The following is a 144,179-nucleotide window of genomic DNA, read 5'->3' on the forward strand; positions in this document are numbered from 1 at the left end:
TGCCCATCTCTGCATGAATTGTTTCCTTGATATTTCAAATTTTCTTGATCTCCAGTCTTTCCATTCTATTGTTTCCCTCTAGATCTTTATTTCTATATGCACATAAACATATATAAAACATGGGTGAAGGGAGACTGTAAAACAGAGTATCTGATTACTTAAGAAGTCATGGTCTATCTTGAATATTTGAAATTGAGCTCAGCCCTATAATTTTTTCCACACAGCCTTAGCCTGAGCCATTTATTTTTTATTTCCAAGCAAAGAATAATGGCACTAGGAAATTTTTTATTGAGGTATAACTGACATGAATATTAGTTTCAGATGTACAACCGAATGACTCAGTATTCACAGACTGTGAAATGATTACCACGGATGAACTTAATTAACATCCGTCACCATACCTGGTCACACAAGTTTTGTACAGTGCTATACAGGACACCCCATGACTTATTTTTTTTGTAACTGGAAATTAGTACCTTTTGGATCCCTTCGCCTGTTTTGCCCAACCCTCACCTCCTACCTCTGGCAATCACCAGTCTGTTCTCTGAGCTCAGGTTTTTTCCATGTTTTTCTAAATTACATATAACAGTATATGCCTTTCCCATCTGACTCATTTCACTTAACATAATGCCCTCATGGTTTATCCATGTTGTTGCAATGGCAAGATTTCCTTCTTTTTTATGAGTGAATATTCCACTGTGTGTGTGTATGTGTGTGTATCACAGTTTCTTTATCCATCGGTGGACACTTAGTTTATTTCCTTACTTTCCCTATTGTAAATAATGCTGCGTATTTTCATTTTCTTCAGGTAAATACCCAGAAGCAGAGTTACTGGATCGTATGGTAACTTCTTAAATTTTTTGAGGAGCTTCCACACTGTTTTCCAGTGGCTGCACCAGTTTCTCTCATGCCAACAGCTCACAAGGGTTCCATCTCCACATTCTTGCCAAAATGTTTACTTGATAACAGCCATTCTAACAGGTGTAGGGTGATGTCTCATTATGATCTTGATTTTCATTTCCCTGATGATTAATAGTGTTGAGACCTGTTCATGGCCATCTGTTAAGTATTTTTTGAAAAAGTGTCTGTTCAGGTACTCTGCCTATTTTTTAATCTGTTTGTGTCTTCATGTTGCTGCTGAGTTGTATATTCTTCATACATTTGTTCTTTATACGTTTTGGCTATTATTCCCTTATCAGATATATAAGTTGAAAATATCTTCTCTAATTCAGTAGGCTGCCTTTTGACCTTGTTGGTTTCTCTGTGCAGAAGCTTTTTAGTCTGATGTAGTCGCACTTGTTTTTGCTTCCACCACCCTTGCTCCCAGTGACAAATCGAGAAAACCATCACCAAGGCCACCTACCACCTTTTTTTCCCCCCAATTTTATGGTTTCACACATTTCATTTAAATCTAATTCAGTCATTTTCTATATAAGACAGTAGTCGTTTCATTCTTACGCATATGCTGTCCAGTTTTCCCAACAACTTTTATCGTATGATTTTTGTTCCTCTGTCATAAATTAATTGGCCATATGTGTGTAGGTTTCTGTTTTGTTCCGTTCACCTATGTACCTACTTTTGATTGCTATAGCTTTAAAATCAGAAGTGTGGTGCCACCAGCTTAATATTGCTTTAGCTATTTGAGTTCTTTGTTGTTCCACTGAAATTTTAGGTTCTATTTTTGTGAAAAATGCCACGGAAATTTTGATAGGGATTGCATTGAATCTGTAGATACTTTGAGTAATGTGAACATTTTAACAATAATTCTTCCAATTCATGTGCACAAAATATTTTTTCACTTGTCTTCTTCAATTTCTTTCATCAACATTTTAGTTTTAACAGGCGTTTCACCTCCTTGGTTATATTTATCCTGAAGTATTTAATTCCTCTTGGTGCAACTATAAATGGGATTTCCTTAATTTCTCTGACAGTTCTTTATTAATGTGTAGAAGCACAACAGACTTTTATATGTTGATTTCTTACACTGCAAGTATACTAAATTCATTTATTCTAACAGCTTTTCAGTGGAGTCTTTAGTGTTTTCTGTAAATAATATCATGTTACCTGCAAATAGTGAAATTTTACTTTTTCCTTTCAAATTTCAGTGCCTTTTATTTATTTAGCCTAATTGCTCTAGGGCTTCCGAAACTCTGTTAAATACAAGTAGTGAAAATTGGCATCTTTGTTTTGTTCCTGATCTTAGAGGAAAAGCTTTTAGCCTTTCACTGTTGAGGTATGACACTGGCTGTGAGCTTCTCATATAGTACTTTTCCTCCAAACCCACTTTGTTGAGTCATCACAAATGAATGTTGGATTATGAAATGCTCTTTCTGCATCTACTGAGATGATGATTTTTATTCTGCACTTTGTGGTAGATCACATTGATTAGATGTTGAATCATCCTTGCATCCCTGAAATAAATTCCACCTCATCACAGTGAATGATCCTCTTCATGTATTTCTGAATTCAGTTTCATGTTTTGTCGAGGATTTTTGTCTTTATGTTCATCAGGGATATTGGCCTGTAGCTTCCTTTTACTGTGGCATCTTTGCTTGGTTTTACTGGCACACATCAGATTCACCTGGAGGCCTTGCTGAAGCACTGATGTGGGGATTCACTCTACACATTTTGGATTCCATAGAATTCGAGTGGAGCCCGATACTTTGCATTTCTCTTAAATTCCCAGTGATGCTGATGTTGCTGATGCGAAGACAATCTGAGAACCATTGATTAGAGATTATCCAGTTTCTTCCCTGCAGTTTAGGAGAAACAGATAGCACTTCTCTCCTTTCCCACAAGTTTTACTTTGTACTGCTGCTTCCATCTTCATCCCCATTCTGCAATTATGTCTTTTCCCAGCACCCTCTATAAGCACTGACTTCCCACCTCCTGTTGTCTGGATGCAGAGACTTCCATTTTTTAAAACACTAAACATGTGCCCTATCTAACCATTATTTCTGTGTCTCATGCATCTATCTATTCACTGCCAAGTTTCTAAATGATATCCTGGAATCAAAACCTCTACATTCTGTTACTTTTCTCCATTACTTGGATCATCTCTGAATTAGTTAAGAGTCCTAGCAAGAAACAGCACTCTCAACTTGGGAAACTACTGAAGGACTGTCTTATATGCAAGTGTGGTCACAATGGATACTAGCAGTAACCTGGGCTGGAAACAATGGGAGATCTTCTGCCAGTCCTAGAACGGAATGGGTGAAGGGAAACCAAATCTGGAGGGAAAATGCTGTGTGGAGTGAGCTACCTGAGGAGCTGTGACCTGCCTGAGAGACATACGGCCCATAGCAATACCGTGCAGGTAAAGGGCAGGGGAAGAAAAAGCTTTTCTTCCTGTCAATATGCCAGTATTTTGCTAGTGTTCCAAACTGGCTAATATAACCAGAGGTTGCCTAATGCTAGCTGGTAAAATCCTAGAGTTTAACCCTATTAAGACGGAGTAGAGGGGAGAACAGAGAATGGGTCTGAGGTACAAATAGAATACATCTAGAATCATCCACCCCTTTTGTTCTTCAGCTTATTCTTGTCCTTTATTTAGGCAACAAATTTATGTTCTCAATGTAAGAATCATACAGAGTCCTGAAGCTATCATCTCCTAAGAGGCTGATATCAATTTAGTCATACTCTTCTCATGAATACAATGGAACTTTCTCCAGGATAGATCATACATATGGTAAGACAGGTCTCAATAAATTTAAAAGACTGAAACAATACAAGATCCAAATTTAACAATTAAATTAAAAATCAACAATAAAAGGATATTGGGGGGAAATTCCCAAATATTTTGAAATTGAACAATACACTTTAAATAATCCTTGGTTCAAAAATGAAATCAAGAAGAAATCAGAAAATATTTTGAACTGAATGAAAATGAAAACACAGCATATAAAAAATTGTGGAATGCAGCTAGAGCAGTGTTCACTGGCAAATTTATAGCTTTAAATGCCTATGTTTTAGAAAGAAGAAAGACCTTAAATCAATAATCTAAGCTTAAACATCTAGAAAAAGAACAACAAATTAAACCTAAAGCAAGCAGAAAAAGGGAAATAATAAAGATCAGGGTTGAAACCAAGGATGATGCAGGCACAACAGGGAAAGATCTAAAGGAATCACAAAGTTGGTTCTTTGAACAAAACAATAAGATTAATATGATCAAGGAAAAAAAAGGAAAAACAGACTACCAAAATCAAGAAAGTGGGGACCTCACCACCAACTTTACATAAATTAAAAGGATTAGAAGTAAATGCTATCAACAACTTTATGCCAACAAACTAGACGATTTAGATGAATTAGAAAAATTCCTAAACATACAAATTATTTAAACTGACTCAAGATATAGAAAATCTCAATAGGTGTATAACATGTAAAGAGAAAGAAACTGAATTAATAATTTAAAACCTTTCCATAAAATCCATATCCAAATTCCAGGACACAGGAAAAAAGGACTATTTAGAACAATCTATGAGGCCATCATTACACTAATTCTAAAGGTAGAAAAAAGAGCAAAAGAAAACCACAGACCAATATCATGAATTACAGAAACAAAAATCCTCCATGAAATACTCGCAAATCAAATCCAGCACCTCTTTTCCAAGGGGCTGTTAATGGTTCATTTCTTGGTAAATCACTGAACTAAATATTTTTCTCTTGTGCACTTTTGTCTGTGTAATTGTTCAAGTTTAATGATTTAAATATACACAAGAATGAAGAGTGCCTATTTCTATGCGTTCAAACTATAAGTAAAAGATAAGGACTAACAGAAAAACAAAAATAATGGCAGAATATGACAAATTCCCTAAAAGGTATAAAGTTGTCAGAGGAAATGGGAACATAATTGATCCATGTATGCTCCTCTATTTTAATTTTTGAGGTGGTATGAGAAGGAAAACACAAAAACTTTATAAGAAAAATAGAACTGGGGTTGCATTTATCATGGATGGGTAGAATTTCAATAGGTGAAGAGAAAGAAAAATTTAGGTAGAAATATGCATGGGAAAACTTTAAGCCTGTCTGGAAGAAACACCAGGCCAGGTTTGGCTCTACCACTATATATACATATAGATTAAAAAAAAAAAAAAAAATCACTGGAAGCCCAAGGTGAGCAGAGTATAGAGGGAGTAACAAGTTTTCAGAGCAGGAAAATATGCTTTGGGGGGTATTATTTTGAAAGTTAAAGAGTTGAATGTCTTGGACCAGGAGAAAGAGAATAGGGTGGCAGTTAAGGGACTCTGGCAGTTAACTGGACCACTTTCTCAACCTTTCAGGAGTTGGCGAGGTCAAAACTATTCATGTTATTTGCCTTTTTCAATCTCAATCTTTCAAGTTTCCAGACACTATATGACTTTTGTTTTCATACCAGATTAAATGTGGAAACAGATATGAGAGTCTAGGGGTCCTCTATTAAACCAGGTGGTAAAGACCTAAACCTGAAATACTGAGTTACCTATTTTCACATATGAAAATATAGAACAAGCTTACTGGCATAATTTTTTGTAAAACAGTTACATTTTCATTAGAAATGTTATTTATGTTAGCATGTGTTGGTTTATGATTTTTTAATTAAAATTTTACAGTCTGTTGTAACTTGCAGTACATTTTATATGACAGATATGTAATCAATGTAAGTGAACGTTGTTTGGGGGTCCTCAAAAATTTTAATCGTTATAAAGGGGTCCTGACACCAAAAGGTTTCAGAACTCTCAGGAAGACTTAAGGACATACAACAGAGTGGTACTGGTAAGAATGAAGTGAAAAATATTAGATAAAAGATATTGCAGAGACAGAACTGACAGCAGTTGGACAGTAAATGTAGGGGCAAAATGGTGAGAAAAACAAAGAATTCAGAAGGTTCTGACTTAGGAGAATGACAGATTAAGAGAGAAGGAAATAAAAAAGATCAGAAAGTTTGGGAAAGGCAAAACTGATAAGAATTCAGCTTTGCCAAGCAATAACATGTAAGAAAATGAACTATGTATAGGGTCTAAGATATAGTTTGATGGTCATCAAGCAAAAGATACACATGAATATTACCATGAGTATCTTAGATCACTTGTCCCCAGTTCCTTGGTGGAAGGTTGTGGTAGCTTCTTCCGGAAGTAGCTCTTAAACTGATAATTCTGGAAGCTTCCAGATTATATTTATTTTTACTAAGTGTCTTTTAGTATTTTCTTAGTCCTGGCTAAATTACTATAGACAATTAGAAAGAGGCAGTCTGGTGTAGCTGTAGGTGGACCAGACTGAAAAGACAGAATTCTCACTATTCATTTTTTCTGGAGTTCACATTCTTTTAATTTATACAATAAAAAGATATATAGGGTTGATCTATTAGGCTTCTTCAAATCTAAAATTATATGAATCAGCTATCAATCCCCTTCTCATGAACTAAAACATATACCCCAGCTTCCAAGAGTTATAGAACAAACCCAGATGTTAGCTACTAAGTAGCAATACCTTTCTCAATTGACTGTTATCTACTATTATTCCTCTTTACAATAAGTCCTAAATCCTAGTATTTTGTCCAAAAATATGTCTTTCTCTAACTCGTAGACTTCTTGATTTTGCAAATTTTAAGCATATGCTGCTCTGACACTTCTATCCCCAGCAATTCTCTATCCAGGCAACACCTTTCCAGGCTGAGGAGTTCTACAAGTGTTGTCATCAATCTTAAAAACCTCTTCATCCCACCAATCCCTTAACTTGCCCACCTCTGGAGTTTTAGGACCTTCTCCAATTCATAAGGGTAAAGATGAATTAATTATTGTAGGCTGAATAATGTTAGGGGGAAAAACCAGTTACTTCCCTAGGCTTTTTGGTCACAATGTATCAGGTTGCTTTCATGCAATCATTTACGAATCAGTTTATAGCAGTGCTTACCTTTCATTTCAATAGCAAAAGAACTCTTTCCACTCCCGCCAAATGAAGTTTTATATAATACTCTACCATATAAAACAGGTCATAAAGTGCAATTACCCTCAATGAGGTTGGTAAAGACCTAAAACTCCACAGACTTGGTCAGCCCCTGCCCCTCCTTCATATCCCATCCACTAAAGGCTCTTAGGGTGCTTCCCAGGCAGCATGAAGCACGCCAGGAAAATCATCACTTTATGGAATCTTTAAAGATGCCACAATGTGTGGAAGAATCAGAGGTTCAAATGCGGTAAAATTATTTCAGAAAATCTCTTTACAGCAACATCAGTAACACATTACAAAAGTTGTTTTTCCTCAATTTACTCAAACGTATATAATATAAAACTTTTCACAGATGCATTTCAGGAAAACTGCCCTTTCGAGTAGTGGCTACAATACATGATATTAGGAAGAATCACTGGTAATTCCTCCTATAATAGATGTCAGTAGAGTACAAGATATCAAACACACATCAACAGTGAAATGGATCAAGATTATTTTTTATTGCACATTTGCTTACAAGTTTGTTGCTTTGGGCGGAGCTAAAAAGCTCAAGTGTTGTTAATTTCAGCCATATTTCATCAACCTAATTACAGCAGTGATTTGCCTGTATGTTCCCCGAGGCTTATTATTTCCCAGAAACATTAACCTTTGTAATTTGTCTAGGCGCCGGAGCAGATTTAACATTTGTTGTTTTAAAATTTTAACCACTCAAAAACAACCCAAACAGCACACTATAAAGAAAACAATGTTTCTGTCTGTTCATATAATCTAGGCTCAGAAAATCTGATTATGTAACATTGCAAAGGTAACTATAAGCCAAACTTCTTCCACACTATTCAATTCTTATATGTATAATTAAGCATTTATTTTAGAAAATTTTAACATCTTTAGGAACTGATTCTTTCACAATTAGGCTTTTTATAAGGTCTCCTCTCCCTATCAAAAAACAATCCCCACAATGACTCCTAATTTTATCTTAGACTAAGCTGCTCAGAATAGTTTTATTTCCTTTCCACCATACTCCAGATTAATGTAAAATGGAGAATGTGGTGTTCAAACTGAAATAATATGGCATTCAAACAGCTCAAGCTTTAAAAATCAGGCTAGAACCCAAAGCCTGATGAAAAAAGACACAAGAAAGGAGACATAAAACTACTATAGCAAACAGAAAATTTTGACCATTAACAGATCAGAAGTAATGGCTGATGCTCCTACTTGAAGCTCATCAATGTCACACTAAAAAAAAAAAAAAAAATTTGGCAAAACTCTTCTAAATTATTTATCCCAAATGAAAGTTATTTTTAATCCATCACTCTTATATTTTACACTTCAATCACTCATTTTTTCCTTTTAAGACTATTCAGAAGAAATAGTTCTACTTAAACTTAAGCTAATAAGTTTTTCCTCTCACACATTTTTACATAAAAGTTACTAAAATCACAATTCTGAAGAATTTCTTTTTTAATCATACAAACATTATATACTTAAAATTCAGTAAAGAAATTATATCCTTTCATATTCGATCCAGAATGATCAGTTACTAAATTTGTATGAACTCTTTTTCCACAGCATTTACTTATAACAATCACAATTTATGAAACTCGTCTCAACTCCACGGTGAACTAGCATCCATGCTTATTCCACATAGGTACTGCCAGTGGTCCCTGTGGTGTCCTTTCAACAATGACAAACTCATCAGGGTTGCCAAATGCTTCATAGAAAACCAACAAATCCTGTATTGCACGCTCCTCAATCTGAAAGGAGGAAGAGAAGAAAACTTGGTTTACTCTTTGAATTACCCCTTTCTATGCCTGCAATACAGCGCAACAGGTATTCTGCAAGGAGAAGGGCTGAGGCCTGAGCTAGAATAATCTGATACCCACCTTTCCTTGATTTTAATCTTGAGCAGAAGGAAAAAGAAACTGAAGATAGCTGATGGAATCCATTCATTGCAATCTCTCATCCTGTGAGATACTTCCTGTTATTGTACGGGTTGTCTAGCTCTTTGAACTCTTTAGGACAACGATGAGTCTTGTCAGCTTCCCAAACCTGGCTCTCTGGTTTTCAGCTAAGTCTATGGAATCTTAGTGTCTCTCAAATAAGTTCTGTTCTCCTTAAGTTAGCCTGGCTGGGTGTCTGTGGCTTACAACCTAAGAACTCTGACTGATACAGAAGCCAGGTGGAGAGCTAGGTAAGGCCAGTTCTCTACTGGTCACTTTCAAAAACTAAAGCAGTCCAAAGCATCACCAGTGCTAAAAATATTAGCTTTACATAACTTAATTCTAAATGTATTATCCTGAATACCTTCAATTAATACTTGCTGAATGCTTCAGTTTTGTTTTACATTGCATTTACATTTTAATGTGCTAAATAATGCACCTCTGCAAAGCAAATAGAGTTTTCTTAAGACCTAAGAATGAAATACAGTATCTAGTTCTTACCCTGAATTAAACCCAAAAAGGTATGTTACTTACTTGAATCAAAGCCAAGGGTTTCTCTCGGCTTCTGATAAGAGCTGCTTCCTGCTGTAACTCTTCTTCTACGATAGATGCAAAAGTGACTGGCGCTGCCACAGAAGGAGCGGTCAGTGAAGAAGACAGCCAGGGACTGACAGAACAGGAATAAAGAGCTTTCAGTCATCTTGCCAAATTTTTGCACATGAAATCTCCCCTGAAATACTCTTTACCAGTATGGCACTGTCTCCCTGTGACCTGTAACATAAGGGGGCCTGGAAGCTTCTGCATTCAAACTTAACAGAATGACAAGGTGAGAAAGAAAACAAGGAGAATTGATGTTTTATTTGAATCAGTGCTGTAAGGTTTGGAAACACCAAAAAGTGGGATAGAGCAAAGCAATATAACTGAAAGATGACTCAGATTGTAGAGCAGAGTATTCAGATAATACATTTCTATTTGATACTGTTCTCAATTCTTAGTGTGCTCTCCCAGTGCCAAACCAAGCCTAGCTTTGAGGTCCCAAAGCTGATCGCTTAACCTTACTTGGGACTGTCCGGAAGTGGCACATCTGAAACGTGGTTGCCTTCTCGTCCTGGGGAACCATGAGCAGAACACCTGCAAAACAAATGCCGAAACTGGAGGTTAAAACTTCCAGTAACATGAGTAAAGCTCCTTACTAACAGAAACACAGGGGAGGAATTGCAAGCCTCTGACTTGAGACAGAGTAATTTATGAAGTCAGACTTACCTTTGAAATTGTAAATAAAACAACAAAAAATCTCTAGATAATTATAAAATTCTGTGTATAAAATACCGTGGGGGAAGATCTTACAAGGTCTGTTCTTCAGAAACGGAGTTGCAGATGTAGAAAACAAACTTCATGGTGAGCAGGGGGAAATGGGTGGGCGAGGGACAACCTGGGAGACTGGGACTGATATCTACACTACTGTATGTAAGAGAGATAACCAAGCAGGACTTACTGTGTAGCCCAAGGAGCTTTACTCAATACTTTGCAATGACCTATACGGGAACAGAATCTAAAAGAGTGGGTATATGTGCAACTGCTTCACTTTGCTGTATACCTGAACTAACACAACACTAAGTCAACTACACTCCCCAAAAAAGGTCTGCTTCTAATAACATTCATATAGCCAATTTATTATAGAAAACCAAACATTAGGAAATAGACAACTCTATGAAGAATGTTTTACATTAATAACATTTTATGAATAAAAGTGACAGATTAGCACAAAGTTTCAAAACATATAAAAACATGATAGTCAGCAGCCAGTCTGTGAGTGACTATAATAGACAGTATAAATACTGTGAGCAACAAAAATACAGAAAATGCTTTGATACCCCAGAGATTATAGACAGGACAGAAATTTGTTTTGTTCAAGTACAGATGACATGCAATGCTAATTACTGCTTACTGCTGTTCAGCAAACTGATTCAGTTAGACGTATCTATACATTTCATTTTTTAAAAACATTGTTTTCCATTATGGCTTTTCATAGGACACTGAATAGTTTTCTCTACTATACAGCAGGCCCTTGTTTATCCATTTTATACGTAATAGCTTACACCTGCTAACCCCAACCTCCCACACCATCCTTCCCCCACCCCCCTTCTCCTTGGGAACCACAAGTTTGTTCTCTGTGTCTGAGAGTCTGTTTCTGTTTCGTGGATAGGTTTGTTTCTGTCACAGTTTAGATTCCACACATAAATGACACCATACGATATTTCTCCTCTGTCTGATCTACTTTGTGATAGTCTCTGGGTCCATCCATGTTGCCGCAAATGGCATTACTTCCTTCTTTTTTATGGCCGGGTAGAACTCGGTTGCATCGATGTACCTCATCTTCTTTACCCTCTCCCCTATGATGGACAATTAGGTTGCTTCCACGTCTCGGCTATTGTGAATAGTGCTGCTAGGAGCATAGGGGCGGCATGTATTTTTTTGAATTACAGTTTTGTTCAGATATATGCCCAGGAGTGGGGTTGCTGTGGTAATTCTACTTTCAGTTTGCTGAGGAACCTCGATACAGTGGCCACACCAACTTACACTCCCACCAAAAGTGTAGGAGGATTTCCTTTATTCCACACCCTCTCCAGCATTTGTTGTTTGTAGGCCTTTTAACGACGCCCATTCTGGGCTGGTATGAGGCGGCACCTCATTATAGTTTTTATTTGTAGTTCTCTAATGATCAGCAGTACTGAGCATCCTTCTGTGTGCCTACTGGCCATCTGTATGTCTTGCCCATTTTTATCTTGTTGAGTTTTATGAGTTATTTACATATTTTGGAAATTAAGCCCTTGTCAGTTGCATAGTTTGCAAATATTTTCTCCCATTTCATTGGTGATCTTTTCACTTTGTTTATGGTTTCCTTTGCTGTGCACGAGGTTTATTTTTGTTTTTATTTCTACTGCTTTGGGAGACTGACCTAAGAAAACATTGGTATGTTTATGTCAGAGAATGTCTTGCCTAAGTTCTCTTCTAGGAGTTTTATGGTATAATATCTTCTATTCAAGTCTTTAAGTCATTTTGAGTTTATTTTTGTGTATTTTTGTATATGGTGAGAGGGTGTGTTCTAACTTCACTGATTCACATGTGGCTGATAGAACAGAAATTTAAAACACACTAAGAACTCACAAACTAGATGAGGAACCAAGATATAAAATGACATAACAGAGAAGAATTTAAGAAAACAAACTTAAAGGTCTACTGACTGTAAAGACTAAAACAACCAAATAGATTTGGTCGTCTGAGAAGGCCTCACAGAGAAGACAATAAAAAGAGTATAGAATGAGGGAGGTAAGAAGCATTCCTGTGAGGAGAAAAATGAACAAAGGAACTCTGAGAGAGCCCTAGTTGTGGAATTTTATGCTTAGAAAGATACCTAGAGATTACTTAGATTAATCGATTGCCCTCTTTCAGCAATAAGCACATTTAGGTCTAGATGGGCTTTACAACAGGAAGCCAAACAGAGCAAGAATAAATGGGGCCTAAAATACTGACTTTCTGATTCATTTATGCACATTTATTGGGTATATGTCAGTACTGTGGTACTGAAAATCAGGTTATAACCCAGTTCTCTTCACTCTGGTAGAACATTTTTTTAAAGGTATTTAAGTAATGATAAAGCAATGTGAGAGTAGATAATTGAAATTTATATCAATATGTACCAAGCACTATGGATTCACGGGAGAAATTACGTAATATGGAGAAGGGTATATACACTACTGGCTTCACTGAGGACATGACGTTAAAGCTGAGGAGGGTGGCACCGAGATGGGGCTTGATTGTACAAATACAGGGAACAGTTCAAGACTGTTGGCTTAAGTAAAGATAGGTTGTTCTCTTCAATGAACTGAATGACTGGGTTAAGAGATTAAGAGGGAAATAAAGTTAAAATGAAACAGGAGGGTCAGAGTACAAATGCACTAAGAATTAAAATGTTTAAACTTGATGTGTGTGTGGGCAAACAAATTTACTGAGTCTATTTTCATAAACATTATCTCACTTAATCTTTTTAATACTCTGAAGAAAGCACCTATTGGTCCTATTATATTGATTAGGAAACTATTAAAAATACTCAAAGAATATTCAATAATTTGCCTGATTAGCAAGCTGGGTAAATGGTAAAGACAGAACTCAAATCCAGGATTTTTCACTCAAAATACAGAGTATTTTCCATACACTGTAGCACAGTCCATTACAAGGATCTTCTAATTCTTTAAGGACTGGTTCAAATATCACCTTTTCTCTCTGTGAACAGAACTGAATATAAGGACTAAAGTATCTTGTATAGGTCTTGTTAAAGCCAAGCAATCAGAACTTACTTAACATTATATAATTTATAAAGTACTATCATGTGAATTACCTGATATAATCCTTGTAACAAACCCATATGATAGGCATTACTGTTCTCATTTCAGAAAGGTTCACAGTGGACTGCTGTAAGAATTATACCCAACTCAAATCTGTTTTGTAAGATGTTAGAATTGTTTTCATTAATGATTTTCCAATGGATAACGTCATTAGTTATAAGTTTACTCAAACATCTTTATCAAAATTTCATCTTAGAATGAAGTAAAATTGCTAAATAGAGCTATGACTAAACAAATACAAAGAGAGTATAAGCTTTCCAATAATAAATAACCGCATTATTAAGCCTCAGGTATTTGTAGCATAGAAACAGACATCCCAACAGATAATCTTATAAAATTTAGCCTTCTGGAAATAAAAGCAACATAAAAGGGCTGGCTAAAATCTTTCAAAGATTTTTGTTCAAAGTGAAGAACATTAATCTTGCCAAATTTAGACTTCAAGAGAAAAACTTTTTGCTCACATGGTTGACAATTATTAAAAATAACTTTGTATTATCACAAAGATTTTATATAAAATTAGAGCTGATATAATGATTTTATCTCACATGTAGTTTTCCTTACTAAGTAGAAATGCAAGATCACATTTTCTGCCTAGAAGCGCATAAGGGGGTATTTAAGTGAAAGGAAAATGAAGGAAAACACATTAAAATGAAAAAGAACACGGAAGTAACAATAAACAAACAAAAAGTGCATAAACCTCTCTTTTCACATCAGTAAGTAACCTTGCCATTCTTTCATTAGCTCCCTAGCCTGGACGATTGCATTTTCTACAATTAAGACAAGAATGTATTATTTGTGGAATGTCCTGAGATGAGCCCTCCATCCCTGCCACCGAGTCCCTAAAGTACTCCTGTCTTCTTGTGCTAATTCCCACTATTTCCTCTGTTTATACTGCCCTTTCTCCTCTCTTCTTTTGAAAATCCCATAGATATATGGCCGTTTGATCATTATGTTACGTTAATATAAATAATCATTTAAATATATAGCCATAAATATAATGATCAAAAGTTAATTGAGATCAAAAGTTCAACTTGAGATTGAACAGGAAAAGTGTTTATGAACTACTGTTCAAACTTTTCCTCTTCAACAAAGTTTTTCTGGACAGCTCTAGCCCATGGTGATTTTCCCTTCTCTGAACCACTCATACAGCATATAGTCATATATTGCTGTGTGACTTCTTTAACACTGTTATATTACACTGTATTTTTGTTCTGTCAGTTAACTTCCATGTATGCATATTTAGACTTACCAGCCAGATTTCAAACATATTTCAGGCTGGGTCTGTGTATGATATTTTTATATATACACCCAAGAGACGCCAGCAGAATATGTATATCAAGTGTCCCATAATCTGGTGAATTAATAAATATTCTACTTTATCTGTTATATTTTATTATTTCCTTAAATACAGCTCTCTTATAGTAACATATTTTCTATGATGAAATTAAAAATGAAATCAAAGCTGTTTTCTTTCTCAGTGACCAGAAGACAAAATACTATTTAAAACATTAACTTCCGCTTGCCAAACACCCAAGCTATGGATAGCAAGATACTATATCAAACACTCCTCTAACTAAAATGCCTAAAGCACTATAACATCACACACCACTTTTCACAATTAATAGCCTGATGTTATAGCACACCCTAGCGATCAACTATGAAACCACACATCCTTAATATTTTAAAAGATAAACAGAGAAAATTAGAAAATGTTTAAAATACATTCGATACTTAAAATGTAACAATGTTACAAAACAATCTTAACATTCACACCTTGACATTTATACATCCAAGGCAAACAATATAGCTCATTACATTAAAAACAAATACTACTTGAAATAAGAGCTACAGCTTTGTTTCATTTATTCTTCCCCTCATTCACCAGATGCTCACTGTAGGAAACATTCTAATCAGTGACAAGCAAAGGTCAGTCTTCCTTGCTCTCACTGAACATACAGCTGAACACAGACATTAAAAAAGACTAGTATTTGAAAACACTGGGCTTCCCTGGTAGCTCATAAAGAATCCGGACAGGAAACATAAGAGACACAGTTCCATCCCTGGCCCAGGAAGATCCCCTGGAAGAGGAAATGGCAACCCACTTCAATATTCTTGCCCGGGAAATCCCATGGACACAGGAGCCTGGTGGGCTACAATCCATGGAGTCACAAAAGAGTCGGACACAATTTAGCGACTAAACAACAATTCAAAAACAGTTAACAAAGAATCACACCAACAGTAAGTTTACAATAGTTCCCATGTTATCCATAGGAATACATTCCTAGTGCCCTCGTGGATGCCTGAAACTGCGGATAGTACTGAACCTTATGCACACGATTGTTTTTCCCTATACATACATACCTATGGTTAAGTTTAATTTCTGAATTAGGCAAAGTAAGAAACTTACAACAATAAAAAAACAATTACATAACAATATAGTGTAATAAAAATTATGTGAATGTGGTCTCTGGCTCTTTCAAAATATCTTATAGAAACATGCCTTTTACTTCTATGTTCTAAAGTATGATAGCGAAACTAGCATAAATGTTTCCTTCTTCATAATTTCATGGGTAGAAGATTCATTTATAACATAATCTTAGCACCCTAAAGATACAATTATTTCCCCCCCCCCCATTAGCTTGAGAACTTTCCACTTTTTTTTTTTCACTTGAAGCTTTCATTTAAATGGCTTCTCTTTGGCATATTTGCATTGTCAACATCACTACTCCTGTGCTGTGGGGCTGTTATTAAGTAAAGATTACTTGAACATAAGCATCGTGAAACCCTAACAACTGATCTGATAACTGAGACAGCTACTGAATGACTAGCGGGCAGGGTACACTGGACAAAGGGACAATTCATGTCCTAGGTAAAATGGTAAAATGGATCAGGTAAAACGGTCAGGATGGGGAGAGATTTCATCACGCTACTCAGAACAGTGCAGAATTTAAAACTAAAAATATTGTTTATTTCTGAAATTTTCCATTTAATATTTTCACACTACAGCTCACAGCAAGTAACCAAAACCATGTAAAGGAAAACCACAGACAAGGGGATACTACTCAAACTGTGGTAAATGTGATAAGTGAGAAGAGCTATGAAGGCATGTAACAGGAAACTGACCCAGTAAGAGAAGTCAGGCTTCTTCAAAGAATTTGACTGAACAGAGACTGGAAGAAGCAAGTCAACAAGTCAAAAGGCAGTTAAGTGGGAAGTAGTAACTGGTATTTGAGAAACTACAAGGTCAAGGCTAAAACACAGAGATCATGTTAAAAGCTAAAGAGGTTGACAGGAGCTAGACTGTAACAAGCCTTGAAGGCCATATAAGATTTCTAGCTTTTATCCTACGAGGTAAGATTTGCATTTAAAAATACACAAACACTAGCCAGATATGCTATAGAGAAGGATAAAAGGCTATGGCAAGACTTGTTAGCAGTCTTACTCCGACGGCCCAGGTAAAAGATTAAAGTAGTCTAAATGGGGGTGGCGGCAGTGGAGACAGTTTAATACACAAATGGGTATAATACTGAAGAGACATAACTGGCATTGTCCTGACAGGCTGGATACTGCTGAGGAAGACGGTCATGTAAAGCTTGCGAATGACATTTGCTGAGGAAACCAAGAATAGACTGGGTTTGTGTTTTGCCTGTATTTTTGCTTTTACGAGAAGGCTATGAGGAAAATGTTCAATTTGGTTTGCGACATAAGAGTTTAAGGTATTTCTGAACATTCAAATAGGATGGCAGCATCAGAGAAGGCAGATGGAGACCTAAGTCTGAAGCGCAGATGACAGATGCGGACAGGCAATGTGAGTCTTTCATGTGTAGCTGATAACTGAGCAGTGAAACTCACGAAACAACACAGAACATAAGCAAAATGAGAAGACAACCTATACGTGAGCTTCAAGGATGATGAGTCATATAAGAAGCCCATGGTGCTGGCAATATGGAGGCTACTTCTGAATTTAGCCTGAACGGTTTCAGTTTAGTTGTGGGATTGGAATCCAAAATAAAAAGAAGCGGGCAATGACAGCTCTTTTGAGAAACCTGGCTGTGAAGGAAGCAGGGAATTGGGAACAACAGGACAATTCTAGAAGAAAGTGAGGAGACTGAGTGAGGTATTGACTTCCCTCGCCGACCCCCACCCCCTGCCACTCCACATGTGAGACACCTGTGCATATTCAAAACCAAATGGGAAGAATCTACTTAAAAGGAAAACACTGAACATCCATAAGAAAAAGAGAGACAGTAAATAATTTAAGCCTTCATTAGTGGAACTGGGTTAAGATACAAGTACAGGTATAAATCGAACCCACGTCTCTTATGTCTCCCACACTAGCAGGCAGATTCTTTACCGCTGAGCCACCAGGGAAGCCCATAATGGCTTATTTAGAAGATCCCAACTGAAATAAAAGGGCTTCCCTGGTGGCTCAGCGGTGAAGAATCTGCCTGCCAATGCAAGAGACGTGGACTCAATCCCTGGGTCGGGAAGGTCCTCTGGAGGAGAGCATGGCAATCCATTCCAGTATTCTTGCCTGGAGAATCCCATGGACAGAGAAGCCTGGCAGACTACATACAGTCCATGGGGTTGCAAGAGTTGCGAGACAGCAAAAGAGACACAGATGTATAGAACAGTCTTTTGGACTCTGCGGGAAAGGGAGAGGGTAGGATGATTTGGGAGAATGGCACTGAAACATGTATAATATCATATATGAAATGAATCGCCAGTCCAGGATGGATGCAGGATACAGGATGCTCGGGGCTGGTGCACTGAGATGACCCAGAGGGATGGTATGGGGAGGGAGGTGGTAGGGGGGTTCAGGATGGGGAACACGTGTATAGCTGTGGTGGATTCATGTTGATGTATGGCAAAACCAATACAATATTGTAAAGCAATTAACCTCCAATTAAAAAAAATTTATATTAAAAAAAATAAAAGCAGTTACTCAGCCATAAGAAAAAAGTCAGACATGCTTTAGGAACCGAACAACAGTGAAAATAAATACTATACAATTAAAACATGAGAAATAAATTGAGTATCGAGGCTGATAAACTTCCTCTTCATAATGTGCTGTCACTTTTGTGTAAGGTTGGTCTTCTCTTCTGTATGAGCAGGGACTATGTTAATTTTGTTCACCATACTAATCTACTATAATGTCTAATACACATCAGCTAATATTTGTTAATATTAAGACATCTTACATCGCACCCAATTTGTATTTATGAGCCTATCACAATAGCTTTAATATTCTCCCTTAATCATAGGTAAACATTATATAAAAAGGTATATCTATTTTACACATTAGAGTTCGATTTAAGATTTTTGTTTTAAAATAACATTACACTGCCAAAAACATTTGAAAAGTCAGAGACAGATCACGACTTCTTTAGATCCTTTCTAATCTGATTTTCTGCACTGTAAGTAAAAGGCTCAAAAACTACAGTCATAAATATACATATCTGTAACAAGAAAGCTAGTTACAAAAACAACAGAACTATGTTTAAACAGCTCATCTAAACCTGCACTTTGCAGTGCTGTTAGAAGACTCTGACACTCCTCAGGAGCTGCTCACAGGACAGGGAAGGTGACAGTGAAGTAGTATGGTTCTAGACTCCTCTCTTCGCTCCAGCAGAGAAGCTTATATTACCTGTTTGATATGTTAGAATTGGACGAAAGATTTGATTTTTAAAAAGTAGAGGGGGTGGGGATCTGACAGTGGAAAGCTGCTTAATCATTATGAAAAACAAAATTACTAATCTGGTCACAACTAATATTTTTAATTACATTTTTACTTTGTCTAAAACATTCTAGGGAGTATAATATATAGGAGATGTCATATTAGCAGAAATACGGGAAAAAAGAAAACTCCATTTAGTCAACCTACTTGAAACCGTTTTTCCTTCCAACTTTGACCTATCTAATGCCCCAAGAATGTTTGTTCCCTTTTGAACAATAATTAGAAGAGAATTTAATCATGGTGGGGAAACTTTTTAAAAATACCACTTTTAATCTATGTTTAGGTTTTCATGTAGGCATTTATAATATGAAACATCTTTTCAAAATACATTGGACTTTGACAACAAGTATCAAAAACAGCTAGAGAAAAAGATGGAAATACCTAAACAGGCTGAAAAAACCTTGAATGCATCTCAAAATGTATGCTAAGTGAAAGAGATTTTTAAAAAAGCATGTGCTGAATGATTCCACTAATATAATAAAACAACAGAATATAAAAGTTAATCCATAATGACAGAATCAGGTTAGAGCTGCAAGAAGACAGGATGGGGAAGGACTGTAAAGGGGCATGGAGAAACTTCTGAGAATGGTGGTTAATAGTCACCAACCCGAAGAGCTGGTGATAATGGTTTCACGAAGGTATATATATATGCCAAACTTCAAATTGTATACTTTAAATATAGTTTACTGTAAGCCAACTATCAAAATATATCTTAAACACGTTAATTTTGAATGTAAAAAGAATGTATAAAAACCTGCCTCATAAATTTTTAAAGATTATTTCAGAACATAGAACCACTATAAGAATATTTCAAGGTAGGAAAATTTATTACCTTACAACTTTTGGAGACTGGGAACTTTCAATCCCTTTAAAACAAACTTTTTTGACATGATCTCCTGAGCTCTGGCCAATAACAGATTTCTTTTCTTCTACTGAGAAATCCCGGAATGACTTGGAGGAAACTGAATGTTGAGAAGAGGCCCTGTAGAAAGACAACAAAGTTCATGGAAAAATACTCATTTTTCTTAAAAGGCTGATGCTGGAAGTGACAAAGGGACAATGAAGTGAATATATACCAAAAATTTTAGTGATATAATTACAGTTTTCAAAGTGATGTTGGATTTTTGCTGTCAATTACAGACTAATCAAAACTGTGATAAGAAAAAACAATCAATGGGGATCATGGGTGATAGCCCAGATATTGAAATTAGCAATGCTTTTAAAAACAGCATTATAACTATGCCTCAGGTAACAACAAAAAATATGGTTAGAATAAATAAGTAAGCTCAGCAGAGGAAAAGTGTCTATGAAAAAGAAGAAAGCAGAAATTCAAAGACTTTAATATTCAACAACAAAATTTACTGGAGGGGTGAAACAGCAAGATTGGAAAAGTCTAAAGTTGAAGATAAATGTTTTCAATCTTTTCTTCTGATTAAAACAGTTTTACTGATTTAAGTCAGCCATGGTGACTTATGGTAATATTAAATGTAACTGGACACCCAAAAGGATAGGAGATAGGGCAGATAAAAATATCTAAAGAAACGATGGCCATCTCCAAGTCTGGTAAAATCCATACTGTGAAAGACTCAAGAATTTTAGCCAACCCCAAAGAAGAAAAACGTAAAAAAGAACATACTTATACACATAGCAGGCAAACTGCTAAAAACCAGAGAGCAAAAAAGAAATCTTTAAAGCAGCCACAGAAACCCAGCACAGTATGAACACACCTGGCTCATTTACCAGAAATTAAAGTCAAAGAGAGATGTCTTTAATGTGATGGCGGGGCAGGGTGGGGGAAGGAAGGTCCCCCTACTTAATTACATTAAAAAAAGCATTAACCAAGCTAAGCCATAATGGATGCCTGACCCAAAGGACCATAAACACTGGTTGTTTTAAGCTACTGTTTAAGGTAATTGGTTACAAAGCAATAGATAATACAAGATAACAATTTCAAAGGACAATAAAGAAATATAACTATGCAAATAAATTTGACAATTTATAAGAAATGGACATACCTTACTCAAAGATAACAAAAAATAAAATAGAATATCTGTATAAACCTGTATCTAAAAAACTGAATTAATCCCACCAGCTTTTTATTGTAGAAACTAACAAATTGATTCTAAAATTTATATGAGAATACAAAAACCTAGATTAGCCAACGCTATCTTAAAAAAGAAATACAAAACTGGAAAAAGATAAAACAAGTTACTGTAATCAAGACAGTGTGGTACTGACATAATTATTAACAGATCAATGGAACAGATTAGAGAACTCAGTAACAGACCCTCATGTGATAGTTACTTTACTTTCAATAATGGAATTGCTAAAGCAAACAAGTGGGAAAAGTGTTTTTTATAGAAGAAAATAAAAAGACCTTTATTTCACACCATACCCCCCAAATTATTTCAAGATGAATTACAGACCTAATGTAAAAGCTAAGTGTCTTGGAAGAAAATTGAATTACAGACTTAACGTAAAAGCTAAATGTCCCAAAAGAAAACAGATTATCTTCATGACTTGGTGGCAAGCAAAGGTTTCTTTGGACATAGCCAGCAATGACCATCAAATGAAGGAATGATAAATTAGAGTTAACCAAATCAAAAACTTCTGCTCATTAGAAGATATCATTAAGAAAATAAAAAATATCTGTAAAACATACATCTGACAAATAACTTTTTTTTGGACAAGCCAAATCTAAGATTTATATAAATGTGGTCAAAATTAAAAATAGAAAAAATAATTCTGAATAAAAAACAAAATCAGAGAAACTGCACTATCTGATTTTAATATTTATAAAAAGTTACCATCAACAAGTCAGTCTATATGGGCATAAACACATGCATGTAAGTCATATGGAACTGAGTAGAGTCCAGAATTAGACCCACACATATATGGTCAACTGAGTTCTACCAAAACTGCCAAGTGATAAAATAGAGCAAGGGCAATCTTTTCAGTAAGTTCTGTTGGAACAGCTAGATATCTGCATGAGGAAATAAACAAAAACCTTGCCCTGTACCTTACCCACATACAAAGAGACACTTAATCACAAAAGCTAAACTAAGGAAACATCTACATCAAAACAAAACATGTTTGTAACCTTAGTCAAAGACATGGAGATACTAATACCATCTCCTTCCTTATAAAGGTTGCTATGTGGATTGAATGTTAACTCATGGTAAAATATTTAACAGTACCTGATACAAAGAAATGCTATGTAAGTCTGTTACTACCCACATTTTCATGGCATTTAACAAAGTCTGCTTAAAGAAAAAAAGACAATGAGAACACAAATTCTGATATGAAGAAATATAGTCAATTAACAGGCATAATATCTTTCCTTCCTAAAGCCTGACTTAGAAAAAAATCCAGAAATGTAACTTTTTCACTATTCATCCTAAGCATCATTTTCAGAATCCTTAATAAGTCAATATTATAAATAACAATATAAAAAATTTCCTAGTCAGATATTAATTTCATGTTTTATTTCCTCAGAAAACAAAGTGAACACAAATGCTAACCAGTTAATTGCTCCCAAAACTAAATTCATACTTTGAAGAAACCATAAAATCCACACCAGATTAAATTCATAAACTATTTGGGGTTCTCCATAAAAGATTAGCAAAGCCTTCTAAAATCCTATTATCTTATCTGAATTCAGGGACTCAGTTCAGTCGCTCAGTCATGTCCGACTCTTTGCAACCCCACGGACTGTAGCACGCCAGGCTTCCCTGTCCATCACCAACTACCGGAGCTTACTCAAACTCATGTTTATTGAGTCAGTGATATCATCCAACCATCTCATCCTCTGTCGTTCCCTTCTCCTCCTGCCTTCAGTCCTTCCCAGCATCAGGGTATTTTCAAATGAGTCAGTTCTTCACATCAGGTGGCCAAAGTACTGGAGTTTCAGCTTCAACATCAGTCTTTCCAATGACTATTCAAGACTGATTTCCTTTAGGATGGACTGGCTGGATCTCCTTGCTGTCCAAGGGACTCAAGAGTCTTCTCCAACACCACACTTCAAAAGCATCAATTCTTCAGCACTCAGCTTTCTTTATGAACTCCAACTCTCACATCCATACATGACCACTGGAAAAACCATAGCTCTGACTAGACAGATCTGAGTCGGCAAAGTAATGTCTCTGCTTTTTAATATGCTGTCTAGGTTGGTCATAGCTTTTCTTCCAAGGAGCAAGCATCTTTTAATTTCATGGCTGCAGTGACCACCTGCAGTGACTTTGGAGCCCAAGAAAATCAAGTCTCTGTTTCCATTGTTTCCCCATGAAGGGATGGGACCAGATGCCATGATTTAGTTTTCTGAATGTTGAGTTTTAAGCCAGCTTTTTCACTCTCCTCTTTCACTTTCAAGAGGCTCTTCCATTCCTCTTCACTTTCTGCCATAAGGGTGGTGTCATCTGCGTATCTGAGGTTATTGATATTTCTCTCAGCAATCTTGATTCCAGCTTGTACTTCATCCAGCCTGGCATTTCGCATGATGTACTCTGCATATAAGTTAAATAAGCAGGGTGACAATATACAGCCTTGACATACTCCTTTCCCAATTTGGAACCAGTCTGTTGTTCCATGTCTGGTTCTAAATGTTGCTTCTTGACCTGCGTACAGATTTCTCAGGAGGCAGGTCAGGTAGTCTGGTATTCCCATCTCTTTCAGAATTTTCCACAGTTTGTTGTGATCTACACAAATGCTTTGGCATAGTCAATAAAGCAGAAGTAGATGTTTTTCTGGAACTCTCTTGCTTTTTTGATGATTCAACGGATGTTGGCAATTTGATCTCTGGTTCCTCTGCCTTTTCTAAATCCATCTTGAACATCTGGAAGTTCATGGTTCACGTACTTTTGAAGCCTGGCTTGGAGAATTTTGAGCATTACTTTGCTAGCATGTGAAATGACTGCAATTATGTGGTAGTTTGAACATTCTTTGGCATTGCCTTTCTTTGGGATTGGAATGAAAACTGAACTTTTCCAGTACTGTAGCCACGGCTGAATTTTCCAAATTTCCTGGCATATTGAGTGCAACACTTTCACAGCATCATCTTTTAGGATTTGAAATAGCTGAACTGGAATTCCATCACCTCCACTAGCTTTGTTCATAGTGATGCTTCCTAAGGTCCACTTGACTTCACATTCCAGGATGTCTGGCTCTAGGTGAGTGATCACACCATCGTGGTTATCTGGATCATGAAGATCTTTTTTCTATAGTTCCTCTGTGTCTTCTTGCCACCTCTTCTTGTATCTTCTGCTTCTCTTAGGCCCATACCATATCTGTCCTTTATTATGCTCATCTTTGCATGAAACATTCTTATCTGAATAACTGATATATATCTGATAACTAATACATATCTGATTCTGGCCTAACCACCAAAACACTTTTATATGCATCACTTTATGTAATCTTTACAACAATACTCCTTTACATATTTTCATCACATCCTAAATTTAAAAGAGCACAACCAAAGCTGAGGCATTTGAATGACCCTCAGATCACCAGAGATAAGCAGAACTGGGATCCAACCCCAGTTCTTAATGATCACAAAATTCATGCTTCGCCATCTAGTCTAACACTGGCTTCAATAAGAATCAAAATAATACTCCTTATAAAGTGCCAAAGATGGAAGGAAAATGATGATTCACACTTAGTTTTGTTATTATGAGCTAATAAGCATCTATTCATAATAAAATCAGCTGAAACCTTCTATCAAATTTCTACCTGCTCAATAATTAAATACAACTGCCTCACATAAGGTTTTTCTAAGGAAAAAACTCACTAATAACTCAATACATGCTAAAGAAATCAATCATGTGAACATATTACAAAAAAGTTACATTTTATTTATAAACTAATGGTTAATATTTATATTACACAATGCTTAAGGTGCTGTTCTAAATGTGTTTCATTAACTCTGTTTACTCTTCACAATATCCTTGTGAAATAGGTCCTGTTTTTAGCCTATTTATGACAAGAAAACAGAGAAAGATTAAATAATTGATCTGACAGAGAAAGAATGAAAAGTCAGATTAAACACTTAATCTGAATTCACACTGCTACTAGGCAATAGATCCACATTTTAAAGTTCAGGCAAGGTTGACTCCTGATTACCAGGCTTAATCACCATACTACTGTGTTCACAGAAACCCTATGCAAAATTCTTAAATCATATGAGAGAGATTTTCTTTACAGATTTATCAGAAATATGATCTACCAAGGCATTCATATTAAAGATATTTCTTCAACAGGAACTTACCTGACTTTGACTTTATCAGAAAATTTTCTTCAAAGCACATACATCGGCAGAACATTAAAAAATTAAACACAAAGAACCACACCCCATTTCCTTACCAACTCTCTTTTCCTCCCCAAAATACACATACCTGAAAGTTTCTACTGGCAAACAACACACTATGCTATAAAGTACTTTGTATTATTAGTCACTGGGAACACTGTTGGCAAACACTCTGCCAAAAAAATCTGATGAATGTCTTTTGTAAGTAATTCATGTCTCTAGATACAGAAACTTCACAATCATCTGTATAAAAACCACAAGATGTCAGATTCACCTTAGTGGTAATTTGCAAACTTCTAGATGTGGTAAATAGTGTACACCCTAAAAAAAATTATTTCTTTCATAGCTATTTTATGATAACAACTCCTTAAGAATAAATGTAGGTAATAATGCTTACTTACAAGATATCTTATATTCACGTTTATTAATCATGCATAGTGGTTACTTATAAAATGTCTTATGCAGACTTCTTTAAATGAATTCTATTATTCTTTCCACTGATCATGCCATAATTTGAAACAGTGTCTGATGTCTGATTTCCCACAATTTTACTTTCCTAACTCAAAGGCTCTGGCTCTTTTCCATTTTAGCAGCCAGAGAAACTTAAGAAGCATTTGCAGACATTTGTAGCCACATAAAAAATTAATCAACATTTTTTTCTCAACTAAGGAAGCTCTAAAAATTGTGCTTTTAATAAGCAAAATTTCTAGCTAAAAAGTTAAGCAACTGAACTTAGTTTATAGGTTAGCTCAAAATGGAATTTGGAAGAAGTTACATTCATACAGCCAGGCCACAAAGATCATGCATTCTTCCACTCAAGATGGCTGGTGAGAAATGTAGTTTTATTTCTCCAAGTAAAATAAAGGATAATGAAAAGTGATCAATTCCCATACGCACTTGGTGTTTTCACAACAGATTTAAAAGTCAACTGGTTAGAATTTCATTGTAACGCAAAAACCAGTTATTTTTCATATTTAACACTGTCACACCTAACTGCACGCAGCAGGAGTACTGTTACATACTGGAAGTCGTCACACAGACTAGGTGCATGAATGGGTGCACAAACTAAGTAAATTCCCTACCACAAGCAGCAGACTTAAGGGCTAATCTGTGATTTGCTAATGAACCGCACATTAAGCTTATTATGAAGAAGTTGTTGTTTAGTTGCTAAGTTGTGTCTGACTCTTTCACAACCCCATGGACTGTATGTAGCCTGCCAAGCTCCTCTGTTCTTGGGATCTCCCAGGCAAGAATATGGGAGTGGGTTGCAATTTCCTCCTCCAGGGGATTTTCCCAACCCAGGGGTCAAAAACTACACCTCCTATATTGGAGGTGGATTCTTTACTGCTGAGTTACCAGAGAAGCCCGTTACTAAGATAAAAAAAGAATAAAAACATCCTTTAATAATTAAGAAAAATCACATTAGATGATTCATCAGGAGATGAAGACGTCCCTTTGAGAAGTAGTTGAAAAAAATCACTATAGCAATGAATATATTCCATATATACAATCTGTAAATCAAATCAAATTAAAATGCTAATTTCATATTAATTTTCTACTTTTTTCAAAGCTGAGCAAATTTTAAGTTCTACCAACTTTATTTAGACCAACATTTACAAGAGAGATCCTCAGAAAAACAAATCTATTCCTTTTTTTTCTAATATGATTTCTAGAGAAAATAGTAAGGAAGAAAGTATCAAATAGTATACAAGTTGTTCCTAGACTTGGATTGCGGTTTTCACAATTAATAAAAGAGCCCACCAAGTAGCCCTTATAATGTATCAAAAAAGAACCCCACATCAAGGCACTTCACTATGAAATTTAAGAACACCAGAGATAAAAAGGGGGAAGGGGGGAAAGAAACTGGTAACATATTAAGAGTTAGGAATTGGAATGGCATTAGACTTCCCAACAGAAATAAGAAAAAGGAACTCTACGAATGATTTCCAACTCAGAATTCTGTTCCCATCTATCAGTCAAAGGTGGCGAGAATAAAAACATTTTCAAAGTTATAAGAGCTCCAAAAATGTACATCCTATACACTCTTTATCAGAAAACTACTGGTTTTGATGTGGAGTTTGCTACCTCAAATCAAAGAGTAAGCCAAGAAATCAAAATACACAGCCTCTAAGAAACTGGGGATCAAACACTGGAAGGAAGCAAAGGAAATCCCCAGGATGACAATTAAGAGAAGTCTCAAGATCATGGTATTATTAAGCATGCCTGAAAAAGGCCTAGTTCAGACCAGAGAACTCAAGAGTTCTAAATGAAAATGTTTCCAATAAAAAACAAAAGTCATAAGTAATCTGGGATGTTTCCCAGTAAGGGAATTAGTTATTCCAGGGAAAAATAAAAGCGTAAAAAAGGAACTAAATCATACAATGGTTCTGTTGTGAACCTTAACCAGTCAAAAGAGAATTTCTTCATTGGGGTTGGAATAAACTCTGGTGTTTGAAATAGATTCTAAACCAAGAGTTGGATTAAGTCTATTAGTTGGATTTCCCAACTTGAGTGATCATTGTTTTGTTCCCCCTGTTCATTTACTTTTTGTTTTTTAATAAGGAAACTGGTTGATGGCATGGCTGAAATTGTCTTTACTAAGCCCAAAGCTTCCTCGGGCTTCCTAGGTGGCACTAGTTGTAAAGAACCTGCCTGCCAATGCAGGAAACATAAGAGACACAGGTTTGATCCCTGGGTTGGGAAGATCCCCTGCAAAGAGAATGGCAACCCACTCCAGTATTCTTGCCTGGAGAATCTCACGGCCAGAGGAGCCTGGTGGGCTTTGGTCCGTGGGGTGGCAGAATCAGATATGACTGACATGACAGCAGAAAGCTTCCTCATGTGCTTAGTTAACTGGCTCAAACTGCAATATGTTTAGTATCTTGAGAACTAATTTAAGGTGTTTTTTTTTTGTCTTTTCCATACTTTTGTTTAGGAAAAACATTAACTCTATTTTAACAGCTACTCCATAAACCTAATAGAGGCAGTGATCAAATCACTTTTGTATATTGCCTTATCAGAAACTAGAATGTGCCTTGCATGTAGAAGCTACACAACAAATACCAATGAATTGAAACATTCTACTAAACCCATTCCCTCGAGTTTTACTCTTTTCTTTTTCACTTGGGTTTTCTCATGTCTTCTTTTTTCTGTGATCAAGTTTTAGATTTACTAGTGGTTCTGACATTTAGTCTTCCTGATGACAATCAAAATAAAATGACTTGCCATTATCTTCAAAATAATTTGCATTTTAATTGGGAAAAAATATTCCTTCTTACAAATAGGAAAAAAGTGGCATTAGAAGCAATGCAAGGATCTCCCCACAACCCCTCCTCCCCAATTAAGGGTAATCTCTAGTACCCTCTTCTGTGCTTGGGACAGCAACAGGGTTTTTTCCTGCCCTTCGTATTTCCATGTATTTTTCCTCTAAAATTCGTTTCCACATATTCTATTAGTGGACTTCCCTGGTGGTAATGGAGGCTACCAATCCAGGGGACATAGATTCAATCCTTGGTCCAGGAAGATTCCACATGCCATAGAGCAGCTGGGCCCAAGCACCACAACTACTGAGCCCACATGCCACAACCAGAGAACGTCCAAGCATACTGATGAGGACCCAGTGCAGCCAAAAATAAATAAAAATTTTTTTAAGCCTGTTATGATATTAGTTACCAAAAAAGGAGGATGCAAGGGAAGCAGGAAGTACAATCTATTTTACATATCTCAAAACTGCCATCTGAACTCTTTGGAAATGATTCCTATTAATGCTGCATTTATGGTTAAATTCTAATGGAGAAAACTATATAACATATTGTTAACTAAACAACCCTGCTTAAAAGTGACAATGACAAGCTATGATAACATGATACATACAGGGAATGTGCAAAGAAATTAGGGTGCTAGAAGAGATTTATCAAACTTCTCCATGATATATATTATTTTTATAAAACAATGAAAAAACAATGCTCTCAAATTACTTTAGCAATAAACATTAAAATACCAAGAATAAATTTTATCTACACATACAAAAAAATTTGAAAATCATGATATACTTGTCAAAACAAACAAAAAAATAAAGCATTTCCCAAGGTCTGATTCAAAACATAAAAGCAAAGGGGGAACAAAATATTTGAAAAATCAGGAGGGGGAAAAAAAAAAAACACAAAAACCAAAGCCAAGAACCACCTTAAAAGCTAATGTACAAAGCTTATTTTAATAAAAATTAGAGCATACCATGCATTTGCTGGCTTGGGGCTTTTTGAAGGAGCACTTAAAGCTGTTTCCATGTTATTCATTCCTGAATTATTATCTTTGGTAGTCATTGCAATCATTTTTCGTTGCTTCTGAGAAAGTTTAACTCCATGAGAAATCATTTTTCTAGAAATTAAATTAAACCAATCAGTTTTACTGCTTCTGAGAAAGTTTAATTCCATAAAAACTACTTTTGCTAGAAATTCCTGCTTAAGAATACAAGTAATTATATTGCTTTGTGTTTATTTGTTGACATTTTACTATTACTAGATCAACATGACCACAAGTTTCAACAGTGACCATATATATGTGTGTGTGTGTGTGTGTGTGTGTGTGTGTATATATATATAATCAGTTTATACTACCAAGGATAAAGTAATAGCTACAATGAGCCCTTGTAATAGTGTGCATCACACTTGTATCAGAAATAGCCTATACTGATTATTTTAGAGGCCAATTCCTGGCATATAATATTGTATTCCACAAGAGCTAGACTATCAACCCAACTCAATCTTTAGCACATACTTAAGAAATAATGTTATGGAGGCTAAATTACCTATTTAGAAAAGAGCTTAGAACTAACTTTAACATCAAATGCAGAAAAATAACAGGAAAGATCCAGTAGGTCTTTCTAATTCTTTAGGGCAAAACTATAATACAACATGTTCTTTCCTTTTTATGATTTTGTAACCAACCCCAAATTTGTCTTTGGTGTAGTTCCACACTTTTGTCTGCTTTCTTCAATTTGCATGATGGTTCTGAGATCCATGACAGGAGGGCTGACAGGACTAAAAGACATATAAAAGTTACTTTACAACCCATTCGTTACTTTATACCCAAATATTACTGAAACTGTAAATTATATATAACATCATTAATGAGAGGACAATTTAGGTCCATTTTGTCAGCTGTGGTCAACTTCAAAAAGGATAAATGAAAGCTACTTTTATATATACATACATAAGTAATAATTAAAATGTATCTAAAGTCAAATGTTAAGTGATACATTTTAATAAAGCAGTCTAACATTAATGATTAGAAGATGCTTCCAAGTGTTCCCACAAGTATGTTTACTTAGGCAAAAAAATTTGTAACTACTTTCTGACTATCTTTAGATCATGAACCATCATAAACCAGGACATCATAATCTTTATTCCAACTGTGCAATAGAGCATATTTCAAAATATTTACACAAATGTTCCAGATGATAGTATAACTAGTAAGGCAACTAACAGTTTTAAGCCTATAATAAACCATACTAGGTAATAAAGATGAAGAACAACCTCAATAAAGCATTTTGAAAGAATACTGTATTTTAATTATATTTACTCCTTCAGTTTTAAAAACTAGATTTTCTAAATAAAAAAAATTATGGATATAGGTAAGTTAAAACTACAGTATAACATTAAATGAGTATCTTCTGACAGTAACTGTGAATAACAACACATTTTATGAGATCTTAAATACCCTTTAATGTGCTAAAGAAAAGATAAAGTAAGCCTATAAAAGACAAAATGGTCTTCCTGAGTGGGTGTTTTTACTAATATACACTATTCATTAGAAAAAAAATGGTGGTATCAAGGCACTGTGTGCATATATGTGTTTGCTACAGAGGATTTACTAGTATTCATTAATGACACCACAAAGGCAACTATATTTTGTCTGGAAAAAGAGCCTATTTTAGCTGCTTAGTAATTTGTATGCACTTTAGCTGGTAATTTGTATGCAGTTAGATAAGTTTCTCTATATTAGAAATTTATATTAATATTTTTAAATGTGCTCCATTAAAATTTTCATTTGACTAAAAATGAATGATATTTTGCTGACAAGTACAGTACAGAACAAAATAAAAATCCTACCTGAAAGAGCCAGAAACCCAACTGGAAGAGCTTGTAGTATCAATTCTGCTACTGGGAATGGGCTGTGGAGCAGTTATTTTAAGTACTGGTGATTTTTCCCATGGTTTTAAATCTTCCCTAAAATATGCAGGAGGTGTACCATTAACATATGATTTAATTTTCCCCTGGAGGTAAAAAAAAAAAAAAAATTTTTAATTGAGTAATAGCAGGCACCCCTAGCATAGCAGTTTACACACAGTTGGTACTCAGTAAATACTGGTTAAACTATATTAAAGAATAAAATTTTATGACAATAATCGTCTAGCACTTTTAATTCACTTCTTCTATAGGTTAGTCTCTTGATCAGTTTCAAATCCTCAGTGGCTATGACCTAATTACTGGAAGCTTTGGGAATAATTTTTAGGGAAATAAATCTGCATATGAAATCCCTATTTACATGAGCATTAAAGAAAAATGTTAATAAATATAAGTGGTTCAAATAAGATATGAAGCAGTAACCAAAATTAATGTCCATGATTTGAAGATGAAAAAAAATTAAAGTTTTGTATAAATGTCACACAATTTACTCTGAATATACTTAAAGGACTCTGAATAAAATGAAAGCCAAACAATATTGTCACTTCAAAAGGGATGCTAAAACTATTGCTATTAAAAGAGGTCAAGGAAGTTATTGAAATAGTTATTTCCATTGCCAGGATAGATTCTTCTACTACTGCTAGAAAGGCACTTCAACCTTCATTTAAACCTCAACTGTCTTCCAGACCAACCTTAGTGTAATATGAATTGCCCCCAAACTTCTACTCTACATAAAAAAATTTAATAAAAATTTGTTTTGTATCAATGCTTGAGGCCTAAAAGACTCTTAATAAAGGGTACATTTTCTGAGGTCTCACAAATTTCTAGATATTCTAATATGTTTTGTGAATGCACAGAGGTTAGAAAAAAATATCTGGTAAGTTAGATGTTTTAATTCCCTACAGATTAACAACTATGGAGTAAAATGTTAAGAGATGTCTAAAATATGGCCTCCCAGAGTTGGCCAGACTAGGAGTTCAGCAGCGTGGTGTCAATTATGCTAGACTGGAAGAGCTCTAATCCTAGGGCTTCCCTGTGTCTCAGCTGGTAAAGAATCCGCCTGCACTGCGGGAGACCTGGGTTCAAGGCCTGGGTTGAGAAAATCTCCTGGAGAAGGGAAAGGCTACCCACTCCAGTATTCTGGCCTGGAGAATTCCATGGACTCTGTAGTCCATGGGGTCGCAAAGAGTCGGACACAACTGAGTGACTTTATTTCAGATTGCATTGTTCTTAAATACCATGGAGAAAAGATACTAAACAGATTTTGCAATTCAGCTCATTTTCAAAATCACTTTCCCTAGTTTTTACTACTACTGCTACTACTACTCAGTCGCTTCAGTCGTGTCCGACTCTGTGCGACCCCACAGATGGCAGCCCACCAGGCTCCCCCGTCCCTGGGATTCTCCAGGCAAGAACACTGGAGTGGGTTGCCATTTCCTTCTCCAGTTTTCCTTTAAAATTGGAGGAAGTTACAGTTCAGTACACACAGGCAAAGTCGTATCCGACTCTTTGTGACCCCATGGACTGTAGCCCACCAGGCTCCTCTGTCCATGGAATTCTCTAGGCAAGAATACTGGAGTAGGTTGTCATTGCCTTCTCCATCCTTAGTTTTTAGCTGGTGTTAACTGACATTCCACAAAATAAATTTTAAGTAATCTAGCCATGAATATAGGTGGTGCTACTGGCAAGGAATCTGCAGGAGACACAAGAGACATGGGTTCAATTCCTGCATCAGGAAGATGTCTGGAGTAGGAAATGACAACCCACTCCAGTATTCTTACCTGGAAAATTCCATGAACAAAGGAGCCTGGTGGGCTACAGTCTATGGGGTTGCAAAGAGTCAGACACGACTGAGCAACTACACATACACGTATATTTCAACTGCCTATACAGTATTGTTATACTTTACATCAATATTATATTTAATGTAGAAAGATTAGAAATATAACATCATAAAGAGCTCAACACTGTCATTAAGAGGAAAACATTAGGCAAATTTGAGAAAATTAATACTACAGGTATTATGTCACTAATTTTATATCTATATATATAATAAACCCGTTAGGAGTGTTTTAGAGTAAAACACTTGTAAAAAAAGCCCAGTAAAAAAAGCTAGGTTCTTAGTAGCTCAGCTGGTAAAGAATCTGCCAGCAATGCAGGAGACCCCAGTTCAATTCCTGGGTCAGGAAGATCTCCTGGAGAAGGGATAGGTTACCCACTCCAGTATTCTTGGGCTTCCCTGGTGGCTCAGCTGGTAAAGAATCTGCCTGCAATGTGGGAGATCTGGGTTCAATCCCTGGGTTGGAAGATCCTCTGGAGAAGGGAACAGTTACCCACTCCAGTATTCTGGCCTGCAGAATTCCATGGACTGTATAGCCCATGGAGTTGCAGAGTCGGACACAACTGAGCGACTTTCACTTTAGAGCAAAGACAATGAAAGACTAAACTGTCTCTAGATTAGAACTTGAACAAAACAGTGCATTAAAAAACAAAGACACACCTCAGACTTATCTGAATGAAATCCTGTTGTGAAGTCAGGAGACTGCAAATCTCTAGGACTACCCACTCCTGCATAGCTTCCTTCAGAGTCCGATGTCAACAGTTCTGGAAGAGACTCCACAGAATTGGTCTTACCAGACTTTAACAATCCTAAAAGGTAAAAAGTTTTTAAACATGTAAACACATATACATTAAACATACATGAATTACATTTAAAGAACCAAGTAATTTAATGAAGTAAAAAAACTGAAATGGAGGTTTAAAAACAAGTGTTATTCATTTCAATTACATATCAATTATAAGGAAGATTGTTATTTGGTATCTAATTTAAGAAGTGACTCAGAATATTTTCCCCCATAAAGATAAAAAAGGAAGACAAAAATAAGTAAACTCTATTCTTTTTATAAGAAAGAGTATATTTACTAGTGGAATGTTCCCAAAAGTCAAATATAAATTAATCTAATAAATAATGTCTTCTAACTTTAAGGATCAACACAAATATTAAGCGTTCACACAACTATCCTTGATGAAATTAGCCTCAAACTCAAAATTTCTTCAAGAATAGTTTTTTTTTTTTGGCCATTAAATCTAACCTTTCAATCATTATTTGCTTTGGCCACAGAAAGAGTAGTATAGCAGGAAGAATACCAAAGGGAAATCAAGAAAAAAAATTCTACTTCTGTCTGTTACTACCTGAAATCACATAAAAGTTTTCTGATCTTGCTTCAAGTTTAAAGGAAGGGGCATAAATTAGTTCATTACTAATGTCTCTTCCAACTCTGAAATGCTATGACTCTAACACATGTGCTAACAATACCATCGTTTAAAGCAAACCAAATGTCTGCTTTTTCCATGAACCTTTAGGTATTTGGAAAATCACTAGTTCCATGACTGTCTATCCATTTAAATATGTTCCCATCAATGTACCTATGCTTCCTCCTAAGGATGTGAGGTAATTCATGTAACACAGAGAATGAAAAATCACAGAATTTTAAATTTGAAAAGGTCCTAAAATAGGAATCAAGATATGTAGTAAATAAGAAATACCTTTATATTAGCTATCTTTTAAAATATCTTTTATATTACCTAAAACAATTATTCTTCGCATTACTTATTAAACGTCAAATACCTCATTTGTACTTAAGTTGTCTGTATAAAGCTGACTGACTATGAAAGAAAATACTGTGGATAGAAATTGCACCAGTTTGTCTTACTGCTATAGATACACCTACTATTCCTTGCAGCCATATTGTGGTGTCATTATTTGTTTACACTTCAAATTTTTATCTAAAGAAACTTAAAATTTAGGTAGCTTAATTTAGATCTAATCAGATGAATCTAGAATATAGGGTAGTCTATACCACCATTGGTCTCAACTTCTGAAAACAGAACAAAACGCTGTGAGGGGGTGCTACTCTAGTTTAAAAACACTAAAAAACATTAATAAGCAAAGGCAAGGTCAATCTTAGTAAGACATTAGATTTTCTTTCACATTTAAACAAAAAAGGCTATAAAAACATTTTTGGACAAGTAGGGAAAATTGAGTGTAGACTGTAACACTAGATAGTATTATTAATTAATGTCTTCCAAAGTCTGACCCTCTCCAACCTATCTCCTATCTGCAGAGATCTGATATGGCTGAGCCAAGCTGAACTGTATGCATAAGATATGTGCAATCTTTCTAGGCTTGAAACACTGCCCTATTCTCTTACCATGTCAACCTGCCTCTTCTTAACTAACCTCTCGTTACTCTGCAAGAGCCAGCTCAGCTATCACTTTCCTCTAACAGATGTGTCCTCTAACAGATCTTCTCAGACTGCTCTGCATGCCTCTCTTGTGTTCACAGAGCAGATATCAGAGTACTTAACCACAATACACACCATTTTCTGTGGCCTCCCTGAGACAAGGATTATCTGTTTCTGTAGACCCAGCAGATGGCATGCAATAGTATTCAACACATGTTAAATGAATTAGATACGGAATAGGGTCTTGAAAGATTAGATCAGAAAATACACCCTCAAATAGGTTCCACTCACCTGTAGATGGCGGACTCTGAATAATATCTGAAAGATTATAACCTCCAGAACTATCTGACCGTTTACGTGGCTTCTTTTTCGCTTTTGTTTTCGTCTTCTTGACCATACTTTCCCTAGGAAGGAAGCAAACATAAAAGTCATTTTTAAAAAGTTAAGTTAGAGGTAAAACAGAACAATGAAATTTTGAGCAATGGAATACAGCATTTTCATCAAACAGAAAACACAGAAGAATACACATGCTCTGGAGTCCCATTTATCTATGTGGCCCAGAGTTCCACTAAACTTCAATGTGATCCTATCACACTGTAACTCTAGTATTTCCGTGAAAGTTAGAAACAAGCTGGTATATATGAAAATACTTTGAGAAGTAAAATACTGTATATGTTCACATACAAACTATTATAATCTATGATCTGGAACTAGAAATATTTGGTGATAATAAGTCAGATATTTATAAATATCAAGTATCCCAACAGCTACCATCAAACTCCAGAAAAGAGGTTAAAAAAAATTCTTGGAACCAAGAAGAACTTTTCAGAGAGCAACATAGTTGATTACTATACACTTACAGATATATACACTCGTATGTAGTAAATTACTTGAACATCCCAAAATTTTAACAGGTCATTTACCAAGTAAGGGGAAAGTAATTCTATAACCAGCTGATACACTAGCCTGAAACACAGACTGGAAATTCTAAACCTGACTTGTCAAACAGTCAACAGGGAGATTATGTAGAAGCTGGGATGTTTTATTGGAGGACTCCCAAATGCCAGGCACTATAGGTCATGCCTCTTGAACTGGTAGGGTTCTCTATACTAAGGGATCTAGAGGAATGGCTGATGAATCCCCTTGGTTCACCCTCCCCAGAAGGCACACCTTTTCTCTTCTATCAAGGGAGGAGAGGCACTTACTTGGTTCAGGAATAGATCAATGCTTTTTGAATAATACTCAAACAATGCTCTTTTTGAAATCCAACCACGTACACTGCTCTTCATAAACACAGTGCCTCTACTTCTTAAGCCTGTCAAGAATTCTGTTTCAGTCTTTTCAGTTCTAAGTCATTATTGCTCAACAACCACTTTCCAACTTCCAAAACATTAACATCTCCTGACTGCCATTTACTCCTTTCCTGTTCTCTCTACTCTAGCACAATATGCCCTTTTCATTTCTTTACTATGCTCTCTACAGGGTTTGGAAAGGTACTGAAGATAATTGCACTTATTCAAACCAACATATTAAACTGGAAGGCTATATTCCTTTTATGCTTATGCTTAATTTTGTTATATCTGCAAATATTAATTATGCATTCATATCAAGGCTAAGAATGAACATAATACCTATTTTCTATGTTAATTTTGTAAAAATTAAAAAAATTTTCTTTCAGTGTCAATACAAAACTGCCAACAGTGTCCAAGATTGGAAATGGGGGAAGGAGAAAAGAAACAGAAAAAAAAATCCAAATCTAAAGCTTACGAGTAATTCTGTTCCATATTTACTTCTTCTTTCAAAAAGATATCTCCATCTTCTACATCCAAATAGCTAATATCTGGTCCATCTTGATATGGTGTAATGACTCTTCTCTCCATTGCTGGAATCTATAAGAAAAAAGATGTTACTTTTTTCTTATAAATTCTACAAAATGTGTAGAGGAATGACATCACCTACCTTTCTCTCACCCCTTCAATCTACAACCAGTAAAACAGAGCTCAAGAAAGGTGCTTCTGTCCAACACACTAGGACACCAGAGATTTCCGCACATCTGTACATCTAAAGGTGTAGGTTGGAACACACAGAGGAAGGAGGCAGAACCCCTAAGAGTGGAGTCTGTGCCTGTGATCCTGGGCCTCTAACCACGGCAGTTGAGTCCACAGCTTCAGGGAACCGAGAAGCAGCAGGCAAGGTGGTACACACATCTCTAGCCTCCTGAAAGGAGTGGTGGTGCTCACAACCACAGGTTACTGGGTAGCAGCGGCAGCGGGCCCCGGAAGCCAGCCCTCAACCCCCACCTCCCACCGTGGTGGAGCCCAGAAACCTTATACGACAGCAGACACGGTGGAGACGCCTGTGAAACTGTGCCTCCTGCCACTCTCATGCTCCTCCTCCCCCTGTGCAGAGGAGACCGTCACAAAGAATCCCAGACACTGGGGAGGGGCCCGACATCCCAATGATGACAGCAGCTCTGGCTGAAGGAAGGCAGTAAGGATCAGGGAGGCACAGAAGGAACAGTGATGGCACTGAGGGACCCTTCTCACAGAGCCAGTGGGAGCTGCAAAGTGCCAACTAGAAAATGTAATCGGACGCAACTCAGGGAAGAAACCAAAACCTAGTGTTACAATGCCACCTACTGGAAAACAAAAGTAAGGACTCTAACTTCAACCTATCGTTAACTTCAAATGCACCTGCAGAGGAATAATTCATTAAGCACTATATACAACCACAATAAAACAATATCACAAAAAAGAAAATAATTCTCCAGAAACCAAACTGAATCACAGAGTGTTTCAATATAACTGAAAGATAATTCAAAATAGCTAACTCAAAGAGCTACAAGAAAAGTCAGAAAGGTGGTTTAATGAGCTCAGGAATAAAATTAATGAACAGAAGAAATACTTTACCAAAAAGATAAACTCTAAAAAGAGAACCAAACAAACACTGGAACTGAAGAATCCAACAAATGACATAAAGAATGCATTAGAAAGAAATAGAAGTAGAGTTAATATATGGAAGAAAGAATTAGCAAGCTCAAAGACAGAAATCTTGAAATGATACAAGTATAAGAAATAGGAGGAACAAAATATTAAAAAATGAGGAAATTCCTCAAGACCTATCTCTTTTAGAAGGACGACACTAAGGTAATCAGTAACCCAAAAGGAGAAGAGAGGGAGAAGGCAGCAGAGCGCTTAATTAAAGAAATAACAGCTGAGAAAGTCCCAAATCTGGGGAAGGAGCTGGATAAACAAGCACGTGAAATTAAGAGAACACCGAATTACCTCATACAAAGTGACCTTCTCCACGACAGCTAATAGATGATGAAGTTGTTAAGAGTGAATAGCAAAGTTTTTTAAAGGCAGGCAGTGTAAAAAGGATGGTGGCCTATGAAGGAACCTCCACTAGGCTATCAACAGATGTCTCAGCAGAAACTCTACAGGCGAGGAGGGAGTGAAATGACAGTCTCAAAATACTAAAAGATCAATAACTGTGAGCCAAGAATATTCTATCTGGGAAAGATATCATTTAAATATGACAGAGAGATAAGGTTTTCTCCAATGAACACGCTGAGGGAGTTCATCAACATTAGACCTGCATAACAAGACATGTTGAAAGCAGAACTTTAATAGAGACAGAAGTAAATAAAACTTTGAGCAAGATGATAAATAGAACCAGGAAACTGTAGAGCATAAAGGTTAAATGGAGAAAAAAAGAAAAAAACTATAAGCCATTGCTGTTTGGTAGCAAACTCAACATAAAAAGGGATAATTTGTGAAAGCAAAAACAAAAAAGAGGATGAGAAAAACTGAACAGGTAAGCAAGGTAACATACTATCAGCAGAAAAAAGACTTTTTCTATGAGACGTTTTTTACAAAGCTCAGGACAACCACAAAACTTTACGTTACAGAGCAGAGGTGAAACATAAAAACAGAAAACACTGAGAAAAAGACAAAAGAAACCTCCACACCAGAATGACAATAACACAAGGAAAAAGAAACAACAGAGACGCCAAGCAACCAAAAAGCAAAACACACAATTTCAGGACTAAGGCCTCATCTATCAATAATCACCCTAAATGTAATGAGTTTAGGGTGTCTTCATGAATCAGAGGACAGAGACTAGGTGAATGCACCAAAAAATAAGACTCAACTATATGTTACCTCCAGCAGACACACCTCAGCTGTAAGGACAAACACAAGCTCGAAGTGAAGAGATGGAATATTATACTCCAAGCAAATGGCAGCAAAAAGGAAGCAGGTATAGCCACCCTCATACCAGACAAAACAGACTTCACGTGGAAAAATGCAACAGACAAAAAATGGTCAGTATACAGTTATAAAGAGGACAACTCATCAAGAAGACATTGAAGGTACTAATGTATGTGTACCTAACCTAAGAACTACAAAATATACAAAACAACTATTAACCAACCCAAAGGGAGAGAAATGACAGCAACAAATAATTGTAGGGAGTATTTACCACCCACTTACATCAAGAGATGGTCTCCCCTGTGGCTCAGCTGGTAAAGAATCTGCCTGCAATGTGGGAGACCTAGGTTCAATCCCGGGGTTGGGAAGATCTCCTGGAGAAAGGAAAGGCTACCCACTCCAGTTATTCTGGCCTGGAGAATTTCATGGACGGTATAGTCCATGGGGTCACAAAGAGCCAGACACATCTGAGCAATTTTCACATACACATCAACAGATAGATCAATCTAGAAGGAAAGTCTACAAGGAAACAGTGGCCTTAACTGAAGCATCAGACCCAATGTATTTGACAGATCAGATTTGAACAGAACATTCCATCCAAATGTAGCAGAATATACATTCTTTTCAAATGCGCATGAAACTTAATCAAGTATAAGCTGCATGTTGGGACACAAAAGTCTGAACAGATTTAAGAAACCCAAAATCCTATCAAATATCTTTTCTGATTACAATGGTATAAGAAATTAGAAATCAAGAACAAGAACAATAGAAAAATTACAAATATGTAAAAAACAACATGCTGCAGAACAATTGGGTTCCTGAAGAAATCAAAGGAGAAACAAAGTTCTACCTGAAGACAAATGGAAATATGATATAGCAAAATCTATAAACAGCAAAAGCAGTACTAAGGGTTTGTAGCAATAAAGGCTTACCTCAAGAAACAAGAAAAACTTACACTGAGGTACTAGAAAACGAACAAATGAAGACCTTCTAGAAAGAAGGAAATATAAATATAAGAAAGGACAATAGAAAAGATAAAGTAAGAGTTGATTCTTTGAAAAGATAACAAAATTGACAAATCATTAGCTAGACAAAGGAAAAAGAGAAGGCCTGATAAATAAAAGAAAAAATGATACCAAGAAATGTAAAATATAAGAGAATACAAAAATTGGAAAAGCAAGAAGAAATGGACAAATTCTTAGAATCATAAAACATTCCAAGACTGAATCACGAAGAGACAGAAAATCTGAATTGATAAATCATGAGTACAGAGATTAAGACAGTAATCCAAAAGCACCTATAAAACATAGATCCAGGACCAGACTGCTTCACAGGTGAATTCTACAAAATATTCAAAGATTTAATACCTATCCTAAAACTCTTTCAATGAACTGAAATGGAGGGAATGCTTCCTAACTCCTTTTATAAGGCCAATATCACCCTGATACCAAAACCAGACAAAGACAACAAAGAGAAAGAAAATCACATGCCCTTATCTCTGCTGAACAGACACAAAAATCCTCAACAAAATATTAGCAACCTGAATTGAATTATACATCAAAAGAATTATACAGCATGATCAAGTAGGATTTATACCAGGGATATAAGAATGGTTAACATCCTCAAATCAATCAATGTGATAAACCACATTAACAAAATAATGCATAAAAATCATGAGATCTTCTCAAAAGATGCAGAAAAAGCATTTGACAAAATTCAACACCCATTTAGGATAAAAATTCTCAATAAAGTGGGTATAATATAAGAAAAATCCACAACTAACATACATAATGGCAAAGTATTAAAAGCTATCCTCTAACATCAGGAATAAGACAAGGATGCTGACTCTCACCACTCTTATTCAACACAGTATTAGAAGTGCTAGCCAGAGCAATTAGGCAAGAAAAAATAAGACATCCAAATTGGAAAGAAAGAAGTAAAACTGGCACTATTTGCAGATGACATGATTTTACACATACATAAATACTCTACACATTCCACCAAAAATCTGTTCGAAATAACAAATGAATACAGCAAAGCAAAGGATGCAAAATCAACATACTAAAATCTGTTGCATTTCTATACACTAAGAATAAGCTATCAGAAAAAGAAATTAAGAAAACAATCACATTTACAATCACAACAAAAAGAATAAAACACCTAAGAAAAGATTTAAACAGGAAGGTGAAAGATCTGTATGTTGAAAACTCTAAGACACTGTCAGAAGAAATTCAAGAAAGTACAAATAAATGGAAAGATATTCCAGTCTCATGAAATGGAAAAATTACCATATTACCTAAAGCAGTCCAACTCAATAAAATCCCTATCAAAATCTCAAGAATATTTTTCACAAAAAATTCTAAAATTTATATGGAACCAAAATAGATGCTGAATAGTCAAAGCAACACTGATTAAAAAGAACAAAGCTGGAGGTATCATGCACCCTGATTTCAAACTATATTACAAACCCATAGTAATCAAAACCACATGGTATTGGCAGAAAAAAGATAAATAAACACTTGCATATATGGACTATTAATTTACAACAAAGGAACAAATATACAATGGAGAAAGGACAATCTCCAATAAATAGTGCTAGGAAAACTGGACAGCCACATGCAAAACAAACTAGACCACTATCACACCACAGACAAAAATTAATTCACAGTGGATTAAAGCCTTTAAGACCTGAAACAATAAGAGTCCTAAAAAAGAAAACACAGGTGGCATGCACTGTCATATGAGTCTCCCAGTATCTTTTTAGATATGTTTTCTCAGTCAAGGAAAACAAAAACATAAACAAAGTGGATTACATCAAACTAGTTTCTACAGAGCAAAGGAAACCATCAATAAAATGAAAAGACAACCTACCAAATGGGAAGAGATTATTTGCAGATGATATATCAAAAAACAACTCATATATATGAATTCAATGATATATTTAACAACAAAAAAACTATCTGATTAAAAAATAAACAGGAGTTGAATACATATTTTTCCAAAGAAGACATATAGATGGCCAACAAGCATATGGAAAGATGTTCAGCATCATTAATTATTAGGGAAATGCAAATCAAGACCACACTGAGATTTCACTGTATACCTATCAGAAAGCTAGGGTCAAAATGACAACACAATATCATATACTGGCAAGGATGTGGAGAAAAGGGAACCCTCACACACTGTTAATGAGACTCTAAATTGGTATAGTCACTAGAGAAGAAGGATGGAGATTCCTAAAAAAATTAAGAACAGATGACCATAACTGGACATGAACAACAAACTGGTTCCAAATAGGAAAAGGAGTACGTCAAGGCTGTATATTGTTACCCTGCTTATTTAACTTATATGCAGAGTACATCATGAGAAATACTGGGCTGGAAGAAGCATAAGCTGGAATCAAGATTGCGGGAGAAATATCAATAACCTCAGATATGCAGATGACACCACCCTTATGGCAGAAAGTGAAGAGGAACTAAAGAGCCTCTTGATGAAAGTGAAAGAGGAGAGTGAAAAAGTTGGCTTAAAGCTCAACATTCAGAAAACTAAGATCATGGTAACCAGTCCCATCACTTCATGGCAGATGGATGGGGAAACAATGGAAACAGTAGCTGACTTTATTTTTCTGGGCTCCAAAAACACTGCAGATGATGACTGCAGCCATGAAATTAAAAGATGCTTACTCCTTGGAAGGAAAGTTATGACCAACCTAGACAGCATATTCAAAAGCAGAGACATTACTTTGCCAACAAAGGTCTGTCTAGTCAAGGCTATGGTTTTTCCAGTGGTCATGTATGGAATCGAGAGTTGGACTATAAAGAAAGCTGAGCACTGAAGAATTGATGCTTTTGAACTGTGGTGTTGGAGAAGACTCTTGAGAGTCCCTTGGACTGCAAGGAGATCCAACCAGTCCATCCTAAAGATCAGTCCTGGGTGTTCACTGGAAGGACTGATGCTGAAGCTGAAACTCCAATACTTTGGCTACCTGATGTGAAGAGCTGACTCATTTGGAAAGACCCTGATGCTGGGAAAGATTGAGGGTAGGAGGAAAAGGGGACGACAGAGGATGAGATGGCTGGATGGCATCACCAACTTGATGGACATGGGTTTGGGTGGACTCCAGGAGTTGATGATGGACAGAGAGGCCTGGTGTGCTGTGGTTCATGGGGTTGCAGAGAGTTGGACCTGACTGAGTGACTGAACTGAAGTGAACTGAATTGAACCATATTATAGCCAGGTACTCCACTTCTGGGTATTCATCCAAAGAATACAAAAACACTTATTAGTAAAGATATACGCTCTCCTATATTCACTGCAGCATTATTTACAATAGCCAAGATATAGAAGCAATGCATGTACCCATCAAGGGATGAATAGATAAAGGGCCTGTGTTATATGCATTTGCATATATAAATACATACATACACACACATACAATGGAATACTACTCAACCATGAAAAAAGATGAACTCTTGCCATCTGCAACAACACAGATAGACTCTGAGGGTATTATGCTAAGTGAAGTAAGTCAGATGGAGATAGACAAATATTGTATGATTTCACTCATAGATGGAATATGAAACACTAATAAACAAACAAAAACAAAACAAATGAACAAACTAAACCCCAAAATTCCCTTTGTACAGAGAACAGAACAGTGATTATGAGAGGGAAAAGCAGGTGGTGAAACAGGTAAAAGGGATCAACCATATGCTGACAGACAGAAATTAAATTTTTGGTTGGAAGCAACCTGTAGGGTATACAGAAACAGAAATATAATGCTGTACACAGGAAAGTTATACAGTTTTATAAATCAACATCACCTCAATAAAAATAAATAAAACCATTTAAAGCCCATGTTTTTATAATTTCTGGATCTTTGCTATATAAAAAATAGCAAAAGACTCTGAAGCTTTCCATAAAATCCATTTATAAAGGAATTTAAATAGAAATTAATTTTATCATTGAACATCTTTAATTTTGATTATCATGTTTACCTGTACAGTGGGTACCTAAGTCTTATGTCCTAATTTTTAAAAGATCATAATGAATCAGAATTCATTAGGAATTTGTTCTACTGAGAAGTTGGGCCAAATATACTGCTTTACTTGATACTGTAACTGAAAAAAAAACATAAACCTTACCATTTTCCGGTAAAACACAGAAAGGTCCTTCAAAACACCATCACTTAAAACATCAAGAGATCTAAAAATAAATTATAAAATTCTATCTTAAGACTCAAGTAATTTAATACCTGCTAAGATTTTCAAATATATAGAGATATTTTATATTGTTGAATAAGTAACATTTATTTCTTTTAATATGTCAGCAGCAACAAACTCTTTTGGGAAGTATGTGTGATTATATATTTCAAATATACAGCAAACATATTAGACAAACACACTGAATAAAACTCAAGCAACTCTTACAAATAATAGAAAAATATTTTCTATCATAATAAAGTATAAATTTTCAACTTTCATTTTCTACAAATTAAAATCCTAAAAGAGTAATAATATAATAATATATAATTATATATTACAATCATATGTAATATATAATTAATTATAGTTAGTATAATTAATTAATTATAATCCTACAAAAGAGTATTATATTGCTAGAACAATGGCCTATCAGGTAGCTGAATTCTCTCTAGAATTATCACTGTTCCTAATCATCTAAATGACCTTGAGCAACTCACTTTATCTCTTTTAAGATCTTTATGTATGAAATGACATTTGGACTAGTTCAACTGAATTCAAAGAGATTGCAAGGAATTTTACTGATACTTTGAGGCATCAGTAAAATTTTAAATTAGTTTTCATTCTAAAGTATACTTTAAACATTTTTACAACTAATATGAAAACATGGAGAAGGAAATGGCAAACCCACTCCAGTATTCCTAACTAGAGAATCCATGGACAGAGGAGCCTGGTGGGCTGCAGTCCACGGGATCGCAGAGTCAGACATGACTTAGCAACTAAACAACAATATGGAACAAGCATATCCAAATCTGTACCATTCCAGTTTTTTTAGCATTTGAAGATAATTAACTTGTGATGCTACGTCAATTTGGATGCAGCTCTCCTTTCTTAACATCTATTTGCATATTTATTTACACTTCTGAAAAACACATATTTGACTAGAAATGTTTACATTTATACAAACAAATCTTTATTTTAATGAAACTCATGCAAGTCTACTTATGTAAAACTATTCAACACAGCACATGTGCCACCCTTAATACTTCAGCTGGCAAACTGGATACAACGTAGTAGCTGAAAACAGTGCGACACATCGTTTTCCAGCATCCTATTTTAGATATGGTGTTCATTTCACACTGTGGTTGATCGTTATCTCACATATTACACGAGCTTAATTTGGCGATGATGAGAAAAAATTGCTATGATTAGAATTACTAATGTCAGCAAAAATAAATGAATTTATTCTGAAACCTTTGTTCTGCCACTAAAATACCAGAGGCATTTTAAATGACATTGTCTAACATACTATTAATTTGTATTTAGAAAGCATTTTTCACCAAGTAACAAAGATTAAACAGCCATAAGAATTTCTTCTAAATAGAACCCTAAATGTCAATTATTAAGAATCTCTTAATGATTTATCTTTATAAAATTGTAGAAAACTTTTGTTTCAAACATGTTTTGAAATTAGTTTTATTAAAAATCATCCTGACTTTGAAAAGTTACTTATCAAACAACTGTTACTACTTCTAATTATATAAATCAAGGTTTTTCTTGATTATTTGCAAAAGAAGTTTCATGGGTTTTTTAATACTCATATGAGGAAATAAAAAATCTACTTTATAAGGTTTTCATGAAAATTATGAGAATCCATACAACACCTCTAGAATGCTGCCTGGCACATGGTAGTATTATTATCACTAATATTATATAACCACTATTATATTACTATTACTAGTTATTATTAATAACTATTATTATGGCAATAAGTGTTGCCTATTATTACAATTAAAATACAGAATTATATTGGAGACTGACTTTAAAAATGCAACTGACACCAAAAACTCTAATGTGAAATTTCTGTATTCACCAAAAATTTCTGTATTCATCTTCTCATCACTGACTTTATAGTGAATAAACGTAATAAAATCTTGACCTTACACTAAAAAATCAATCTGTAAATTTATTTCATTAAAAAATTCTACTGCTAAAATAGTTGAAAACAATGGGATTAAAAATTCTAAAATGTTCATGACTCCTAAATCATTAGCATCTATCAAATTCTTTTCATCCAGGTAAACATCAATAATGTGAAATATTAGCTTATAACACAAGATATAATATTTAACTTATTTTTTCATGTAACATGTCATTTTTCATAATAAATATTCCATTACCATCAAAACTTGAACACATGTACCACCTCGCAATTAACCAGACCAACTAAATTTTTCAGGCCATCTGCTGCACATTAAGTTTGACCAAAGAATCAATATGTATTATAGGGAACATCTTAAAAGAAAATAAATACAAAGAGAAAACGGAAATCAACCAGTAACAAATTATATGCATAAATATATGTGAAGTAATTAAATGCTGACTTAATTAGTATTACTGATAGTTTCCAAAAGCCAGGTAACAACTACATAATTACAAATTAGCCTAAACAAGCAGAGAGCTATGAATATATATACAAATATACTTGTGATAATATTGTCCCATAACCTTCCAACCAGAATGTAAGCTCCTATAACACTGAGGGCAAGGATACTGCCCATTTGTTCACTGTAGTACTGTAGCACTGGCTGGCATATATTATGCATCCAAATACTGATGAAATGATTAAATCTCACATTTTCACTTTTTCTACAAAGTTAGGATTTATTGTTATTTAGTTTCAAATTACTAACGTATTTACTATTATATATAAATAAGTGCTTTTGCGACAGTCTATATATAATACTCAACCTACCTTGCTTCAAGTAAAGCTGCCATATTCAGTCCAATAAACTGTAAACAAGAGAGTTTCAATTGTTCAGCATTATACATTGCTGCAAATTCCAGTAGCATAGCAGCATTCTTAAGGGTAACTACAAAGGAAGAAAAGATCCATAAAACAAGATGAAAGGCATTTTAACTATAGCAAATGAAATAATACTTATTTCTTAACTTGTCAGGTTTGAACATTTAGAAGAAGGAAAACTGAAAGTACTGTCCTGCCAAAAAAATGTTATACCAGGGCAAATATAGAATTTATTTTCCAACCTGATATGCCAAAGTAATTTTAAATGGTTCGTTGTGAGGAAAAATAAACACACAAAATTTTAAGCAAAAGAAAACAGAAAAGGTGCATTACAGTGTCATCTGAAAGCAAACACATAAGAGTCAACAATCCTCCACCTAAATTTTTTGGAATATTTTTAACTTTCACTGATAAACAACAATCCTTTTCAATTACATATCACAGAATATTTATTTCCTCTTCTATAAAACTAAAATGATATACTTATGACTAAGAGAAAGTGAAGGAATCATTCTATAAAATATATTTATGTTAAATCAACTATCAGACTTTACGTGAGTATATTTACATATATAAACACATACTATATATTTAGAAAATAAGTACACTTAAATATTACTATATTATCATTCATGCCAGTGCACAATCAGGCATACTGCACAAAAGATGCTAGATTTTGTTATAATTCTTGTAACTGCATATATGAAGTGTGTTTTACTGGAGACTGTCCAAGAAGATTCTGCTTACCTAATATCGGCTTCTGAAATCCCCTTTTCTTATTTACTCTGAGCCCCAGACAACAGAGAAACACAACTATTTTCTACACGTGGCTTCCTTCATTTCCTTTCTCTTTCTCTCTTGTAACTCAATCAAAAGTTATATGCAGACAATAATGATCTTTGCCTCACTCTGGACTGACCCAAATCCTCAACTAAAGATGAACCCAAAGTCTCCCATTTCACAGAAATAAAAATGAATCATATAAAAACTTTATAAAGAGTTGTTCAGCTGGTTTCAAGGACTGCCCAATAAACAGACACCAAAGTTCTGTTGAATCCTTCTCTTGCTAGATTCTAAGATGATCAAGAAATTCATTAATAGGAGCAATTGTGCAGCAGGAGCCAAGAAAAAATATCCAAAGGACGCCAGGCAAGTCGACTGAACAACTGAAAATACCCTCAATTTGTATATTTTATGCCTACTGAATGTTGTGTCCTTTAATACAGAGCTGGTCCTCCATACCAGCAAGTTCCACACACAGAGGACCAGCTGTATTCACTGTATTAATACTATACTATTTTACATGAGGGACCTGAGCATCCACAGATTTTGATATCTGCAGAGGCTCCTAGAGTCAATCCCTTGTGACACTGAGGGACAATTTATTTCCTTTTTCTGGCTTTTAAGATCATAGCTGTTGCTCTCTTTTTGATAACCAAGAAGAAGATACTCCACAGAGCTCAAGTGAGTAAATAAGATACCTGAGCTAAGATAAACTATTAGCAAGTACAAATCAGAAAAATCTAACAGGAAATCTTTTCACACTTCCTTAAGAGGCAAAGAAGGAGAACAAGGATAAGATTAGAAAGCCAAGAAACTTTTGTATCAGGCTAAGGAAATTTAACCATTATCTCAGAGGAAGCAATTAAAAACACATGAACAGGAGAAGACACTAACCACATCCTATAGGAAGATTAAAGAAAGAGAAGTCAGAAGGGAGAAAGAGGACTTCAAAGACTACTGTGACACTACACAGAAGGGACGAGTAACAGTGACTCCAACTAGCATAGTGACAGTGAGAATAAAAAGGTGGGGGAATGTGATTAACATAGTTAAGAGACTGATCAGTTTTGACAGCTGCAATTTGGATGTAAGGCACAAAATAATAAAAAAATAACTTTGGCTTTCAAAATTCAGTGTTAGGATGACAGTCCTGCAAATAACTGAAATAATAAGCAGAGAGAGAATTAAGTGCTTCAGAAAAAGAGATACTTTTGATCAAATACATTGATGGGATAGTTACATAAAAATTCCAACAAATACAATTCTCTGGCCGTCCATGGGCTTGGATTCTGTACTTGCACAGCCAAGGACGCAAGTTCATCCCTGATGGGGAAATAAGATCCCATAAGCTGCACAACGTGGCCCCCCCCCCCCAAAAAAAAAAAAATTCCAGCAAATAACAGGGTAGTTAAGTATAGACTTACAGACCAGGGCAAGTGCAAAGAATTTCCACTTTCAAACTCTCATCCTTCAGATTGCAAAATAATTTCATGCCATCTTTATTATTCAAGTTTTATGATATTTCAAAAAAATTAACATATTTCAATTATAAGACTTACATGTATTCACATATTAACATCTCTGAAATAAGGATATGCTTACAAATGATGACAAGAAATAATTTTAACTGTCTTGACATTTTTCATGATATAAAAACAGGCATTTTACTTAAACTGCATCATAAAGTCAATAAAATACCATAAATCCTGAATCAACCTGTGAAAACACTATGATTCTAATTCAAAATTACTCACGTTTTTCAGTTAATGCTACTTCACAAATTTCTTTCAATCGAGATATGAGAAGCTGATCAGCCACCACAAGAACACTACAAACAAAATCCACATTTTGAGATTCTGGAAAAAAAAAAAAAAGTGTCACTCATACTATTCTGTAAACATTATACCTAGGGGAAAAGTCCAAGTAATTAAGATACTACAAAACACTTCAAAAGAGAGTTAAGATGATTAGTTTCTAAATGTTGAAATTGTAAGTATGATAAACAGTAATAACATCAAAATATTTCTATCTCATAGGTAGAAAACTTAAAAAAAACGAAAAACAAAACACCAAAATGCTCTGGTTTACATTACGATCATAAAATGGGCAACTTGAGTAGATCTCTTTTCGTCCTAAAGGGCTAGAATGCCTGCCTTATTTAAAATCTCCAGTTACTGTTACACAAACTAATAGGGGGGAAAGTCAATTCTCATCATCAAAGATAATATACAGGTATATGTTAAAACATACACACACATACAGTGAGGGACGGCAGAGGTGAATAAAGCTCTTAGGTTTATTTAAAACGGATCTGGTCATCTAAGAGTACTTGTAAACTATAGAGAAGTTCCTTAATTTAACATAACCTTGGTCCAGTAGACTATTAATGACCTTAAGCAATGCCCCCGAGTCACTGCCAGAATAGCAATATAAATAGGAAAAAAAAAAACAAAAAAACCACCACCATAGGAAGAAAAAAATGGTTAAAAAGAAAAAAAGTAGAAAGAACATTAAATGAGAGGTGAAGTCACTGTAAATGGCAGACTAAGGACTACATCAAAAATTCTTCTACCAAAGCAATGAGAATTATTACAAAAAAAGGATCAAAAATCAACTCTTTCAGAATTCTAGAAATCAGCTGAAGGCTCACAATAATCAGGGAGCACTGACTCCAAAAACCTGGCTGAATCCTGCTAAGAACAGTGAGCTTTGGGACACCCTGGCTCTTCCTACTTAGATCCTCCTCTCCTGCATTCTCAACAGTAGTCCTGAAAGCCATCACTCCTGCAATCATGGGCTCAAATAAGCAGGTACAGACCCTGGAGGTGACAGAACAGTTGTGGGGCAACATTATCAAATAACTGTCATTATTTAACCGATCTGGCAGTTTCCTGGAAACCCCACTAGTAGGGGTTTATTTGCCATGACTCAAAGCTTACCCAGTGTGAACAGCCTCAGAAAAGGGTATTTATTAAAAACAAATAGCAATTGTTTAACACTGAAGCTGTCCAAGACGATGATAAGGGGCAGAGCAAACAAGAGGCAGGTCAAAACTTAAAAAGAATAGCTCAGGGAAAAGATGCTATTAAAACTGAATGTTTGTGTCCCCTGAAAATTCACATGGTGCAGTCATAAGGGTAGGGCCCTGATCTGACAAGATTAGTCTCTTTCTATGAGAGATCTATCCATATTTCCCCAACAAGCTGTTCCGTGTGTGTGTGCTCTCTCACTCTTTCTCCATACACACGCACACACAAGCGCTGAGGAAAAGCCAAGTAAGGACATAACAAGAGGCTTGTTACACAACACAACAAGTAAGGACATAATAGCAAGGTTATACACATAACCTGTGTATAAGACAGGAAGAGAACCCTGCCAGACCTTGGTCTGAGACTTCTAACCTCCAGAACTATGAATAATAAATTTCAGTCTGTCATTTTGTTATAGCAGTCTAAGCTGACTAATACAAGTGTCCATAAGGGGCTTTGAAAAGTTTAAACATGTTCCTGTGAATCTAGAAGGCCACACAAACGTGGAGGACTGTGGACATGCCCAGAAAACACTTCGGAAGGCCCCAAACTCTTACCTCTGGCTGAACTTCAGATTCTGCAAAAGCAGGAAATAAAAGCTAAGGCAGAATTGTAGGCTGCCTGCCTAAGAGTTGAAGCCATGCCACAACACACACAAAGAACTCCTAGGCACAGGCTGGGAAATTTACTGGTTTAGACATTTAAGGAAAATTCTATTATCTGAATAAGCAGAGACCTCAGTGGTCACATATGACAAAGAATATCAATCTGACAGAATTAGCTTCAAAAAGTCACTAAATAGGAAAAAATAAATAAATAAAATAAATAACCCCTGGAGAAGAAAGAGAATCTGATTTCAAGAGTTGCTACATTATGGGAATTCCCTGATGGCTCGGTGGTTAGTGCCATTGCACTGCCAAGCCCTGGTCAGCGAACTAAGATCCAGCAACCATGAAAGATGAAAAGAGAAACGTCAAGTGTGGCCTATAAGCAAAAAAAGAAAAAAAAAAGGTCAAGAGAATGTTCCTAAGAATGCCAAGATCCTGAACTATTATAAAGAGTTTAAATCAATTATTTTAAATATGTCCAAAAATAAATTTTAAAAATCGCATCTAAAAATTTAAAAGAAAGTATGAGAATAACATCTCAAGAAATGAAGATTAAAAAAAAAAAGAAATGAAGATTATCAATAAAGACAGAAACTATAGGTTAACTGAGATGATCCAATATGAAGAACAGAAAGAAAAAAAAAAAGAATAAAAACAAACTGAGTATAAGGGATTTATGGAACACTATAAAAAGATACACAGGGGACTCACAGAAGCAAATAAGAAAGGACATAATATTTGAAGAAATAATGGAACTGGAAGATAGGAATTGATATATACATACTTATATATAAAATGGATAACTAATAAGGACCTCCTATTAATACAGGGAACTTTACTCTATACTCTGTAATGGGCTACATGGGAAAAGAATCTAAAAAAGGGTGGATATATGTATAACTGATTCAAACTAATACAACACTGTAAATCAAGTATATTGCAAAAATTAAACAAATAAATGCTATAGTGGTATATAAAAATAAAGTCAGTGGTAATCTGGAAAAAAAGAAATAATATCAGAGGGGGAGAAAACTAAGAGTGAAGAAAATCCGAATGCAAAATTAAGCAGTAAATGACAGCCAAGACAGGTGTAGCTCAGTCACCATGCCGTGCCTAACTCTTTGCAATCCCAGGCATTGTAGCACACCAGGCTTTCCTGTACTTCACCATCTCCCAGAGTCTGATCAAGCTCATGTCCCCTGAGCTGGTGATGCCATCCATCCATTTCATCCTCTGTAGTAGTTTTTAACTCAGTCCCATAACCTTATCTTGCCCCTCCCCTTTCCCTGCCCAAGATTTGAAGAGTTCCCTTCCAAGAAAGGGAACAACCCAAAAAACCATCAACCAATGAATGGATAAAGGAGATGTGGTGTTTACATTTATGTATACATACATGTATCTGTGTGTGACATACAGTGTAATACCACTTGGCCATAAAAAAGAATGAAATTCTGTCATTTTCAATAATGAACCTAGAGGGTATTATGTTTAATGCTGCTGCTGCTAAGTCTCTTCAGTAGTGTCCGACTCTGTGTGACCCCATAGACGGCAGCCCACCAGGCTCCCCCGTCCCTGGGATTCTCCAAGCAAGAACACTGGAGTGGGCTGCCATTTCCTTCTCCAATGTGTGAAAGTGAAAAGTGAAAGTTAAGTCGCTTAGTTATGTCTGACTCTTAGCGATCCCATGGACTGTAGCCTACCAGGCTCCTCTGTCCATGGGATTTGTCAGGCAAGAGTACTGGAGTGGGTTGCCATTGCCTTCTCAGATGCTTAATGAAATAAGTCAGAGAGACAAATACTTCATGTTATCACTTGTATGTGGAATCATGGAATTTAAATTTAAACACAAATGTATATAAAAAAGATAAAAACAGATAAAGAGAACAAAGCAGTAGTAGTTACCACTGGGGAGAGGGAAAGGGGAGGGGCAAGATAAGGTTATGGGATTAAGAGTTAAAAACTACTATGTATAAAATGAGAAGGCAACAGGATATATTGTATAGTACAGAAAAATAAAGACATTGTTTTTTTTTACCAACTTTACATGAAGCATAATCAATAAAAATATTGAGCCACAATGCTGTACACCTGAAACTAATACCGTAAATCAACCATACATCAATTAAAAGAAATACAGAAAAAAGTGTGATTGTTATAATTACATTAGGGCTTCCCTGGTGACTCATATGATAAAGAATCTGCCTGCAATGCAGAAGACCTGGGTTTGATCCCTGGGTTGGGAAGATCTCCTGGAGAAGGGAATGGCAACCCACTCTAGTATTCTTGCCTGGAGAATCCCACGGACAGAGGAGCCTGGTGGGCTACAGTCCATGGAGTTGGAAAGTCAGACATGACTGAGCCACTAACACTTTCAGTTCCATGACTGCATTACATGTAAGCCTCACTGTAACAACAAAGAAAAAGCTACATTAGATACATTGGAGCACCTATATAAAGTGAAGTCACTCAGTCATGTCCAACTCTTTGTGACCCCATGGACTGTAGCCTACCAGGTTCCTCTAGTCCATGGGATTTTCCAGGCAATAGTACTGGAGTGGATTGCCATTTCCTTCTCCAGGGGATCTTCCCCACCCCGGGATTGAACCCGGGTCTCCCGCATTATAGACAGACGCTTTACTGTCTGAGCCACCAGGGAAGTCCTATATAAAGGAAATATTAAAAGCGAAGGCAGAAATGGACATGAATACAATAAAAGAAAGGACCTTGGGCATCCCTGGTGGTCCAGTGGTTAAGAATATGCCTCCCAATGCACGGAACACAGGTTTGATCCTTGGTCTGGTAAGGTCCCACATGCTGCAGGGCAGCTAAGCCCATATACTGGAACTACTGAACCTACACTCGAGAGCCCACAAGCCACAACTGCTGAGCCCAGGCTCTGAGAGCCTGTGTTCGGCAACAAGAGGGGCCACTGTAATGAGGAGCCCACGGCCTGCAACTAGAGTAACCCCCACTCAGCACAACTACAGAAAGCCCATGTGCAGCAACAAAGACCCAGCACAGCCAAAATAAATAATAAATAAAAATTTTTACAATAGTAGAGGACTTCAATACTCCATATTGAACATGAATAAATAACCCAGACAAAATTAATACAGAAACAGCAGATATGACCAACACGATAGACCAAATCACCCTAACAGACATATATATAATACTCCATCCAACAGCAGCAAAACAGACATTCTTCTCAGGTGTACACAGAACACCCTGCAGGAGAGACCATGTGCAGACCTGCAAAACAATTTAAGACTGTAATCATATTAACTATCATCTCCAACTACAAGGGCATAAAATTAGAAAAATAGGAAAAAAACTGGAAAATTCACATATGGTCTTGAATAATCAGGAAGTCAAAGAAGAAAGAGAAAGCAAAGAAAATACCTTGAGTCAAAGGAAAATGGGAAACAACATATCAAAATTTAAAGGACAAAAGAATTTCTAAGAAAGATGGTTATACTGATAAATGCCCTAAAAAAAAGATCTCAAAAGAACAACCTTTGAAGGTTTTTACACAACAAAGAACTATAAAAAGAAGAACAAAGCCCAAACTTGGCAGAAGGAAGGAAATACTGAAGATTAAGCAGAAACCAATAACTCAGACACTAGAAAAGCAAGAGAAAAGACCAACAAAGAGTTGTTTATTTGAAAAGAGAAAATTAACACACCTTTAAGTAGACTAAGAAAAACAAAACTCAAAATTGTAAATAAAAGAGGAAACATTACCATTGATATCACAGAAATATAAAGGATCATAAGAGACTATTATGGATAACTATATGCTAATGAACTGGACAACCTAGAGGAACTGGATCAGTTTCTAGAAACATGAAACATACCAAAACTGAATAATAAAATAGAAAATCTGAACAGACTAATAACAGAATAAGGAGAATGAATCAGCAGTCAAAAAGTTCCAAAACAGAATGCTTCATCAGTGAATTCTACCAAATATTTAAAGAAAAATTAACACAAATCCTTCTTAAATTAATCCCAAAAACCAAAGAGGGGGGAACACTTGCAAACTCACTTTATGAGGCCAACCTTATCCTGCTACCAAAGACAGACAAGTTAACTACAAGGAAATTACAGAACAATATCCCTGATGAATGTGTATATAAAAACCCTCAATAAAGTACCAATAAACATAATTAAACAGCACATTAAAAGGACCATACACCATGATCAACCTTGTGATGCACGGATAGTTCAAAATGTGCAAATCAATAAAGATGCTACACAACATTAACAGAACAGAGGTTAAAAATCATATGATCATCTCAATAGTTGCAGAAAATGCACATGACAAAATTCAACATCAGTTCAGTTGCTCAATCGTGTCTGATTCTTTGCAAGTCAACATACGTTTATAATAAAAACTGTCATCAAATTAGAAATGCAACAGGTTTTTGTATATTTGTTTTTAACCCTGTAAATTTATCCACTTATTATTTCTAATAGTATTTTGGTGGCATCTTTTACTATTAGAAATAATAAATGAATAAAGTTGCAGGGTAAAAAAATCAATATACAAAAACCTGTTGCATTTCTATACACTAACATTGAGCTAAGAGAAAGAGAAATTAAGAAATCAATCCACTTTACAATCACATCAAAAAGAATAAAAGACTTAGGAATAAATTTAACCAAGGAAATGAAAGATCTGCATACTGAAAACTACAAAACACTGAAAAAACAAATTAAAGAATATACAAATAAATGGAAAGATATTTCATGTTCACAGGCTAGAAGAACTGATATTGTTAAAATGCCCATTCTACCCAAAGCAATCTACATATTCAATGAAATCCTATAAAAGTTCCAATGGTACCTTTCATAGAAACAGAAAAAGTAATCCTAAAATTCACATGGAACCACAGAAGACCATAAATGGCCAAAGCAACACTGAAAAAGTTCAACAGAACTGGAGTTGTCATATTTTCTGATTTCAAAGTCCTATTGCAAAGCTAGAGGAAGCAATACAGGAACACCCTGGCATAAAAAGAGACACACAGACCAATGAGACAAAACAGGCCAGAAATAAACCTTCATGTATACAGCCAATTACCCTCTGACAAGAATGTCAAGAATACAAAACAGGGACAGACAGTCTCTTCAGTTAAGGATATGAGAAAAACTAATATCCACATGCAAAATAATGAAACTGGACAAAAATCAACTCAAAATGGATTAAAGGTTTAAATCTAAGACCTGAAACCAAAAACTCCTAGAAGAAGCAGGAAAAGCTCCTAGACACTGGCCTTGGCAATGATTTTTTAGATGTGACACCAAAACCACATGTAACAAAAGCGAAAATAAACAAGTGGTGTTCCAGGAAAACAAAAATCACACCAAAGAGTCAACAGAAAAGGCAACCTTGGAATGGGAGAAAATAATTGCAAAGCATGAGAGATGAATGTCCAAAACATATAAGGAACTCATATAAATTCAATAGCCAAAAGAAAAACTACAGACTTAGAAGACAAACTTCTGGTTACCAAAGGGGAAAGACTGGGGTGAAGGATAAATTGGGAGTTTGGGACTGACATATACATACTACTATATTCAAAATAGATAACCAACAAGGACCTACTGTATAGCACAGGGAATCTTGCTCAATATTTTCTAATAACCTAAATGGGAAAAGAATTTGAAAAAAGGATGCACGTATATGCATAATTGATTCAGTCTGCTGTATAGCTGACACTAATACATTATAAATCAATAATAGTCCAATATAAAATAAAAACTTTATTATTTTTTTTAAATTTTTTTATTTTTTAAATTTTAAAATCTTTAATTCTTACATGCGTTCCCAAACATGAACCCCCCTCGCACCTCCCTCCCCACAACATCTCTCTGGGTCATCCCCATGCACCAGCTCCAAGCATGCTGCACCCTGCGTCAGACATGGACTGGCGATTCAATTCTTACATGATAGTATACATGTTAGAATTCCCATTCTCCCAAATCATCCCACCCTCTCCCTCTGAGTCCAAAAGTCCATTATACACATCTGTGTCTTTTTTCCTGTCTTGCATACAGGGTCGTCATTGCCATCTTCCTAAATTCCATATATATGTGTTAGTATACTGTATTGGTGTTTTTCTTTCTGGCTTACTTCACTCTGTATAATTGGCTCCAGTTTCATCCATCTCATCAGAACTGATTCAAATGAATTCTTTTTAACGGCTGAGTAATACTCCATTGTGTATATGTACCACAGCTTTCTTATCCATTCATCTGCTGATGGACATCTAGGTTGTTTCCATGTCCTGGCTATTATAAACAGTGCTGCGATGAACATTGGGGTACATGTGTCTCTTTCAATTCTGGTTTCCTTGGTGTGTATGCCCAGCAGTGGGATTGCTGGGTCATAAGGTAGTTCTATTTGCAATTTTTTAAGGAATCTCCACACTGTTCTCCATAGTGGCTGTACTAGTTTGCATTCCCACCAACAGTGTAGGAGGGTTCCCTTTTCTCCACACCCTCTCCAGCATTTATTGCTTGCAGATTTTTGGATCGCAGACATTCTGACTGGTGTGAAGCGGTACCTCATTGTGGTTTTGATTTGCATTTCTCTAATAATGAGTGATGTTGAGCATCTTTTCATGTGTTTGTTAGCCATCCGTATGTCTTCTTTGGAGAAATGTCTATTTAGTTCTTTGGCCCATTTTTTGATTGGGTCGTTTATTTTTCTGGAATTGAGCTGCATAAGTTGCTTGTATATTTTTGAGATTAGTTGTTTGTCAGTTGCTTCATTTGCTATTATTTTCTCCCATTCAGAAGGCTGTCTTTTCACCTTGCTTATATTTTCCTTTGTTGTGCAGAAGCTTTTAATTTTCATTAGATCCCATTTGTTTATTTTTGCTTTTATTTCCAGAATTCTGGGAGGTGGATCATAGAGGATCCTGCTGTGATTTATGTCTGAGAGTGTTTTGCCTATGTTCTCCTCTAGGAGTTTTATAGTTTCTGACCTTACATTTAGATCTTTAATCCATTTTGAGTTTATTTTTGTGTATGGTGTTAGAAAGTGATCTAGTTTCATTCTTTTACAAGTGGTTGACCAGTTTTCCCAGCACCACTTGTTAGAGAGATTGTCTTTACTCCATTGTATATTCTTGCCTCCTTTGTCAAAGATAAGGTGTCCATATGTGTGTGGATTTATCTCTGGGCTTTCTATTTTGTTCCATTGATCTAGATGTCTGTCTTTGTGCCAGTACCATACTGTCTTGATGACTGTGGCTTTGTAGTAGAGCCTGAAGTCAGGTAAGTTGATTCCTCCAGTTCCATTCTTCTTTCTCAAGATTGCTTTGGCTATTCGAGGTTTTTTGTATTTCCATACAAATCTTGAAATTATTTGTTCTAATTCTGTGAAAAATGTGGCTGGTAGCTTGACAGGGATTGCATTGAATTTGTAAATTGCTTTGGGTAGTATACTCATTTTCACTATATTGATTCTTCCGATCCATGAACATGGTATATTTCTCCATCTATTAGTGTCCTCTTTGATTTCTTTCATCAGTGTTTTATAGTTTTCTATATATAGGTCTTTAGTTTCTTTAGGTAGATATATTCCTAAGTATTTTATTCTTTTCGTTGCAATGGTGAATGGAATTGTTTCCTTAATTTCTTTTTCTACTTTCTCATTATTCGTGTATAGGAATGCAAGGGATTTCTCTGTGTTGATTTTATATCCTGCAACTTTACTATATTCATTGATGAGCTCTAGTAATTTTCTGGTGGAGTCTTTAGGGTTTTCCATGTAGAGGATCATGTCATCTGCAAACAGTGAGAGTTTTACTTCTTCTTTTCCAATTTGGATTCCTTTTATTTCTTTTTCTGCTCTGATTGCTGTGGCCAAAACTTCCAGAACTGTGTTGAATAGTAGCGGTGAAAGTGGACACCCTTGTCTTGTTCCTGACTTTAGGGGAAATGCTTTCAATTTTTCACCATTAAGGATAATGTTTTTTAATCTTTGCTCTTAGGTTTTTGTTGTCAATTTTGTACATTTAAAAACCCAAACTTCACTACCCCAGTTTACCTGAGAGCAAGACTACTGGCTTGACCACTCTCTCCTCCTCTGGACTCTTTTTCTCCACCAGGTGGCCTCTGTCTCTTTTCTCCCCCATCTCTCCTCTATCCAACTCTGTGAATCTCTGTGTGTTCCAGATGGTAGAGAACACCTAAGGAACTGGTTACTGGCAGGATTTGTCTCTCTCCTACTCATTCCTCTCTCTGATCCTCCTGGTCACCTCTGTCTACTTCCTCCCTCTCCTCTTCCCCGTATAACTCTGTAAATACCTCTGAGCGGTCCAGACTATAGAGCGCACATAAGGAAGTGACTACTGGCTAGCTTGCTCTCTTCTCTTTTGATCTCACTGCATCTCATTCCAGTTACCTCTAACTACCTCCTCCATCTTCTCTTCTCCTTATAACTCAGTGAACCTCTCTGAGTGTCCCCCAATGTGGAGAAACTTTTCATCTTTAACCTAGATGTTTCATCATCGGTGCTGTATAGATGGAGAAGTCTAGAGGCTACTGTAAAAATAAAACTGAAAACCAGAAGCAGGAGGCTTAAATCCAAAGCCTGAAAACATTAGAGAACTCTTGAATTCAGGGAACATTAAGCAATAGGAGCCCATCTAATGCCTTCATACCTACACCGAAACCAAGCTCCACCCAAGGGCCAACAAGTTCCAAAACAAGACATACCACACAAATTCTCCAGCAACACAGGAACACTCCCCTGAGCTTCAATATACAGGCAGCTCAAAATTATCCCAAAACCTTTGATGTCTCGTAACCCATTACGGGTCACTCCACTGCACTCCAGAGAGAAGAAACCCAGCTCCACCCACCAAAACTCCAACACAAGCCTCCCTATCCAGGAAACCTTGACAAGCCACTGATAGAACCCCACCCACAGTGAGGAAGCTCCATAATAAAGAGAACTCCACAAATTACCAGAATATAAAAAGGCCACCCCAAACGCAGCAATATAACCAAGATGAAGAGACAGAGGAATACACAGCAGGTAAAGGAACAGGAGAGTTGCCCACCAAACCAAACAAAAGTGGAAGAAGTAGGGAATCTACCGGAGAAGGAATTCCGAATATTGATAGTGAAAATGATCCAAAATCTTGAAATCAAAATGGAATCACAGATAAATAGGCTAGAGACAAGGATTGAGAAGATGCAAGAAAGGTTTAACAAGGACCTAGAAGAAATAAAAAAGAGTCAAAATATAATGAATAACGCAATAAATGAGATCAGAAACACTCTGGAGGCAACAATTAGAATAACGGAGGCAGAAGATAGGATTAGTGAAATAGAAGATAGAATGGTAGAAATAAATGAATCAGAGAGGAAACAAGAACAACGAATTGAAAGAAATGAGGACAATCTCAGAGACCTCCAGGACAATATGAAACGCTCCAACATTCGAATTATAGGAGTCCCAGAAGAAGAAGACAGAAAGAAAGATCATGAAAAAATCCTTGAGGAGATAATAGTTGAAAACTTCCCTAAAATGGGGAAGGAAATAATCACCCAAGTCCAAGAAACACAGAGAGTTCCAAATAGGATAAACCCAAGGCGAAACACCCCAAGACACATATTAATCAAATTAACAAAGATCAAACACAAAGAACAAATATTAAAAGCAGCAAGGGAAAAACAACAAATAACACACAAGGGGATTCCCATAAGGATAACAGCTGATCTTTCAACAGAAACTCTTCAGGCCAGGAGGGAATGGCAAGACATACTTAAAGTGATGAAAGACAATAACCTACAGCCCAGATTACTGTACCCAGCAAGGATCTCATTCAAATACGAAGGAGAAATCAAAAGCTTTACGGACAAACAAAAGCTGAGAGAATTCAGCACCACCAAACCAGCTCTCCAACAAATTCTAAAGGATATTCTCTAGACAGGAAACACGAAAAGGGTGTATAAACCCGAACCCAAAACAATAAAGTAAATGGTAACGGGATCATACTTATCAATAATTACCTTAAACGTAAATGGGTTGAATGCCCCAACCAAGAGACAAAGATTGGCTGAATGGATACAAAAACAAGACCCCTCTATATGCTGCTTACAAGAGACCCACCTCAAAACAAGGGACACATACACACTGAAAGTGAAGGGCTGGAAAAAGATATACCACGCAAATAGAGACCAAAAGAAAGCAGGAGTGGCAACACTCATATCCAATAAAATAGACTTTAAAACAAAGGCTGTGAAAAGAGACAAAGAAGGCCACTACATAATGATCAAAGGAACAATCCAAGAAGAAGATATAACAATTATAAATATATATGCACCCAATATAGGAGCACCGCAATATGTAAGAGAAATGCTAACAAGTATGAAAGGGGAAATCAACAATAACACAATAATAGTGGGAGACTTTAATACCCCACTCACACCTATGGACAGATCAACTAAACAGAAAATTAACCAAGAAATGCAAACTTTAAATGATACATTAGATCAGTTAGACCTAATTGATATCTATAGGACATTTCACCCCAAAACAATGAATTTCACCTTTTTTTCAAGTGCTCATGGAACCTTCTCCAGGATAGATCACATCCTGGGCCATAAATCTAAACTTGATAAATTCAAAAAAATCGAAATCATTCCAAGCATCTTTTCTGACCATAATGCATTAAGATTAGATCTCAATTACAGGAGAAAAACTATTAAAAATTCCAACATATGGAGGTTGAACAACACACTTCTGAATAACCAACAAATCACAGAAGAAATCAAAAAAGAAATCAAAATATGCATAGAAACTAATGAAAATGAAAACACAACAACCCAAAACCTATGGGACACTATAAAAGCAGCGCTAAGAGGAAAGTTCATAGCAATACAGGCATACCTCAAGAAACAAGAAAAAAGTCAAATAAATAACCTAACTCTGCAACTAAAGCAACTAGAAAAGGAAGAGTTGGAGAACCCCAGAGTTAGTAGAAGGAAAGAAATCTTAAAAATTAGGGCAGAAATAAATGCAAAAGAAACAAAAGAGACCATAGCAAAAATCAACAAAGCCAAAAGCTGGTTCTTTGAAAGGATAAATAAAATTGACAAACCATTAGCCAGACTCATCAAGAAGCAAAGAGAGAAAAATCAAATCAATAAAATTAGAAATGAAAATGGAGAGATCACAACAGACAACAGAGAAATACAAAGGATCATAAGAGACTACTATCAGCAGTTGTATGCCAATAAAATGGACAACGTGGAAGAAATGGACAAATTCTTAGAAAAGTACAATTTTCCAAAACTGAACCAGGAAGAAATAGAAAATCTTAACAGACCCATCACAAGCACGGAAATTGAAACGGTAATCAGAAATCTTCCAGCAAACAAAAGCCCAGGTCCAGACGGCTTCACAGCTGAATTCTACCAAAAATTTCGAGACGAGCTAACACCTATCCTCCTCAAACTCTTCCAGAAAATTGCAGAGGAAGGTAAACTTCCAAACTCATTCTATGAGGCCACCATCACCCTAATACCAAAACCTGACAAAGATGTCATAAAAAAAGAAAACTACAGGCCAATATCACTGATGAACATAGATGCAAAAATCCTCAACAAAATTCTAGCAATCAGAATCCAACAACACATTAAAAAGATCATACACCATGACCAAGTGGGCTTTATCCCAGGGATGCAAGGATTCTTCAATATCCGCAAATCAATCAATGTAATTCACCACATTAACAAATTGAAAAATAAAAACCATATGATTATCTCAATAGATGCAGAGAAGGCCTTTGACAAAATTCAACATCCATTTATGATAAAAACTCTCCAGAAAGCAGGAATAGAAGGAACATACCTCAACATAATAAAAGCTACATATGACAAACCCACAGCAAACAAAACTTTATTTTTAATGGGCAAAAGATCTTAGACATTTGTCCATGGAAGACATACAAACGGCCAACAGGTAAATGAAAAGGTGCTCAATGTCACTGTTTATCAGAGAAATGCAAATCAAAACCACAAGGACATGTCAGCTTATACCTGTTAGGAAGGCTATTATAAAAAAAAAAACCAAGATAACAAGTGAAGATGTGGAAAAAAGGTTACTCTTGTGCCCTGCTGAGAGGAGTGTAAACTGGTAAAGCCACTATGCAAAGAGTATGGAGGTTCCTCAAAAAATCAAAACTAGAATTATCATACAATATAGTAATCCCAATCTTGAGTATTTAGCTAAAGGAACTAAAATCTGGATTTTGAAGATACACCTGCATTCCCATGTTCACTGCAATATTATTCACAATAGTTAAAGTACAGAAATACCTAAATGTCCATCAACAAACTGATTAAGAAAGTGTAGTATATATAGAACACACAGTGTATCACTCCTATAACTAAAGACACCTGGTAAATAAAACACGGGTGTGTTCCTGACAAAGTATATAAATGCATCCTCTTTATAAATTTCAATTCAATTATTACTCTATTTATTTTACTTCAGACACATTCATATGAGGGGAAAAACAGACAAGTAAGAACTTTTGTAGACTATCTATCAAGACTACACTCCCTGTTGTCAATTTTTCATCTCAGTCATGTAAGTAGCTGGGTATGAAAATGTTAAATCTAATCTCAACCACTATTAATAATTCTTACAGAGTTCATTTCCCCATAGGTAATGAAAATTTTCTATTCCATTCCTTCACTGTTAGTAATCATCTGTATAGCTTATTCTAAATTTAAGCCTTTGTTGATTAATTCAATAAAAGCAGAAAATAAGATTTGTGTAATTTTATCATTTTTAAACTGTATCTTAAATATCTAAATGTCCTAACTTTTACTAATACCTTTTATCACAACAGCTTCATCAGTATAGAGGTAGTCCAAAATAACTTTCAGTATGTCAGAATGTATTGGCATTTCCAGAGCTGCACAACTGGAAGCCTAAATAAAAGTAAAACAATTAATTTTCAACTACAAAATAACACTACAATCTGATTGAGGTGTCAGTATGAAAAACTTTTAACAGGAATCACATCAAATGCAAAAGAATATAATGTTAAAACACAAAGCTAAAATGAGATACATTTAATTTTAAAATGCCTTGTAACATGAAAAAGAATCAAGAAAATCTGAGAAAAAAGAAACAAACTGGTATTCCAAATGTAACTCCAAATAATAACGGAGAATTCATTTAAGTAATTATTTTGCAACAACTTTAATTTCAAAACATTGCTATTTTCCAGCCAGTTTAAGCATAAATAAAGTCAATAACTGAGTTAAAAATATTAAAAAATTTCTTTAGTATATAATTTCCCAAAAATATAAAGCATAATTAGCAGCCTATGTGGTTTCTATTTAAATCTTACCTCAATCCATGAGCTACTCAGCATACTATGAAAATATTCTGAAAGAAAAAAAAATTCAATCAAGAATAGGAATCAATACCAAAACAAATAAATCTGCAACCAACAAAAAGTAAACCTACCAAGTCTAGCACAAAGAACGCATTTATGACAAGGAAATTCCTTTCCATCCACTGATTTCATGGTCACATCACATAAAAATGAACTGGAAAAAAAAAAGTTTAACTGAAGCAAAAGCAATTTTAGGATTTGTCTTAACTTTTAATTTTTTTTTATATGGCACCTAATTAAAGGTGGCATATAACAAACAACTTGAGGGAATACATACAAATAAAATATTTTATCTCCTTCCACTTTATGGAAAAAAATAAGGCCTTACAACAAATATAGTATCTGTAAAAGGAACTGTGTACAGATAAATACTCAAGAAAGTCTTCGTTCTAATTTCCCTTTTTCAATACAGCCCAGGTGCTGATTAATATGACACTAAGCAGCATCACAGTCAAAGGTCATTAATTCACTTATTTGTACAACCTATTCCGTGCTAAGCACAGTCTATGTACAACCAGGTTGTTCTCTAAAATTTTCTACCTACGAGACAAATACCTAAAAATAAAAACTTTAATAATAAACATTTAGAATAATGTATTTATTATGGAAAAAAATTATACTAAAGGAAATAATCTTCATAATGATGAAGAGAAGAGGCATAATTATTTTGGTTTCTGGGTTAACATCATTACCTATTTATAAAAAAAATACAAAATTTAGGGAAATTTTTTAAAATTCTTCATTAGAGAGTAATCAGGAAAAATATGAACTCTATATCTTACTGAGCAGTTAACATTTTATCCATTTGCCTCAACAATTCTCCAGCATTTCCAGACATGAAAAAGATCAATAAAGGTAAGAGGGTATCCACATACACATTTTGCTGCATACATGTGGAAATAAAGAAAGCTCTATTTCCAGTTAGGTCCCCAAAATCTAGAGATGAAAAATTTATCTTAATTTCCTAACTTACCATTTTTTCTGATTTAGCTTTGGTTTACTACCAGTTTTCTTGGCAATGATACTAATTTCTTCATTTTCATATCTGACTCCATCTAACCTATCAAGGATAAAAAGTAACAATTGGTGACTATATTCCCCTACCAAAATAATAAAAATCCAACAAATGAGCCCATATCTAAACATGATTATATAATCTGTATCACCTAGAAGAGTATCTCCACAAACCCCTACTCTGTGATAAAGAAGTCATACAGTCTCCTTCAATTTTACTTAATATTTAGAATGTGTTAAACATCATTACTGACAAAAAAACAAGTGAAACCTATGACACAAAATGCTTCATGGTTTCAATTAGGAAACATGATAAACTCTCCTCTCTTGGCTCCTGCCCCACAACTAAGGTTATACTGACACAGGCAACATAAATACCTTAAAAATAGAGAATTCCAAAAACTCTGGTTTGTTAAGATGACAAATATTGTCAGGCACTGTACACATGCTTTATGACCAAACTATACCAATAACATAAGTTAAATATTATCCCTCTCATTTTATCTACTGAGAAACTGAGGTTCAAGAAGTAAGAAATTTGCCCTAGCTAGTTACAGTGGAACTAAGAGGCACATATAAATCTAACTCCAAAGACAGTACTCTTTCCAGAATACCACACTGCCTGCCACTCCAGATCCCTGTTACAGAGACATCATGAGAGTTCAAATCCACGAACAGCCCTCCTATCCTTTAATGTTTTAATCCAGGGAATCCTAGAGAGAGCTTTAGCAGAAAACAGAGAAACAGGTCCCTGAAAAGAAAGAAACAGATCCAAACAGAAAGGGGAGGGGGAGAGAAAAGGAGAGAGAAAGGGAAAGTGAGGGAAACAGAAAAGAGAAGGAAGATGAGGAGGGGATGGAGGAGGCGGGGGAGGGGAAGAGAAGGACCAAGATCAGCAGCAGGAACAAAGCCAAGTAAAGCTGAGCAGGGGGAAAGAAAAAAAAAAACAGCAGACTTTCTAAAAGGAAGCTATAATGAGGTACATGAAGAGATACTAAGGAGGAGTCATACCTACTACTTAAATTACTGAAACCAAATTTCTTTGCGACATTTTGCAACAATTTTACAGGATCATCTTCCCCAACACTTTTTACTTTTTTGGAAGATTTGGATTTACTCTTCTGCTTTTCACTAATTGTATGAGCTTGATTACTTTTGTAAACTTCAAATGCTGACTTCTGATTATCTTCATGGGAATTCATTTTATTCGAATGACAATTTGGAGTGCTTGGATATCCTTCTGGTTTTCTGTTTAAATTTAGTCTTGGTTTGAAGCCATGAGTTAAAAAGTCGCAAGTATCTGTGTATATAAACTGTAAAAGGTATTCAAACAGGTCAGGATGAACCTTCTCTACCACAAAGAGATGGCAACCTGCAGAATCTTCATCTTTCCGGTAAACATCTGTGAAATCTAATGTGGTACCATCCGAAAGAAACAATTTCTGGAAAAAGTCAGAACGCACTGCCAAAATATATTTATGTGCAGGGAAGAGTCTACTGCCAACTTGAAATGTCACATCATGGATGTTGTCCATTTCATCCGTTTCCCTCAACAGCTTGCCAAACTCCTCAAAAAAGGATGAGGAGGACACAGTTGGAATTTCATAAAGGCTAGAAATGAAACAAAAATTATTTTCACTTTCAAAATAATGAAAAAAAAAGAAAACACAAAAAACCAAGAGCATCCCTAGGCAATTCTCCTAAGCATAATTTTTTACTTATTAAACTTAGAAAATCTTTCACTTGACATTTCCAATAAGAATATTGCATTTGACATTTCCAATAAGAATACTGCATCTTATTCCAATAAGAATAAGACATTTCCAAAAGAATAAATAATTTTAGATAACCCTTTAAATATTTTCTATTCCTTTATGTATTTCCCCTAAACTAACATGACAAGAATTAAGTTTTCCTTTGAAAGGAGAGTTTTCTGTTTCTATAGGGAAACACTAGAACATAAATTGGAATGACTTTTGGAGAAATTTTTTAAATGTATTTTTTAAAGTATTACTAAAAACATTCAAAAAAGAGTTCAGTACAGTGTTCAACCTTTTCCTGTTTTATATTCTTTCACGTCACAAGTGGAGAATATATACAGAACAGCAAATAAATACTTTAGGTCCCAGACCCCAGAATAAGTTAGAAACTCAAGGAAATAAAGGTAAATATACACACACACATCAGTCCATACCCCTGGCTCTTTCAGTACGGTAAGCATGCATTCATGCCTTCCCAATCTACATTTCACTCTTCTCGGCAGGGTTGACTGACTTCCCTGGTCTGCCTGGGACTGAGCAGTTTCCCAGGAGAGGAAACTTTCAGTGCTCAAGATGGGACAGACCTGGGCAAACCAGGAGGAATAATAATCCTGTCTCTAGGACTTTTCACCCTCTTCAGTAAGACCCTTGATATTTATCTTAAACCTGTCATCTCTGCACTAATGTGACAGAAGATTTGCACTGAGATTCACAATGCCCTCCAAACGACTCTGCACTACCTCTTCTATCATTTCCCACTGTACTCAATGGTCAGAAACTTTTGTAAATTATGTAACAGATATTTATATTTCTCAAAATCTGAGAACCTACAGGACATCACGAAGTACCAAAGACATCAATAAATTCTGTGTGCATGTGTACATATTACCTTCAATATTTTCAATAAATACCCATTTAAAAGCTAAAACACTCATAATTTCCAATATAATAAATTCTACCTTTGAGTTAACCTAGTAATAGGATTATATGTCTGAAGTCTCTACAAGACTTGACAACAGCTATTCAATTAAATTTGTACCAGGAACTATTGAAAACAAAAGAAAACTCAATGACTGTTCCTTCTAAAAATGAAATTAAATATAGACAAGTATACATTTACCTTGTTTTAGGATCTGACTGCAAGACTGCAAAGTTGCATCCACTTGGATCTGTGCTGACACTAACAGCTCTATGGGCAAAAGTAAGTTTCTCAAGTCGAATTCTTTCATATACACTATTTATATCAGAGACACAAGACACATCTGGTGAGGAATTATGAAGGTTTGATAAAATCTCTGCTAAAAAGAAAAAAATAAACTTTCATTAATCAAGGCTTTATTGAAAGTTAAAATGATTTAGGAGTAAATGGAATAGAAAAACAATTAGGAGAATAGGGAAATCTTTTGTCTGTGTTAAGTCTTTTTGAAGAACTACATCTCTCTCTGCAACATAATTTACACCCTATATATTATTTGTCTGATAGAAGAAATTTTGGTGGGTCAATTCTCAATTATTCATGATTTTTTTTTATTTTCTTTTTTCAATTACTCATGATTTTGTCCTCCACACTGCAAGCAAAGTTGTCTAAAAGGCAAATACGATGTTTACACTACCTTTAAAAATTCCTCCGCTTCCATTAAAAATGTCATTTGCTTCCTCCCTTCTTCTCCCCCTTCCATTTATTCAGCACATATCTGACTGGCCACATGTGCTACGGTGATATAGTGCTTTTCAGTGTAGCCCTAGTAATACTGTGGTGAACAAGATAGCATGCCTCTACGATCGTGGAGTATACAATCAAGCCGAGAAGACAGACGCTAAACAAACACGTTTCTCAGCACAAGTCAGATCAAGGATATGAAAGAAAAATATGGCATGTGCATGCAAGCAAATGTTTCTGCCTGCAGTATGAAAAATGCTTAAAGTAAATAAAGACAAAGAGATCACTGACAAAACTAAGAATCCAGAAAAAGAATGAACACTGTAAGACTGAGGTTGTAGCAATGAAACTGGAGAAAGCAGAGATTTCAAAAATATTTGAGATGGAAGTGACAAAACTTGCTGACCAACTGGCTGTAGAGGGTGAGGGAAAATGGGGTGTGAAAGATAGCCATTTACTTAAAAACACTGAAAAGCAGGCACATAAGCATGAGAACATGGATTCAGCTTTAGACCACTAATTATGACGAAGACACAATTCTAAGGGCTCCAACACAAGCCAAAATGCCTCTGGTTACTCTCAAAGTCACTCTCTTTTACTCACAGGGATTTACTAATCTTCCTGACACTCAGTTATTCCAATTTCCATGTTCTTAAAAAACTTATTATGTGTAAATTAGTATCTGTCTCCATGAACTGCAAATATTTATAAATGTATCTATTGCCCCTACAAACTCATGGCTGTCTGAGAACAAGGGCCCATCTTACATATTTTTGTATCATTAAAACCTAGCCCTATATCCAGCACATAGTAAATATACCTTAAATGTTTATAGACTTATATAATCTGTAAAGAAATAAAATACTACAAGTCAATAAACTATCCAAAAATCATTCCTTTGTGGCTTTATAATTTTGAAGAATATGTTTATAATTTCCTGAGTAATTATAAATGTTCTTTATATATCTTTTAGCATATAATAACTGATTTGTTCATTCAATAGATGACTTAACGAGGGAAGGAAATATGCTGAATGCTAATGATTACAAATTAACCTTGATTTCACTGTGAGGATATAATGACTATATATCATGGTCCTTGCCATCTTATAATATGATAGGAGACTAACATTAGAAAAATTAATCACAAAGATAAATACATAAAAACAAGTAAAAATAAGCTACAAGATAAAAATACAAAGAGAACATTAAAAGTTAAACAGGGTAACCAAGTTTAAATAATTGGCCCTGGGACTAATCACAACTGGACAAGACTGAATACCTGAAGGTCAGAGTGTCTGGAGAGTGGCAATGAGAGGGAGAGAACTCAAGAGGAATTCAGAGATGCAGACAAGGGTCAGAGCAGGAGCCTTGTAGGCCGTGTTCAAGAAGTGAGGAAACCATCAAAAAGTTTTTAAACACAGGTATATTGGGATCAGATCTTAAAAGCTCACTCTGGTAAGAGAATAAAGAGAAACAAGAGTTGAAAAAAGGAAATGTTTTTTGCAGTGACCATTTGATGTGACTTGGGCTAGGGTGGAAGGAATGAGATATGAAGAGGTCAATGAATTCTAGATTTTCTGGAAGAAAAAAAAAAAATCAACAGATTACTAACTATGGATGAAAGAAAAACGCTGCTACTAGAGTTAAAAAAAAACAATGTTAAGCAATCCACAAGTTTGTAAATTCACAGTCAGAAAATAAAAAATGAACTATATAATGTAATGAATAACTTCTATTTTCCATGCTAGCATCTTAAAGTTTTCCTTTATATTCATCAAGGAATGAATAAAACTTGCCTCTAATTATTCAGTAATTATTTAATAAAGCAACCTGTACTTTTAAAATCCTCAGTGAATATAAAAACCTTATTCTTCCTGTAATCTTCCTCTAAATCCTAAACTACCTTATAAAAGTTTCATTTTATATATTCAAAAAAACAAAACAAAAAAACCCCAAAACACCCCAAAGCATAAGCCACTCAATTCGCAATTTGGGGAGAAGGGGATAAAAAGGAATTTGGAAGATTGTTCAAATCCACCTGCAAAGTTTTTTGTTTTTAATTTTATACTGCTCTGTCCCTAGAGCCAAGGCTAGAGATTAGCAATACTCTGTTACTGATGGGAATGTACCACGATTTCAGGGCATACTGACAGATAGAAGGTTGAGAATTTAGGATTTAAGTGGATTGAATTCCCTTTGTTTACCTGCACACAGACAAACCAAAATCAAAAGAAGAGAGAGAGAGGTAAAATCTAGTAACATTTGTCAGTTAAACCTAATAATAAGTAAGTACAAAATTAAACATTAGCTAGAAGGTACTTTTACATGCTATTTACATATATGAACTAACCTTTCTTTTCAGAACTCTTTCTTTTTTCTTCAAACCATTTCCCTCTAAATCCCTCTCCATCTCGTGTGACAAAAAGAATTTCATTTCTACTTAAAGCAATATCAGAAATGAAGACTTGGCGTGGATAGGCCCATCGACACTGCTTCATAGAACTGTTGACAGATCTCCAGCAAAATACCTAAGATAAAACCAAATTACAGTGGAATAGAAAGCAATATAGCAGCTGAACAACCAAAAAATGAAATCAACAGATCTTATCTCAAAAACTAAGAGCTCTCAGTATGTTTCAATGTTCATTTTTCCATAGTAAAAAAATATATAAAAGCCATGATGGTGTATCTTTCAGAAAATACATCAAGCAAACATGAAGCATTAAAAATGCTTCAAAGACACTTCTCTTAAGAAGTAATGTTCAGTGTTACTCATTTGGAGCAAACATATGCTACAATGTTTAGCATATAATATGCTAAAGAAAACCAAATTCTTAATGCCAAAACTTGAATGTCAGACTTAAGAGTAATATTTACAAGAAGAATGAAAACCACCCTGCAAAAATCCTAACTTTACTCTCGAGGGGAATAAAAAAGATGTCTGCATAACTCAAGTAAAACAAAATCTCAGAGATAGAACAGTCATCATAGACTTCAGGTGCTTCCACGTGGTTCTGCCAGCCTTAGCGCTCCCGAGAAATGGCCAAGGGGCTGTTGCTCAAGGACTGAAAATGACAAGAGACCAGGTGCTGGGCTTTCCAGTCTATCTAGAGTAGCAAGCCTTTTTTTCATCTACATCATAGACAGGCATTCCAAGCACGATTTCATTTGAAAAATTAATACTACTGATCTTGAAAAGCTCAATCGCCTTATAATTAAGAATCTTAAAGCACAGAATGGTATCTGCCAAGGTCACTCAAGTTATGTACACAAAATACAGATTGTACTGATCAGCTGTTACCATCAGAACTTGTCTTGTCATTTTTAAAGTTATTAATTTTACGGGAAGTAAGTATCCACATGCACAAACAAGCTATATCTCTAATTATGTACATGAATTATATCCCAAAGTCAAATGTTTTTAATATTCAACTTTTTAAATGTAATTCTATGCCTCTGCTTCCTTCTTTTAGTACAAATTAGATCTCTAATTCTTAAAGATAGTTCCCTCAAATAAAATGATCAATCACAGAAGATGTATGCCTACAATGTACCAGTAGGTGGAGATTTATGATTAATTCTTCAGTTTCTAAAATGTCAATTTTTATAGCAATTTATAATACCTCAATACACTTATTGTATGTTTTTATTTTATAAACAAAAAGCAGATACCAATCTGTTTTTCCAGTCACAGTGTAAAACTTATTCAGTGTTTCTAATGTATAATACATATTTTTAATTGACAATTTTATCAAAGAAATGAAAATTACAACTCTAATTACTTAAATGAAAAGAAACAAGAGAGGATTTTTTTTTGGCTGCAACAGGTGGCATGCAGGATCTTAGTTCCCTGACCAGGGATCAAACCTATGCTCCCAGCACTGGGAGTGTTGAGTCTTTACCACTTGACTGCCAGGGAAGTCTCAGAGACTCTTTATATAGCGATCCAGAAATACATTATATTTTCTATATGACAGTTATAATCTCTGTATATATAATATTTTATGTACATTTAAGATCAAATTTGAGAGAAAATTTCTGATTATATATTTTTAATACTGCCAGCTTAGTTTTTTACTTTTTTAAAAGAGTAGTTATATACCTCATATCTATATAATTTAATATCATTTTTGAATACCTAGTGTATATATCAAATAACTCATCAAATCCCTTACTTCTATTTTAAACACAATAAATGAAATTTTAAACTACAGTTTAACAACGCAGTACTATGCAACATGAAATGTCATACTTTCTTTGAAATACCAATTAGTATTTCAAGCCAATTAGTATTGGACATCAAAAACAAGTAGGGACAAAAACAAGCAGGGAAGCAAAAGTCAGTAGGAATCCACTATCATAGCAACACAGTTTTACATTATAGGTCCTCTACAGCTGTCAACTGAGAACAAGATTACTAAGCTTTTGCATAAATATATACTCACCCTTCCAGCTCCATCCATTGCAAGAATGCAAATTTTTTGACCCCCATTTTCTTTCAAATGTTCAGGATCAACTTTGTATTCCATATGCCCCCCAGAAACAAGAACCTTTTTCAAGTTTAGTTGTCTGAATGAAAAAAAAAATTCTAGATTAATATGTTTGCTATAATATACCAGCTCAATTTTAAATAAATTACTATTCAAACAATAATAATTAGTATTGCTAATAACCCATCCACTAGTCAATTCATTACACATTTCATCATATCTACACATGTGATGCCTATGGCACTGTGTGAAATCTGCCTGCTACTACTCCAATGACTGTCCTCTCTTTCAGGTATTTCTAAATGTTTAAAAATATTTTAACATTTTAACTTATATTTTTATATTTTATTTAAAAAATAAAAATAAAAAATTTAAAATATTTTTTAATGTTTTTCTTTTCAAAATTACTACGCTGTAACAAAAGAATTTTCTTAGGCAAAACTTGGATGTAACATATTTATGTAACTTAATGTTGTCAGGGTAAGTTTTATGAATGCAAAGCAACAACAAATTCTTACATTCCATAGATCATCTCATGCTCAGAAAGAAACCTACATAACTCAGTTCTAAGAAACATGTTTGATCACATTTTCATATTTTTATAACTGAAATATGACCTTACAATTGGTAACTTTCCAACTGTTACACACAGAAGATAAGTTGTGTATATTAACAGTTGACATCTTCTGTTCATAACGGTATCTGTTCATGAAGTTACCATCTCACTGACACTAGCAAAAGCACATTTTGTTGCATTTCAGTTCAAATCCCTGATTACTTTAAAAGTTGGTTGGCTACTCTCTAGAATTCCTACACATGCCTACTCCCACTAACTGAGCTACTGTATCTGTTCAAAGATCGACTTCTCTACTTGTATGTTACTACATTTATAATGAAATATGTAAACCAACAAAATAGTAGTCTGAGAACACTTTCTATAAAAGCATAATACTTTAAAATGATGCAACAAATATGACAAGCAAAAAATTACTGTCAAATCAGATATAGACTAACCAACTATATTAAATACTGAAAATGTATGAAAAATACAGGATTCTGCCCTTAACTTACTTCATAATAGTTTTTAAGCACTTGCTCCTAAGGTAATTCAAAATGAAGTAACAGATAACACATTACAAATATGGTTTATGCACAAAAGACAGAACTCCAGCTGACTCATCTATACTTAAACCTTAAGTTTTATAATTCCCTGCTTTAACTGCCTTTTTGATTAGACAGCCGACTACTTGTTTACCACATGCTACTATGACAACAGAGGATGAGATGGCTGGATGGCATCACTAACTTGATGGATGTGAGTCTGAGTGAACTCCGGGAGTTGGTGATGGACAGGGAGGCCTGGCGTGCTGCGATTCATGGGGTCGCAAAGAGTTGGACACGACTGAGCGACTGCACTGACTATGTTATTATCAGATAAAAACTGGCTATATGAAAATATACCAATTAGGTGTAAATACTTGGACTGAATAGAGGGTACAGAATATGATTAACAATGTTTTTAAATAAATGTATAATGTATAAAGGCTATACATGAACCAAAGATGATTGTGTCACAAACCAAGAATTATGATTAATCTAGTTCTGTGCACCTGAAGCATAAAAAAGGGAAACTTAAGGGTCATGTTTAACCATATGTTATCTTAATTCAGAAATACTCTTTACAACCCTACAAAGAACTTTTACATATATTTACTGAACATTTGCCAAAAGATTATCATCTTAGGCAAAAACTCTTGACTTTCCCACCATTCAATGTTCCCATTTGACACTTCAGAGAATAACATAAAGCTGAAACTCAGATATTTGCTGGAAGAGTTGAATTATTAAGGTATGTTTCTTTCACAGAAATATACATACTTAGAAGCCAGCTTCTTGCACTGATAGTCTGCAAGTAAGTAAATGTCTCCCTTTGTGGTGACACAGACAGTAGCCCCATCACTAGCAGCAACCAAAGACAGAGTGATGTCCTTATGATGAAGGGCAGAGACTTGACGAGGAGCAGTTACACACTTTTCCCCATTGGGATCTAGTAAATAACCTAAAAAATTACATAAACAAACAAATCACAAAATACCCATTTTAAGAACACAATTTATTTTTCAGATATTGTCATCCTGGATTTCTTACCCAGTTGTCCACCATTTAGTCCCATAGTGTAAACAGCTTCTCTAGTCCACAGCACGGTATGAAACCTGCCAGCTGCTACTCCAATGATTGTCCTTCCTTTCAGATACTTTGCCTGCATCTGTTCAAAAGACAAGTACGGCTTCAGTTTATTATGTATCTATAACTAACAGAATTTTGCAAAAGATCCAGCAGACCAGGGTAGCAAATACCGGGCATACTTGCTGCCAGTAACCCCTTCAAGTGCTAACGACAGTCATCACCAATAGATCTCAGCACTAATACTGACTTCAACTCCTCTCAGAACTTAAGACATTTTGATGCAGCCACCTTAAGTCAGCAGTTTTAATATATAAAAAACTTTATACAAACAAATCATTAAACTTTTGTTAACAAGCAATATAAACAACAGGCATTCTGGTTCTTATTAGAAAACATGGTACTTTTACATTTGATATATCCTGAGTCTCTCAACAGTAACACTGCGGACAGTTTGAATCAGATGATTGTTGTGGGGGACTGTGTCATAGAAGGTTCAGCAGCATCCTTGGCCTCTGTCCACCAGATGTCAATACCACTAACCCCACCCCTACCCCAGGTGTAACAACTAAAACTGTCTCTAGACACTGGCAAATGACTCTGGGGCACAAATCTGCCCTCACTTAAGAACACTGGATATGTCTGTAACAAGCCAGAGCTCCAAGATAGCCACACAAAGAGAGTGAAAATGTGAGTAAAAGCTACCATTCCTAAAGAAGTCTACAGTATGATTAAGTATCTACAAATTCCACAGTTGGTTGAGGAAAATGGCTTCTAAGCAGTACCACAGATCGGAAACTACCTCTAATTATCTTGGAGTAATTACTATTGATTCACTAGCCATCCAGAATGCAAAAGCATTGGATTTTAAAGCTTTATTAATAAAAAAATGTATATCTAATAATCATTTTAAATCCAGAGAATTAAATCAGTGAAGAATTTTAATACCAGAAATGCAAAATTTTATGAGTTGAAAACACATGCGTTATAGATGATTCTGCTGCTGCTGCTAAGTCGCTTCAGTCGTGTCCGACTCCATGAGACCCCATAGACGGCAGCCCACCAGGCTCCTCTGTCCCTGGGATTCTCCAGGCAAGAATACTGGAGTGGGTTGCCATTTCCTTCTCCAATGCATGCATGCATGCTAAGTCGCTTTAGTTGTGTCGGACTCTGTGCAACCCTGTGGACAGCAGCCCACCAGGCTCCTCTGTCCAGGGGATTCTCCAGGCAAGAGTACTGGAGTGGGTTGCCATTTCCTTCTCCAGCAGATGATTCTAGTAATATATTAATTTAAAGCAGCAGTCCTGGCCTGTGTACTAGGTCCCTGAAGGTGAGGTAAGGCCACCTTCTGCTGGTAGTGGTACAGCAGAAAAAGGGACAATGGAAAACAAAACAGTGGCTTTCCGGCTTGCGTTCCTTCGAATAGACTTGCCAGGTGAGAATGCTGTGCAGAGACTGACCATGAAGCCAATAAGCGTAAGCTTCTGGGGACCTCATTTGCATGGCCTCTTTTCTACTTATAAAAAATGTGTGTTTTTTTAAGGAGGGCCTCAAAATTAAGCTTCAAACCCCAAATATCTGCATCCCCCTCTGCTAAATATCTGGATCCCCCTCTGCAAAATATCTGGATCCCCCTCTGCTTGTGACCATTTGTAAGTTGAATCAAAGGCAGTTTGCTGCCTAATATCCCAAGTGCTTTCTTTCCTTCTCACGCCAAACAAATTTTAATTTGTACTATGCTCAGTTCCTCCTGTGAAAAATAAAATATACACCACTGAAGAAACACACACCATTGACTATAGGTAAAATAAGTTGCTCTTATCAACACCTTCTGTCTTTTTGTCCATACAGGTTTTATGGCAATGGTCACATTAATGTTTAAAAAAGAGAAGTTTACCTGTCTGGGTACATTACAACTGGAAGGCGGAGGAATGAGTCCTAATTGATGAAAAATATTTAGACCAAATGTATAAACACATCCATCTTCAGTTAATACAACAGTGTGATCCTTAGCAGCTGCTACTTGAGAACAATTATGACCACTCAGTCCTTCCACAAGCCTAGGGACCTACAAAATAAAATTAACTTTAGTATATTACATTAACCATTTATATAAAATATACAAATAGAATCTGAGGATATACATCCCAAATGACATGACTGCTATATGGCTGTATCATTCATAGGCAAACTCTACAATTCAACAAGGAGGGGGATGAATTTACTAGGACACAGACATTGCTTTATAAATAAAATACAAAATCCCAGTAAAACATTTTAATAAAACAATTGGATTCGATAAATGATTTTGAGCCCATATCATATATCATACACCAAGTGCAAATTTGTTTGGTCTGAACAAAGGGCACTCTTTAACCGAAGTATTCACTGGTGGAGTGAAGCAATAAATAAAAATACAGGAATCAACACAGCCCTTCAATGATTACCAAACAATATTATATTCCTTTAAAGTCATCTGTTCTGGGTTCAAATCTTAATCCAGCCATTTACCAGCTGCTGATGCTACTGCTAAATTGCTTCAGTCGTGTCCGACTCTGTGCGACCCCATAGGCGGCAGCCCAGCAGGCTCCCCCATCCCTGGGATTCTCCAGGCAAGAACATTGGAATGGGTTGCCATTGCCTTCTCCAATGCATGAAAGTGAAAAGTGAAAGTGAAGTCGCTCAGTCATGTCCGACTCTTAGCGACCCCATGGACTGAAGCCTATCAGGCTCCTCCATCCATGGGATTTTCCAGGCAAGAGTACTGGAGTGGGGTGCCATTGCCTTCTCTGCATTTACCAGCTATTTGATCTCAAAAAAATCTCTTAACTTCTCTCATTTTCTTCATCTAAACACAAAATAATAATAGTATTTTGGATGATAATAAGAACAATATAAGGAGTAAATGAGTTGGTAAGCGCAAAACAACCATCTCTGGCTCAGAGTAAACAACTGATAAATGAGTACTATTATTACTATTGTCATTATGTATAAAATGAGGATAATAAGGCTATAACTTCACAAGGCGTTTAAGGCTTAAATCAAGGTAACAATACTAAATGGAAATCATAAACAATGCCTAGCACATAATATACCATTCAAATAATAGAAGCAATTATCATAGCTTGCTCTCCTTTTTAAAGACCTCTTAATTGAGGAATATGCCAAAAGTCCCCTCAAAAAAAAAACTTAAAAATAAACTAGTAAGGTATTTTCCTGAATGTAATGATTATTAGGTTTTCCCAATTAGCTGACTCAATTTTGTGATTATATAATTATAATTTTTGTGAAAATATTGGCTCAATTTTTAGACCACAAATACCTTAATGAGAAGTTAAAAATGAATAAATCCTAGACTACAACAGGAAAAATAGTTTACAATTAGTAAACTCCCTTTAAAATTTTAACTATGGAAATATTTTAAAGCTTATTTTTATATACTATATCTCCTGACTCAATACTTGCTATAAGAAAAAATTTTTTGATGCTTTAGAATTTTATGTGTTTAAATCTTTATTTTAAACACAATATGCCAGGAAAGTAACTGATCTTTTAAAATCAATTATCAGTTGGTATACTATTTTCTCCTTTCAGTTAGTTAAAAAAAAAAAAATTTAGTTAAGTGAAGCTTCCAATCTATCAAATTTTACCAAAGTTATTATTTCAATTACCAAGCATGTCTGTTCATCTCCATGGCCTAATCGTCCTCCAGGACCATGACCACAGGTGTAAACCTGCCCTTTCTGAGACAGAAACACTGAGTGAAATTTACAAAGCACCACCTACAGCAAAACAAGAGAATATCATTAAATGTCTATAAAATATCCTTTATTTTATAAAAAGAAATAACAGAATATCACTAATTGTTTAAGCTAGATAATGGGTACATCAGAATTCATTATACTATTCTCTCTACTTCATACATGTTTAAAATTTTCTGAAATAAAAATTTAAAATATATACTGGTCTATTTTAAAACTATGTCTAAAAACACCAACAGATGGGAAAAAATAAATTTAGAAGGAATTAAGCACATGTAACCCAGAAGAGACTAAACAAAGGAAAATACAAAAAGTAACCAATTGTTTTCCAATTTCATAAAATCCCACACAACAAGAAGTGAACAGAATTAAATACGAAGTATAAAGATTACCAGATAGTGATATACTACTAAAGAAAATAGTAGAAATGCTGTAAGAATATTTTTTCAATATCACCTATACAGAGGGAGTGGTGGGTAAACAGTATGTCCTTTTTATATCTCTGAAATGTTTCAGTTCAGTTCAGTTCAGTTCAGTTGCTCAGTCGTGTCCGACTCTTTGCGACCCCATGAATTGCAGCACGCCAGGCCTCTCTGTCTATCACCAACTCCCGGAGTTCACTCAGACTCACGTCCATCGAGTCAGTGATGCCATCCAGCCATCTCATCCTCTGTTGTCCCCTTCTCCTCCTGCCCCCAATCCCTCCCAGCATCAGAGTCTTTTCCAATATGTCAACTCTTCCCATGAGGTGGCCAAAGTACTGGAGTTTCAGCTTCAGCATCATATCATTACAAGGCTTTAAATAACTTATACTGATTTTCAAGCTTTTTTCAAGGCATCATCAGTACACTCATTTTACCTAAATACGATTTAAAAATCCTTTTATCTTTAAAAAATTTGCATTTGTATTTCTTATGCTATCCATAAATATTTCTAACTTAGTACATTAAAAAAGGATTAAGAAATTAAAAAATCCTAGAATTGTTTATAAGAATATTATAAGCTGAACTGCAAGTGCTATTTACATATATCCTTAACCACTTGGCAAGTTCTGTAAATACTTTTTTATAGAACTTGTTTTTTATAGAAGAAAGTTTATCAAAGACTCTAGGTCTTTGATTAAAGAAAAAAAGTCATTTATTTAGCTATACCACAAACATCTAGAAAGTCTAAAAATAAAATAAAAAACTGTATTCAAATTTGTAATACAAAGTTAAAATCTATAAAGGAAATATTATTTTATGAAACTGAAATAATACATTTTGTTCAATCCTATATTCAACATTAGAGCACCTCTGTAATTTCCAACTTCGGCTTCCTTGGTGGCTCAGTGGCAAAGAATCTGCCTGCCAATGCAGGGTTCAATACCTGGGTAAGAAAGTGCCCCTGGAGAAGGAAAGGGCAACCCACTCCAATATTCTTGCATGGCAAATCCTATGGACAGAGAGGAACCTGGCGGGCTATGGTCGACAGGGTCTCAAAAGAGTCAGACACGGCTTAATAACTAACAACAACATCAAACAACCAATGCCAGAGTATAAGACCTTCAACTTTAAAACCTCTGAATTTTTTAAAGAGGCAACTGATCAAGGATTTTCATCTTAATTATCAGGAATACATTATGCTAATAACAATAATCTCTGTCCCACGGCAGTCAATTCATCTGGTACGACAGAATCAGCTGTTTTTCAGTGAGTAATGCAGCTGTCTACATAACCAGGCATTCAGTAAATAGTGCCAAACACTAGTTTCCTTTTTTCTTACTAATTTACACTACTTTCCTCTCAAATCTATCCACAGTGTTTGTGTTTCAACCCTTATTTTGTGGTTAAAAAAAATCCTTTACATCCTTAATTTCTTCACAAAATACTTAAGTGTCCTTGTCTTAACTGAAATATAGCTTTGTTTTCATGTACACTGTTTCATCCTTAACCCTACCAAGTGGAATATGCTCAATTCTTCTATAGCACCAAGTGGAATATGCTCAATTCTTCTATATTCTTCTATGTATCTTAGAATCAGAAGGTACAGTCAGCCAGCCCATTTCCTGATGCCTCCATGACTCCTTCACATTTGTGTAAAAATCTCTGCTCCTGAAAAATTTTACCTCACCAAATCTGACTGTATCTTGTACCAAGTCAGAAAAGGAAAACAGGAGCCTTTCTAAGTGCCTCAACTCTGATCAACCATTCGTGGCTGCTGACAGGTGGATTCTGAGGACTTGCTCCAATTCACTTTAAAACAGAGATGCAGGGAAGAAGAGAGTGGGACTGAAGGAGGAGGGCAGAGGAAGTGTGCGCTGTGATTGAGCCACAGTATCTACCAAAAGCTTTCAAGTAGTTGAGAAAGAACAGCTATCCCTGCTCTAACAGTTTCCCTCACGTTCTCTAGAGACTCTGACCCCAGGCTTAAGACTCTGGTCTGTCCCAAGTCCTTTCAGCATCCTCCATTCCTTCCCAGTCTTTGTATTAACAGATGGCTAGCCAGAATCAGGACACCTGATCTGAAGAATTGAGCATATTCCACTTGGTAGGGTTAAAGGATGAAACAGTATACACAAAAACACAGCTCACTTCAGTTAAGACAAGGACACTGAGTACTTTGTGAAGAAATTAAGGATGTAAAGGAGTTTTTTTTTTTTTTTACCACAAAGTAAGGGTTGAAATACAAACACTATGGATAGATTTGAGAGGAAGGAAAGCGCTATTTGGCACTATTTACTGAGTGCCTGGTTATGTAGACAGCCCCATTACCCCTGAGACCTCCATTGCTCCTTCACATTTGCGTAAAAATCTCTGCTCCTGAAAAACCCTCCCCTCACCCAATCGACTGTATCTTGTACCAAGTCAGAAAAGGAAAACAGGTGCCTTTCTAAGCTTTCAGGACACCACTCTACTTCTTTCGTCACTCTTTATTCTCATGTGGGCTCCTATTCTTGCCCTCTCAAATTTTAATATTCTCCAGGGTTTAACTCTTATTACGTTTTTTAAATTGCTAATCGTGATACATTAGTGACTTCTGGTGTGAAAAACAGTGTCCTGCTGCTGCTGCTGCTGCTGCTAAGTCACTTCAGTTGTGTCCGACTCTGTGCGACCCCAGAGACGGCAGCCCACCAGGCTCCCCCGTCCCTGAGGCCCTAAATATGGTGGCTGTATAATTTATCATCCAATAATTGGGGGAATAAAAAGGGACGACAGTTATGATTACATCAGGGGGAAAAAAACCGAAGAAAAGGACTCAGCAGACATACTCTGAGTGTAATTTTCGAATTTAGAAAATGAGATTTATAGCTTTAAAAATTATTAAGTAGAGGTTGTTTGGGAGTGGCAAAATTAACACTTCAGTTAAACTTAAAAACTTTGAAGACTATCCAGAGTACAACTGAAATGAAGCTCAAGAGGAAGAAACGCTGAGGGTAGATATGTATTGTACACACAGAGACACACACATACAGAGCATTATAGAAAAAGATGAGTAGGTCAGTAGCACCAAAATCCACTGAAGAGGGAGACAACCAGAATTATGATATAAGGACAAAGGCAAAACCTTTACAATTATCAATTAAAATTTTACAGTTAGTTATATTTAACAACTCAGGTTCACTTACCTAAAACTAATAACAAATTGAGTTTCAACAACAAATTCACTTGAGAAACAATTTGAAGAACTCTAAATGGAAAAAAAAAGCTAGAAAACCCAACAGAAGTTCTACCTTTAAAAAACTACTACCTGTACAACGCCTTCTAACTTCTAATGCCCCTTATACAAACGTGAATGTGTTAGCCACTCAGTCGTGTCCAACTCTTTGTGACCCCGTGGACTGTAGCCCACCAGGCACCTCTGTCCATGGAATTCTCCAGGCAAGAATAATGCACAAACATCTCATAGTTTTATGATACTTTACACAGTCTAATTATGATCTTAAAAGAATTAGTAAAATACCTGCTTGATATAAATCCCACTCCTGGAGAACAGATCCACCAACTCTGGATGATGTTTGCTATTCTGGCTTCCATGACCCAGGGTGAAATTTGTATTATCTCCCCAAGTGTAGACATCTGTAGGATCTAAAATGAAAATTAGTTTTTATATTCTATCACATTTTAAACAAGTATCAGTGTTGTTTAATTACACACTGAACTAATCCATTTACTTCAAATATGACTCTTTACCAAAACCAAACTATCGTATTTAGAAAGATACTACCAAAATTTTATATTATCCATCTATTAATTTAGTATAACACTCTAGAAACAGAAATCAGAAGATCCAAAACAGCACAGGCCTGTCTCAACGAAGGCAATTTAACATGTTGAACCCTTGTTTCTTTAGCAGCTAAGATTTAACTGCCAAATGAGTAAAATACCACCTGCCATATTCACTTAGCTCTCAGGAAAATACTACATATAACTATTTAAATGTAGATGTCATTAAAATGGTTCATATATACAGGTTCTAAATGAAGTACATGGTATTAGTTTCTATTATTACATAAAGATTATTTTTGAATAGTTTGCTCTTGATAGATGCAAAATCACACTAGGAATTAGGGCAACAAAAATGAAAATGGGATAAAAATCACAGCTAATTATGATATAAATCTTCATTTTTACTTTGGAATGCTTATCAAGTTCTTGAATGGAACAATAACTATAACTTGCAATATAGTGTCCAAAACAGAAATAAAAGGAAGAACATGTCCTCACCTAGATTGCTCATTAGTTAAAATGCAAATTAACTAGTGTCCCAATTTACATCTCTTCTTCTTTTCGATCAATTTAACATTCACAAAGCTCACAGGGCACAAAAATTTAAAAGATAAGTGCCACTACAAGAACGAACATGTGGACAGAAGAACCACTTCCTTTCCCTTTGACCTTAAATGCTGTCCTTTCTCAACGCACATCAATCACTTTACAGTAGCTACAATTCCAGCTGCCTTTATTTGTTGTTCAGTCACAATCATGACCGACTTCTTTGTGACCCCATGGACTGCAGCACACCAGGCTTCCCTGTCCTTCTCTATCTCCTGGAGCTTGCTCAAACTCATGTCCATCGAGTCAGTGACGCCATCCAACCATCTCATCCTGTCGTCCCCTTCTCCTCATGCCTTCAATCTTTGCCAGCAGCAAAGTCTTTTCTAATGAGTCAGTCAACTCCTCGCATCAGGAAGCCAAAGTTCTGGAACTTCAGTTTCAGCATCAGTCCTTCCAATGAATGTTCAGAACTGACTTCCTTTAGGATGGACAGGTTTGATCTCCTAGCAGTCCAAAGGACTCTCAAGAGTCTTCTCCAACATCACAGTTCAAAAGCATCAATTCTTCGGCACTCAGCTTTCTTTATAGTCCAACTCTCACATCCAAACATGACTATTGGAAAAACCATAGCACTGACTAGACGGACCTTTGCTGGCAAAGTAATGTCTCTGCTTTTTAATACACTCTCTAGGTTGGTCATAGGTTTTCTTCCAAGGAGCAAGCGTCTTTTCATTTCATGGCTGCAGTCACCATCTGCAGTGATTTTGGACCCTAAGGAAATAAAAGTCTGTCATTGTTTCCATTGTTTCCCCATTTTCTTGCCATGAAGTGATGGGACCAGATGTCATGATCTTAGCTTCATGAATGTTGAGTTTTAAGCCAACTTTTGCACTCTCCTCTTTCACTTTCATCAAGAGGCTCTTTAGTTCTTCTTCACTTTCTGCCATAAGGGTGGTGTCACCTGCGTATCTGAGGTTATTGATATTTCTCTCTGCAATCCTGATTCCAACTTGTGCTTCATCCAGCCTGGTATTTCACATGATGTACTCTGCAGAGAAGTTAAATAAGCAAGGTGACACTATACAGCCTTGATATACTCCTTTCCCAATTTGGAACCAGTTCATTGTTCCATGTACAGCTCTTACTGTTGCTTCTTGACCTGCATACAGATTTCTCAGGAGGAAGGTAACATAGTCTGGTGTTCCGATCTCTTTCAGAATTTTCCAGTTTGTCGTCATTCACATAGCCAAAAGCTTTAGCGTAGTCAATGAAACAGAAGTAGATGTTCTTCTGGAATTGCCTTGCCTTTTCTATGATCCAATGGATGTTGGCAATTCGATCTCTGGTTCCTCTGCCTTTTCTAAATTCAGCTTGAACATTTGAAAGTTCACATACTGTTGAAGTCTAGCTGGGAGAATTTTGAGCATGACTTTGCCAGCATGTTAGATGAGTGCAACTGTGTGGTAGTTTGCACATTCTTTGGCACTGCCTTTCTTTGGGACTGCAGTGAAAACTGACCTGCGGCCACTGCTGAGTTTTCCAAATTTGCTTGAGTGCAGCAGTTTAACAGCATCATCTTTTAAATTTGAAGTAGCTCAGCTGGAATTCCATCACCTCCACTAGGCTTTGTTTGTAGTGATGCTTCCTAAGGCCCACTTGACTCTGCATTCCAAGATGTCTAGCTCTAGGTGAGTGATCATACCATCATGATTATCTGGGTCATGAAGATCTTTTTGTATAGTTCATGTGTGTATTCTTGCCACCTCTTCTTAATGTCTTCTGCTTCTGTTAAGGCCGTACCATTTCTGTCCTTTATTGTGCCCATCTGTGCATGAAATGTTCCCTTGGTATCTCTAATTTTCTTGAAGAGATCTCTAGTCTTTCCCATTCTATTGTTTTCGTCTATTTCTTTGCACTGATCACTGAGGAAGGCTTTCCTATCTCTCCTTGCTATCCCTTGTAACTCTGCATTCAGATGGGTATATTTTTCCTTTTCTCCTTTGACTTTTGCGTCTCTTCTTTTCTCAGCTATTTGTAAAGCCTCCTCAGACAACCATTTTGCCTTTCTGCATTTCTTTTTCTTGGGGATGGTTTTGATCACCGCCTCTTGTACAATGTTACAAACCTCCATCTACAGTTTTTCAGGCACTCTGTCTATCAGATCTAATTCCTTGAATCTGTTCCACTGTGTAATTATAAGGGGTTTGACTTAGGTGATACCTGAATGACCTAGTGGTTTTCCCTACTTTCTTTAAGACTGTGTTTTTACTCTTATACACATAAATGTATACTGAAATTAAAAAGTATAAAATAAACCTAAGTGTTCTGAAAGAAAATCAAAGTTATCAACCTATATATATTAGAGTAAAAGTCTTTACAGATATCCACACACAAATTTTCTCAGGTATTTTTATAACAATAAAATTTCTTTTAAATTTTTTAAACTTTAATGGAATATATTTATGGAGTTTTCTTACCAGTATTTTTGAATACTACATGAGTTGGTCTATCCTTCATTACAAGATCCAAAGCTGACAAGCCTTCTTTATCTTGAATATACAGATTAACACCATGCTAAAAGAGGAAAAAATGTGCATATAGATACAGACATACATGCATATATTTTTAATTACTTATCTATAATCAGTAACATTTATATTTATCAAGTCAGATGATCAAACTATAAAGAACATCAAAAATAACACCTAATAACAATTATCTCCTATGCTCATAAACATTTATTTCTCACACAGAAGAAAACTAAGAGAAGTCAAATATCCAGTTCTTGGTAGAATAAAGAAGAACCATAAAATGTAAAGAAGCAACATTCAAAACCAAAATGAAACAAAAGTCTAAATGAACTAGATACGAAAGTTTTCCACAGCCACCCAGGTCAGTTACCTAGACGCCCTAACTCTGAGAGTGTGTGTGTATGTACATACACAGTTGTTGGTTTTTTGGGGTTTTTTTTGGTATTTAAAAAACCAAATTCCACATCCAGATAAGGGGTGTAAAGATTTCAACACAATGGCAAACAATAGTTTTTACTTTTTGTATGTTTATTTTTTCAGATTTACTGTATATAATGTGATCACCTATGTTCCATCTTTTTGACTTAAATTCTGTTATATCTACTATTGATATGAAGACTATCATATTTTTTATTTCTATTTGTGTGATTTATATCTTTCCACTTAAAATTTTCTACGTGCAATTTCAGAGCATTGTCTCATCACTTACAGTTAGACTGTGTCTTCAAAGTCACTGCTGAGGGCACAGGTTCAATTCCTGGTTGGGGAACTAAGATTCCATAAGAAGTGTGGTGTGGCCATAAATAAATGTGAGACTGTGCATTTGTGTGTTTTAAGAATGAATTTTAATCTACAGTTTTATGTCTCCAGAATTTAAACATGAAATAGAACATTTTCCATCCCATTTATTTAAGGCAGTTAGTATACCCGATCCTTAGTACATACTTACTGTCTTTTAAAATATAGTGGGAGGAGAGGAGAAGTACAATGTTCAATTCATATTACTTTTACATTACAGCTTTTTAAATACAAAAGGTACTCCTTTTCAAAAATAACAGTATTTGTTGACAGTTTAATAAGGCATTCAATAATTACTTTTTAATCTAAGTTTCTTTTTGCTAAGATTTATTACTTATTTTGGGCTGTGCTAGGGCTTCATTGCTGTGCTCAGGCTCTCTCTAGCTGCAGGGAGCAGGGGCTGCTCTACCGCGGTGCCCGTGCTTCTCCCGTGGCGGCTTCTCCGGCTGCCCGGCAGGGACTCGAGGTGCACGGCCTTCAGCAGTTGCGGCTCGCAGGCTCCGCAGTAGTGACGCATGGCTCAGTCGCTCCGTGGCACACGGGGTATTCTCAGAGCAGGGATCATAGCCATGACCTCTGCACTGGCAGGTGGGTTCTTAACCACTTAACACAGGGAAGCCCTCAACAACTATACTTTAACTGATGTGAGTGATCACTGCCTATCCTCACACACTAGAGTTACAGGCTGAGATGGAACCATGAAATTTTTAAACTTTAACCAGAATATGTCAGAACACTGTTTTGGGTTACTTAAGAAAGGGTCTCTCCTCTTATCTTGTAACAATGAATTTTAATAAACTAAAATTAATTCTTTACCACGGAGCCACCAGGGAAACCCAGTCCATGGCATTGCAAAAGAGACAGACAAGACTTAGCAACTAAACAGCAATACCAATTCTAACTTCATTGTGTTCTAGACAGTAATGACATCTGATTTCACAAGGATTGTCAATGAACAAAAACTACTCAAGGTAGTGAGCTGACAAATAAAACAAAGTTCAGAAGTGATCTTTTAATAAGATCTTAATAAATTTAAAAACGTATGTTGCCTATTTTCTAAGTTAGATATAATAAATCCACATAGAAAGACCTGATTTTGACCTTTATAAGCATAAAAAGGGCTGATTCCAGGGCAGTGTTCCAAGTTACAAATTTGACAAACAGGATCCCAGAAACTTAGATCCCTGCAGATTTTACTTTACCAGTTTTATAAATTCATCCTAAACTTTACTGGATCCTATTTGCATCTTCTTAAATAGCCCCAAATGCATAAAGGACTAGGAACTTGTTTTGCCTCTGGAGTTCCCTATGTATGGTGGTCTCTGATACTTTTTAATATGCTCACTTTAAACTCTAAAGGTAGAGGACCAGTGTGTAATCTATCTCATTTATTTAAAGATCAACTCTTTACATATTCCCCAAAGAGATAAATTCACCAGCTTACTAAATAGCATATAAGCATAACAAAAAAAAAAGCAAAAAAGGATTCTTTGTTTTTCATTACAATATCTCTAGCACTGAGATCACTGCCTAATACACATCAGGCACTAAAGAAAAACTTCTGTTCCAAATACTTTACAAATAGGTTATCATTTAGTCCACACACTCTTATGATTCAGCTAGTTCTTCCATAAGAAGTTTCTGCTGAGGGTTTTCATCTTTGGCAACTGGGAACTGACATTATAGGTGTATTTTTATTGTACAATTTTAGCACTAAATTTTAAAATTTCATACTAGAAAGTTTTTATCAAATGTAATTCATTTAAAACGTGTTTTTCTGTATAGGCTCTTCCTGGTCATCCATAACACCTTAAATGCCAGAGTTGTCAGCAGGAGCGAAATTGACAGCAAACACCTCTATCATTGCAGCCCCTCCAATTAAAGAGTTAAAAGGGGAAAAGAAAGAAATCTGGACTAAACAAATGCAGATGGATTACAGCAACATGGGAGTACTCAGTGGAAGAAGGACGTTTCTATGGGATATTTTATCAGTGGGAAGCATCCATGTAGGATGTCTATCACTGATCAGAAGGACGCTTGATGAAAATCAGATAGCCAAGCCAAGAGCAAGGTGGCCCAAGGCACAATGTCCTGGCCTCTCCTGCCCAAGGCAGCAAGAATGACTGAGGATTTCTACAGGTAAATGCAAGCCAAAGGGAGGGAAGGCCCAAAATTCATACCAGAACCTATTTCAAAGTGAAGACCCAAATTCTCACACCTGAATGGCAAACCCTAGGACACCAGAAAGCCAAAGGACGTTCTCAGCCTTGAAAGGGTCAGCGGTCACCCAGTTTCCAGCAGAAACTACAGGGAGAGGGCAAAGCAGAGCTGACGGATGCTGTAGCACTTACTAACCCAACTCTTCCTATAAGAGGTTATAACAAGGGAATTAAACTGATACCCAACAGTTTTAGATATAACAGGAATTAACAGTACTATTAATACTTAAGAAAAGTTTTTCTTCACTGAAATTCCCTGGGGAAAAAAAATGAGGACGGTACCATCATTATCCTTTCTTTTATAGTTGAAACTGAGGTTCAAGATTCAGTAACTCATCCAAGATGACTTGGTAAGTGGTAGACCTAGAGAGTTTAGCTCCAACAAGGATATTTTGCTATTAATATATACTGAAAATCATTTTGATCAGTAAATGTTACTATCTAAAGACCACGACCCAGATAATCACGATGGTGGGATCACTCATATAGAGCCAGACATCCTGGACTGTGAAGTCAAGTGGGCCTTAAAAAGCATCACTACGAACAAAGCTAGTGGAAGTGATGGAATTCCAGTTGAGCTGTTTCAAATCCTGAAAGATGATGCTCTGAAAGTGCTGCACTCAATATGCCAGCAAATTTGGAAAACTCAGCACTGGCCACAGGACTGGAAAAAGTCAGTTTTCATTCCAATCCCAAAGAAAGGCAATGCCAAAGAATGCTCAAACTACCGCACAATTGCACTCATCTCACATGCTAGTAAAGTAATGCTCAAAATTCTCCAAGCCAGGCTTCAGCAATACGTGAACCGTGAACTTCCAGATGTTCAAGCTGGTTTTAGAAAAGGCAGAGGAACCAGAGATCAAATTGCCAACATCCGCTGGATCACCGAAAAAGCAAGAGAGTTCCAGAAAAACATCTGCTTCTGCTTTATTGACTATGCCAAAGCCTTTGACTGTATGGATCACAATAAACTGTGGAAAATTCTGAAAGAGATGGGAATACCAGACCACCTGACCTGCCTCTTGAGAAATCTGTATGCAGGTCAGGAAGCAACAGTTAGAACTAGACATGGAACAACAGACTGGTTCCAAATAGGAAAAGGAGTACGTGAAGGCTGTATATTGTCTCCCTGCTTATTTAACTTATATGCACAGTACATCATGAGAAACGCTGGGCTGGAAGAAACACAAGCTAGAATCAAGACTGCCGGGAGAAATATCAATAACCTCAGATATGCAGATGACATCACCCTTGTGGCAGAAAGTGAAGAGGAACTAAAAAGTCTCTTGATGAAAGTGAAAGTGGAGAGTGAAAAAGTTGGCTTAAAGCTCAACATTCAGAAAATGAAGATCATGGCATCTGGTCCCATCTCTTCATGGGAAATAGATGAGGAAACAGTGGAAACAGTGTCCGACTTTATTTTTCTGGGCTCCAAAATCACTGCAGATGGTGAATGCAGCCATGAAATTAAAAGACGCTTACTCTTTGGAAGAAAAGTTATGACCAACCTAGAGAGCATATTCAAAAGCAGAGACATTACTTTGCTGACTAAGGTCCATCTAGTCAAGGCTATGGTTTTTCCAGTAGTCATGTATGGATGTGAGAGTTGGACTGTGAAGAAGGCTGAGCGCCGAAGAATTGATGCTTTTGAACTGTGGTGTTGGAGAAGACTCCAGAGTCCCTTGGACTGCAAGGAGATCCAACCAGTCCATTCTGAAGGAGATCAGCCCTGGGATTTCTTTGGAGGGAATGATGCTAAAGCTGAAGCTCCAGTACTTTGGCCACCTCATGTGAAGAGTTGACTCACTGGAAAAGACTCTGATGCTGGGAGGGATTGGGGGCAGGAGAAGGGGACGACAGAGGATGAGATGGCTGGATAGCATCACTGACTCAAAGGATGCAAGTCTGAGTGAACTCCGGGAGTTGGTGATGGACAGGGAGGCCTGGCGTGCTGCGATTCAAGGGGTCGCAAAGAGTCAGGCACGACTGAGCGACTGAACTGAACTGAAAGATCACTATGCAAACAATTGTTTTCAAGTAAAAAACAGAATATAAGCTCCTTAATGTCTTACAATGTGACCGCAAGTTCCTTGAGGACAGGAACTTTGTTCTGCTTTGTTCTTCTCTGGTCCTCCACAGACAGGACTGAATGCCTGTACAAAAACAAACTGTGCAATTTAAAACTCATGATTTCTGACAGTTTTTAACTTGCGTTTATTAATGAAATGATACCAGGGTATATCTCAAAACATTATTTGTCTAACCAGTACAACAAGCCTAGATTTAATCTACTTCATGGGAAATTTAAAATAAACTGATTCTGGGAAATCTCATGGACAGAGGAGCCTGGCGGGCTATAGTCCATGGGATTGCAAAGAGTCGGACACTACTGAGCGACTAACACTTTTTGGGCTTCCCAGGTGGTGCTAGTGGTAAAGAACCTACCTGCCAATGCAGGAGAGTCCCTGGGTTGGGAAGATTCCCTGGAGGAGGAAATGGCAACCCGCTCCAGTATTCTTGCTTGGAGAATTCCATGCACAAAGGAGCCTGGTACGCTACAGCCCACAGGGCTGCGAAGAGTCGGACATGACTGAAGCGCCCTAGCACGCATGCAAAACTGATTCTGATTATTATTTTTTTAAACAACTATAAAAACTCTGCCTTTTCATACTGTTTATGGACAGCAAGGAGGTCAAACCAGTCAATCCTAAAGGAAATCAACCCTGACTAACCAATGGAAGGCCTGAAGCTGAAGCCCCAATACTTTGACCACCTGATGTGAAGAGCCAACTCACTGGAAAAGACCCTGAGGCTGGGAAAGACTGAGGGCAGGAGGAGGAGGCTGCAGGGAACAAGATGGTTAGACAGCATCACTGACTCAATGGACATGAATTTGAGAAAACTCCGGGAGATACTGAAGGACAGAGAAGCCCGGTGTGCTGAAGTCCACGGGGTCACAAAGAGTTAGACACGACTCAGTGACTGAGCAAAATAACAATAAAAACTTAATCCCTAGCCAAATAAGAAATGAACACACTACTCAAATCAGAGTCCTTATATGATTTCAATAACTAGCACCCTTTTAAAGTAGCTAATAATATAGTTATAGAAAAGGAAACCATACTTCTTAAAAATACTGAAAGATATATAGTACTGTGTAAGTGACAAAATGTCTGGGATTTACTTTAAAATAATAAGGGGTGGAGAAAGTCAGTGGAGACATATTAAATCTGTAACACAAAATTGGCCAATAGTTTACAATCTAAAAATGGTTACAATAGTAAAAGATATCAAGTTCTTATCAACGACAAGAACGCCAATCTCTTCGTGGAGATTAAGAAAAACACATGCCAGACCAAAAAGTTTTAAAAAAACAGATGACACTTACCTTCAGTAGAGACCAAACACAATCAATATGTCCATAAAAAATGCTTCTATGCAAAGCTGTCCATCCTGACTCCTTGTCTTTCACCAAGGGATCCACTCCTTTCTCAATAAGCCAATCTAACACTCCTTTTTTTCCACAGGAGGCAACAAGGTGGAGGGCATTCCGGCCAAAGGCATCCTTGATGGTTGCAGCATTGTAACAATGACTGGAGAGAAAGGCCTTAATCTGGTTTTCACTCCCCTTCGTTACCACAGAAAGGACATCCAAAGCATGCGTCAGGGAGCGACACTTTGATGTGCAGTCAGGGATGGAAGAATTCATCCTAATTGTTTTTATGCAGCTTCCTTCTTCAGAATAGTCAGATAATTTAAAAAAATGAAAAAGCCAGGCCACAGAGCTGCTATTCAGAAAGACTGATAGAGAATAAATGGCCTGCTTAGGGTTATAATTTAAATCTTCCTGGCAACAGTATAAAACTATATAGATTTGTACAATGTATTTTGGCATTTAAATCAAAAAATTATAAATAACTCTATAAAGTTTATATCAAATGCAAGTCCTTTCTTTAAAAAAGGAAACTTTCCACAGTTTATAAATTATTCCTGGAGTCAAGCACCAAGGGGGAGTGAGGAGGGGAACTCCCCCTCCACACTGTGTGATCCTTTTAAATATCCATAATTGCAAGGGTGACCTGTAAGAGAAGGAGAAACAAAGTGAAACTACAGACCCTCTCTCTCACTCAAGCATTTCACAATACAATCATCCCCTATGTAAGCGCCTCTGACTCCCACCTTCAAAAGCGAGCAACGGCAGGCTCTGGCTTCAGTCAGCTCTGGCTTCAGCCGCTCTGCCTCCCCTGTGATCCTCTCCGTATGGAATTTGTGGCGAAGTTGAGAGCTTCGCTGACAAAAGCTCAGCCTCCTCTCCCAGTTTTGATGAGGGAGGTGAGTTCTGCTTGACTATAAGCCTGTCTGAAAGGTGGCTCCATCCACCCCCACCGAGAAAGCTGAGGAGGAAAGGAAGTGGGTCCACCTGGCAGCCACCTCCCAGCTCGTTTGCCTGGATTCTACGTCACCATACAGATGACTGAAAGGGTCTCTCACATCCGAGGTATGTCTAAACTCTGACTTCACTCAAACTTTACCTCAGGATCCAGGCATTATGGGTAGGTATGTATATGGGGAGTGATGAAGTTAATTCATTTAATCAGGCCCTGCGTGTATCACAAACCCAAGCCTACGTCAGTCCACAGTTACAGATACACCCGTCCAGGAAACCTAACACCAATCAATCCTCCAACTCTGCTTTGGTGCGCTCACCTCCCAGTACAAAATAGGACCTGCACGCCTCAGTAGGAAATCCCCAACCTCCTAGTCAAGCACACCCTGTTTCAGAGTTGCCTCTTCCAACATTCTGCAAAATTCTCTCTCTCTTGCCCAAAATCCCCTGGAAGCCTGCCTCACTGCTAGTGAGAATTGAACTCCCTGCAATCCATGGGTTGTTTTCCCTTCAATAAGGAACAGCAAAGTTGTTACCAATATTTTTAAATTTTGTCATCCGACAGGAGAGAGAGAGTGTGTGAGTGAGAGAGATGAGGAAGGGAAGAAAGGACAGAAAGGAAGAGAGAGGTATTACTTTGTGCTATTCCTGCGTTTTAGGAGATTTCAAGCCCTGAAACTGCAGTCACCTGTCCCTACTTCATATGTAACTTTGAAAGAAATGAATTTTGAGGTCATCTTGATATTGTTTTTTAGGTGGCCACAGTTTTGCATTATCTGCTCTGTTATGGTTGCCAAAAAAAAAATTAACCAGGTTGTAAAAAAAAAATTTTTCACTAATAGAAGAAATTTTCACATACTGAGATATGGAGAGGTCATTCTTGCTTATACATGATTTGGCTTTAAATTTATGCTAACTAAAAACAGCCTGTCTTATGGCCTGTCAAACACACTGTACATCTGCTTTTACCATTAAAGAAGAGTGTGGCTCACCATCCAGTAACACAAAGCTTGAGTCACAACCCACTGTAGTAACACACTGACCGTACGTCCTGAGGAAAATTTAGGATGGGAAAAACAGGATGAAGCATTCTACACTGGGGATCTACAGGCTCCACGATAGGTAAGACAACCAGATTCTCGCACCTCCCTGCACAGAGAAAAACACTACAATCATTTACTTGAGATATCTGTCATTTGTGATTAGCAGTACTTTTACCAACATGTACGCTTGACTGTATGTATTTCCCAGCAAAAAAAAAAAAATCATGTTTATACTGACTCCTCCCAAGTTACTGAGATGTTGTTTCCTGGGCTACAGTCTGCAGTTGAGCTGGATAAAACCCTCATTTATTCTTACTATGGGTCACTGGTTATTCGCATCGACATCACCTTCACATCCATAGTATTCTGTATCTGTATCAGTCATCCTCTCAGCGTTTTTCCAGTCTCACGTTTAAGGTTAACTTCTGTGTGTTACTCTGGAATCCGCCTCTTTTCTTCCAGAACCTTCATTACTTCTCTCTTGTATTTCTACACTCTAACGAGTTATACCTCCAAAAGCTATAAACACACTTAAATCTACTGTCTTTATAGGAATCCTACTTGAAAACTTTACCCCTTAAAACTGAATGATCAGGCTTCCTCGGTGGTCCAGTGGGTAAGAACCTACCTGCCAACGCAGAGCACATGGGTCTAACTCCTGCCCCAGGAAGATCCCACAAGCGTCAAAGCTACTAAGCCAGTGTGCCACAGCTCCTGGGCCTGCACTCGGAAGCCCTCCAGCAGACACAGCTACTGGAACCCACATGCCCTAAAGAACAGCCCCCACCTGCTACAACTAGAGAAAGCCCTTGTGCGCCAATGAAGACCCAGAGCAGCCAACTAAACAAAATTTTAAATCATTATCACCAGCACCTCCACCACCACAATAACCAACACTCTTATCATTTAGTATTTACTAAGTGCCAGGACCGTGCTAACATTGTTTTCTCTGCCTGGAAGGTTCTTCATCACAGAGGGAGATGTTAATAAAACGTCAGGTATTAGAATTTTCCTGGTGGTCTAGTGGTTAAGACTCCATGCTCCCAATTCAGGGGGCCGAGGTTCAACCTCTGGTCAATAAACTTGATCTTGTAACTAAAGACCCTGGATGCCACAACAAAAAGATCCTCCATGCCCTAACTAGAACCCAGTGCTAGTTCTAAATAAATAAGTATTTTTAAAAATATGCCACACAACAAGTATCAAAACAACTGGATAGCTGTCTAGGGGGAAAAGTCTATAAACACTTATTTCATACCTTACACCAATATAAATTCCAGATAGGTCAAACATAAGATATAACAGCATAAAAATACTAGATGAAAAACAAAGAGACTCTTTTATAATCTCAAAGCACAAAAAGTCTCTCTAAATGTGACTTAAAATCCAAAAGTTATAAAACTCCAATAAATTCCATCAGTTTAAAACATACTTAAAAAACTTTAAAGACAAAAAAGGAGAAAATTTTTCCTTTAATATATCATCTATACAAAATAGTAAGAGACCAACAGAATAAAAGTCAAAGAATGTGACCAACTTTTTCACACAAAAAGGGAGGTGGGGTGGATTTAAATGGATTTTTAAAAAGAAACTCATCTCATTCAAAATAAATATAAATTAAAACTACAATGAGACACTAATTTTATCAGAAAGACAAAGATCAAAAAGGTTGATATCACTATGTATAGACAAGGGTATGGAGAAATAGTACTTGGTGAGTGTACACCAGTACAGTTATTATAGATAGCAATTCAGTAATATTTGCCAAAATGTAAAATGCACATTCCTTCTGACTCAAGCAATTTTACTCCTAAGAGTTTATCCTGTAAAAATATATCTATGTGTGAAACAGCATAAGTACAAGAACAGTCACTGCATCAATGCATGAAAAAACCTTCATAGTTAAGATAGTTATGGTATGTCCATGCAAAAGATTGTTCATGTATCAAAAAAAAAAAGGCAGCTACATATTTTCTAATATGAAATAGCCTGCAAGATAAATTGTAAAATGTTTCTAAGACTAGATGCATGTGTGATGCCACTTATGAGAAAATGTACATGTAAGCACATGTTTACGCTTAAATACGCATGAAAGATGTTTAGAAGAACATATAAGAAAATGGTTAATAGTGGTTGCTTCAGGGAAGAGCACATGGCTGGAGACAGAAATGCAAGGCAGACTTACTTTTTACTACAAACCTCTTTTGAATGCTTTAACAAGTGCATGTACACATAAATAAACATACATCTTAAAAACACATAAAAATGCTAATGTGTTGATTATAGAGGCCACAGGCAAGTCAAGAAAACTCAACCATCACACATGAGCCTCTAGTTTTTTTCGAATATGCTAATGTTTCTTGCTTTGCCCTTTCAGATCTGGAGAAACAAAATATTATTTGTCAACCACCTGATGGAGAAGGAAATGGCAACCTACTCCAGTGTTCTTGCCTGGAGAATCCCAGGGACAGGGGAGCCTGGTGGGCCGCTGTCTATGGGGTCGCACAGAGTTGGACACGACTGAAGCGACTTAGCAGCAACAGCAGCAGCAGCCACTTGATAAACTACTTATCTTCAGTTTCTTCACTGTTACAAAACTAAACACCAATATACTAGAAATTTCATATCTAGACTGGGCTACTTCACATTAAGCATTTCTCCATCACCTTCTATTTATCATCTCCTAATTATCTTCTCCTGTCAGTACTTTTGTCTTCTGGATTTTAAATGAGTAGTCAATCCATCTATAATGCCTAGAGTTTAAAGCTTTTATAGGAGAAATTCTACATAAATTACCTTTTCCAAGGTATCAAATTAAGTTCCCAAAATACTGTGTTCATTTTATTTTCAATATGTAGTCAGCCTTTCATATCTGCAAGTTTCACATCTGTTAATCGAACCAAGCTTGGATTCAAAGTATTTAAAAATTCCACAAAGTTCCAAAAACAAAAGCTTAATTTTGCCTCATGCTGACCAACTATATTTACATAGCATTTTCAACTACAGTTGACCCCTGAACAACACAATGACCCTCTCATTGCCAGCTTTCCCTATGCTGCTGCTGCTAAGTCGCTTCAGTCGTGTCTGACTCTGTGTGACCCCATAGAGAGCAGCCCACCAGGCTCTCCCGTCCCTGGGATTCTCCAGGCAAGAACACTGGAGTGGGTTGCCATTGCCTTCTCCAAGGCATGAAAGTGAAAAGTGAAAGTGAAGTCGCTCAGTCGTGTCTAACTCTTTAGCGACCCCATGGACCACAGCCCACCAGGCTCCTCCATCCATGGGATTTTCCAGGCAAGAGTGCTGGAGTGGGGTGCCACCCCATGCTAGGTGCCTCCTATTCACAGTTCCATATCTGCAATTTCAACCAAAGGCAGATCTTGGTAGTACTGCAGTACACATTTACTAACAAAAATCCAAGTATAAGTCGACCTATGCATTCCAAATCCATGTTGTTCAAGGTTTAACCATGTTTACATAGCACTGGCATTGTATTTAGATATTGGAAGTAATCTAAAGACAATTCAAAGTATACTTGTATGCAAATATTAAGTCATTTTACATACAGGACCTAAGCATCTGTGGACTCTGGTATACCACTGGGGTCCTAGAACCAATACCTGACTGATACCAAGAGACTTCTGTATTTATATGAAGGACAGAGGAAAAACAGTTGTATGACTATTTAAAGGGACATAAGTGAGTTTACATGTATGTACAGGGAAAACTTCTGTGCAGCAGACATAAACATTCCAAATCCATATTTTCCACTCCCATTTCAAATCACACTCAGTAAGAAATTCTAAACCTAGTTGGTCCCTAACTATTATGATTTCCCCATTTGGAAATGACAGCACAGAACTAGCGAACTCCTAGTTCTTTCTAGCTCCAGTTCTGTTTCCCCTAGACTACATGTAAACCAGCTAACACAGCGTTCGGCAGTTAGTAGACATGAAGACAAAGTACCAAAGCCTCAAGTAGTTTAAAATGTTAAACTGGAAAACATGATAGGTGGCAAAATAGTCACAAGTACTTAATTCCTTTGAGGCTCTAAAATTTTGTGATTTCAGTGTCTTCCTAATACCTGAAAAGAACCACTTACATCAATCACTCAAACCCTACATGCAATAATTAAGGTATAAGAGAAAAGAATTCCCTGATCTGTTATGATACATAATTCAAGCACTTAATGGGAAAAGAGAATATTAAATCTAAATAAAAGTGACACTATACAATATGTAACGAGAGGCACGTACAGAGCACCATGAACATAAACATGGAAATGACTAACAGCTAGCACTTCTCTCAATCCTACATATTTGATTTCAAATATAGCAATGCCAGCTGTTACCAACTATGTAACTACAAAGTACAATAATCTCTCCAAGCCTTCATTTCTTCACCTGAAAACAGAAACAATGCCACCCACCTTACAGAGTTTCTATAATGATAAATGAAGCTGCTCAGCATGGTATCTGCCACCAAATGTATATTCCACAAATAGTAGTTTTTATTACTACCATTTCTTCAGTAACAAAAAGACAACTTTTATTCCAGAGCTCATGTTTGGTCTTGCAATATCTCTGTCACTGGTTTCCGAGCACTCTCCTCCAAGGAAACCATACATACCAAGGTTACCAATGACATACAAATTGCCAAATATTACTTGGGGATAATGTTACTTGACGTCCCTGCTGTTGAATCGTTACCACCACATTCATATCTCCAAGGAGTACTGAAAGGACAGGGAACCACTGAAGCATTTACGCGTAGGCTCTCTCTCCACCACTTCTTCCAAAGGCATTTTCCCTTCCCCTGACATTCAAATGCTGGGCTTCTCTCAGTGTTCCACTGAGTCTTCCTTTCCTAATTCATACTCTCCTTGGATAGTTTCAATCTCTTCCTGTCACTTTAACCTATGTGCTCGTAATCCTCAAACCTGTCCCCTGCCCTCATGTTTCCCCTAAATTCCTGGCCCAATGCCTAGTGTTAACCCAGGTCTCCCGCACTGCAGGCAGACGCTTTAACCTCTGAGCCACCAGGGAAGTCCAAGCTATTTCTATAACACTATGCTGCCTCCTCAGTGCATCTACAGGTCACAAGATACTGCAAAAACAAAAATACGTAGAGCTTAAGGGCTTCCCTGGTGGCTCAGATGGTAAAGAATCTGCCCACAATGCAGGAGACCCGGGTTCAATCCCTAGGTTGGGAAGATCCCCTGGAGAAGGGAATGGCTACACACTCCAGTATTCTTGCCTAAGAAATCCCATGGACAGAGGAGCCTAGGGAGGACTACAGTCGTGGGATTGCAGAGTTAGACACAACTAAGCAACTGACAGTTTTCACTGTTACTCTTGATAATTCGAAAAATTCTGTTCTCAATATTCATCGATAATACTTGAGTGAAAATACAGCTCATTTAACAACTGTATTGACTGAACAAGATTTATTATCTAGTACACAGTCTACCATCAGTGGGTCACAGTTTAGTACAGGGGAATGAACTGCTTAGTAGAAGGGAATGAATTTAAGGAAGTTCTAAAAAAAACCATGATTAAAAATCTATGGTAAAGATATAACAAGTGACCCATAGCAATGTAGAGTCAATAGGAGGGATAGAGAGATTTCCCAAAGGATATGTATAAACGAAGACTTAAGATGAGCACATGTCAGCCTGGGTTTAATGGGCATTTGAGGCAGAAGTAAGAGTAAATATAAAAGCACTAAAATCACCTTGGTCCATTCTGAAAATTCCAAGAAATTCAGAAAACAGAAATGCATAATGCCATATATATATATACATATATATACACACACATATATATATACTGGATGCTTTAGATTATAGACAGTCTTACGTGCCTTTCTTTAGGGATAAAGAAAGTGAGCAATCAAAAACATATTTAGGACCCTGAGTTGATTAGACATGGTGATAACTTCTAGGTTTCTGGCTTGGGCAGCCAGGAAGAAAAATAGAGGGTAAATACTTTAGAAATCAGAGAAAACAAACTTAAAACAAAAGGAACAAACAGAAATTAAAGGTGAAATTTTGTGTTATATGTGATGAAGTGTTGATGAGAAATTGAGTGGAGGAGTATACCTAGCTACAGGCAATTGTTAACCTTGAAGACTGGTTCACTATAACGGTGCCAGTCACTAGAGGTTGAGCCCTCAACAATGGCTCATAATCCTATGTACACACTTGGTTAAAAGTTCAGTTATATTCCTAAAACACAAATCTGATCATGCTAGTCTCTGAAATATTTAAGACCAAAATGAAACAATATATTTCATGCGTTAATAGCCTTGTGACCTCAGAAAGAGGATGCCAGTTAGACTTGGCGATTACGTAGCACATAAAGTTCAGACTGTGAATTCAGAACACTGAGCAAGTAACTCAGATACACCACTAATTAAATTATAAATTACCCTGGGCACATCACCCATCGCCTAAGCTTCAACTCTCTCCTGTAAAAAGGGAATAACTATCTCCTGAGTTGTTCTGAAAAATCAATGAGACAATTCATGCACATATAAGTACCCAAGAAATGTTATGAAAGAAAAAGGAACATAGTGATATATATAGATCAGAAAATGGAGTAACTATATTAAAGTCCCTTCTACTTGGAACGTTTTTACTCAAACCTTTACAAGGCTGCCAACTTGTCCATGGCTTACAAACGTTATGTCTACCATCTTTTGAACTTTCATATGGACAAGCATAGTGTTTTACATAAATGAACTAACTTAATCCTCTTTCCAGCCTGTAATGCCCTGTATATATTATTATCTTTACTTTACAAAGAGAAAATTGATGTAAAAGCTTGATGTAAATTGATGTAAAATCACACAGATAGAAAACAGTGTGAATTCTACCTATTCTCTCTACCCAAATTGCTCTTTCAAAATGCAGTTAGGAAATCTTCAATAAGAACTAGAATGCTGCTGCTGCTGCTGCTAAGTCGCTTCAGTCGTGTCCGACTCTGTGTGACCCCATAGATAGCAGCCCACCAGGCTCCCCCATCCCTGGGATTCTCCAGGCAAGAACACTGGAGTGGGTTGCCATCTCCTTCTCCAAAGCATGAAAATGAAAAGGGAAAGTGAAGTCGCTCAGTCCTGTCCGACTCTTAGCGACCCCATGGACTGCAGCCTACCAGACTCCTCCGTCCATGGGATTTTCCAGGCGACAGTACTGGAGTGGGGTGCCATCGCCTTCTCGGAAGAACTAGAATAGTGTGCCAGAAAAGAACTTCCCTTACTTGTAGTCATAAGAATTGGGCTCCTACTATGGATGTGGTTTTAACAAGTCCTTGTATTACTAAGAACTTAAGTTTTCTAAACTGTATCAAACTTGGGATGCCACCAACCAGTCTCAAAAGAATGTCTGCTAGCAGCTGGTGACCACAACCTTACTTTTTAAAGGCCTCCTCTTATATTTTTAGACAATGAATTTGCTTTAAATCATATGTTAACAAGATGAGACAACACATGTGCAGAGACCAATAGCACTCATTATCCATATGTTAATACCACATCAATAGTTAAAACCTACCTAGATAAAATGAGACAAATGGCTAGAAGTCTCCCCAAAGCACCAGGGCCAGACTGGGTTTCTGACTTACTCTCCTGAAAAGAAATGTGACCAATTTTGTCTATTAACATTCACACTGTCACTTGTCCAACTACTTCTAACTGGGTCTGTGACACCTACATCAATCATACTGGGCTAACAGGACAAAGAAAATGTGTATGACCATGCCAAATAGCTCCATTTCTCCGGACAGGGTAACCCAAGCTCTGACTCTGTCTATACCAGGATCAAAACTGCTACCAAAGGTAACCTGGTTCTTACTCCTGCTTGGGCCTCTGGTTACAAAATATTCTTTTGTTGATATTTGGCCCTGACTTTTCCAATCTAGATTATTAAATTTTTCTCTTCCAAATTGTAACTGTTTTGTATCAAGATGATGGTGATGGAGAGATACCAGCCACTCCTCGGAACAGATCCTGCCAAAATAACAGCAGAAGTCACCCTGGGTTCCTTGGTGAGACAGAACAAGAGCTCTGTGACCCCAACTAGGTAGAGTGTATGAGCTCCATGTCAGTCTAAACAAGCTAGAGAAGACAGACCTTTGCCCTTCATCCTCCCAATAAAGATTTCTTGGGGTTCATATCTCTCAGGGGGGCTTTGGGGCAGACATTACTTTGTCAATAAAGGTCCATTTAGTCAAGGCCATGGTTTTTCCAGTGGTCACGTATGGATATGAGAGTTGGACTATAAAGAAAGCTCAGTGCCGAAGAACTGATGCTTTTAAACTTTGGTGTTGGAGAAGACACTTGAGAGTCCCTTGGACTGCAAGGAGATCCAACCAGTCCATCCTAAAGGAGATGAGTCCTGGGTGTTCACTGGAAGGACTGATGCTGAAGCTGAAACTCCAATACTTTGGCCACCTGATGCGAAGATCTGACTCATTTAAAAAGACCCTGATGCTGGGAAAGATTGAGGGCAGGAGGAGAAGGGGACAACAAAGGATAAGATGGTTTGGATGGCATCACCGACTCAATGGACATGGGTTTGGGTGAACTCTGGGAGTTGGTGATGGACAGGGAGGCCTGGCATGCTGTGGTTCATGGGGTCGCAGAGCTGGACACGACTGAGCGACTGAATTGAGCTGAACAGTTTCTCCCCTGTGGACAGAAACTCCATAAATACCAGAAACTCCATAAAAGCAGGACAATGGAAGAGCCTGGGCCCTGCCCAGATAAGAAATAAAAGACCGCTTATTCCTCATTCTTGAAAGTCAAGGAGACCTTGCGGTCTACACATGAAAGGCTCCTCAGAGGTCAAAAAGGGAGGAGGCATCACCTCACAGTAAGTGATGTCAACTACCCATAAGCCTCTGCACTAGAATCCATCTTGGCTAAGAGATAAGCAGGCACACATGGGAAGTTTCTAAGCTATACTAAATACAGACTCAGAAGCAGGCAAATCAAAATGACTGGCAAAATGAAACCCCGAAGGCCTAAAAAGTAATTCAAACTACCATGAGGGCACAACTCTTTTCTGCCTAATAAATACATGTTTCACTTGGAAAAAAAAAAAAAAATTGGATTCCTACCATCTAAAACCCTGTTCAAGTAGCTTAATCTCCCTAATCCAAATTTCTTCATCTGTAAAATGATAACAACTTGCCTTATGAGTGGAGACCTTGCCTACAAAGATTTTAAGTTCCTGAAGGGAGGGAAGGGAATGCCATACTAACTTATATTTCTCACAAAATTATAATATGTATTCAACCAGTAGGTTTTTTTCTGAAGAGCTCTCTAAAATCAAAATATCTTCCCTAAAGACTTGTATCTATGTTAACTGTTACAAAGCTACAAATTACAGTGACTTATAATCAAAGAATATTTAAAATTTTAAATTCCTTCTGTAAGCCCTGAAAATATTTCACCTAATTTTAAAACATCAAGACTTACTACTTTAGGAAATAATTTACCTTTATCAATACTGTATTTCATTCTAATGTTTTCTCAATTATTCTCTGGGTACAAGAGAAAAAATTCAACACTGTATTAGCACAAAACCCGGTTTCACAATTGAACAATTCCCCAAATTTAAGGGGGCAAGCACATCTCTGGAGGTGGCAAAGAATTACCACCCTATTAATGATAATAATGGGTCCCTCCAGTGGTTAAGATTCTGTGCTCCACTGCAAGGGGTACAGGTTTTATCCCTGGTCCTAGTTGGGGAACTAAGATCCCACATGACACAGGACATGACCAAAAGATTAAAAATAATAATAATAAGCTAACTTTGAAATCATTTATAAAAATTAACCAAGTAACACTGAGCTCCTTATGTAATATGGTCTATTGAACTTTATGGTCTTGAAGCATAATGTACAATTTTAGCATACTGAAAGCCGTGGACACAAGTTTTTTAAAAAATTTTTTAAATAATAGAAGAGCCACTTTTTAAAATTCCTTGAAATAAGCTGCTTTGACTAAATATCTGTACTTTCTGCAAGGATCTATACTATAATTCTTTTTAGAAAGCAGCTCTTTCTGCCCTGTATCAGTTTCTAAAATCCATAAAAATCAAGGAATTCAAATTAGAACGGGCAGGGACTTCCCTGGTGGTCCAGTGGCTAGGACGCTGGGCTCCCAGTGCAGGGAGTCCAGGTTTCATCCCTGGTCAGGGAGCTAGATCCCAGATGCCCCAACTAAGACGAGGTGCAGCCAAATAAATAAAAATTAAAAAGTTAAAAAAAGGGGGGAGGGGCAGTGAAAAGATCAAGGATCTATGGCAGGATATGAATTTGGACATCACGGGCATAGAAACACTGGTTCTTTTACCATTTCTGATAAATTTCGACTTTCAAACTCCCTACCTTCCATGCATGGGGGGAAAAAAAAAAGGTGTCACATCAATTTCTACTTCCTGACCTGTCTGGTGAACACCCTTTACGTTTTATTACCTACGCTGGAAATACGGAATCACGGAAATCCTGGGTTACTTATTTCGCTGCTGAACTAAAACTTTATTTTTGTTTTTAGAAATCCGCAACATGATAGAAGAACAGCAGGCCTCTATCCTGTCTCCTCCATCCCCCAAGAAAAGAACGGGTCCCTTTCACAGAACAGGCGCTTCACTCCGCACTTCATCGTTAGCATCCCCAGAGTGAACCAAAACTTCTGTGACGCGACGAAGGGGCTGAGGGATACGGGCGCCTCGAGGAATGGCTTCACATTCACGCTCGAGGGACAGTGACAGGAGACAACCACCAGAAACGAGCAGCGCGACGTCGCCGGAAGGCGTGGCAGGAGAACCGCTAAGGAGCGCGCTGCCCGCACACACCATTCATCAGCTCGGGGAGGAGGCGGGGAGGTGGCCGCTGGGACCCGGGCCACACGGCCGGCCTCGCGCCGCCTCGCGCGGAGCCCGGCGGCCTCGGCGCCGCCGAGTCCCCTGCCCGCTGTCCCCCGCACCCTGCGGGAAGATCACACCGTCCCGTCGCCTCTGCCCGGCTCCGTACGGCCGGGCGCGGCCGAAGCCTCCCTCACCAGTCGCTAGATGAAAATACGCCAGTGGTCTCCGCGGGGTGGGCGCACGGCAGCGCAGGGACTCATCCTCAGTGAAAGCAGCAGGAGAAAGCGAAGGGCGCCAGCGGAGGCCGGTCCCCAGGCCCGGGTCAGCTCTGAAGGCGGCTGCAGCTACAGCCGCGTCTACAGGCGCCTGGAGGGGGGGTGGGAGGTGGGTCCGGGAGGAAAGGCCGGCGCGGGCGGGACCTAGGAATAAGACGGGCGCTGATTGGTTGGGGCTCTTGTATGCCTCTTGAGGATTGGCTAGTGTCTGCTCAGAAGGCCTCGCGTGGCAGCACCGACACTGTGGCCTTGCCCTGGCGCCCTAAAGGAACTTGACCCCGCCGGCCTTGGGACTGCCTGCGCTGGCGGGTGGGGGTGTGCAGAGGGGGACGGCGGGGTTGGGGAAGGCCGCGGTCGGGGACTCTTAAACCAACGGGGGTGGTGGAAATGTCCGCCTCGCGTCAGCTGTCGCCCAAGGAGAAATCCTGTTCGCCCCCACAGCCGGAGACTTGGCAGTTCACGATAAACCCTGGTGGAGAGACTGAACTTGGGGAACCTGGACGGATCCCTTGGTCATCACGCAACAGAAACCAAAGGCGTAGGCATCTGGCACCTGAGTTTCCTCCCCGACGCCCTACCAGTGGGGTCACTGAAAAGCTCAGGGCGCGGTCTGGCAGAGAGACAGCATCGCCTCTCCCACACCCAGATGATCCTGGGGCGGGGGGGTCACTCCCTGGGTCAGAAGGCGTCAAGGACTTCTTAGATCATGGCTGTGCGGGTCCAGCCGCCGACCCGGCGCCCGCCAGTCACTCTGCCTGACGCCAGGCTGGCTCCATCCTTGATGCCCCACTTTAACTCCGCACGGAAGGGCCGTTTTTTAAAACAGTCGCGTGAAAAATGAGGGAGGAAAAGCAAGCAGCCAATAATCGATACTAGGGTAGCGAAAAAGAAACGCCCTGCCTGGGAATGCCTAATACTGTAGGGCCCGGTCAATGTTTGTTCGGGAGGGCTGGGTGACTCAGAACAAACAACTCAAAGTCAGGAGGTAGCTGTGCGGCTCTGCCACGTGGTCAGTTATACAAGCCATTTAATCTCTCTCATCTGTAAAACGACAGAGTTGGACTAAATGTCTTCTTTGGGACGGCCCATTCAGCTGAACTCATTCAGGAGCCTGCCTTGTGGAAGCCTAAAGACACCCAGCTGGTTAGTGAAGAGAATAACTAGCTCTGTTTTGTCTCTTTGCCCCTTATTCTAGGTGCCCTTCTTTGACAGGTAACAAAAACTAAATTTATAATGTAAACATTGAAGTGATTTTGAAAATAAGCTATGTTTGATGACTTTTATATTCACGCACAAAGAAGCTAGCAATGGCAAGCAAAATAATGTAAATAAATGCACTGACCAAAAATCAAATATTTTATCAGTCTCTGAGCAAATTAATTGGCTTTTTGGAAGCCTCCATTTCCTCATTTGTAAAATAGGAGCAACAATGCAATTACCATTGTGAAAATGTAATTATATAGAGACATATTGCACTTAGCAGAGTGCCTGAAACACAATAACCCTTCCTAAATGGTAGATGTTACTTTTTATAAATAAGTATTTCCTTAGCAGTGGAATTATTCTAGTTCCCTAGCAATTATTCCATTTATTTTAACAATAGCCAGTGTTAGGCACTTGTAAACAATAGGGATCCAATTAGTGAACAAAACACTTACATAGACCCAGATAATCCCACACATAAGAACTGTTTGCAACTTGTACAAAAACTGCAAATAATACTATGATAAATTGAAGCTTCCAAAGAAGTGACACTTGAACTAAGATTGGAAGAATGAGTAGATGATAACAAGATGAAGCAGGAAAAAAAGAACACTGCAAGCCAAAGGATGTGAGATTGCTCCCCATTTCCCTGGAAGATTAGATGTCTTCAAAGATATACTGGTAATTTGCAGGATGGAATACTGCAATGATTAGGAAATAGTACAAATAAAGGAAAATGAAGTGAAAAACGCATTGGAGATGAGGTTAGTGAAGGAAGAGATCAAAATTAGCCATTAAAAAAAATTCTCTGCGCTGACACAGAGAAGAGAGAGAGCTATACCAGTAGCAACTATTATCTGTGTGGTGGGTTATTGGTGACTTTTAATTTCTATCATTTTGAATTTGTCATTTTTATTTGCAATAATTAAAGTTACTTCATTAAGTTAAAAAAAAAATGGAAGTTTAGAAAACTAGTTGACTGGAATCTCCAAAGTAGGCATAGGAAATTCCCTGGTGGTCCAGTGGTTAGGATTCTGTGCTTTCTCTGCCAAGGGCCTAGTTTCCACTCCTAGTGAGAGAACTAAGAACCCAGATCCCTTATGGTATGGCCAAAAAATAAACAATTTTTTAAAATTAGGCTTAAAGCAAGAAATCTAAGGATGGCTTTAGAAGATTACAGTGATTTAGAGGCAGAGAAGTAGGAAAATAGTCCAGGAATCAGGAATGGAGCTTGAAATGAGGCCAAGACAGAGCATCGCAGAGATGTTTGAACCACACCATTTCCAATAAACTCCATAAATGCCACTTTTCCCATGTTAATTAATTGTGCTATCCTTCATAATCAGAATGCATTGTGCTACCATTGAAGTTGTACAGAGACAAGGAATACAATACTCCCCCTACTTCAGCTGGTGACAGAAAAAAGAATATCAGAATTTGTATGGTTGCGATGAACCAAAACCCTGACCTGCTCAAGTTTTGCAAGAGTGGTTATCACTACTGGAAGATTAGCAATGCACTGGCCTGCAGATGATGAGAACTTTATTGTTTGACCTGATTTTCTTCTACTCCAAACTGCGTTCCAGGTAAGAACGCTTGGCTCGAAGCAGCTTTCTGACACCCACCTCAGCTTTGCCACTAGGGAAGATAGCACTGAGCCCTCTGCCTCAAGCACAAAAATCTCAGGGCCCCTGATGTACCCTGATATTGTCTCAGATTAGGTGAAGCGTAAGGGCATCATGACTGACAGCCTTTATTAGAGTTCTATAGTGGCTCAGTGGTAAAGAATCCACCCGCCAATGCAGGAGACATGGGTTCAGTCCCTGAATCTGGAAGAGGCCCTGGAGAAGCAAATGACAATACACTCCAGTATTCCTGCCTGGGAAATTCCATGGACAGAGAAAACTGGGCTGGCTATAGTCCAGGGGGTCGCAAAGAGCCAGACATGACTTAGCACCCAAACAACAAATAATTGAAGCAGAATGACAAGTAGTTTCCCAGAAGAAGACAGGGTACAATGGCAGATAAAATTAGAGAACTCTTCACCGGAAGGACTGATGCTAAAGCTGAAACTCCAATACTTTGGCCACCTGATGCGAAGAGCTGACTCATTTGAAAGACCCTGATCCTGGGAAAGATTGAAGGCAGGAGGAGAAGGGGACGACAGAGGATGAGATGGTTGGATGGCATCACCAACTCAACGGACATGAGTTTGAGTAAACTCCGCGAGTCGGTGATGGACAGAGAGGCCTGGTGTGCTGCAGTTCATGGGGTCGCAAACAGTCGGACATGACAGAGTGACTGAACTGAACTGAGGGTATTTCTATACTATTAGATCCAGGGGTTATGGTCTCTGCTGCATCCTCCCAATGGGAAAATTATCCTTCTAATTCTCACTTAGAGGAGGCAACCTCCTCACAAATCTGTGATGCCTTCCCTGATGCCCTTTCCTAATAGTTATCCTCTCTTCTCTACTTGTTCTATAGCTTATTCATATTACTGTGTCACATTGGGTTGTTTTAGATTTATTAGTTTTATATGTGGGTGCAGTACAAGTAACGGTCCTGAAGGCAAACTGAATATAAAAATTTACTTCTATTATTACCAGCTTCTGAAGGAGATCAACCCTGGGATTTCTTTGGAAGGAATGATGCTAAAGCTGAAGCTCCAGTACTTTGGCCACCTCATGCGAAGAGTTGACTCATTGGAAAAGACTCTGATGCTGGGAGGGATTGGGGGCAGGAGGAGAAAGGGACGACCGAGGATAAGATGGCAGGATGGCATCATGGACTCAATGGACGTGAGTCTGAGTAAACTCTGGGAGATGGTGATGGACAGGGAAGCCTGGCGTGCTGTGATTCATGGGGTCACAAAGAATTGGACACGACTGAGAGACTGAACTGAACTGAACTTGAGACCTGAGGCAAATTACACAACCACTCTAGGCCTCAGTTTCCTCACCTCTGATGGGCTTAACAGTACCTCCTTCATAAAGGCCTTATGAAGTTTAATGACTTCATATATATCTCAGTACTGCTATTAGTGGGCCTAACAAACCTTGATATCCCTGAAATCTTCTGGATGAATATATTTGCATGAGCGAGTTTGAGAGGTGGGATTGGGAGACCCAAGAAATGACCCACAAGATGGCAGTGTTTGAATATAACTTTAGAAATATATAAGCTTGAAAGCAGAGTTCACCAATAAACCCAAAAATTCAAGGCAAATACTGGAGAAATTCAAGACCATTTCAAACCCTACATGAGGCAACAAAAATTGTGAGAAATCAAATCTATGGATTTGTCAAGCTTAGCATTCTTTTATAATCAGGACAAACTCTATTTCCCCTTTACTACGAGAATTTGTAGTGCTCGTTTCTCAGCCCACCTTAACTTAGATTTGCTTGTGTTCCTTCTTTGCCTAATTATGTGATTAAATCAGATTATCACCACTGCTTCTTTAAGAAGAGGGAGTGGGAGGAGAAGGAAGAGGAGGAGAGGCGACTGGGGAGGAGAAGAAGAAAAGCAGGTTGGATTTAAAATGTCAGGCTGGGCACATACTGCATGCCACAAATCTCTAGACCTGGCAGGAAAAGCATCTTTAAAATTGAATTTTAAAATTCACAAATGAGTGCATTGGAAAATAAGAACATTGGCTCTTGATGGTCCAGGACTTAGGAGGAGTCTCTGAAAGATGGAGAGGAGGCTGGATTGGACAGTAGAAAGTAGTAACAGCCCCAAAACAACAATACAGGACTGCTGCAAAAGACAACAGCAGGGCCGAAAGTGTTCCACATCCAGGGTGGCTGTCAGGAGCAGAAAGGAATTCATACTAAGCCACAAAGTGATTAACTGGACTATCACAGCAGGAGCAGATAAGCTAACTGGAATCTTTAGCCTCCCTCTTCAATGAGCACAGCTGGGATATTTGCCTCCAGGTAGAATATAGGACCTTCAGTTTAAAAGACAGGACAGTGGCCATGCGGAAGGTGAAACCTGGATTAATCAGGAACCTCTTATACCTCAACACTAGCTACTAGCTCTTCCTGTTCAGCAGCATGACCCGTCCCTTCCTCATACCCCTAAAGCAAGATAGGTATTCAGGTGTGGCTATAGGTCCTATTCCTCCCCACAACAGACATAGCCTCCTCCACAAACAATATTGTTCTAATCTCTTTTGTGCGCAGATGAGCACAAAACTAAGAATCATCAAATATTTAAGGAAAACTAACATTGTGAGAAATATACATTTACAGATCGAAAGAAGCTCAGCAGAACCTAGGCAGAATAAATTCAAAGATAGCTATGCCCAGAAACATCATAGTCCAATAGTTGAAAACCAAAGATGAAGAGAAAGCACTCCGAGAAAGATGTTGTATTATATAAAAGGAAGAATGACTTGAATCACCATGGATTTCACATCATAAACCATGAAGATGATGTGTGTGTGTCCTAAGTCGCTTCAGTTGTGTTCCACTCTTTGTGACCCTATGGACTGTAGCCTGACCAGCTCCTCTGTCCATGGAATTTCCCAGGCAGGAATACTGGAATGGGTTACCATTCCCTTCTCCAGGAGATCTTTCCAACCCAGGGATCAAACCAGCATCTCTCATGTCTCCTGCATTAGCAGGCAGCTTCTTTACCACAGCGCCACCTATGAAAAGGACAGTAGGTCAGTATCTTTAAACAGCAGAAGAAAGAAAACTGTTAACCCAGACATTATCCCTCAGTAATGAAGGCAAGAGTTGACTCATTGGAAAAGACTCTGATGCTGGGAGGGATTGGGGGCAGGAGGAGAAGGGGACGACAGAGGATGAGATGGCTGGATGGCATCATGCACTCGATGGACGTGAGTCTGAGTGAACTCCAGGAGATGGTGAGGGACAGGGAGGCCTGGCGTGCTGTGATTCATATGGTCGCAAAGAGTCGGACATGACTGAGCGACTGAACTGTACTGAACTGAACTGAACTGAATGAAGGCAAACGAAGATATTTTTAGAGAAACAAAAAGTAAGAGAAGTAACTGTCATCAGAACTGGCCCACAAGAGATGCTAAAGCTCTTCAGTGGGAATGCGGCCAGTCAGAAACTCAAAATTTAGGAAGGAAGGAAATACAGTCAACTCTCAGTTTTCACAGATTCCGTATTTGTGAATGCACCAGTGGGCTAAAATTTATGTGTAACCCGTAAATCAGTACTCAGAGCTTTCCCAGTCATTCAGGGATACACACATTCAGGGACTCAGGGCAGCGGAAACTCTGAGTCACCTATTGCAGGTGTTCTCAGCACGTTCAAGATGGGATCAGACGAGACAAAACTCTGCCTTCCTGTTTTAACTCTCAGGATGCAAACAGGTGTCTTTATACATTGCCACATTTTTTGCATTCTTGTGCTTTTTATGGATGATTTTGCTCTTTAAAGTGCCCCCCCAAAATGGAGTGCTGAAGTGTTCCTAAGCCCAAGAAGTCTGTAAAGTTGCTTTGAGCAGAAAATACATGTGTTAGATCAGCTTTGTTCAAGAATGAGTTATCATGGCCATCAGTTTAATGTTAAAAAAAAATCAGTTCAATCTTGTTTATCATTTCCTTGGCTGTGCAAAAACTTTTAAGTTTCATTAGGTCCCATTTGTTTATTTTTGTTTTTATTTCAATTACTCCAGGAGGTGTCAAAGAAGCTCTTGTCGTGATTTATGTGAAAGAGTGTACTGCCTAAGTTTTCCTCTGAGAGTTTTGTAGTTTGGGGCCTTATATTTAAGTCTTTAATCCATTTTGTGTTTATTTTGGGGTATGGTCTTCAGAAGTGTTCTAGTTTCATACTTTTACACATAGCTGTCCAGTTTTCCCAGCACCACTTATTGAAGAGGCTGTCTTTTCTCCATTGTATATTCTTGCCTCCTTTGTCAAAGATGCAGTGCCCATAGGTTTTTGGGTTTATTGCTGGACTTTATATCTTGTTCGGTTGGTTTGTATTTCTGTTTTTGTGTCTTGGTGTCTTGATATTGTCTTGATGACTGTAGCTTTGTTGTATAGTCTTAAGTCAGAAAGGTTGATTCTTCCTGCTCCATTTTTCTTTGTCAAGATTGCATTGGCTATTCAGGTTTTTTTGTTTGTTTGTTTGTTTCCATACAAATTGTGATTTTGTTGTTGTTGTTGTTGTTCTAGTTCCATGAAAAATACCATTGGTAGTTTGATAGGGATTGCACTGAATCTGTATATTGCTTTGGGTAGTATAGTCATTTTCACAATATTGATTCTTCCAAATGGGAGAAAATAATTGCAAATGAAACAACTGACAAAGGATTAATCTCCAAAACATATAAGTAGCTCATATGATTCAATATTAGAAAAACAAACAGCCCAATTAAAAAATGGGCAGAAGACCTAAACAGATATTTCTCCAAAGAAGATATAGATGGCCAATAAGGAGATAAAGAGATGCTCAATATCACTAATTATTAGAGAAATGCAAATCAAAACTACAGTGAGGTATCACCTCACACCAGTCAGAATGGCCATCATAAAAAAATTTACAAACAATAAATGCTGAAGAGGATGTGGAGAAAAGAGAACTCTCTTAGGAATGTAAATTGATATAGCAACTATGGAAAACAATACGGAGATCCCTTAAAAAACTAGTTATAAAACTACAGCATGACCCAGAAATCCCACTACTGGGCATATACCCTGAGAAAACTATAGTTGAAAAAGACACATGTACCTGCAATGTTCATAGCAGCACTATTTACAATAGCTAGGACATGGAAGCAACCTAGATGTCCATCAACAGATGAATGGATAAAGATGTGTGGAACATATATACTGAGCAGAATATTACTCAGCTCATATAAAAAAAGGAATCTGCTTGTAATGCAAGAGAACTGGATTTGATCACTGGGTTGGAAAGATCCCCTGGAGAAGGAAATGGCAACCCACTCCAGTATTCTTGCCTGGAGAATCCCATGGACAGAGGAGACTAGTGGGCCACAGTCCATGGGGTCGCAAAGAGTCAGATACAACTCAGTAACTAAACAGCAACAACAAAAATAAAAATACAACATATCATTTGTATGATGCAGCTAAAGTAGTGCTCATATACAGAAATTTATAACTTTTAATACTTACACTAGTAAAGAAGAGCAACCAAAAATCAATCACCTAGAGAACAGACTTCTGGACACAGCAGGGGAAGGAGAGGATGGGACAAATTGAGAGAGTAACATTGAAACATATGCATTTCCATGTGTGAAACAGATAGCTAGGGGGAAGTTCCTGCGTAACCCAGGGAGCTCAAGCTGGTGCTCTATAACAATCTATAGGGTGCCACGGGGTGGGGAGTGGGAAGGAGGTTCAAGAGGGAGGGGACATGTGTATACTTATGGCTGATTCACGTTATATGGAAAACCCAACAACAATGTAAAGCAATTATCCTCCAATTAAAAATTTTAAAAAAAATCAGTCACCTATGGTTCCACATTTAGAAGCTAGAAAAAGAAAAGCAATGTGAATTCAAAGTGAGGAAAGGGAAGAAAATAATAATAACATCAGAATTCAATTAAATTGAACAGGGAAAAAAGTAAAGAAAAGTAGCAAGCTGAAAACTACTCTTTGAAAAGATTAGCAAAATTGACCAACTCCTACCTAGAGTTAGTTGTCCAGAAAAAAGTAAAATTTGAGAACTGACAAGAATTTCAAAAGCTTGAAATTATACCCTACTTGGAAAGCTAACTAGTTAGCTTATCACAGTTTCAGGGATGCTGGCACACTTAATGGGATTCCTGGGCCAGAGATAAGACTTTGTTGTTCATGGCACAGCAGATGGAATGAGCTTTCTGTCTACATCACTTCCTTTTGAAACCAGGAGGGAAGGAAGCAGAGCACAACCTTTCAAAGAATGAGACAGTGAACTTCCCGGCGGTACAGTGGGTAAGAATCCAGCTGCCAGTGCAGGCGAAGATGGTCCATCTTCTTGGACCAGGGATCAAACCCACGTTTGATCACATGCCACAGAGCAACTAAGCTCGTGTGCCGCAACTACTGAGCCCATCTCTAGAGCCCCAAAGCTGCAGCTACTGAAACCCATGTGCCTAGAGCCTGTGCTCCCCAACAGGAGAAGCCACAGCAAGGTGAAGCCTGTGCACTGCAACTAGACGGTAGCCCCTGCTTGCTGTATCTAGAGAAAACCTGTGTGCAGCAGTGAAGACCCAGGACAACAACAACAACAACAACAAAAGAATGAGAAAGCCACAGGACATGGTAAAAACCAGTTAGAACCAACTAGATCCAAGATAGTGGAAGATCTGACTTTCGATGGACCTTGAACCTCAATATGTACTCATTGTAATACATTAGCATAAGCTAAGGGACATACCCACCATGATGGGCTTCCTAGGTGGCGCTAGTGGTAAAGAACCCTCCTGCCAATGCAGGAGACATAAGAGATGCAGGTTCGATCCCTGGGCTGGGAAGATCCCCTGAAAGAGGGCATGGCAATCCGCTCCAGTATTCTTGCTCGGAGAAGTCCATGGACAGAGGAGCCTGGTGGGCTAGAGTACATGAGGTTGCAAAGTGTTGGACACAACTGAGTGACTAAGCACAGTATACAGCACATTTTTATAGGCTGGGTAATTTCATAGGCTAATGAGTAGAAGGATTGTAAACTGTGCTGTCACTGAAGCGATTTAGCAGCAGCAGCCTGGAGCATTCGTGAGCTCCTTTGCAGAATTCAAGCTCCCTCCAGCCTTCAACCACCAGATCAACTGGAACCTAAGGAATGACAAAGGCTGACCTTTTCTGATCCTCCTGACTGCTTCAGTCAACCAAACTTGGACTCTCTTAACCACTGCCCCAGTTCTATGCTGAATTCTCCTCTGCTCAAGCCCCTTCAGGAATATAAATATGCCATCCCAGTCCCTTCATTGAATATACATGTACCCTTGGCAATTTTGCTATTTAGGGAGACAGTGCTTTGGGGGAAATCCCTGGTATTCTCCTTACTTGCTGCTAGTACTAAATTCTTCTTTCTCCTACTCTTTGGCTTGGTTGTGTCTTTTGACTCAATATCCACCAAGACGTAAACCTAGTTTTCAGGTAACAGAGACCCATGGGTAATTGTCTCTCAATAAGAACCCCAATTACCAGTATCAGGAATGAAAGGGAAGTCATCCTTCAAGATCCTACAGACATTAGAAGGAAAAATAAGAAAACATTATAAACAACATTAGGTTAGGGGGTCTGCCTTTGAGGAATTAGGGATAGATCTTGTCTGGGAAAGGGTACAAGAAAACTTTCCAAGTTGGTAAAAAAAAAATATTTTGTATCTTTATAGGGGTGTGGATTACAAAACTGTATGCATTGTCAAGACAACAGATATGCACTTAAAATTTGTGCATTTCATTGCTTAAAAGTTACCTCAAGAGAAAAAAAATAGTAAACAATATGAACTTTAGCAATGTTTGATGCCAACATATTTAAGTGTAAATTAATGCCTGCTATTTACTATGTATCAAGAAATATAATTTGGAGAAAAGGATGAATGATGATATGTGATAAGGGAAGTATATTAAAAATGTTTACTATAGTTCACAGTAAAACTCCTCCAAATTTGTTGCATGTTTAAAGTTTTCAAAATGAAAAGGGGAAAACTGACTTAAAAATTGTATAACTCAGGGGCTTCCCTGGTGGTGTAGGTGGTTAAGAGTTTACCTAGCAACACTGGGGACACAGGTCCCATCCCCGATCTGGGAAGACCCCACGTGCTGCGGAGCAACGAAGCTCACGCACCACAACTGCTGAGCCAGAGCTCTAGCGCCCACAAGCAGCACCAGTGACGCCCGAATGTCCTAGAGCCTGTCCTCTGCGGCAAGAGAAGCCCCCGCAGTGAGAAGGCCATGCACTGCGACGAAGAGTAGCCCCTGCTCACTGCGACGAAGAGTAGCCCCTGCTCACTGCAACTAGAGAAAGCCCGCACGCAAGCCCGCACGCAGCAACAAAGATCCAGCACGGCCAAAAATAAAGAAATCTTTTAAATAAACAAGTTAGTCTGAATTTTGAAACAAATTGTATAAATCAATTACAATGTATGAACTTGATTTGGATCATAATTTGAACACATAAGACGCTAAAAATGATGAGACACTGGGGGAAATCTGAACACTGGCTGATCACTTGTTAACTGTTTTCATGCCTGCGTAGGATAAGTTCCTGGGTCCCATAGTCACTCACCCTTTCTAGCAAGGCGCATGCCAGCCAGAATTTTGCTGTCGGCATCTGCGTTTCTTCCCTGAGGGCTTTCTCTGCCTGCTGAAGTCTTGGCCGGCCCTTGGCTGGCTGCAGGTGCTGAGGAGTTAATGCTTACCAGAGCAGCTTTCTACCCATGTTTAACTTACAGCCTTCCCTGTTTCGTTACACTTCCTCCTTTTCCCTACTGGGGCTCCTTCTCTCAAACAGACTATTTGCATTCAAGTCTGTGGTATATTACGAGTTTCTGGAGGAACCCAGAGTATGACATTGGAATAATGACATTTTAGTTATGTTTTTTCAAAGTTCTTCATTTTTGGAGATACATATTGAAATATTCACAAATAAAATTATAGCTTGGGGATTTGTTTCAAAATAATCAAGTGTTTGTAGGGAGAGCAGGTAGAGATATGAGTGAAAGACATGGCAGAATCAAGATATTGTTGAAGTTCATTGATGATCATGGGTATTCATTTTACATTTCTGTCTACTTTGTGTATGTTAGAAATTGTATATGTACATAATTATTGTGTATGTTAAAATCTCTATATGTTTCTAGTTTGTATATGTTAAAATCATATATATATAATTACATATACTTTGTATATATTTGAAATTGTACTAATCGTACTAAATGACCAGTAGGAATTAATGATGATAAGGGAGGTCTGTTAGGAACGTTGGGCACAAACTCTGGTCTGGGTTCTATCAAGCAGATCTACTGCCAATGGGTCAGTGGGTCAATGTGAGGAAGACCTTGGTTTAAAAATGGATCAGGGAAACTACGTGAATATTCAAAGCAACTTGATTTGTAAAAGTTCCAAACCAGAAACAACAATATCTTTCAGTGGGTGAATTGTTCAATAAACTATGGTATATCCCAAGTTATGGTATATCCATAACTTGGTATACTACTCAACAATGGAAAGGAACTAACTTTTCATTCTTAGCTAACACAATAATCTAAATGGATCTGAAGGGCAATGAGCTGAGTGAAAAGAGTGAAAAAAAGGTCAACCTTAAAATATCATAAATGACTGCGTTTACTTAACATTCTTGAAATGATGAAGACAGATTAATAGTTGCCAGGGGTTAGCAACAGGAAGAAGTAGGTATAACTATGAAAGGATAGCACAAAGAAAATTTCTATGGTGATGGATCAGTTTTGCACCTTGATTCCAGTGATGGTTATACGAATCTATACATTTGCACAGGCCGGTACACACAGACACATTCACACATATACACATAAATGAATTCACACATAAAAGTGATAAAATCTGAATAAGGGCCATGGATGGTACCAAGTGAGCTTCCTTATTTGGTTTGTGCTATAGTTGTATAAGGGCTTTCCTGGTAGGTCAGTTAGTAAGAATCCACCTGCAATGCAGGAGACCCTGGTTCAATTCCTGGGTCAGGAAGATCCCCTGGAGAAGGGTTAGGCTACCCACTCCAGTATTCTTGGACTTCCCTGGTGGCTAGACGGTGAAAAGTCTATACATTTGCACAGACCTGTGCACAGGTCTATAGTTATATAAGGGTTTTTTCTGGTAGCTCAGCTAGTAAAGAATTCTTCTGCAATGAGAGAGACCTGGGTTCTATCCCTGGGTTAGGAAGATCCCCTGGAGGAGGTCATGGCAACCCACTCCAGTGTTCTTGCCTGGAGATCCCTATGGACAGAGGAGCCTGGTGGGCTACAATCCATGGGGTCATAGAGTCAGTCATGACTGAGTGACTAAGCACAGCACAGCATAGTTCTATAAAATGTAATTATTTGTGGGGGGGAGGGGGGGACTAGGTGAAGGGTATAAGGGACTTCCCTGAGCTATTTTTGCAGCTTCCTGGGAATCTATAATTATTGCAAAACAAAAAATTAATATATTTTCCAAAAATTAAAGAAATGGAAATGAAGTTTAAAAAGAAAAAGCATTCAGATTTCAAAGGTAGTTAGGGTGAAGGTCCTAGAACTTGAGTTGCATATTCAGTGTTGACAGTGCAAAAGAACAAGCTTCCTTTCCTCTGTCCAGAAGCAAAAGAGATACGGTCTTCACTGGATAACCCAGTAGCCTAATTATTACAGGCCCTGTAGCCTATAAACCCGATTATAAAGGTTCTCTCAGAAATTATAAGTTGCCCAACATCTTAATACATTCCTTATAGGCTTAAACTAGACAATGCAGGCTCTGTTGTTTGCACTTTTGAATGCTGGCTGGTTCTTATTCTGAGGGTTTCAATTGCATATCTTAATTATCTGAGAGATTTAAAAGGGTGATCAACAAAGCCTAAAGTATATCTCTATCCACTGAAACCACTGAGAAATTGATATCAGGCTAGAATGTAATAAGGTTACGCAATATCCCTCAAGAATTTCTTTGTTTTGAGCCTGAATGTAGCTGCTTGGTTACCTCTAGATGCAGAGAGAACTGGAACTTGTAATAGTCGGTGGCCCTCCCTTTCTGAGGTTTTTTGTTATTCTGAAATCCCAAAGAAACCAGAATTCTGGCATGTCTTCCATGTCCAGAATGTGCGTTTTTCTTCTATAGCTCACTCACGCTACGCAGCACGGCCCTCCCTAAACCCCCTGAGTGACCCATCCTGGTTCTCAGATGGAAGGAAGACCAAGCCTCGGAAAACTTCCTGCTTTTGTGCTCAGTTGCTCAGTTGTGTCTGACTCTTTGCAACCTCATGGACTGTAGCCCATCAGGCTCCTCTGTCCATGGGAATCTCCAGGCAAGAATACTGGAATGGGTTACCACTTCCTACTCTAGGGGATCTTCCAGACCCAGGGATCAAACTCACATCTGTTGCATTGGCAGGTGGATTCTTTAACACTAGCACCACCTGGGAAGCTCCTTCCTGCCTTTAAGCACAACGTTAAGTGAGGGCTCTGAAAGGGGGATACTAAAGGCAGCTGCACAATTGCCCTCTACTGTGAGCAGAGCAGGAGTGGACAAGAAGACCGGCATAGGACCAGAGGAGAAAGCAAGAGAACAGACTGAAACACACAGTTCAGAAAAATGAAGTAAGACTCAGAGAAATTATCTTGGCCTAAGTTAAAGGAGGAGGAGGAAGACAGCCAGGATCTTAAGGACCTCATTTCCCCTATAACCCTTATGACTGCTTTGCCTTCAATGTGTATGTGGATTTGGCTCCTTGCTGGTGTTGGCAATTTGCTCCTAATTTGCTCAGCCTTTAACACGAAGAAATTAACTTAACGAAGTTCACAAGAGCAGAACCACCTGAACAACTTCATTTGAATAGAAGCTTTCTTTGGTCCCAAACAGAAAAGGTCATTGTTGGTGTACATCTGTTTCCTGATCCCAGTTTTAGGTTTGTGGATAAAATGCAGCTGAATAAACACTTCCTAAAAATTTACATCATTGCCCAATGGACCTGCCCCCAAATGGACAGAGAGGTACATGTTACAACTTATATAGCAATTTCTTCTTCACAGATTTGTTCTTTTTAAGTCTTCTGAAACTGCCACCATTAGATACTTAGATTTTTGACCAAAGACAAAAAGAAAGCAACACATAGTGAATAGTATCGTAGTCACGGTACCTCTAGACCGGCTGAGGCCCTCCATTCATTATCATCATCATTGCCTACTTTTCTTTGGTGTTTTCCAGTTTGGAAGTTACTTTAACATCCGTTGTCTCCGATTATGATTTTGCTTCTCAGCAACAAATCCTGAGAAAGAAGTAGGGACTTACAATCAAAAGGTTTATAATAAAAAAAGATGATGCTCTAAGTGACTTGCTCAAGGTCACAGAGCCAGTAAAAGATTCCTCATCCATCACATCAGAAACAGACTAAGCCTGCTGCCCCCGTCATGCTAATGGATTACGTGAGAGAAAAGCGAGCCCTGGGGAATTTCCTCTAATCACCCCACATTAGCTGAACTGCACAGATTGCCTTCTACTTCCTCTCAAATCCCATTGCACTTGCCATCTGTAAAATTCACCTGAGCTCGTTCTCGCATTTCTGCCTTGTCTTGCTTTTTAAGAGTTGAATAAGTGAATGAGTGAGTGTTGTGTGTGTGTGTGTGTGTGCGCGTGTGTGTGCGCGTGTGTGTGTGTGTTTTCCTGCTTAGTCGCCCCAGTCACATCTGACTCTTTTCGACCCCACGGACTGTAGACCTCCAGGATACACCGTCTGTGGGATTTCCCAGGCAAGAATACTGGAGCGCATTGCCACGCCCTCCTCCAGGGGATCCTCCTGACCCAGGGATCGAACCTGCGCCTTTTATGTTCCCTGCCGAGGCAGGTGGGTTCTTTATCACTAGGGCCGCCTGGGAAGCCCCTGTGGGTATGTTAACACCATTATTAAATATAGCACAAAGACTAGAAACAGGAACCTAGACTTCTGTATTCTCACAAAATTTAATGCTGTAATACTTATAAATAGTTTTTATTTGACTTTAATTAAATTAGATAATAGCATGAGAAATATGGACTTTGGCCCTAAGAAGACAGAGAAAAGGAAAATTTTAGTGGAGGAAGACCAGATATTTTTAAGCCTATGGAGTCTACACTCATTTATCATTCTTTCTTAAATATTTTCATTTAAGAAAATGTTTTTCATTTCTTTCATTCTTAGATTTTTTTTAGTATTCATTTATTTGGTTGTGTCGGGTCTTAGCTGTAGCACTTGGGGATCTTTCGACCAGCATCCCAAGCATTGCAAGTCAGATTCTCAACCAATGGACCACCAAGGAAGTCCCTTGCCATGACTTTTAATTCCCTGAAATCTTGGGGCACATGCCTGCGCCAAACTCAGTGGTAATCCTGGGTCAACTTACACCTCAGCCTTCTTCACTCCTTACCTTAGTTATGCTGGAGACAAGATAACAAGTAACAGGAAGATGAACACACACTTGTGTAAATAACAAAGGGTATCTGAACTGAGAAGGCCAAACGTAAAACTGCCTTCCAACGTGGCTTCATCTTAGAGCTCAAGTGATGCGAGCAACACCAAGCTTCTCTTTGTCATTTCATGTTGCCTTCCTTGGGGCTGGCTTTGTTCTCAGGCCAGGCACCGCGCCATCACCTTCTGGTGAGCAGCAGTGCTCCTGAGAATTCTGATGTCTTGCTTGTTCCTGCTCCTTGGTATGTGACCTATTTTATCCCACTTGTACATGTTCAGTTGTTCAGTCATGTCCGATTCTTTGTGACTCCACAAACTGCAGCCCACCAGGATCCTCTGTCCATGGGATTCTCCTGGCAAGAAAACTGGAGTGGGTTGCCATTTCCTACTCTTGGGGAATCTTCCTGACCCAGGGATCAGACCCAGGGATCAAACCCTTGTCTCTTGCGTCTCCTTTATCAGCAGGCAGATTCTTTACTACTGTGCCACCTGAAAAGCCATTGGAAGCCTTAGGGTTCTAAAATTTTGAAATAATCTTTTTTTTTCCCCATCATATCCAGCAGGGAAAAAACAAATATGTGTCCCAGCATTCATGGTAAAAGTCCTAGGCTGTGTGCCCACTACTGAGCCAGTCACTCTGGCCAGGTAATTCAGACAAACTGATGATCTTCAGTTCTGTTCTGTGTTCCCATATTGGTGCTGGAAAGGGAATTAGTTTCCCTAAAATCTCATGGATCCCAACTAGAAATCAGTAGCTACTAGAAAGAGGGAAATACACACTAAAGAAGTGGAGGTGTCCTCCACTACCCTTTATCTTGACTGAAGCATGTTCCTAGAAGAAATTAAACAATTATGTGTAATTCACAAATGAAAATGTGTGATCTCTAATGTCTGCTGGATTCTCATTGCATTATTCTCCCTCCTTCACAATTCACTCTCTATTGAGCACTTCTCCTTGGCTTATTGATCAAGTATCTTTCTTCAAAAACCAAACAAAACTCACCCTAACTAACGGCACTGAACTATTACCTTGTTTATCTGCTCTCACAGCCAAACATTTGAAGTCTTCACACAGTGGAAACCATAATAAAGTGAGACAAAAGTAAGGTCCCTGCAATACACAAGACATCAATCATCACCATCCTCCAGCTAATGAGAGTGACGGCTACCTCCTTACAATCTTCCCTCTAGTCTGCCCTCCTGATACGATTTATTGAGATACCCAGAGCATAGAATTGCCCTCACTTTTTGGTAGTGAGTAAACCCCTCATTTCCTACACTCTCCCCTCAATTACCCAATTAATCCAATAAAGCTCAAATCCAATAAATAGTTTCCTTCTAACACGCTCTTATGCAAACACCCCTTGGTTCCTCATGGTGAGCGTTCACATTCCTTTGCAGTGAGTAATACAACCAACTTGTTCAACTAAACATATGTACCTGGTGGTCTTTGGCTGGAAGGTGTTGGCAGCCCTTAGTATACCCATTGATGTATTCACTGAAATCCATTAAGTATTTTTCGTTTCTCTCCTGAATTACTCCAGCAGCCACACACACACACACACACAAAGATTTTCCTTGTTTCCAGTCTTATTTCCTCTAATCTATATCCCAGAGTCCTTTCCAGGGTGACCTTTCTGAAATTCAGATCTAATGATGTCACTTCCATGATAAAGTCTAAGTATTGGAGCCTAGCCTGTGACACCCTCCTTGCAATCACACCTCCTAACTTATTAGTCACGCCCTCTCCAACTCCAATTCCACTCCCCAGTCATAATGAATTTGCTTGTAACTCTTTCAAAGCACTTTTCTGAACTCTGGCGTGATGTTTGGACTGCTTGTGATGCCTAGAAATCCTCATCTAGCTCATTTTTATTTGTTCTCCAGCATTTTCTTTGGTTTCAAGACATGGCTCAAACATTTTGTCCTCTGAGAAGCCTTCCTGAATCCCTCTGGGAGTCATTGGTTTGTGTTTACTTTTTTCATATCACGTATCATGCTCTACTGTATTTACTCATCTGTTTTTCTATGAGGTTGCCAACTTCTCGAGGACCATGACCTTGTCTTATTCATCCTGATACCCTCCCATGAGACATCATACCCAGGTTCTTCTGCAATGTTTGGAAATGGAAGTGGGGAGTGGGGTTAGGATACTCAGGGAGTGAGAACAAACTGCTTTGTGGATGGAGCCTAGAGATGACAAATGTTTTGCAGTTTATGGGACAATCCAGCCCAAGAATTATCTCAGAGATTTATCTCCCCCAGGGACTTCCCTGGCAGTCCAGTGGTTAAGACTCCGAGTGCCTACTGCAGGGGCCCGGGTTCAATCCCTAGTCAGGGAACTAGATCCTCTGACTAAAGATCCTGCGTGCCATAACCAAGACCCAGTGCAGCCAAATAAATAAATAAAAAGACCTTTCTCTCCCAAAATGCCAATAGCATCTCCATTAAGAAACAGCCCAGATTCTATTCTACACCTATATTCAACAAGTATCTGTTGGTTGAAGTGAAGTGAAGTGAAGTTGCTCAGTCATGTCCAACTCTTTGCGACCCCATGGACTGCAGCCTCCCAGGCTCCTCCGTCCATGGGATTTTCCAGGCAAGAGTGTTAGTTGAAGAAATGACTAAATAAACATGAATGAACAAGTACAACAACATAAGCATGAAAGAATAAATCAAGAGGGAGAAGGTCAGGGAGCACTGCATTGGAGATGCAAGTGTACCCCCAGGGGAGAAATCGATTGGCAAATTCATGCTTGGACAACTTAATTTTTTCTCCTGGTCATATTCGCTGTCCCTTTCCCCAGGGATTGTGAGTGCAAGGTACAAACTGGATTGAAAGAACTAATTCAAGTGAAAAGATTCATACGAAGATATCTGTGTGGGGAGATAAACCCAGGTTATCTAGAAGGTGCTGGTGCTCAGTTGCTCAGTTGTGTCCCACTCTTTGCAACCCCATGGACTGTAGCCCACCAGGCTCCTCTGTCTGTGGAATTTTCCAGGCAAAAATACTGGAGTGGGTTGGTATTTCCTTCTCCAGGGGATCTTACTGACCCAGGGATCGAACCTGCGTCTTCTCCATTGCCAGGCAGATTCTTTACCACTGAGCCACCTGGGAAGCCCCTATCTAGATTGTGGTGGTGGTGGTGGGGGGGGGGTCGTGTCATTTTTGTAAGGCTTCTCAGAACATTCGGCCTTTAATATTTACCTCATCTTTTTCAAGACAAGATGTTTTAATTCTGATTTGAACTTTATATTCAACCATTTAACCTAAGGCCCATTACTTGCAGCTTATCGTTGCTGCAAATTAAAATCCGCAGGGAGCAGACATGCACTGTGGTTTTATTTGCCACTGTAAGTACTGTGTGACTCACATCCTCCCTTGAGCGGAATCTCAGCTAGGTAAAACTTTTCCAGGGCTCAACTTTTTCTGGAATAACTTTGTCATTAAAGACACAGGTACTGAATCAAAAGCTAATTAAATAAAAACTGTCAATAATTTAATCTGGGATTCTAGACCCCTTTAGTGAATAAATGATTGGTACCCAGTGTCTTTTATGCAAGGATGCCAACTGCTTCTGGGTCCCAGCGCAATTGTTTCTAGTTTTGAAGGCAGTGTTTTAAACTTTCTCTGTTTACATACTGAATGACCTAAAAATGATTTAGAGGTAATACCAATCCATAAATGATTAACTGATGATCAGGATCTAATCTGAACTTCAAAAAATAAAAGGCATTCTTAAAAACCTTTAAAAAAACTTTTATTCACATTTTTTATGGAAAAACTTTTCTAAACTTCTAAGTTCACTGGAGGAAATCATAGTAAAATCTTCTCATAAGGATGACCATGAAGGACTTCTGTTCATTTAAATCATTATAAAGCCCACACTCCAAAGGTTTGATTTTTTCATTTACGGGTAGTAAAATGAAATATTGCTGTAAAAGAGAGATAAGGGAGGGACTTCCTTGGTGGTCCAGTGGCTAAGACTCCACCACCTCCCAACACATGCAGGGGGTCCTGGGTTTAATCCCTGCTCTGGGAACTAGATCCCACATGCCGCAACTAAGATTTCACATTCTGCAACTAAAGATCCCGAGCACCACAGCTAAGAGTCGGTGTAGCCAAATGAAAAAATTAAAAATATACATGTTTAAGAAAAACAGAGAGAAAGAGACAAGGGAATTGTGGAGCTATTAACATAGGAGAGAGCTACAATCAATTGAGAAGATCAGAATAAACTTCTAAATTGAGTTATTTGTAAACGAACTGAAGGATGAATAGGCTTCAGGGGAGCATCAGAAAACAATCTCTTATTTCCATGATTGCCAATGTAGGAAAAAATTGTGAAAGATGTTGAAATGGACCAAAAAGATCTGGGTGACACCAATGGGAAACTAGGTGAATTAGCTCATATTACTGGGCCCCTGGGCCTTTCAGTGTCTATGAGCTGCTTTACAGCACTGTAATTTGTACACAGATAGTGAGGCCTCAGAGAGCTCCTGTTCCCAGACAGGTGGATCCATTTGCGGACTGTCTAGCTCCCCAGCATTGCATACGGTCAGTGTAGGCACCTCATGTAGACTCCTGGTGCCCAAGTCCTCAGGCCCACGTTGTCAGCAGCATTTATACTGCCTCACACCGAGGTCTCTTCCAGCAGAGACTGATGTCTAAAGCAGGCTTGGATGGCTTTCCCAGTGGAGCCCATAATATCGGTCCTTCCTTCTCAGTTCCTGCCCACACATCTGCCTCACTCCTGTCCCCAACACACAGGAATCACCCTGTCCCCTCCCCTTTTTTTTAAATACATAGCTGAATGTTCTCTTAAGGCAATATAACCATAGACACTGGGTTCTAGTCTAGTGCCGTGAAGATACAAATATCTGTTTATGTTTCTCCCTGTCCATCCATCACCTTCTCTTTACTTGTAGTTTTAATCATTGAGTCATGTCTGTCTCTTTGAGACCCCATGGACTGCGGCCTGCCACATTCCTTTGTTCACAGGATTTCCAGGCAAGAATATTAGAGTGAGTTGCCATTTTCTTCTCCAGGGAATCTTCCTGACGCAAGGATCAAATGCGTGTCTCCTGCATTGGCAGGCGGATTCTTTACCAATGAGCCACCGGGGACTCCCTCTCTTTAGGACCTGAAGCATAAGATTCCCTCTGTGGATGAGAACTATAACATGGGGTCAAGGGTCCCTGAGAGCTCTCAAAGTAGGAAGCTGTCTCATAAGATGAAATGTCCTCTTATTTCCTAATTATGTCTATCAGTTCAGTTCAGTCGCTCAATTGTGTCTGACTGTTTGCGACCCCATGAATTTCAGCACGCCAGGCCTCCCTGTCCATCACCAACTCCCGGAGTTCACCCAAACCCACGTCCATCGAGTTGGTGATGCCATCCAGCCATCTCATCCTCTGTCGTCCCCTTCTCCTCTTGCTCCCAATTCCTCTCATCATCAGAGTCTTTTCCAATGAGTCAACTCTTCGCATGAGGTGGCCAAAATGCTGGAGTTTCAGCTTCAGCATCAATCCTTACAAAGAACACCCAGGACTGATCTCCTTTAGAATGGACTGGTTGGATCTCCTTGCAGTCCAAGGGACTTTCAAGAGTCTTCTCCAACACCACAGTTCAAAAGCATCAATTCTTTGGCACTCAGCTTTCTTCACAGTCCAGCTCTCACATCCATACATGACTACTGGAAAAACCATAGCCTTGACTAGATGGACATTTGTTGGCAAAGTAATGTCTGTGCTTTTCAATATGCTATCTAGGTTGGTCATAACTTTCCTTCCAAGGAGTAAGCGTCTTTTAATTTCACGGCTGCAGTCACCATCTGCAGTGATTTGGGAGCCCCCAAAATAAGGTCTGACACTGTTTCCACTGTTTCCCCATCTATTTCCCATGAAGTGATGGGACCGGATGCCATGATCTTCATTTTCTGAATGTTGAGCTTTAAACCAACTTCTTCACTCTCCTCTTTCACTTTCATCAAGAGGTTCTTTAGTTCCTCTTCACTTTCTGCCATAAGGGTGGTGTCATCTGCATATCTGAGGTGATTGATATTTCTCCCGGCAATCTTGATTCCAGCTTGTGGTTCTTCCAGTCCAGTGTTTCTCATTATATGCTCTGCATATGTTAAATAAGCAGGGTGACAATATACAGCCTTGACGTACTCCTTTTCCTATTTGGAATCAGTCTGTTGTTCCATGTCCAGTTCTAACTGGTGCTTCTTGACCTGCATACAGATTTCTCAAGAGGCAGGTCAGGTGTTCTGGTATTCCCATCTCTTTCAGAATTTTCCACAGTTCGCTGTGATCCACACAGTCAAAGGTTTTGGCATAGTCAATAAAGCAGAAATAGATATTTTTCTGGAACTCTCATGCTTTTTCCATGATCCAGTGGATGTTGGCAATTTGATCTCTGGTTCCTCTGCCTTTTCTAAAACCAGCTTGAACATCAGGAAGTTCATGGTTCACGTATTGCTGAAGCCTGGCTTGGAGAATTTTGAGCATTACTTTACTAGCGTGTGAGATGAGTTCAATTGTGTGGTAGTTTGAGCATTCTTTGGCATTGCCTTTCTTTGGGATTGGAATGAAAACTGACCTTTTCCAGGAAGTTCATGGTTCACATATTGCTGAAGCCTGGCTTGGAGAATTTTGAGCATTACTTTACTAGCGTGTGAGATGAGTTCAATTGTGTGGTAGTTAGAGCATTCTTTGGCATTGCCTTTCTTTGGGATTGGAATGAAAACTGACTTTTTCCAGTCCTGTGGCCACTGCTGCGTTTTCCAGATTTGCTGACATATTGAGTGCAGCACTTTCACAGCATCATCTTTCAGGATTTGAAATCGCTCAACTGGAATTCCATCACCTCCACTAACTTTGTTCATAGTGATGCTTTCTAAGGCCCACTTGACTTCACATTCCAGGATGTCTGGCTCTAGGTGAGTGATGTCTATAAAACCCAAGATATTTTAATAAGAAACCTAGCTATTCTAGAAATATATTTTTGGAATCACAGACATGCTTAATAGGACTTCCCTGGTGGTCCACCTGATAAGACTGCCTGCCAACACGGGTTTGATTCCTGGTCCAGGAAGATCCCATGTGCCGCTGGGCAACTAAGCCCATGTACCACAACTACTGAGCCTGAGAGCTCTAAATCCTGTGTTCTGCAACAAGAGAAGCAAGTACAATAGGAAGCCCTCACACCACAACCAGAGTAGCCCCCGCTCACTGCAACTAGAGAAAGTCTATGCACAGGAATGAAGGCCCATCAAAGCCAAAAACAAACAAACAAATAAATAAATAGTCAACCATTACTATCCCTGGAAGTCAAATAGGCCTTAGGCAGCATCACTACAAACAAAGCTAGTGGAGGTGACATAACTCCAGTTGAGCTCTTTCAAATCCTAAAGATGATGCTGTGAAAGTGCTGCACTCAATATGCCAGCAAATCTGGAAAACTCAGCAGTGGCCACAGGACTGGAAAAGGTCAGTTTTCATTCCAATCCCAAAGAAAGGCAACGCTAAAGAATGTTCAAACTACCGCACAATTGCACTCATATCACATGCTAGCAAAGCAATGCTCAAAATTCTCCAAGCCAGGCTTCAACAGTACATGAACTGTGAACTTCCAGATGTTCAAGTTGGATTTAGAAAAGGCAAAGGAACCAGAGATCACTGCCAACATCCACTGGATCATCGGAAAAGCAAGAGAGTTCCTGAAAAACATCTGCTTCTGCTTTATTGACTATGCCAAAGCCTTTGCCTGTGTGGATCACAGCGAACTGTGGAAAATTCTGAAAGAGATGGGGATACCAGACCACCTGACGTGCCTTCTGAGAAATCTGTATGCAGGTCAGGAAGCAACAGTTAGAACTGGACATGGAACAACAGACTGGTTCCAAATCGGGAAAGGAGTACATCAAGGCTGTATACTGTCACCCTGATTATTTAACTTCTATGCAGAGTACATCATGAGAAATGCAGGGCTGGATGAAGCACAAGCTGGAATCAATATTGTGGAGAGAAATATCAATAACCTCAGATATGCAGATACCACTACCCTTATGGCAGAAAGCAAAGAAGAACTAAAGAACCTCTTGATGAAAGTGAAAGAGGAGACTGAAAAAGTTGGCTTAAAACTCAATATTCAAAAAATTAAGATCAAGGCATCTGGTCCCATCACTTCATGCGAAATAGATGGGGAAGGAACAGAAACAGTGACAAACTTTATTTTTGTGGGGGCTCCAAAATCACTGCAGATGGTGACCACACCTAAGAAATTAAAAGATGCTTACTCCTTGGAAGAAAAGTTATGAGCAACCTAGACAGTGTATTAAAAAGCAGAGACATTGCTTTGCTGACAAAGATCCATCTCATCAAAGCTATGGTTTTTCCAGTAGTCATATATGGATGTGAGAGTTGGACCATAAAGAAAGCTGAGCACTGAAGAATTGATGTTCTTGAACTGTGGTGTTGGAGAAGACTCTTGAGAGTCATTGGATTGCAAGGAGATCCAACCAGTCCATCCTAAAGGAAATCAGTCCTGAATATTCACTGGAAGGACTGATGCTGAAGCTGAAACTCCAGTACTTTGGCCACCTGATGCGAAGAACTGACTCATTTGAAAAGACCCTGATGCTGTGAAAGATTGAAGGGAGGAGGAGAAGAGGGTGACAGAGGATGAGATGGTTGAATGGTATCATCGATTCAATGGACATGAGTTTGAGTAAACTCCGGGAGTTGGTGATGGACAGGGAAGCCTGGCATGCTGCACTCCATGGGGTTGCAAAGAGTCAGACACGACTGAGTGACTGAACTGAACTGATCCATGGTGGCTCAGATGGTAAAGAATCTGCTTGCCTTGTGGAAGATCCAGGTTTGATCCCTGGGTCGGTAAGATCCTCTGGAGAAGGGCATGGCAACCCACTCAAGTATTCTTGTGTGGAGAATCCCATGGACAGAGAAGCCTGGTGAGCGACAGTCCACGGGGTTGCAAACAGTCAGACACGACTGAGCAACTAACATAACTTGTTTCTAGTTTTATGAAACTGGAACAGCCTTACAGTTGCTGCCAGTCCTAAGTTCATTGTAATGAGAATGGCTCTAGTTCCTGGTTAAACCAGCTCACTCTCTTCAGTAGACATCTTCTACTACTGCAGGCACGAATTTGTTTTAGGTGCTATTTTTTTTCATTAATAAAATTATGTGCCAGAAACAGATCAGAGCCCCAGTACTGTGTTCCAAACAGCTTTCCATGATGAGTGGGATCTGAAAAAAGTTACTTCACAGGGAAGGCATGAAGCCCACAATTTAGCATCTATGTCTCCTCTAGTCACATATTCTTGAGAAGGGTGACACACAGAGAGAGAGATTCCTAGAGGAGCATCTTACTACTGAGTCTCATGATTTTACTTTTTTTCCAGACCTTTGGCTGGCCCCATCGGCCTATGAGATCTTAGTTCCCTGACCAGGGATTGAACCCACACCCTCTGCATTGGCAGGCGGCGTCTTAACCACTGAACCATCGGGGAAGTCCCTCATGATTCTGCTTTTAAGAGCAGCATAAAATAGTGTCTAGTAAGTTACCAGAAAGTTCAAGCACTAAGAGAAACCAGAAGGACATAGGAGGAAGGCTTTTCCTACTATATGCCCAGGAAAACTCTGAGTTAATGCCCACAGAGAGGAGAGAAAGAGATGCCAACAAAGACTAGTATTAGTTTAATTGAATCTCCATATGTGATTTGATTAAGACTTCTGAAGCGGGGGTGGCGGGGGCGGAGGATGGGGAGGTATATTTAGGGTTGTAAGATAGTGCATTCATCACAACTTTGCGTGCCATGTTCTGGTTATATAATTATGAAATAATTAAACTGCCCTCATAAAATTATATGAACATTAAATGATTACATTTTAGAAATGAAGCCCTTGATCCTGCTCAGTTTCTAACCCGTAATAAACTTGGCACCACTGGAGGGAGTTGGAAGGGAGACAAAAAGTGAGCATGGCTTGGCATTCTTCCACTAAAATTCCTGCTGTGGAAGGTTGGCCCTTTCAAAGAACACCAGATACCAAACTGGTATTTAATTTAAAACTCTTTAACAAGAACTTGCCCAACAACCACTTCAACTTCACCGCATGTCAGTTCTAACTAGCAATTATGAGACTGCTGCTAATACCATCAACAAAATGGGAAACTTTGAATTAGGGGAGTAGAGGGATTCTGAAACCACAGCGATCAAGAGCCCAGCATCCTGTTTCTGAAAAGGCAAATTCTACAGTAGTTTAGCCAAAATTCAGAACAGAGGTTTTGAGTCCTTTTTAACTGAAAACTGCTTTAGACAGGTGTACCTCATTTAGTTACTTTCTAATTAACATGGCAAAATGATAGTAAAATCCATGTTCTAAAAGCCTCTATCCTGAAACATTCGTTTTCATCATATTCATTGTCACAGCTAACAGTACCTCAATGAAGAAAAGATTAAGTGGGAGGTGGGAGGGAGGTTCAAGAGAGAAGGGACTTATGTACAAACTCTGGCTGATTCATGTTGATGTATGGCAGAAACCAACACGACATTGTCAAGCAATTATCCTCCAATTAAAAATAAATGAATAAAAAAGGAAAAGATTAAGACCAAAGATGTCCTTTTGTAAATGTCAGGGAACCATGAGAGGAAGACCGAACTTCCTTAAGAAGAAATGCCCCGATGATGGGATATTTGGGAAAATTAGGGATCTTGACTGCGATTCAACAGATACATATCTCAGCAGACATTCTATGAGGGCTGAGTCATCCATTCAAGTACCTCCTATTCAAAACATTTTAGACTTGCCCAGCTTGTCTTATATTTCCGTTTACATTCATGTTTGCCAGTTTATCCATAAGGTCAAGACAGAAAGAAAGCAAGCACAACAGGAAGAGGGCCTGAGAAACACCTCTGAGGTCTCTGAGGTCAGCATGGTAAGGACCAATCTCTGTCAGCTGCTAGGAAGCACGTGTTGATTGACACATGCAGATTTGATCAGCTTCTCAGTGCTGGTACCAGAGGAGAGCCCTCTGAGAAAGCCAGAAGTACTTTGGGTCAAGACAGAATTCTATCTTGGAAGAAGATAGAATTTGAAGTGGAAGAAGCCCACAAAGCCCACAAAGCCAAGCCCGCCTCAATTCCAAATGCGAGATCAGTCTTCAAAAGGGCACGCAGATCCTTGGAAACACAAATAAATTAGACCATAGTTTCTGATTTGGCTTCATTTTTTTCTAATTTTTACTTTCTTTCTATGTGTGTGTGTGTGTGGAGGGGTTGTTTATTGATTTTTAAATTTGCTAGTGGGGGCCAGCTTTTCAAACTCTGGTCTTGTCTGCGTAAAAGCATATCTCTTTCATAAATATAACTGATTAAACCTTTGTACATATTCACATAGTTAGCATTTAAGAACAATAGGTTTAAGTGAGAAGAGTTGGAAGAGGAGAGCATCTTTGTATTTTCAGTGGGATGATCATTGCTGTTTTCTTAGATTATTAACATTTTTCTCTTCTCAGCAGAACCTGTTTTGCAATCAGAAGTGGACTGGCAAGAAAGTTTAGTTAAAACAGCAGTGCAACAGCAATTCCTCTGGATTTCCAGAGTTTTTCTGGCTCTCCACTAAGCCGATTAAAACTTTCTCAGTGACACCAAAAAGGGCCCCCGTGATTGGATAACCCCATAGGAGGTAAATCAAAACTAGAATCAAGCCTGGAGATTCTAAAAATCAGACCCTAATACTAATAGTAGCAATTGTTTTCTAGGTTCATTTAAACAGTCCCTCAATGAAAGTGTGTGTTAGTTCTCAGTCGTATCTGACTCTTGACTGTAGCCCTCCAGGCTTCTGCTGCTGCTGCTGCCGCTGCTAAGCCGCTTCAGTCGTGTCCGACTCTGTGCGACCCCAGAGAGGGCAGCCCACCAGGTTCCCCCATCCCTGGGATTCTCCAGGCAAGAACACTGGAGTGGGCTGCCATTTCCTTCTCCAGACCTTTTAAACATCTGTGCCACTAGATGGCACTATATAGACACCTTTATTTTCACTTTTCCCATCTCAACAAAATCGGAAGGAGGCAAAATATTAAGTAAGGGAATCCATTCAGTCCTTGAAATTGCTATCGTTTATTAATTTAACGAAATCTTTAAATTATAAGCCTAAACACCTTGTAACCAAGTTGCCAACACTTTAATTCTCTAACAGCAAGTACAGTTCCATTGATGAGAGATTGGCTCAAAAGCAGCTTTAGATGTGGCAGCTAGGAAACTGAATAAGAAGAAGGTCAGAAAATTGATAATACGTGAGAAGGCATATAGGAAAAAAGAACTACATTTACAAGAAATTGTCTAATCTTGACTTCTCTTTGGTTTCCATTAAAACTCTCAGTGCCTCAGAAGACAGTCAGTGTAATGTTCTATCAGTAGAGCTGAAATTTATTCTTTTGTTAGACTGTGAGGATTGGAGACGAAAAGGCCCATGCTAGCTAGCAGGAGACACAGGAAGAGATTATATATGCAAATCATTCCATTGCTCTCTACCAAGAGAAGGTTTGTCTTGTAATATTTCTTTTAAGTCGCACAGAGAAATCTTTGGTTGTTTGCCAAAAAGCAGAACTGGGAGGTTAAAAAGAAGGGGAAGAAAAGAAGAGACAATTTGAAAGGAGCATGCAAAGCTGTGATGAACAGTCAGAAGATGTGTGATAACTGCAGGGTCTGTGATTTCTTTCTTCTTATTTTTTAGGAGCTGAGAATGGAGAGGATCTGGGGGTGGGTGAGGAATGCAAAGCAGTTTGGAGAAGCAAGGTCAAGTGTATTCAGGCCTGGGGAACTGAGGACATCTGGTCAGATACAGACCAAAAGTAACCTGGGAGACTAGACTGGCAGTGGGCAGGCATAACCCAAGTCACCTGCCTTCCTAATCCAGGACGGCTACTTCTTGATCCCCCTTCCCAGGAGCAGACAGCAGCATTCCACAGAGTGGAGGTGCCAGATGCTGCTTCTTTGCCCGAAAAAGACAAGTGGAAACTGAGACAGAATTTTAAAGACATCAAAAAGCCTGAGTGAATTATGGCATCCCTGGAGCTGGCCGCGCTACTGGTCCAGTAAGGTCACGCAGGATGAAGAGGAAGGAGTTGGAAGATTGGTAGGGATGGGAGTAGGGGGTGATAGAGAGCTGGTTTGAATGAGCTTTCTTCTTCCTCTAGCATAGAGTCAGTAAACTTGGTTTTCTTTGTACTTGAGCTTACAAACACTGGCTGCTCTCTGAAAAGGTCACCCTGCTATTCAGGCAGAATTTGTGACTCTCAGCAGCTGGGAATACCTTGGAACCAAAGAGAACTTATTAGGAGAGGAAAAAAAAAAAAAAAAACCCCGAACTCAATCGCTAAGCCAAAATATGGGGGAAAAGATTAACCTCTAAAGGTTTTTTTTTTTTTAAATTACAACAACAACACATTTCTCTTTGATTCATAACCTTAATAAATTCTGCTTATCATTTGCAATAATTCTAAGTTATTCTAAAGACACTTTTTTATTGTTAGAAAAGAGTTTCATGTTAGTCTAAATTACTTTAGGAAAGAGATGCCCTATTCCACCACTAGAAGTTATGGAAAAATCCATAGGAGGACATGTTTTATTCGCCCTAATGAAGAAAGAACCAAATAAAGGATTGCTGAATTTTGGAGAGGGGGGAGCTGTGTTTATTATACCCACAATAAAATGTTAGGCTGCTACATCAGAAAAGCCTTGGTTCATTTATTTTGACACAAGCATTTGAAATAATTTAGTTTCCTTGGTAAATGGTCTGTAGAGCTCTTTGCAGTGTTGTTAGCTAAAATATTATTAATGTGAATTCACTCAACACATCTCATATTTTTGCTGAGAAGTGAGATGTGAACATTACATTTTATGGGAACACAAATTGGATGAGGGGAGCAGAGAGAGGCACAGGGATGAACAAACAGTGGGGTTGAGTTTATGAAGTTCTGCCCCCACTGGCTCAGCGGGGAAGAATCTGCCTGATGCAGGAGCTACAGGAGACGAAGGTTCGATCCCTGGGTCAGGAAGACCCCTGGAGGAGGGCATGGCAAACCATCCCAGTATTCTTGCCTGGAGAGTCCCACGGACAGAGGAGCCTGAATGGCTACAGTCCATGGGGTCACAAAGAGTCGAACAGGACTGAACTGACTTAGCACTCACAGGGCAGGAGCAACAGGAAAAAAGAAATCAGGAAACTTAGATTTTGCTATCAGTTATTCAGATTCAGCTTAAAAAATAAGCTCTGTGGTTAATAAACGTTCTGGGGATGGTTTCACATGAACTGTGGGCACATCGCCGGGATTTTCCTAAGCATAATTCAGCGTCATCTGGTTCCCACGTGCTAAATTCATTCCCTTCACAAATGTTCCCTGTGTCCTCGTTCATCTAGTATTTCATTAAGTTTATGCTCATCGTCAAATTCTAACGTGACGATGCTCCCAGCCCTACCCCAGGCTGCATCAGGGGGCCCTATTCTGTGGCTAGGAGGTTGGTTGACCAGTTATCCCAGTTTGTCCAGGCCTGAGCAGCTTCTTAGGATGCAGGATTTTCAGTGCCTAAATGCGGACAGCAGCAGATAAACTGGAAAAACTGGTCACCCCAGCACTGCTCCCCCCACCCCCCTGAGTAAACTTCCAATGGAGCTCTTATAAACAGACTACCATTTTTATTTTATCTCTCTCTCTGGCTCAGAGGATAAAGTGTCTGCCTACAACATGGGAGACCCAGGTTCGAATCCTGGGTTGGAAAGATCCCGTGGAGAAGGAAATGGCAAGCCACTCCAGTACTCTTGCCTGGAAAATTCCATGGATGGAGGAGCCTGGGGAGCTACAGTCCATGGGATTGCAAAGCACTGCACACGACTGAGTAACAACCTCACTTTCTCTCTAGGCTGAGTTTCTTGTCTCTCTGAATCCCCAGCATCCAGCACAGGGCCTAGTACTTCACTGACACGGATGTTTGTTGCACACTTAAACGAATGGAGAGACGTAAGGAGAGAATGCCAACAGTTTTCCTTCTTTATTTCCCCATGAAGGGGAGAAACTTATCCTGTCTGTGTTGCAGTCCTATTATAGACGTGCTCATGCTCAGTCACGTCTGACTCTTTGTGACCCCATGGACTGTAGCCCACCAGGCTCCTCTGTCCAGGGGATTTTCCAGGCAAGAACACTGGAGTGGGTTGCCATTCCCGTCTCCAGGGGATCTTCCCAACCCAGGGATCAAACCCAGGTCTTCTGCATGGCCGGCGGACTCTTTACCGCTGAGCCACCTGGAAGGGAAGCCCTTACGGAAGGTTTTCAGAGAAAGGAGGCCATCAGAAGAAGGCAGGGTTTCAACTGAAGCCCAGAAATTCCTGGATAACTTGGGCACTCTCTTCATAAGGAAGAGGCCCAAGGAGACACCCTGAGCTGCCCATTCTCTCCCCTTCATGGGCAGCTCAAGCATTTTCTCTTTTAAAATGAATTCTTTTACCCTCTGGCTTTCCATTCTGGGGCTTTTATAGCATTTATTTGTCTCCTCTACTACTCCGAAAGTGTGTATGTGTGCTAAGTTGCTTCAGTCGTGTCTGACTCTTTGCGACCCTATGGACTGTAGCCCTCCAGGTTCCTCTGTCCCTGGGATTCTCCAGGCTTGAATACTGGAGTGTGTTGCCATGCCCTCCTCCAAGAGATCTTCCCAACCCAGAGATCAAACACACATCTCATGTCTCCTTCATTGGCAGGCAGGTTCTTTACTACTATTGCCAGCTGGGAGGCTCTGAAGGCACTTTTTAAAAATTGAGGTACAGTTAATTGACAAGTTTGTGTCCATTTCAAGTGTACAGCAAAGTGATTCAGTTACATGTGTGTGCGTATACATATGTGTATATATATATGTGTGTATATATACTTTTTCAGATTCTTTTCCATTACAGGTTATTACAAGATATTGAGTATAGTCCCTTGTGCCGTACAACAGGTCCTTGTTTACCTGTTTCATACATAGTAGCGCATATGTGTTAATCCCAAACTCCTAATTTATTGCTCTAAGGGCATCTTGAATTGTCTGTCTCTTATTTGTTCATGGATCACCAGAAGCTATCATTGTATCTGGTCCATAGTAGGTGAGCAATAAAGGAACAAAAGAAAATGTTGAAAATACAGAGGAATTCATTCACAAGCATTTCATCAGACTGACATAGACATCAGGGGTGCTGAATTTAATGAGAAGAGGCTCATAATAAGAACACAGACTTAGTAAGCACTCTGTATTATTTTATTTAATCCTCACAACAAACTTCATGAAGTTTGAATCATCCCATGAAGGAGGAAATGAAAGGTCAGAGAGATGAAGTAATTGCCCAAAGTCCCAGAGTTCACAAGAGGCACAGTCCAAGCTGGTTTCACATTCCATTTCATCTCACCAGCTTTTATCTGGGGACAGAGGTTTTTGATGTGGACAAAGAAAGCAGGAGTTTGAAAAACTACCTCCAGTATGTATTAGTGATGAAGGATGGGGGTGGACAGGACATGCTGAGAAGGACATACATTATGACTGAAAGAATTTGTGGGGACTTCCCTGGTGGTCCAGTGGCTCAGACTCCACACTCCCAAGGCAGTGGGTACAGGTTCGATCCCTGGTCAGGGAATTAGATCCCACATACTACAACTAAGAGTTTGCATGCCGAAACTAAGACCCAGTGTAACTAAATAAATAAACAAATATTGAAAAGAAGAAAAAAAGAATTTGTGGAACCAACCAGCTCCAAAGCTCCCTTTAGATGAGATATTAAACATGACTTTCTCAAAGTTCTCATAAAGGATATACGTTCTTTATTTCTATAAGAAAAACTTTTGAAAAGTGAAGAAAACATCTTGCCTTGCTAGTCTCTAGAATAATCTGGAAGTTTTACCCATTTCAAAAACAATATTCAATTATATTTAGAGCCTTTTACAATATCCACGAAAGTTTTCTCTGACAATGCAATCATTATGTTCCAAGGTTGTAAAAATAGTCCTGTCCTGTATTCTCAGTCATGTCCGACTCTTTGCAACCCCATGGACTGTAGCCTGCCAGGCTCCCCTGTCCATGGAATTTTCCAGGCAAGAATACTGGAGTGGGCTTCCATTTCCGTTTCCATTTTAAAAAGTATTAACCTTCTAATATATTTGATAATCACATACTGATACATACTGTATTAAGTATAATAAGAAAAAAAAGTTTTTCTTAATGTTTAATATCCACTTTTGACACTTTGACTTTTGGGATGAGATAATGTAAATCAAAGATAGCTATCAATTTAATTAAAACTGAGTTTTCTAATATTGAGATTAGCTGACAGTGATATCAAAGGCATAGCTGGTTAATTTACATTGATATTGGGACAAGAAAAAATTTTATAAACAACATTTATACCTCTGGATTTTCAGAGATCTTCAATATGGAAAGGGAACGAGATCAAAAGATAATGGAAAGCACATTGGTTCTAACAGAAAGAACTAATCTGAAAAGAACGGAAGGTAGAGGGACCCAATTAACTCCAGCTGTGCCAAACCACATGAGACGGAACCAGTGTTAACTCTCACCTTTGCTTAGATTTATGCGACTTTCCTCTGCTCTGGCTTGTTTTGCTGCTAGCCCAGTTAATACATTCATTCAACCCAAATGTGTTCCCTCCATATTCACACAGCAGTTATCAGTGAGGTAAGGAAGTGGCCAGCGCAGCTTTCCAACAGCCAGGCAGATCTGTGTGGCAGCTTCCTGTCAATTTCAAGCTCAGCTGTACCAAAGGGCTTCGGGTCCCCTCTTCCCCTCCCACCTGGGACCTCACCTCCATCACTTCACAGTGGACACAGAATAGGAAGAAAAATCTCTGATCCTTTTCAGATCTATTTTAGGCACATGGATCAATACCTACTGAACACCAACTTTAAGAGGCCACAGAGACCTTTACCTTCTTTTATATTTTTCCAATATTGATCATTCTTTATTTCCTATATTCAGGGAAAGTATGGGACACGTAGAAGGCTGCAAGAAAAGTGGTCCTGTGGAATTCACAAAAAAACAAAAATAGAGACTTTCCTGGTAGTCCAATGGTTAAGACTCCATGCTGTCAATGCAGGGGGGTGTGGGTTTGATCTTTGGTTGGGGAACTAAGATCCCACATGTTGTGCGGCACACCAAAAAATAAAAAATAATGAAAGAAAGGGACTTCCCTGGCTATCCAGTGGTTAAGACTCTACACTTCCACTGTGGGGGAGCATGTGTTTGATTCCCCGATTGGGGAACTAGATTCCACATGCCACATAGTAAGCCAAAAAAAACAAGCCCCTAGATGGTGATGCATCGTGAAAATGCCCAGTAGGCATGAATAGTGTTGGTATCTAGAATTGCGGGCACGGCTATGATCTGAAGATCCTTAGGGAACTATGACTGTGCTGAATGTGCTCTAGTAAAATTATGAGAGAAGCAAATTTAAGAGATAATAATAGCCAAGACTGATTGAGTAGTTTCTATGTATCAGACACTTTCTTACAGGTGTTATTTTATTTAATTTTCACAATCCCATCCTGAGGGAGGTACTACCATTATCCCTACTTTACAGATAAAGAAGTGAGGCACAGAAAGGTAAATTGTCTAGCATCACACACTTAATAAATAGTAGAGCACTTATACTCAGGGTTGCTGCTGCTAAGTCACTTCAGTCGTGTCCGACTGTGTGCGACCCCAGAGACGGCAGCCCACCAGACTCCCCTGTCCCTGGGAGTCTCCAGGCAAGTACACTGGAGTGGGTTGCCATTTCCTTCTCCAATGCATGAAAGTGAAAGGTGAAAGTGAAGTCGCTCAGTCGTGTCCAACTCTTAGCGACCCCATGGACTGCAGCCCACCGGGCTCCTCCGTCCATGGGATTCTCCAGGCAAGAGTACTGGAGCGGGGTGCCATCGCCTTACTCAGGGTAGACTGATACAAGAGGCCACGCATCTATTTAGTCTCTATACAAAGAAGTCTATACAAGATTGAAGGCAGGAGGAGAAGGTGGCGACAGAAGATGAGATGGTTGGATGGCAACACTGATTCAATGGACATAAGTTTGAGCAAGCTCCAGGAATTGGTGATGGACAGGGAAGCCTGGTGTGCTGCAGTCCATGGGGTCACAAAGAGTTGGACACGACTGAGTGACTGAACTGAACAAAGAAGTCACATAATCATGATAGACTCCTCAGTGAATTAAAAAATGAACCGCAGGGCAGGAATAAGTCCTTGCATATGGTCAAATGATCTTTGACAAAGATATCAAGAACCCTCGATGAGAAACAGTCTCCTCAACAAATGGTGCTGGGAAAACTGGATATCCACATACAAAAGAACGATGTTGAAGCATCATCTTACACCATATGCAAAAATAAATTCAAAATGGATTAAAGACCTAAATGTGATACCCTGGGGACTCCCCAGTGATCTAGTGGTTAAGAATCTGCCTTGCAACACAGGGGATGCAGGTTCGATTCCTAGTCGGGGAACTAAGATCCCACATGCCATGGGGCAGCTGAACCCATGTACCACAACTAGAGATCCCACCTGCTGTAACTACTGAGCCCACATGCCATAACTAGAGAGTCTGAGTGCTGGAATGAAAGATCCCGCGTGATGCAACCAAGGTCTGGCCTGCTGCAACTAAGACCTGACAGCCAAATAAATTAAAAAAAAATAAATGTATTACCCCAAACTATAAAATCCCCAGAAGAATTTGGGAACATAGGGGAAAGTCTTCCTAACAATGTATTTGGCAATGATTTCTTGGATGTGATAGCAAAAACACAAGCAACAAAATAAAAAACAGACAAATGGGACTACACCAAACTTTAAAACTCCTGTGCATCAAAGGATACAATTAAAAAGGCAATCTAGAGAATGGGAGAAAATATTTGCAAATAATACATCTAGTAAGGAGTTAATATAAAGAACTCTTATAACTCAATGACAACAATAACAACAAATAACTCTTTAAAAAATAAGCAAAGGACTTGAAGAGACATTTTTACAAAGATAATATACAAATGACCAACAAGCATATAAAAGAGGCTCAATATCACTAGTCATTAGAGAAATGCAAATCAAAACTACAATGAAATATCATCTCACACATATTAGGATGGCTACAGCTGAAAAAACAGGAAGTGTTGGTGAAGATACGCAGAGATTGGAACACCTGTGCACAGTTGGTGGGATTGTAGAATGGTGCAGCTGGAAAACAGTAGTGGTTTCTTAAAACAT

The 144,179-nt window shown here is 38.0% G+C and overlaps 1 protein-coding gene across 2 annotated transcripts; it reads right to left on the minus strand.

The window, feature by feature from the left end:
* Window positions 7,406–107,653, minus strand: IBTK (inhibitor of Bruton tyrosine kinase). 2 transcript variants are annotated; one of them, XM_018052915.1, is made up of 29 exons: window positions 107,485–107,653; window positions 94,379–95,069; window positions 87,920–88,016; window positions 84,628–84,752; window positions 80,596–80,706; window positions 78,822–78,992; window positions 76,889–77,006; window positions 76,619–76,799; window positions 74,696–74,819; window positions 72,601–72,778; window positions 69,709–69,883; window positions 67,840–68,439; window positions 66,788–66,874; window positions 65,886–65,968; window positions 65,767–65,804; window positions 65,245–65,341; window positions 50,493–50,594; window positions 47,905–48,022; window positions 45,093–45,153; window positions 37,505–37,626; window positions 36,029–36,141; window positions 33,994–34,142; window positions 31,419–31,582; window positions 30,255–30,347; window positions 29,542–29,685; window positions 19,840–19,989; window positions 9,924–9,995; window positions 9,399–9,531; window positions 7,406–8,678 (listed from the first exon to the last, which is right to left on the minus strand). In XM_018052915.1, the coding sequence occupies exons 2-29, from the start codon at window positions 94,883–94,885 to the stop codon at window positions 8,547–8,549; spliced, it is 4,245 nt and encodes a 1,414-aa protein (XP_017908404.1). In that variant the 5' UTR covers window positions 94,886–95,069; window positions 107,485–107,653; the 3' UTR covers window positions 7,406–8,546. The 2 variants fall into 2 exon arrangements, with proteins under 2 accessions (XP_017908404.1, XP_017908403.1); XM_018052914.1 differs by having other exon boundaries at window positions 69,709–69,886; window positions 107,485–107,644.

Source organism: Capra hircus, chromosome 9, assembly GCF_001704415.2.
Source record: "Capra hircus breed San Clemente chromosome 9, ASM170441v1, whole genome shotgun sequence".
NCBI classification, from domain to species: domain Eukaryota; kingdom Metazoa; phylum Chordata; class Mammalia; order Artiodactyla; family Bovidae; genus Capra; species Capra hircus.

What these genes read in the sequence shown, in the direction of transcription:
- IBTK (XM_018052914.1), bottom strand. Translation starts at nt 94,885, where the DNA reads ATGCCAAAATACATTGTACAAATCTATATAGTTTTATACTGTTGCCAG. An exon ending in TTCAGTAATTTAAGTAGTAG is followed by an intron (nt 66,875 to 67,839) that starts GTATGACTCCTC and finishes TATCCTTGATAG; the next exon opens with GTTAGATGGAGTCAGATATG. An exon ending in TCAGAGTCCGCCATCTACAG is followed by an intron (nt 34,143 to 36,028) that starts GTGAGTGGAACC and finishes TTTACCTTTTAG; the next exon opens with GATTGTTAAAGTCTGGTAAG.